This window comes from Vulpes vulpes, chromosome X, assembly GCF_048418805.1.
Source record: "Vulpes vulpes isolate BD-2025 chromosome X, VulVul3, whole genome shotgun sequence".
Classification (NCBI taxonomy): domain Eukaryota; kingdom Metazoa; phylum Chordata; class Mammalia; order Carnivora; family Canidae; genus Vulpes; species Vulpes vulpes.
In genome coordinates this window covers 71724979-71867820 of record NC_132796.1, presented here as the reverse complement: position 1 = coordinate 71867820, position 142842 = coordinate 71724979, and the positions used below count along the sequence as shown (strand labels likewise).

The window sequence follows — 142842 nt, the reverse complement described above, 5'->3', positions numbered from 1 at the left end:
TTCCCTGGGTCAGGGGATGGCCTGTGTTCCTGATTGCACGATCACACAGCTCCTGCCTGTGAAGAGCAAGCTTGGGTTTTATGAATGGACTTCAGATTTAAAAATTAAGATAAATCCCACAGGCACTGTTTTACTTCGGCTGGCAGCAAACTAAACTACACTAAGTAAAGTCTTTTTTAAATATATATTTTGTTGGGGCCCCAGTGTGGCTCATCAGTTAAGTGTTCTGACTCTTGGTCTCGGCTCAGGTCTTTCAGGTTCCTGAGCTTCAGCCCCTACTTCAAAAGGAAAAAATGGTGTATTTTGTTGCCAGTGACTACCCCACTGGTGTCTCCCTTTTCTTCCACTCCACTTCAGCCGTCCCTCTCTCCTTCAATAAAATTTTCCAGTGGAGCTTTATAAAAATTTCTGAAGGTACCCTTAGTATTTTGGGGAAAAGCTTTTGAAACAAATATGACTGATAAGAAACAGGTATAACTTATTGGGCACTTTTGTATGTGCCAGGCACTGTTCTAGATGCAGGAGTATAGGGACCCATTTGAATCCTTAACAACCGAGGCAGGTACAATCCACTATAAACTGCTAGCAGGATTTCAGCCCAGACTTTTAACCCTTACACTGCCACCTACTGAGGTGCCTGGATGTCACTGCTTACAATCTTAGCCCGAAGGGAAGATTAAAACAAATCTACTGTAATTGAAGGGCAAAAAATTCCCCAGCAGGAATGACTTCCAGAGGCTACCCAATGGCCCACATTACTGAATTTTTATGGAACCATCTTGTCAAGAAACACTCCACCACTTAAGTTTCCATATCCTAAGGTTGCTTTCAATCTAGATCCAACAAATGCAGATGGTTTACATTGGCCAGTGATAGCTGATCTCTGGCCTGAACACCCTCTCCCCTTTAAGTTGCCTCCTCTCCAGGATGTGATGATGCCATGACCTTCAGATTGGGTTATGTGGGATTGGATCACTTGGGGGGAGTGTGCAGAGGCAGACTGAGAACCCCAGGCGGGCTCCATGCCCAGGGAAAATTGACACAGGGCTCAATCTCACAACCCAGATATCATGACCTGAGCCAAAATCGAGTCACTTAAAAAGCCACCCAGGTAACCTGGGAATGGATCATTTTAAAGGAATTTCCAGGCATTACAGTTCCCTCCTTTTCCTACAATTGATTTGCCTGCGAACCAATCTGTAGTCAGTTTCAAGCCTGCTCATCACCTTTTCCCACTTGACCAAAAGCAGCAGCTCACTCATCCTGAATGTACAACAGCACATAATTAGCAGGGGACAAAGGCCCTCAAAATACAAAGTGCATGCTGTAACAATTCCTTTGCCTGTCAGGTGATTACCAATTATCTTCAATAAAATTGAAAGAGTAATCAGTTGCTAAAACTGACAAACCCAGACTAATCACCCACAGAAACAAGGTAATTTTGGAAGAAAACCGTTCCATTTCACTGACATACTTCCAGTTACCAAAATGTATCACTTATGTGCTTTGCCTCCAGTTTTGCTGCACAATATGAAAAGCTGAACATAATCAAGGATACAAAGAGGAAAAGGATGTAATAAAGTTTCCAACTAGGAGACATTTTTAAAAAACGAGATAATCCCTGTTAAATTCTGCGGGGCAGCTTAATTCACTAGAAATTATATCTTCTGCAGTTATTTCAAGATGAAAATTTAGGTCTACTTTAAAATTTGAAGGGGGGCCCTGGGTGGCTAAGTGGTTAGGCACCTGCCTTTGGCTGAGGTAGTAATCCTGGGGTCCTGGAATCGAGTCCCATGATCAGTCTCCCCATGGGGAGTCTGCTTCTCCCTCTGCCCATGTCTCTCGTGAATAAATAAATCTTTAAAAGATAAAATTTGAGGGGGCATGTCAAAATTTTTGAGCAAGTTAGAATAAGTCTGAGAACATAATGTAGTATGTAGTCTGCATAGAAAAGTGGGCCTAAATTCCTCATTAAATGATTGGAATGGCAAGAATATAAGAGAAATTCTTTCACTCTTGGTAAACCTTACATTCACTATGGATATAACTGTTACCATGGAACTCTACTCAGGTCCCATGATAACCTTTGCTTAAATAACCTAAGTGCCAAATTGGAAAATCAAAATGTTTGATGGGACTTCAACCAGTTCAAATCTAATCCAAAATGAGTCAAGTAGGGCAGCCCCGGTGGCCCAGCGGTTTAGCGCCGCCTTTGGCCTTGGGTGTGATCCTGGAGACCCGGGATTGAGTCCCATGTCAGGCTCCCTGCATGGAGCCTGCTTCCCCCTCTGCCTGTGTCTGTCATGAATAAATAAACAAAATCTTAAAAAAAAGTATCCAGAAGAATCAAGTATAAATTGCCCCACAAGGGGAATTTGATGGCACTAGTTTATTTCCCTCTTAAAAAGACCAACTGCAACCAAATGAAGTGAACGTAACATCAAGATTTTATTGTCTTCATAACAAAATATGAAGTTTAGAACTGGATCACTTGGCCCTGTAATGGAACGGAAAAAAAAAATTAAGTTTTTTTTTCTTTTATAATGTTGCAAAGAACATCTACTCTCTCAAGTACACGGTCTATCCCCCTAAAAGGATCACCATCTTTTAATTAAGTCTCATGCCAAAACCAACACCAAAAACCTCATACCTTTAGGTATGGCTCTAGTTATCTGAAGAGCATTACCCCATTTCAGATTCCACCATCAGTAAATGGAGAGAAATATTCAACACTCCCAAGAGAAATGATTGCACCTTCCACCCAAAATTATATACCTTTCTCTTCTTATCTCCTCCCAGTTCAAAATGCTTGCATCTCTTAATAGCCAGCATTCTCTTCGATCTGCAGTTGGGCTCAACACATTCAAGCCTCAGCACAATCTTCTTTGTAGTTTTAGCCTGGAAAAATAGAAGTCAACCCCTTCATAAATCACTGCAGAAAATCCTTTTTCAAAATAGACTGTTGGGTTAAGTACCACTTAAAAGGGAAGCTTTGCAAATGACAGAGTTGTGGCAATTTGTATTTAGCTACAAGGAGAAAATAGAAATGTGAAAATCAGTGCATTTAAGAGAAAACTTAATAGCAAGGGTAGGAGCTTGTCTAACTGCCATCAAATTCTCTATTATCAAACATCCCAAAGTGGAGCTCATCAAGTAGGCATTCATAAAACCGCCTTGAGCTTGTGGCCTTTCACTAGCTCTACAGTCGTACTCCCCACAACCAAAAATGGGTCAAAAAAGTGCATAAAAACGATGAAATAAACACAACTTTCTCATTAAATAGGGTCAGTAACTTACTTAAGATCTATCCATCCTCTGGAGACTACCTAAGTTTGTCTATAATTAATGTCCATTCAACTGTATTATTTAACTCAAGGTACACTAATCAACTTTTTAAGCCTACTATCATCAGAATTCTACTTCTGCCTGTTCAGTTCTCAAAAAACCAAAACCTGGGCGGAATCTCCCCACCTTTTAAACAAGTTAGACGAATGTGAAAAGGCAATCTGCCATTCCTTTTACCACTTTGAGATCCAACCATTTATTTACAGCACCTAAATGAACAATGAAGTTATTCCTTAGTACTTTCTGGAACGATGTTGAATGCTGAGCAAAGCACCAAAAGAAATGCTGTGTTCATAGGAATGCCATTCCAGGCACTATACATATGCCTTAAGGGATAGCCAATCACATTTAGGACAGAACAGAAACTGATTTGACCTGGATGAGAATGACAGAACTCAGGAGACCCATGGAAGGCCTAAATGAGGATTTCAAAGAGCTTCAAAACATCCTGAGATAAGTAGTAGACTGCAGGCTTCCGAACGGAGAAGCAAAGTGAGAGACCAATTCTTACTGCAAGCAAGGGCTGAGGATTCACTAGGGTAGAACAGAGAATAGGGCAAAGGAAAGGATTCACTGGTATGCTCAAACTTCAGTCCTTAGGAAGGCAGGGAACATTACTTGATAGCGCCTCTTCAAAAAGGGAAGAACAAAAATAAAATACTGAGACAGTGCAGTATTGTAGACTAGTCAGACCTGGGTAGTACTCCCAGCTCCACTGCCTACTGGACATGTCACTGCATTAACAGAGAACTTCACTGAAACTATGGAAACACACGTAGAAGTGTGAGATACAGAAAAATGCAAGGTCTTTGCCACAGTAAGTGGGAAGCGTGTCAAATAGTAATTACTAACCTTTTTCCGGAAGATCGGCTTAGTCTGCCCACCATAGCCACTCTGCTTCCGGTCATAACGCCGCTTTCCTGGGAGAATGAAGTGGTTTATAATGATAAACCAAAGATAATAAATCACAGCTGCCACATGGAAAACTTACAGGTTTTTCCTTAGGTTTTCCAGCAGAAATATCAATACCCAGTAGGGGGTCGGCACGGGACGGCTCAGATGTTATACTACTACCCGAATGATGCATTAAAACCAAATTACGGGGCAGCCCGGGTGGCTCAGCGGTGTAGCGCCGCCTTCGACCCAGGGCGTGATCCTGGAGACCGGGGATCGAGTCCCACGTCAGGCTCCCTGCATGGAGCCTGCTTCTTCTGCCTGTGTCTCTGCCACTCTCTCTCTTTCTGTCTCTCATAAATAAATAAATAAATAAAATCTCTAAAAAAAAAAATAAAAAAAACCAAATTACGTACAGAATGTCTTACCCTGGGCGTAAAGAGAATCTTTGCCTTTCTTGTACTGTGTCACTTTGTGGGGTTGGTGCTTACCACACTTCTTGCAGAAAGTCCGGCGGGTTTTAGGAACATTCACCTAGTAAAGAAACAGTTCAGAACGAGCAGCGTTATCAGATACCAACTGCACAACGCCCTAAACCACCCAGCTGAAACTAAGACATCCCAGGAGGGCTCGACGCTCAGACTCCTTTGTTAGCACAGAACACTCGACCAGAAGGTGGTACAGCCACATGTGCTTCCAGTACTGCGGCCTTGTTAGGCCCCAAAATGAAGACAGTGCATATTCCCTCCATTCCCCGCTAGGTCTACCGCTTTGATCCCATCACTTCATTTATTGGCCCCGAAACCCAGTGCCTTCGGGGACGATCCCGGCAAAATAGGGTTTCTTTGATACGAGTCCACGCGTGGGCCTAGAGTCATTCTCGGATGGCACTCGTCAAAATGGGTGAAAAGATTAAACTGGATGCTACCAGGCCCGCTGCCCAAGGCCCTACCATCTTCGCGAGAGCGCTATCGGCACGGAAAGAAGGAGGTAGCGCCGGAAACGGAAGTATATAGGCGGTTTCTGGTCGCTCTTGCTCATGGGAGGCGGCGAGAACGACCATAGAGTCTAAGCCTCCGTGAATACTGCCCTCTGGCGGCGGAGAGGACTCCTTTCGGAGCCGTGGGCGGGAGCTCAGGAAGGGCTCTGCTTGAAGGGGATCCTGTCTTGCAATTCCTCGGGTCCTCCAGCTTTGCAGCTTTTCCTGCCTTCATCACTTTTGGCGGACGCCGCTAGGTAGCAGCGTTAAATGAAGGAAGCAGTACTCGTTCTGGATCCTCGGGCGTCTCTGTCCCTATCTCCGAGGGAAGCGAGGAGTAGGATCAAATGGAAGGGCCCTACACACCCATGTTCTTACTGTTTTACTTCAAAGACATTGGGAATATCTGTGACAATGAACTGCTGGTTAACTGAAGGCTTGGAGGGAGCCAGTGCTCTAACTCATTTATCACATGGCTGCTTGGTCCTTTCAACAAATGTTAATTGAATTCCTATTCTGTGTTAGGCGCTGTTCTAGGGTAGGGACACAATAATCAAATAATCACTCTCATAAATATATAATTACAAAGTTCTTTGTAAAATAGGACCGATGGTCAGCATTCAAGCAGCCCCCTGTTACCGAAGGAGCAAGTTGGCTGCACTGGGTTCTGAAAGTGACAATGAAATTGTTCAGCTAGCACAAAAGCAATAAAGAGGCAGAGTGATAGAAAGTATCCAGCAGCTCTTCCCTTCTTTGCATACCTGGCAGAAGGCATGTGCTAGGTTTCAAGAGTATAGCAGAGAAAGACTGCAGGGTACTGAGTATTTAAAATGGATTGTCTCATAAAATTCTCACGGTAATTCTAGGTGGTACTATTATTCCTATTTTACAGATAGGAAAATTGAGGCCGTAAGCTATTCAACATTTTGCCCAATGTTGATAGTATTTAGTGGAGCCAGGATACAAACACAGGTGATCTGACCCCAGAGCCTGGGTTTCTTTACCGTTATACAATATGGCTATTGTGGCCTGGTAATTATAATAGCTAACAATTATTGAGCACTTAGTATATACCAGGCATGTTCATAAACACCTCATATACTACCTCTTGTAATCCTAACAACCCCATGCAATGCGTACCACTATTAATATTTAACAGGTGAGGAAAGTGAGGCACAACACAGGTGGTTATTTCGTGCAGCTGGAATTTCATCCCAGGTATTTCTAGCACCATAGCCTTGCACCTAACCATGACATCACACAGGGAAAGCAGGGGCATCTGCAGGGTAGAGGATGATGAAGAGAGAGAATTGAGCAGGAACTCAGGATGGGGTACCAGTGATTAGGGTCTAAGGAACTATGAAAGCCTGAGGTCTCCTGCTTATGTAACTCTCCAGGAATACCCATGGATACAGAGCTGACTCTCTGATCATCCCCTTTTATCTGGATGGTCTCTGGGAAGGAGATAACAAAAACATTGCCCCCACCTGCTACATTCCCTAAAAGTTTCTTTGCCAAACAGCCAGCCCATAGTCTCAGCATTTTCTTCTTCTCATTGGGCCCTTTGGCAGTCTTAATGGTCTTTGAGGAGCTTCTAGAGGTTTTTTTTTTTCCTTGAGGTTTTTGATGTCAGTAACAGGGCCCCTCTTAGTCTAATCAACCTTAGTTCTTTGTATTACACCTTGCGTGATATGGCTTTGGTTTTGATTCCTTTCGCTAATCCTGCCCTCTGTGTTGGACATGCTCCTGCTCATTAATTTTCCCTACCATGAGACACTCAGAACTGAACACAGGAGTCTAGATATGGTCTGACCTTGCAGAGTAGGTGGCCTATTCACTCTCCTCCTTCTAGATATCTTACTTTTTTAAAGATTTTATTTATTTATTCATGAAAGACACACAGAGAGAGGCAGAGACACAGGCAGAGGGAGAAGCAGGCTCTGCAGGGAGCCTGATGTGGGACTCCATCCTGGGACTCTGGGATCACGCCCTGCGCCAAAGGCAGACACTCAACCCCTGAACCACCCAGACATTCCGATATCTTACTTCTACAAGGAAGCCTAATATCACCTTGGATATTCTGGCAGCCATGTTACTGACATGACATGACGTTTCTTTTTATTACTATCATCAAAAACCTCTGAAGCATTTTCACAAATGCTACTGCTATCCCACTACTGCACCTAGAGTCTTTTGAAGTTCGATTTGGTGCCCAATTATGGGACATGACCCTTAGCTCTGGTAAAATAAACTTGAAGTTGGCTTATCACACCAAGTGATCGAGATCTTCTTGCAAATCGATTACTCTGGTTCTGTCATCCACTCCAGCTCCCAAGAGCCTTGCACCATTCACAGATTAGCTAGGCTACTTTCTGTATCTTTCTCAAAGTTCATTAGTAAAAATGTTGAACAGGATACCACCAAAAACAAAACCTTACAGTACGTTGGGAAACTTTTGCAGTGACACTCAGCCATTTATTTGCACTGTTTGGGTGCAGCCCTTCTATTATCTAGACAAGTGTGTCAAGGAAGTGCTCATGGGAAGATGGTTTATTTTATTTTATTTTTTGGGGGGGCAGATGGTTTTAAAAATGGCCTCAGTTTATTTTACCCTATCCCTTGTCCCACTCCTTCTTATCCAGATTCCCCACTGTATGCCTATCAATTTCGTCTCCATCCCAAGATGGATCTTGAGAAGGGACAGGCCATGTGACAACAGGTAGCATCTGATTGAAGGAGAGAGAAAGAGAAAGTCTGTGATGAACGCTCAGGTGACTACAGCATGTTGAGAGGTGACTAGTAAAAGGATATACGTTGTCATTAAAATAGGGAGATCATTCAACACTTACTTCCCATCTATCTTGTGCAGATGTGAGGATTAGCCACTCTACCATTCCTACAAAATACTTGTTTAAGAAAATCTTGTTGCCTTTAAAATTCTGACAGACTTCTGGTGAGATCTGTGATCTGCTCCTACATTAGGATCCAGCACCCAAGGCAAGTAAATATGGCAGTTCCTGATCTGTCAGGGTGGGCAAACAGACCAATCAGCAGGGTCTCTGCTGCCATGGGGGTCTGCCACCAGTAAAGTCTGCATTTCCTAGGAGAAGCCTCTGAGAGATGATTGTGGCTTAGAACCTGGGCTAGGAAGCAGTTGAGGACACATTCAGGCTTAACACATTTGATCTGATTTAACGATTTACAAGATTAAAGAGAAAGGTGTAAACTAAGAGTTAATCCCTGAGGCAGAATCTGAAATGGAGAAAATTGACATCCACAAAAAATGGGGAAGGGCACAAGTCTTCGTGTGAGCTTACATTCAGACATTTTTATCTGTAGGGGAAAAATGCTTTCTGAGAAAATGACTCAGCAGGGGGAAGTCTTGTCTCTACCTCACTTTGGGGTCCCTTTTGTGAGTACTCTCCATCGTTCATTTTCCCAAATCTCCTCTGCCTTCAAGGACAGGAGACTCTAAAGACACTCTTCCTTACTAGACCCTTTGTTTTGTCTTTGCAGGTCTGCATTTCTTGTCTTTCCTAGAAGTTTCCACTTTCTGCTGATTATCCCCACAGTTCTGTAGATATGTGGTCCCATTAGCTCGGGGAGGTCAGCATGATGACCTATCTGCTCACCCCAGCACCATCTAGAGTCTCAATGGCCCCAGTAATGTTGAGCAGGGTTCTTTCAGAGCACTATTCAAGATAGTAGTGTCAGAGGTCCCAAACAAATGAAGGGCGGGGACAGCTGGGGGTTGGGGGTAGTTTGGGACAGCAGCAGGGAACCAGATACCATGCTACTGAGAAGAAAAAAAAAAGACATTGGTTTAAGTCAGGAAACAAAAAAAGGGAACTGAGTGGCTGTGAAAGGGTGGGGTTTGCTCAAACTGTCCTTCCTCTCTGGACTGTAAGAATATGTCTCCAGGGCCAGTGTCTTCTGAGATCGAGTCACAGCTTCAAAGTCCTGGCATCTCAATGCATCTGGAAAGCTACCTGCATTAAGTCAGGACTGAGGTGGGTCTGGGGCATGGCAGGGGCTGGGCAGCAGCAGCAAATACTTTTCATGGGACTCCTGAAGGCCAGAGAGAAAGCATGGCTGGTGCCATATAGTCTGCTGGCGAAGGACGCTGACAGAGGGTGGGAGTGTCTTCAGCACAAGGCCCTGGAAGTCCTTTCCAATGATCAAAAGGGGATGTAAGGGTTCTTTCGGAATCAGGTCGTGGGAGTGGGGGAGGAGGACAAGGAGAGAAAAAAGTGACATGACGTGACCATCTGAACAGGTAGCAAATGTTGGAAATGGGCACCCCTGCAAAACCTTGCAGAAAAGTAATATTGTCGATGGCAGGAAGATAAAAAAATAATCCATTTCGTCAAATACTGCTTGAAGACCAAAAAGGTATACTTGTGTCAAGAGGCCTTTCGGAGAAGAAAATCCAAGAGGCAGATTTTTGAAAACAGTAAAAGCTCATATGCCGTAATAGGCACTCAACCTTGGTGAACTGGGTACAAGTACAGGCTAACCCTGGGTGTAAGCTACCTGCCTTGGGCTGCATCCAGCCAATGTTGCCAGGAGCAGAGCTGGCTTATTGGAAAGATTGTGTGTGTGCCAACCTTGTGGTAATGTGGGTAAAAGACTGGGCCAGAAGAAAGCAGCCTCAGCCTCAGCCCAGACAGTGTGGCCAACCCCTGAGGTCATGGGGAAGGTTTTTCCTACTACCATTGCCTGCCATGTGCATAGCTTTCTTTTCTCTTGTCTTCATCATTTTTCCTCTCCTTTTCTCTTCTCTCCTCCTCTCCATTCCCCCCCCTTTCCATCCCCCTCCATCTTTTCCTCCTCCTCCTCCTCTCTCTACCTATATTCCCTCTTCTTATATACCACCTCCCCTCCCTCTTTTATCTTGTTCATTACTGCATCCCCTGGAACAGTTGGAGCTTAATAAATAATTGTTGAATTGCATCGGATTATTTTTGCCTCTTCCTTCCCCTGTTCTTTTCCCTTTTTCCTTTCCCCCTACTTTTCTAGTACCTTCCCACATAGGATTGTTGTGAGTAGTAACTGTGTTAATATATATGAAACAGTTAAAACAAAGCCTGGCAATAGTTAAGTGCTATTTTTGCTATTATTTTTATTCTGCCTAAGACTTGCTAGTGTCCCCAGAGGGCCTGCCTAGAGCAAATAGTGTGGCATTCAGAATAAAAGGGATTGCTGGCCCTGATCAAGACATCCTTGGATGAGCTATTAGACCTCCAAATGGAATCCTGGCCTAATTTCCTGATCACCCAGTTCTCCAAGCTCAAAATCTCTATGCCATGTTGTGTGTTTCCAGAGGCAGGGCAGCAGGAAAGCCTAGAGGTGGCTTATAAAGTTGAGGGACTATTCTCTGTGCTGTTAGCTGTGTGCTAGTTCTGCTCCTTCCCTCATTTTGCATGCCAACTACCTGAAACAAGGGTGCAATAGCCTCTCTGAAACCTCAGTTATTTGATAAAACAATGTCATCCTTCTAATAATCCACAAAATGCAAATACTCATGGAACCTAAAGCATTCTACCAAAACAGTATCCCTTAAGGTGAGCCCTATTTGTTCTATTCTGACCCCCTTTACGGTCAGACTATTTAAACTATCCGTGTTAAAGCCCAAATTCCTGTTGCTTATAGCTAGTGATGTATTTGTCTGGAATCCTTCGTAAACTCTTTATGAGAACTAGTGCAATTTTCCATCCACTTTTACGGTCTTGGTGCAATTTTAAATTATCATCACTATGATTTACTATTTCTATTTGAGCAAATTTCCTACAGAGACTTTTCCTTTCAGCAGTCTAGACCTATACCAGGAAGTGACTTAGGTATAAGGGGAAGAGATGCCTTTTGAAAACCAGTTCAGATATTCTCCAAAGAGTTATCAGTTACTGACTGCTTTTTGCCCAAAGATGTTATACCGAGACCTGATTGCTAATTCCTGGGAATAAGGGAGAGCTAGAATTTTCAGTGAGTCCGTGCTCAACAAGAAGCTAGAGGTAAGACATTGACCTAATTCACTCCAAAGCTGCTTGGTTATGCAAATGAAGCCATCAGGGGATGGGGAGAGAGAACTTCTTTGAGGACCCTGAAATAAATGGGCCACGTGTGACTTTCAGTTTCTATAGGGGTTCATGTGCACTGACAGAGGGTGTTTGAAACACAAAAGCCCTAATCCCAGGCTTTCCTTCTCACTCTCTGAGAAGCATCACCAGATGCCCTGAGAGTTAATGTTGGTTATCTGAACCTCAAGAAGAAGCTCATCTCATTGCCTGGCTTCCCTAAAACAAAAACAAACTATAGTCAGTTAGCTTATCCCTTAGAAGAAGGAAATTCTAGAGAGTCAAGATAAGTTAAATTTTAGACAAGTCGTACATTGGGATACACTGGAGTTCAAGATCACTGGCCAATGAAGAAACAGACTAGTCAGAAATAAAAACAGAGTAAAAAATACTGGCCAAAAATGGAGCAGAAAATAAAGGAATGGGAAAGCCAAGCTCTCAAAAATTGCTATCTGGAGTGGAAATTGGTAAAATGCTTCTGGAAACTACTTTGTCAATATATTGCAAAATGCAAAATGCACATACTTTTTGACTTGGTAAATGATGCTTATATAGAGATTCTAATATCATGGGAAAATAACCAGGAATACTGTTAAACAAGACATTTAGATGTTTTGGGAAAAAGTTGTGTTGAGTGGATGGATGGATAGATAATGTTAAGAAATACAAGTAAACTACAAATACTATGTGCAATAGGATCTCAAATATAAGAAAAATGCAGAGAAGAGATGGGAGGTAATATGCCTGAATATCAATGCCTTTGGATAATGAGCTTGTAAATGATGTTTTCTTTTTAATATTCTTGTACTTGAAACATTTTTTATAATGAACATGTGCTGTTTTGATATCAAAAGAGAGAATACGTAAAATGTATGAGCCAGGGAAAACAAAAACTAAACTGAAAAAGAAGTCCATTCAAGTCCAGAGTGAAAGATGTACACCCCAGTAGTCACCCTCAGAGCAGAGGGACAGTGCTCAAAGTATTACCACCAGTCTAACGCTGAGTGCAACTTCGTATTAGCTATCTGGCTCTCACGTAAAATGTTAATATGAAAGGCTGAAGAAGAACCAGAAACCTGAGACCTCTTAGAGAGGACTGCAGCAGATTAAAATTTCCCTGATTAACACCGAGCCAGAAAACTGATTTTGGCTGGAGGGCTTCACCACAAATTTGGTCACCTATAGCACTGACTGTGAAACTTATCAAATAATTAGGTTTCACTGGTGCCTGAATAGGGCTTCTTGGGAACTCAGAAGGAGTATTTTGGTTTCTTTGTTGCTATGGTTATATTCTAAAGAAAACTTCTCCTCTGGTTCCATGGCCAGGGAAGTCTCACTGAAAATCTCAATCAGAACCTAAGAGATGCTTCTGAGGACTGAGGAGATTTTTGGTAAGCTAAATATAGCCAATCATACCCTATTCTAATTTCAGACAGTTGATAATTCTACCAGATTTCATAGTAAAACATCAGGAAGACAGGACTGAAATGGGGAACAAGGGATAACAGGGACCACATAGGCCCACAAATAAGCCAGACCTGAGTTTGTCACTTTGAGTAACTGAGCATTCATTCTGAGTGGAAAACTATGACCATGCGTACAAGGATGTGCATGGCGGCATTGTTTATAACTGAAAACAAGCAATCTAAATATCTAGCAATAGGAGAATGGATAAATCAAATGTGATGTATTCATCATATAGAATATTTTATGCTGGGATGCCTGGGTGGCTCAGCGGTTGAGCGCCTGCCTTTGGCTCAGGGCGTGATCCCCAAGACCTGGGATCAAGTCCCACATTGGGCTTCCAGCATGGAGCCTGCTTCTCCCTCTGCCTGTGTCTTTGCCTCTCTCTCTCTCTCTCTCATAAATAAATAAAATAAAATCTTTTTAAAAAATAATACTTTGTGCATATAAAATAAATTAAAATGTATGAACTAGATAGAGCTTTAACCAAGATAAAACATTATACTGAGAGGGGTACCTGGGTGGCTCAGTCGGGTGAGCATTCAAACTTGTGATTTCGGCTCAGGTCATGATCTCATGGGTGGTGAGATCAAGCCCCATGTGGGGCTCCACGCTCAGCAGGGAGTTGGCTTGGGATTCTCTCTCCCTCTCCTTCTGCCCCTCCCCCCACAGTGCTTGAGTACTCTTTCTCTCTCTCTAAAATAAATAAATAAATCTCTTTTTTATAAGTGTTTTTAAAGATTTTATTAAATAAATAAATCTTTACAAAATTTATACTGAGAAGAAAAGCAAGTTGCTGAAGAATATGTACCCTGTAAAACATGCAAACCAATACTAAATACCTTTCATGGATACTTACATATGCAGTAACAATATAAAAACATGCCTAGGAATGATTAACATGAAATTCAAGATATAGTTAACTTCTGAGGAAGGAGGGGATTGATTGCAGAGGAGTATACAAGGAGGTTTTGACTCTATGGTTAGTATTTTATTTCTGAAAAACGCCGGAAGCAATTATGGCACTATGTTAGAATTTTATAGAGCTAAGTGGTGAGTACCTGAGTGTAGTGTTAGTCTCTGTACTATTTGTCACACTTCATAATATAAAAGAAAGTACATTTGATCAAAAATTTACACTCACACTATGCAATAACAACCCTAGGGACAAAGAGTTGGCAGGTGTTCCACATAAGTCTCATATTTTTATCGAATCAACAATGAAAAAAAGTCCTGAAAAGAAAACAGCAAGTAACACCAGTTAGGATCTCTTTCTGAAAGACTGAAAGGAAAATGTAAGAAAATCTGGCATGGCAGGGTTAAGAAGAGTCCACATATGGGAAAAAGTACAGTTGACAGTTAACAGGGATAAATCATCCTTTTTAGCTTGGAGGATTATTGCAGAGGAAAATGCTCCAGGATCCTGTACTCTCTCTTATCCCCTGAATTTACCATCATTTCCTCTTTTGTCAAATGTTCCTAGAAGATGCAGAGGTTTCTGTCTCTACTGCTCTTTGATGGTAGCCATGGGGGATGACAGGTGGTGAGATGGATAGCATCAAAACTTATTGAAAGCAAAAAAAAAAAAAATCTCTCTAGGAGGCAATGAGGTAGGTATTACAGAAACAGCAAGGGCTGCGGAGTTATGGATGAGGTTGGGCAGATCACACAACTTCCATGAATCTCACTTTCCTCACCTCTTTGTTGTAAGAAATAAATGAAATACTGAGTATAAAATAATGCTTGATGGGTAGACTGCACTGAGAAAAACAAGAATTTCCTTCCATTCCCCTCAGAAGAAAAGGGAATAGACAGACTTTTTGGGTACTTAAGTAAGGCTTTAAATGAGAAATAGAGAATGATGTTTCTTGGATATTCTGGCTAAGTAGCTATTTGAACTATGACTGACTGGTTATTTCTAAATAGCATTTCCTGGACTCTTCCCAATCATAGGCAGGCTGTGTAGTCTTCTGAATTTTGCTCTGGTGTTTATCTTACCTTGAGCAATGATAGGACCAAAGGTGATTTAGTTTACCAATCCGACAGGTGCTTTTCGTATCAATTCCTTGGCATAGCGCTGTTTTTAAGATGGCTGAACTCTTATTAACAAGCATCCTCTTTATGAATTCTGCTGCTCCATAGGAAGCTGGGAGGCTGCAAAAGGTGGCCACATGAAAATCCTTGCATTTGTAGTTTAAAAAGAGAACATTATAATGCTGGAATTCTGTATTTTTAAAAAGATTTTATTCATTTATTCATGAGAGACACACACAGAGAGGCAGAGACATAGGCAGAAGGAGAAGCAGGCTTCCTATGGGGACCCTGATGTGGGACTTGATCCCAGGACCCTGGGATCACAACCTGAGCCAAAGGCAGATTCTCAACCACTGAGCCACCACGTGCCCCTGGAATTCTGTATTTTAAATGAAGAACCTGTGTCTTTCTATTATTTTTCCTCCTCTTTCTTTATGTGAACATCAGTGTGTGAATGTGTGTGTGTTAACATTCATGTCACTTCCGGTTTCCACCCCCACCCCCACCGTCTGAGTGAAGTGGGGGGTCAGCCGCACGGTGCATCTTTTGTGGTCAAATTAACTGTCAGCTGCTGAAATTGTTAGAAGAAAATTTAGAAGCTACCATAAAGAAGTTGCAACTGCCCTCTAATGCAGTGTCCATCACACACAAACCTTCAGGAAAAATGCACCTCCTTTCACATTATTGGTGGATGAATCAGTGCTGACTAAGGAAGAACGACCACATTTTCAGGCTGTGTGTGTCTGGACTGGATCACAAGGAATAAGGGGAAAGCAGTCAAAGAAGGGACAACCAGACCTTGGAAATCCTGGGAATTCTTCAACTCCATGATCTAGTGGTAGAGGCTATTTCTGGTAGAGGCCACCCTTTGCTGAGAGGGGTGATGGCTAGTGAGAGGCTTACTTACTTCCTCATACTTAGACCAGCACTAAACCCTAACCCAACAGACACTTGAAAGAGAGGAAGGCTTCCTCTTGTACAAACTGGATTTGTTCTAAAAGAGAAAAAGAGCAGAGGCAGTTTCCAGAAGGACCTATCTTATAGGAAGTAAGAGCAGAGGCCAAGACTCAAGTGGATGCTGGGTCAGAGCAGGGAATGCATCCATCAAGAGCTTGCAACAAAACTAAAGGTAAAATGATGGGTATGCTTTACTCAGCTAAAAGAAGCAAAACTGGATGTAGTTTGTTAGGATGCTTCTGATCCAATTTACTGAGCATGCTACTTATTTTCATTAAGGCTTTATTTTATCTCGTGCAAGTTGAGTCTTTCTGATTGTGAAGAGCTACTTAATTGGAATTCACAGTGAAAAAAATGTGATCTCATTACAAGGATCTTGATGAGTTGACAGTTCTTGAGAATATAATATTACTTGGTTACCACTATTTCTGAATAAATGAATAATTTTAATGTTGACAGAAATCTCTGTGGGGTTTGAGCATTAGAAAGTATTCTGGTTGTAAAGTCTTATCAGTTTGTCACTCCTGTAGAGACCATTTAAACCAGGTAGTCAGGGACCTGTGTGACCAGGTGTGGGGGGAAAAGTTTGCTCCTTGTCTAATTTTTCTCAAAAGATCATTTATAAACCATTGAATTAATCCACCACCAGAAGACAGTAGCATCGACATGGTGAATAAGTGGCAAAGTGATTATTTTGAACATCCCTGGTGTTCCTTTAACCTATTTTTAATGTCTCCCCAGTATGATAATAGAACCTTCTACACCACAGGAAAGAGCAAAATAACGGTGCGGATAGCCTCAGACTTTGATAAAAACTGCTCCCTTGTTTCTTTGGTGTGAGCAATAATCTGTGTTTGGCAGGTAGAAAAAAAATGCTGACATTATTTATTCTGCATAGACAGATAAAGCATAAGGAGTTTAGTTATAAAAAATGTCATCCCTCCTTAAGAAAAAAAACCCACGCAGCAGGGGTGGCTCAGCTGTTTAGCGCCGCCTTCAGCCCAGGGCGCGATCCTGGAGACGGGATCGAGTCCCACATCCGGCTCCCTGCATGGAGCCTGCTTCTCCCCCTGCCTGTGTCTCTGCCTCTCTCTCTCTCTCTCTCTCTCTCTCTCTCTGTCTGTCTGTCTTTCATGAATAAATGAGTAAAATCTTTAAAAAAGAAAAGAACCCCACCTATAACAAAATTTGAGGGAAGCTGGTGATCTGTTTCAGTACTTATTTTGTACTGATTAAGTGCCCCATTTTGTGATAGTATTTATATTTTCACTTAATCTTTCTAAGGAAGGTTTGGAATTATTCATAGACTTTAAATGAATATGCAATTGTGTGTAAACTGTAAGTGAATAACTAATATGAAGCATGTTTTGTGTGAATGAAAAAAACCAACGGTGATTTCTTTTGTAACTTTCTTTGCATTTTTGCACTTCAGCTACCTAAACTGAATCTTTCCTAGAGTATTCTAAGTTTGGAGAGAGTAAACAAATTACTTTTCGTAAATAACCAGAGATGGCACCCATAAGAGTAGACAGTTGCATCACTTTTGTAAGACAGTGTCTAAAAGAACCATCCTAAGAAAAGGAGGGGCGGGGGCAGCCCGGGTGGCTCAGCGGTTTAGCGCCGCCTTCAGCCCAGGGTGTGATCCTAGAGACCGGGGATGGAGTCCCCGCATGGAGCCTCCTTCTCTCTCTCCCTCTGCCTGTGTCTGTTGTTCTGTGTGTCTCTCATGAATAAATAAATAAAGTCTTTAAAAATAAAAAGGAGGGGGAAACACAAACCAAAACACGCACACACAAAAAAACTAAAACACACACTCACAAACCAAAAACAAAACAAAAGCAACTCCCTCCCCCAAAATTATTTTTCAATTTTAGAACAAAGCTTCTACCCTTTGTAGCTGAGCTAGTGGTTGATGGGCAAAATCAGTTGGGCAGCAGTTAGTATATGTCCATACCTGCAGGTGCAGCCTCCATATCCTTATTATATGCCTTGTTTACAGACCCCAGTGGGACAATGTTTGAAAAAATTGCATTCACTGTCTAGGAAACTGGGAACTGAAAGTCCAATATCTGCCTCAGTGAAGTTTTGGCACCTGCATTATCCCTTCTGGGGATATCAGTGTCAACAGCTGCACAGAGACTGTTGCTGTTCACAGATTCTGCACGTATCACAAAAAGGTGGTTAGTATAAAGTGGCCTCTAGACATTACTAAGCACACAGGTACATGTCATTTGACATCCAGAGCATTCCATTGCCTTATACAAAAACCCAGTGTATGTGAACTCATGCCGAATCTGTCCTTCCAATTCACCTTTATACCTGAAAACTGACAGAGATGGAAGCTATGGAAGGAGGATGTCAAGGTAGGAAGAAGGCTCTTTATTAGCTTTGCATGATTCTGTTCCATTTGAAACTAGGTGGTCAGGTTGAGAGGGAACCAGGAGGGATAAGGAATAATGTGCTGGGTCCTCAAGAACTTTCATTATCAACAGCACACAAGTGAGCTCCAGAAAGAAGAAGCTATGGCTGCAGTGATACTGGAGAGCATCTTTCTGAAGCGATCTCAACAGAAAAAGAAAACATCACCTTTAAACTTCAAGAAGCGCCTCTTTCTCTTGACTATGCACAAACTTTCCTACTATGAGTATGACTTTGAACGTGGGGTAAGTTTTTCTGTTGTGAAACCTGAATATCAAGGACTTAGCCTTAGATCTTCCTTGAGGACTAGATATTTTTGGTTGGAGGAGGGAGGTGGTAGGGATCGAGGTATATTTCAAACTCAGAAAAATGTTTCTTAGCCTAGAACTAACTACAGCCATGTTGGCACAAAAAATTCAAAGGTGTTAAGAAGCCATGGGGGCAATCTTACCATGGAATCTTGCAACTGATCATTCATTAAATGCTGTTGAGAATGAAATCCACGTCTTGAAAATTATTCTTCATTTTTTATGGTAAAGGCACACACAGTCATCCACTCTTCTATAGTATTTGCCCTCTGATAGTCAAAAAAGTTTAGATTAATAGATCTGGAAGTTTTGTTGTATTTTTTTTTTTCAAAATGACAGGTCCTGATGAATAGAACGCGGGTGTCACCTCACTATGTTGAATGATTAGATAACAAAATCTAATCATCTGGTTGCTTAATCATTCCTAATCTTTCTCCATTTTGTTTCTCATTCTCTTTCTCAGAGAAGAGGCAGTAAGAAGGGTTCAATAGATGTTGAGAAGATCACCTGCGTTGAAACAGTGGTTCCTGAAAAAAATCCTCCCCCTGAAAGACAGATTCCAGTAAGTAGAGACCATTGTCAGAGCAGGAATGGGGTGGTTAAGAAACTTGGAACACTTCAACTCTCTGTAAATAAACTGGTGATGCTGTGCAATGTGGTAGAGTTCCCTTACAAAATTCTTCACTCTGGAACATATGGGTTATACTGAATCTCAGCATTTTCCTTCCAGATGCAGAACTCAACCTTGAAAAATTCTAACACCAATTTTACGATGATTTTTTTAAAGGAATCTCTACAACCAATGTGGGGCTCAACCTCACAATCCTGAGATGAAGAATTGCATGCTCCACTAACTGAGCCCCCCAAAAGCCCCATATATGAAATTTTCAAACTCATCAGAGATGATTGGTTTTATTCTCTGAGATACCAGGATCAGATTTATGGGCTTGAGTTAGTCTGAAAGCCAGAATTCTAGGTCTCTGAGTCATGAGATTCTTTAACAACTCACTGTTTATTCTTTGATTTCCCAGAGCCTTTCCAAGGCATAATGGCTATAGATTTCTAAGTCGAGTTTTTAAAAAATGTCATTTATTATTTTTCCTAATTACAAGAGTAATGTGTACTTATTTTAGAAACTCTGGAAAATACAACAAAGCACAATAAAGAAAATAAAATCTTGCATGATCCCATCATCCAGCTAAAATAACTATTGTATGTTGGTGTACAGACTTACAGATGTTTTTCTCCACTAGCAACACATACATTCATACTAAGAGTATATTATATATTTATTTTTGTAAAGTTTATTTATTCAAGGGGCACCTGGGTGGCTCAGTTGGTTAAGCATCCAACTCTTGGTTTCAGCTCCGCTCATGATCTCGTGGATCCTGAGATCCAGCCCTGTGTATGGCTTCCCTTGCAGCAGGGAGTTGGCTTGAAGAGTCTCTCCCTCTACCCCTCCCCCCACTCGCATTCTCTTTCTCTCTGAAATAAATACATCTTTTAAAAAAGTTTATTAAAGTAATCTCTCTCTACACCCAATTTAGGGCTCAAACTCAGGACTCTCAGATCGAGTCACATGTTCTTTAGACTGAGTGTGCCAGACATCCCTATGGTATATATTTAAAACATAGAATCATACTACACATCTTGCTTTGTAATCTACTTTCTCAATTTAACGATATATGGAAACTTTCCCCATGACAATAGATACTCTTTAATAACGTGATTTTAATGGCTGTGTGGTATTCTCTATTATTAATATATTGCAATTTGTTTAACCAATCTCCTATTACTACACATCTGTTTCCAACTTGATATTATAAAAATGTTGAGAATATCCTTGGATACATCTTTATGTACTTTTCCTATTCTTTTTCTTATAATAACTTCCTAGAAGTAAAATATTATTCTTCTCTTTACTAGATCTGCACAATTTGGTTATGTTTATCTTTTTATTCTATTTTATTTTATAGGAGTGTAATTTAAATTTCATACACTCCTATAAGCTATGTATGAGAGTATCTCTATTTCTCTACATTCTTTCCAATATCAGATATTTTAAATGCTTGTTAATTTGACAGCCAAGAAAAGTGGTATTTCATTGCTGACTTATTTTTCAATTTTTTGTTGCCCATGAGGTTGAACGTTTATATGTCTTACAGTTCATTTCTATTTTTCTATTTGTGAACTGCCTGTTCATTTTTTTGCCCATCTTTCCATTAGAATGTTTACCCTATTGCTAGTACTTTTTAAGAGATCTTGATATATTAAAAGTACTAATCCTTTAATTGTAATATATATTGAAAATATTTTTCCCAGTTTTTATCTTTGAATTTTATTTATGATGTTTTTTACTTGTTCATTGTTACTATTCTGGGTTTTAAAATTTATGTCATCAAATTAACTCATCTTTTCTTAATGATTCTAATCTTTAGCATTATATTGGGAAGTCGTGTCTCCCATAAGATTATATACACGGTCACTTAGTTTTTTCCTCTGTCCGTTCATAGTTCCATTTTTATATTAAACTTTTGAATCCATTCAGAATTTACTTTGGCTTATGCTGTGAAATAGCCACCTAACTGCCCCACATACACACACACACCAAAATTAGTGGTTAAATATTTGTCCCAGCACCATTGATTAACCTCCCTTTCCTCAATGGTTTGAAATGGCTGAGGTTTTTTTGAACATGTATGTTCTGAATCCTATGAATGTATCCTATGATATGTATGCCTACTGGATTAAAGGAAACAATCCATAATAATTAATATTATCTGTGCAGGAAATTCTTCTGGAGTGATTGCAAAGGACTCCTAGCACCTAAGGAAATCCAAAAAAGAACAATGCATCAACCAATAACTATGCTTTCTTTAAGTTTTTATTTTAATTCTAGTTTTTTAACATGCAGTATTATATTAGTTTCAGGTGTACAATATAGTAATTCAACAGTTCCATACATCACCTGTGGTCATCAAAAGTGTGCTCCTTAATTTCCATCACCTATTTAACCCAACACCCCCCCACACACACACACACATGCACCTACCTCCCCTCTGGTAACATTCAGATTGTTCCCCATACTTAAAAATCTGTTTCTTGCTTTGACTTTCTCATTTTTTTCCTTTGCTTGTTTGTTTCTTAAATTCCACATATGAGTGAAATCACATGGCATTTGTCTTTCTCTGTCTTATTTCACTTAGCATCATACTCTAGCTCCATCCATGTCATTGTAAATGGCAAGATTTCATTCTTTTAATGAGTGAATAACATTCCATTGTATATATATATATATATATATATATATATGTGTGTGTGTGTATATATATATATACATATATATATACATATATATATATATATATATATATATATATATATATATAATCTTCTTTATCCATTCATTAATTGTTGGACACTTTGGCTGCTTCCATATCTCGGCTATTTTAAGTAATGCTGCTATAAATATCAGGGTGCACATATCCCTTCAAATTAGTGTTTTTGTATTCTTTGGGCAAATGCCCAGTAGTGAGATTCCTGGGTTGTTTTTAACTTTTTGAGGGACTTCCACACTGTTTTCCACAGTGGGATATGCTTTCATCTTTCATTGCAGAGAAGGGGTGAAGAGTCCAGTGAAATGGAGCAGATTTCAATCATTGAAAGGTTCCCTTACCCCTTCCAGGTAAGGTATTTTCTCTCACCAGCTCTCAAAGGTACCTGTAATGTAATAATTAGGGATAGGTTGCAGGACACAGTGAAGAATACTAGGTCCCAGTGAACAGAATTCGAGGAAAACAAGGAAGCTGAAGTGAAAAATGAGACTGACATGGGCTAAGAGTCTTTGCTTTTCTATTTTCCCAATTTAACATAGTAACTTTTAGTCCTTTCACCTCAAAAAGAATCCATAATGGCAATAATTCTATTATGGTGTGTTTTGTCCTTGGTAACTGCATTGAGAATGATGCTCTGTTTGTTGAGTGAGCATTTCACTTCCTTCTGGTTCTGCCTATCTGTATAATGGTGGTCATGTGGGTTGAAAAGACAGAAAAAGGGGAGGGACAGAGTAGTATTAGGAAGTTCTGTATGGGGAAGGCTTATTAGACTTATACATAAACCTAAATTATATTCTAGTCTGAAACAACTGAAGAGCCACATAGACATCTGTTTCATAGATCCATTGTAATCCATGAAGGAGAGCAAGAGCTTCAGATTCAATCTCCAATTTGGCTTGCTTGTGTCCCAAAAACTCTGTAGGTCACATGTTGTGAATATAGCAGTCTCTGCAAACAGTGAAAGCCAGAAAAGGAAGTGGAAAGTCTCAGGGGAGGGGGCTTTCTGTCATGGATTTATGAGCACAGCAAGACTAACAAGAAAAAAGAAAGATGTGTGAGGATCTTGTTTATGTCCCTGACTGTATCATAGTTTACAAAACCTGTGAAATAGGAGTGTTTTAGACATAGTTTTTATTATTGTTGTCTTTCAACTAGATGATGTTGTTTGGCTGGGCTAGTGGATGATACTAAATAGCAAGTAATTCAAATTAATTTACATTTGATTTCAGAATCCACTATGTAATGTCTATTACATCTGTGAGGTTTGGAACATGTTTCATGCACCTCCAGAACACTTAACACAACAATGCCTCGTACATTTGAAGTTGTTAAAAAATATTGTTTGATTTGATGACAATGTTTAATATGTACTTTACTCTTTTTGAAGTAAATATATACTTTACCCTTTTGTGGTTCCTAACTTGGTTTATTTTGGCAAGGGGAGGCCACTAGGCAGTAGGAGAAAAATTGGCCATGAGTTAAAATTTTGCTTCATATTATCTAAGTGAATAATCCATATGTAACAATCAAGACTTGAGTTACACAAATCATTACTTCATTTTCTCTTCTATACAAACTCAAGGTTTAATCAGATCATAAAATATACTTTGTTGAATAAACACAAATCCAAGTCTCCATCAAGGCTGGGGGAAATATTATGAACTAAGTTGACACACAAATTGAAACACAAGTTAAGAGGATGGAGGACTATTTAAAAAGCTAAGAGCTTCTAAGTCTTACAACCCTGGATATGAATTGTTCAGGAATTTTTCAGACAGTTTACATGAGGCTGGCTGAAGACTACCTTTCTTTGTTTCCCACTATGAATATACAGATTTGTAGCTTAACATTAGTTCCTTCAAAGACATTCTTTTTTTTTCTAAATCCTAACTGCTGAAGTCTGTGTGTCCATTGCTTCAGGTTGTATATGATGAAGGGCCTCTTTATGTCTTCTCCCCAACTGAAGAACTGAGGAAGCGTTGGATTCACCAGCTTAAAAACGGTGAGAATTATTTGGAAAATAAACTAGTTTCCAAAGAAATAAGAAAGGAAGAGGGGAAGGAAGAAAAAGAGAGAGAGAAGTGAGGAAAGAGAGAGAGATGGAGACAGAAAAGGAAAGAGAAAAGAAGAATAGATAGAAGGAGTGAGGTGAGAGAAAGGAAAAGAAGAGGTGAAAGGGAAGGAAGGAAAGAGAGGAGGGAGGAGGCAAAAAGGACGACAGGGTGGAAGGATGATAGATTGCATTTTTTCCAATATTACTGATACAATGGAGTTTAATATTCCATTACATGAATAAAAGATAATGTGCTAAACTAAGAGTTTCAACCCAGTTCCACCACTATCTCTCTAGTGCAATTCTGTAATTGCAGACACTATTTTCCTATCTATAAAAGAGTCCCACCCTTTACATCAATTACAAGGGTGGTGTGGTGTGGAATTCAATAGTTATTGCAATATTTCAAATCCTAAGCATAAAATATCTAATTCCAAAAATTAGATGATCATGAGAGCTCTTGAAGTCAGAGTAGAGAAGCTTCTTCCAAGCTCTCTTCTACCACTCACAAGCTGGGTGACTTCTGGCAAGTAGGCCAACAAACTTCTTCTGAGGCTCAGTTTCTTCTTCTGAAATAGAAATAATAATGATGCCTGCCATACCTACCTGCAGCGTTGTCGTAATGATCAAATGAGGTAATGTATGTGAGAGCACATAGAAAACTGTCAAACACTATACAGGAAAGAGCACTGTACATCTCTTCATTACGGGCAAATATTTTCTAAGGAACTATTTCATGTTCCTTGTTTTGTGAGGACTTAAACTTGAACATAGTTTCGGCATTTGACAAAGACCATACAATGCATTCAGATAAATTTGACTCTAGAGGTTTGCAGCACAGGATGCATGCAGACGTATTTGTGTGTATATATAGCCACATGTCAAGTGACTGAGAGATTAACTGGTTGAGTTGACATCAGGAAAGGCTGCCTAGAGAAACAGGAAGGATGGCAGACTGATAACAGCATGGTTGGGTTATTGCATGACAGCCTTTTGTCTTAACATTTAGATTCTGATATTTGGTGGCTCACTGTACCACCCTTATTCACTCCCTTGAGTACAGGTCTGATTGGCCAAAATAAAACCAAATCTCTCAAGCTGAAAGAGGAGAGGAGAAAGGAAAAAAATGGGTCATTTATTGAATTCTTGCTATGTGCCAGACACTGAGCTAGATACCTTATATTTATTATCTCACTTAATTCTTGCAGCAACCTTGTCTTAAAAACAACAATGGTAATAGCTAATACTTAGTGAGCACTTATGATGTTCTAGGCTCTGTGCCAAGTGTTTCAAATGTACTAGCTTTTAATCCTCATGAGAAGCTTATGAAGTATGTATCATTCCCCTGTTTACAAATGGGGGAACTGAAGTTCAAAGAGGTTTAGTAACCTACTCCTGGGCACACTGAGAGGTGAAGTCTGGATTTTTACCATATCCCTATGTCTCTATGACTCCAGAGCCTAAGCTTATTAATAGTTTCATGCTGCTTTGTTCTCAAGTCCAGAAATTACACCTATAGTTGGCTGCAAGATATTCTAGAGTAAGGACATGTTGAGATTGCAAACTGGTGATATCTTATACCACAAAGTCCAGTTCTTGGCATGTTTTGAGGTAAGCGGTCTGCTTTACCCTAGGGGTGCAAAATAAGCACACAGAGGGCATATATATTTGCACTTTCTTGGTTCCATCCACAATGCCTCACACAGCACCTTGCACGCAGAGAGGGACCAATAGTTGTGTTAACAGATTTTTCTGTTGAGTGTAAACAGCCACCACTATCTTGGGCTCCATGTTGATAGTCAGCTAGGATTTAGTGTGGAAACAGGGGAAGGTGGGATGTACTGAGGGAGAACCAGAAAAGACAAAACATGAGACATATGCAAGTTAGTAACTCCTTTACACTTACATTACTAATTTCAAAACCAATCATAGATTAGCCTAACAAATACTTATCAAGTGCCCACTGTATTCAAGGTATGAGCAATGACAAAGGATAAGAATATCCAGCTTATAAACTTGGTTGACTGACTCAAATCAAATATAATGCTGATTATGCACAACTGCTAAAGTTCATTAGGCAAGTAAAATTACAACAGTAAAAATAAAGCCAAAACAAATAGAAAACACCACCACTTCAATTGAGTTATTAGTATGGATAGGTAGTGTAGGTAAGGTGCAATTTTGCCTTCTCTTCGCTTGCACTTTACTGAAGGCATTTCATTTCCAGTTGTTACAAACCGGGGTATATATCTTGTTAAACCTGCTTGGGCTGACAACATGAGCCAAAAGGGAAGCACCTTGCAACAAATACCACAGTTGTCAGGAGATTTAGGTGCAAGTCCTAACAATACCAGAAGAGCCCCAAGTGCTGGCAAGGCCAACTGTGAGATAATCTAGAAGGCATAAAATCCTACTCCAGGGATAAGTTATCCCACTGTAGATAAAATGCACCAACTGAAAATCACTAACATGCAAAGTGGATTTCATTGGAATACTGGCTACCTCAGCAGGGCTATTGGTTATGAAAGTACATGAAGGAGCTTTCTCTGGTGCTGGACCTAAGTGGTAAATGGTTGTAGACAAATTGGCTAGTTGTATGTCTTAGGCTGCATACTTGATTGTATATAAATTATACCTCAATTTAAAAGTAGTGCTTCAGGTACCCATGTCCAGCTGCCATCTTTTTTCAGTGGTATTTTCCATGCAGAGGTTGTATCCCTGAGGACTTTGCCATGGGCTCTCTTCTTCCGTTTCCTTGAATATGGCAGTGGTCACTTTAATGTTATAGCACCATAGATATGTGTCTACATTTACTCTAGAACCTTTGTTTGGTCAAGCTCAATAGATCCTCTCCTAATTGCAACTTCAAAAAGACGCAAAAGGCCTGACCTCACCAAAAATGAAAGAAAGAGTGGATTGGCAAAACTCTAATGACCCATATAGGAAGGAATAATTCATGCATACCTGAAACAGAATTTTAGACATTATCCTGATAAATATGAATATGAGAAAGCAGCCCATCAAGTACTTGGAGAATGTGCACCAACCATTAGTGTTTCCCAGATAGGATTGGCCCTGTGCATTGGTGAAGTAGTCTTTCCTGGCCCTCCTCTTTGGACACTGTCTTAGTTAGCTCGGGCTATAATAAAAAAATACCATAGACCAAGTGGCTTAAACAACAAATGTTGATTTATCACAGTTCTGGAAGCTGGGGAGTCCCAGATTAATGTGCCAGTGAATTTGATTCCAGGCAAGAACTATCTGCCTGGCTTGCAGAATGGCCACTTTCTCTCTATGTTCTCCTATGGCAGAGAGGGAAAATCTCTCTCAAGTCTCTTCCTATAAGGGCACTACTCCCATAATGAGGACACTGCTCTTATGACCTGATCACCTCCCTTAGTCTTCATCTCCTAATACCATTACATTGAGGGGCTTCGTCATATGAATTTCAGGGGGACACAAACAAACATTTAGTCTCTTATGGAGTGTCTCCAGAAGAGACACTCTGCTTTCACAATTTGCTCCTAGGTAGCTGGAAATGCCAGTTCTGGATTGGCTAACAAAAGAAAGGTGTCATCTTCAAGGGACCTCTTAAGTAGCAAACAGTATTCAGGGATGCAGGGTGAGCTCTTAATGATCTACTGGAGGTACAGAGGCAGAAAGCATTATGTGTGCTCATTAGCATAGCTTTGTTTATCAGAGCAGCCAGGTGTTGGTTAAGAATTCTTGGCAGATCTACCAGTGTCTAGGCCTGTACCAAAGGATCTACAAATCCCTGGGTGAAGAGTAATGGTGGGGGGAGGGAGGGCAAGGAGTGGAGGTAGTGAGAGCAATCAGTCCTGGCTGATATCTGGAATGTTGTTCAGAATTGCCAGTGCCAGATAATAAAAAAAGACAGAGTTATGGCTGGTTTAATTATTGTTTTAAAATTCTCTATAGACAAAGGTACCTGGATGGCTCAGTTGGTTAAGCATTTGTGCTCCCTGCTCAGTGGGGAGCCTGCTTCTCCCTCTCCCTCTACCCCTTCCCCACTCATGCTCTCTTTCTCTCAAATAAATAAAATCTTTAAAATAAAAAATTCTCTACTGATGCTGCAGCCCCTTGGAGCTTGCACTTCCATCTGAATAGCTCCCACCACCCTGTACTTGGTATGATGGTGAAGGGGAGTGCTGAGAAAGTAAGGGGTGAGGGTGGGCAGGGGACAGTGGTTAGAAGTCTTCAAATTCATGTTTAGAAACACATCATAATAGCACTTAAAAAAAAAACAGTGCTTTTGTTCATTAGCCTGTAAAATGCACTTGGCCACCAGAAGCTTCTAGGCTTCCCCCAAAGTCTTAAGTGAATAGAGTATGACTAACAAGCTTTTAAGGACTTGAGCTGGTCTCTATAGAGGAACGTTTTGCCTTGTTTTTATCTTTTTTTTTTTTATCTTTTAAAAAAGTGATGTGGGCTTCCTCTTAGCAGTAACACTGACATGTGTAAGTCCTCAAATGTGCATATTATTTTTTTTATTTTAATTTTTTTGACGGGGGTGGTTAGGGAGGGGGAGTGAGAGAGAGTAAGAGCAAGACAGTGCATTGGGGGGAAGGGGCAGAGGGAGAGGGAGAAGCAGACTCCCCACTGAGCAGGGCACCAGCTGCCCAGGGTCCAATTCCAGGAACCTAAGATTGTAACTTAAGCCGAAGGCAGATGCTTAACTAACTGAGCCACCCAGGCATCCCTCAAATGTGTATATTCTTAGATCAGCCGAGGTCTTTTTGCCCCAATGCTAGCTGTTGTCAATTATTTCAGTTGTCTTTGCTTCTCTGTTATCTGACAACATGATCCCAAAATGACTTGTCTAATTGACTTCATGTTAAGATTCTTGAGATGCCACAGTATTAAAAACAGTAATACCAATTCCTCCTTTCTGCAAGCCACTCTATTCTTTGCAAAATACTTTGGCTTCTGGGAGGTCTTTTGAGCTTCATGACTCTGTGAAGGAAATGGAACTGTTTTTATCTCCCACAATGAGCTCACCCACTTCAGTGGCCCTAGGAAAACTGGATCTATATTTATTCTAGGAGAAGAGTCACCTCATTTGCTCCTGAGCTCCATTCTATTGACTGTTCTATGAATACAGGAAGCCTGATGCAGACATTTTCACTAAAGCAAATATCTCTAAAAGATCACTCAGGTAGCTGAGACATTGATATGCTGAGAACTGGAGTGAGAGTTTAGCTTGGGCACATCGCTTCCTATATCTGGAAAAGAATACCATAATCAATACTTTGCCTTACAAGAAGATTGAAATGGTTACTGGGAAAACAAATAACATATGTTTTTTTGCTCTTGGGCTCTGGAAACATCAGATATTCTTATCTTGGTGGTCAGGAGATAGTCATCATGACAGACCACTGAAGAGAACTTCACAAGAAATTTCCAGGACCAGGGATGTCAGCTAATTGGTTCTGTCATCTGCTTTCCTTCAGGGTAGGTGAGGAAGGGGCAGTTGTTTGAAGCTCATCACTAACCTTAGTCAAAGAGGAAAACATGCAAATGGTGAATTCTTCAGAATGTCAGATGTGATCTCCTTCTCTCTTTTCTCCTGTTACAGTAATCCGGTATAACAGTGATCTGGTACAGAAATACCACCCTTGCTTCTGGATCGATGGGCAGTATCTCTGCTGCTCTCAGACAGCCAAAAATGCGATGGGCTGCCAAATTTTGGAAAACAGGAATGGAAGTAAGAGATCTGATCAATATAATTTCTCCCTCTTTTGACTATCCATCACTCTTGAAAGGATTTATCAAACCCAGGTTTGTACATTTCGCCACTGCACAAAGGGGTCTGGGGAAGGGGATAAGTCAAGGCCAAAATCCCACTGGTGCTCTGCTCTCCAAGCCATGTGACCTGGAACAAGGCTGTATCCCCTCAGACTTTTAATGTTCCTAAAGGCACAAAAGCTAAGTCCCTGATCAAATCTATCCCTGGGCCCCTTCCTAAAATGCATCCTATGTCAACACTAGTTTCTTATTTTGCAGGTTTGAAACCTGGGAGTTCTCACAGAAAGACAAAAAAGCCTCTTCCTCCCACGCCTGAGGAAGACCAGGTATACAGGGAAATTGGTGCTACTACTGCTTATATAGAAACTTACACGGGTGCCTAGCTGGCTCAGTCAGTAGAGCGTTCAACTCTTAATCTTGGGGTTTTGAGTTTGAGCCCCATGTTGGGCATAAAGATTACTTTAAAAATACAATTTAAATTAAAAAAGAAAGAAACTTATAGTCACACCCTGAAAACACACCAGTCTTAGAATTCCAACAGGACTTGGCAGTGTCAATTGGTGTTCTTGTGGAGATATGGGACCTGTCCTTAAGTAGGACAAATCTTGCCACTCTTCAGTGGTAAGAGAGAGGGCTATTAGGAAGTTCTTGGCAACAATTTAATCCAATCACCTGTTTAAAATAAAACAAAGCCTGATTTTTTAAAAATGAAAAATATTTTCAAACATAAAGTTGTAAGAATTTAACAATAAACATCCATATACCCAATACTTGATTCTACCATTAATCTATTATTTTAAAAGTTGATTTTTTGGTTACTTTTCGAATTATAAAAAGTCCTTTCTCATATTTTGTAAGTAAGCAGGGCAGGAGTTATTATGCCCATTTTATAAACAAGGAAACCAAGATTCAGAGCCACTTAGTAGACTAATGCACTGGTTTAGTGTCAAGATTTCTTAATCATGACTATTCATGGTTCTTGCCCAGGAAGCTTTAAAAATACTGATGCCTGGGTCCCGCCCCCTGAGATTTTGACATAATTGGGATAGGAAACTGCCTGGGATTGTTAACCGCTCCCTAGATGATTCTGATGTGCACTCCAGGTCGAGAGCCCAGCATAGGTACTTGAAAATCCTTGTTGAATGAATGCTGAATAAACCTTTTATTATGCCTGATGTAGGTTAGACTGGTGTCTCTAGTAAAGCAGAGAGTTGAGGGAGAAGTGGAGAGTGCTTGATATCTAGCCAAACAGCCCTACTTTTCTCTCCAACTACACAGATCTTGAAAAAGCCACTGCCCCCTGAGCCAACAGCAGCGCCTGCCTCTACAAGTGAGCTGAAAAAGGTTGTAGCCCTTTATGATTACATGCCAATGAATGCAAACGATCTACAGCTACGAAAGGGAGATGAGTATTTTATCCTGGAGGAGAGCAACTTACCCTGGTGGAGAGCACGGGATAAAAATGGGTGAGTCCACTCCAGGTCTTCTACAACTCTGTGCCCATCCACTCCACACAGGTGCAAAATCTTGCAGCATAATTCCCCTACTCAGTATCCCAATCAGAAATTGTCCTTCCCACACCAAAGGGAATATACTGTTCCGGCAAGTACTTCCCAGAGTACAGCGCTACTTATGGCCACACCTCCGAGCCTGTAGAGTCTGGCCCATATGTTGTCATGCACACCTGACATATGTGTCAGTGCCACATGTGCAAAGCTACACACTTCACTGGCCTAGCCATGCATCAGTGACATGATTCTCTTTGATGGAGGGGTGTGGTTTATAGACCTCCATTTGAGATTGGTTGTGAGCCCAGAGATATGGGCATATGAATCTGTCTCCCCCCTGAAGGATAGGAAGTGCTGAATGATCTACCACATTGTCTCCTCTACAGGCAGGAAGGCTACATCCCTAGTAACTATGTCACCGAAGCAGAAGACTCCATAGAAATGTATGAGTGAGTATTCTTATGTTTCCAGCACACAGTCTTGCCAGAAGAACCAAAGATAGTGTATACATTTTTATACTTTCAACAAATTTATTTCAAGGTACTTATTAAAGTCAATGCCAACTGGGTCAAATGATGCCACCACCCTTAGTGGCTCTGTCTTACTCTCACCCCCAAACACCCTTTGCTTATGAGAGCTACAGAGGTCACCATGCCCCACCCCCACTCCAACCCAGAAGAACCACTCAAAGGATTTGACAACTTGATAGGAAACATTTGAAAGGGTAAAAATGCCCATCTTTTGTCACTGTCCTTTCTCCCTAATCATGAAAATGATTGAGTGCTCTATCCCTGATCCCATCGCCGGACACCTCTGCCACCTGCTAACACCACAGCCTAAGAGCCACTGAAGCATTCTCCCTTTACAGGTGGTATTCCAAACACATGACTCGAAGTCAAGCTGAGCAACTGCTGAAGCAAGAGGTAAGTGTGTGACCACAGGCAAATGGCATTCTCCTTGCACAACAAGTGAGGGCTTGCTGTTCTCTGTCACCTCAAAGCAAGGCAGTGTCAAGACTATCATTTTATGGAGGGGGATATCAATTGCACTTTTCACTATCAAAAACAATGAGGCTGCAGTTCAAACATGGAACTTGGCAGTAAAATTAGGGCTTCACTTTTTCTCTCAAGTTTGGGCAGGTGGAATGCAGATGTGAGTGCCACTTCCTCCTTCAAGTCAGCTTCTTTTTCATTGTTTCAGGGGAAAGAAGGAGGTTTCATTGTCAGAGACTCCAGCAAAGCTGGAAAATATACTGTGTCTGTGTTTGCTAAATCTACAGGGTGAGTGTTACTGTTTCAAGGCCCTGGGGACAAAGGACAGAGGTGCTTTAATGGTGTGCCTCTCCTAGTACCCCCAATAGCTTCTTAATGGTGTATCCCTCCTACTACCTCTGTCCCTTAAACTCAAAATTCATTTCACTTTACGTCTTGGGTCCTGCTGACCCTTGTTTCCAAGTTGCTGACTCAGCATCCACTTCTTCAGGGACCCTCAAGGGGTGATACGCCATTATGTTGTGTGTTCCACACCTCAGAGCCAGTATTACCTGGCAGAGAAGCACCTTTTCAGCACCATTCCTGAGCTCATTAACTACCATCAGCATAACTCTGCAGGTGAGTATCAGGGGTACCAGAGAAGAAGGATGTGACAAAAACCAGGAGAAGCAATTCGGGACAAGGTGGTGAGAAGAAAAAGCCTCACAGGGTAGTGCAAATTTGGTGAAAGAAAACCCCTATGATGCCAGGTAGAGATCAAGTAAAGAGGCAGTCAATGGCAGACTCTCAGCCAGTAGGGAGTGACTTCTTATTTGATGACTGATGCTCAGTGCTAAGGAAAGACAGAAGATGCTGGTAAATTAACAAATCAGTGAGTATTCATTGAGTTCCTATCATATACTCGGCAATTTTGTTGGTACTGGAGATCACAGTAAAATTATTAGTCAAGGTCCTTGCCCTTAAAGAACATACAGGTTAGAAAACACCAGAAGACAGTTTCTAAATAGGGTAGACATTTAAAAAACTGGAGATTGGTGAGGGCATGAATGCATGGGATAAGCTTCACTGAGAAGACTTGCTGCTATCTGCTATCTCCACACAAGGCAGTGGTTGAGGCCAGTGCATTTTATAGGGTCCCAATTGCACTTTTCAGTATTAAACGTAGCAGTAGGATGTGAGCTAAGCCTGGGCTGGGAGGTGGGGATATATTTAGTTGGGGAGTGTATTTCCATTAGTATTTTCTCTTTTTTTCTTCTGAAAATTCTTTGGTGAGAGGAAAAGCTTCCTGAAAAATTTGGGTTCGTGGAGATCTTCTGGGATTCAAAATGTACCGGAAGGATGGATAGAAGAAGTGTGAGGTTTTAAGTGAGGGTGTGTTCAGCATCCCACCTCCTACACTGCACCAGCAGCATGACCCTCTCTGTATGTTTCAGGGCTCATATCTAGGCTCAAATATCCAGTGTCTCAACAAAACAAGAATGCACCTTCCACTGCAGGCCTGGGCTACGGTAACTGCTTATTTCTCTAGGGTAGGGTGGATTGGTCAGTTACAAGGACTACCTTTGGCTGACCCCACTGGACCTTGCAGCACACTGTTCTGCACCAGCTGCCTCAAGGAAGATTATTTAATAAACAAGTTATTTAATAGTTTCCTCCCTCTGGTGGCTCCTACTGGGATTGCAAGAACATAGATTCATAAAGGGATTATTTTTTGTGTGATTAAAAAAACCATAATCATAAAGAGATTTTAAAAGATTGTCTAGTTTCTCCTTCCTTTATGGCTGATGTGCACCTAGAATTCCAATTCCTCCAACCAGTAACCACCCTGTCCCTGAGATTGACCTGAGCAAAGATAGATTATATTCTTGAGCATTTCCCTTTTACTGCTTGCCTTTTCTGCCCCTAGTAGGGATTCTTACCTATTGTAGGAATTATACATACATGATTCCCAAAATAATCATATTGAGGCTTTGTTGTTATAGGATCATGGGAAATTGATCCAAAGGACCTGACCTTCTTGAAGGAGCTGGGGACTGGACAGTTTGGGGTAGTGAAATATGGGAAATGGAGAGGCCAATATGATGTGGCCATCAAGATGATCAAAGAAGGCTCCATGTCTGAGGATGAGTTCATTGAAGAAGCCAAAATCATGATGTGAGTTACAGCCCAAACTCAACTCTACAATCCAGTTACTGGAGTCTAGGAATTACTGAGAAAGTTTCCACTGTGGCTTAAGGTGACTTAGATTGAGAGAGATTTGGGACTAAGACCTGAGGTCAGTCTTTGTTGGGAGTTCTAACCGCTAAAGTAATCATTTCTTTGCCTTACATATTGGTTGCTAATAGTATTGATCATGGGTGTGTATTATTGTAGCATTTGGGGATAAATGTGAAAAATGAGACTTTCAAAAGAAAGACTGCTTCTGATTAGCCTTGGTGTTCAGTCAGCCCTGAGCTTATTTTCTGTTCTGTTTGGGCTCCAAATCCCTGCCCACCCTCACATATTAGGCACTTTGGGGGTTTAGATCAAAAGGAAGGGAAGGAGGAAGCTCAACTTGTTATCACGGTCCCTTATCTGATGCTCTACTTCCAGGCCAACCCCTTTCTTCTCCAGTCCCTTTCTGATTAGTATGCAGAGCCAGAAAGGTTTGTTGCCTCTTCTGTAGGAATCTTTCCCATGAGAAGTTGGTACAATTGTATGGCGTCTGCACCAAACAGCGTCCTATCTTCATCATCACTGAGTACATGGCCAATGGCTGCCTCCTGAACTACCTGAGGGAAATGCGCAACCGTTTCCAGACTCAGCAGCTGCTGGAGATGTGCAAGGATGTCTGTGAAGCCATGGAATACCTGGAGTCAAAGCAATTCCTTCACCGAGACCTGGTAGGACCTCAGAAGGATTGGCCTGGGACCAAGGGCTGAGGGGGTGGAGGTAGCAGAGGAAGATATATCATACCTGGATAAGGAGGGTTGCTAGAATCATCATTTCAGTTTTATCTAGAAAACAGTAAGAGTTAGGTGAACGAACCTATGCCCCAGTGGTCAGCCAGTCAAGGATCTCCAGCCTCAACAGTACAACTTGTGCCAAGGTGGAAGCTGGAGCAGTCACTCGTGCCAGCCCCCTACCACAAGGAAATGGTGGGGTCCTTCAGGACAGAAGGGTACCCTACTTCCCAGTGGCACAGAACCATCATTTGGTTACATCAGAGTCATATAATGGGGGCCTGTGGGTACATTCGTCGTTGTTTTTTAAATGGTCTGTGTTAGTCAGCAAACACAAACACATTTGAAAAACCTGAATTTCCAGCTTCTCTTGAAAATCTTGACCATCTTGAAACAGCAGGCTCATTCACAGAGGCCATGCTAATAGTCAGATGGAGCTGAGGAGCAGTTTGCCTCCTCCAGACCAACTGCATGCTCTGCCATTTCCTGCAATCTACCCACACCATTTCATTCTATCACTTTGCCTGCCTGACCTCTAGAGGCATCAGAGTTTGTGCCCCTATTTATTTCAGCCAAGCCAAGGCTCAAATTGTCCTAGTCCCACTGGCAGAGAAGCAAACAAAACAAACTTGTTTTCTGTTCTCCCTGATTCTTTCAGCAATTCAGGAGAGGATGGGGTATTATGGAATCGTCAATGTGAATGAAATCATTCTGCCTGCCCTCAATGCTTTACTTATGTCTTTATAGCAGGTTGCTTTAGATGTAGTGGAAATGCATCAGAGTTTCTCAGTCGCATCACCTGACACCTGCTGGGTGGGAAAGTGTTTCTTGAGGTGAAAGAGATGAGGCTTCCCTGGCTTCATTCCCCTGGTGGGCAGAAGCTTTGTGCCTTTAACCTGTGTGCCAAAGGCAGAGTCTCATGGGTAACTATTGTACTACAGGCAGCTCGAAACTGTTTGGTAAACGATCAAGGAGTTGTTAAAGTATCTGACTTCGGCCTGTCCAGGTGAGTGTGCCATTTTCACCTTTCCTTCTAAACGTAAAAATAGCACAGTACAACATGAGGCAGCGTTATTGTTTTGAATCCTCTCCCTTTCTTTTTTCCCCCTCATTCTAGTCTTTCTCACCATCTTCTTCGTCCTTTTCTTTCTCTGAATTATTTGTCATTTCTTTCATTCTTTTATTATACTATCTCTTTCCTCTCCTTTCTCCCTCCCTCTTCTTTTAAAAAATATTTTATTCATTTATTCATGAGAGACACACAGAGAGAGGCAGAGACATAGGCAGAGGGAGAAGCAGGCTCTCTGCAGAGAGCCTGATGCAGGACTCAATTCCAGGATCCCAGGACCACGGGATCACACTCTGAACCAAAGGCAGGTGCTCAACCACTCAGCCACCCAGGTGCCCCTCTCCCTCCCTCTTTTTATTTTTTTAATTATTTAATTTATTTATTCATGACAGACACACACACACGAGATTTATTTATTTATTCAGAGAGAGAGGAGAGGCAGAGACACAGGCAGAGGGAGAAGCAGGCTCCATGCAGGAAGCCCAACGTGGGACTCGATCCCTGGTCCCCAGGATCAGGTCCTGGGCTGAAGGCGGCGCTAAACTGCTGAGCCACCAGGGCTGCCCTCCATCCCTCTTTTTAAAGCTAAGATCCCCAATACCTCATTTTGATCTGTCAACCCTGTTGTCTTTATTCCTCTGCCTCTCTCTCTCTCTCTCTCTCTCTCTCTCTCTCTCTCTCTCACACACACCTCCTTCTTTCCTAATCAGTCTAGTCCCCACTTGCAACTGCAGAATAGAAGGAAGGATAAAACAGAAAGGGAGATAAAGAAGAAGAAAGGAGTACCTAATAGATCTTATTTCACTTCATCCTTGCTGTAACCATATTGTCAATCAGGAAAGCTAAATCAGATATGAAAACAGAAATACATTAAATGTAACATTTGTAAAACACACTGGTTGGCCTGTAAGCATGTATTTGTTTAGCTCATGTGGCTGTGCCAAGAAAATTTAAGTAAATGTCAAGCTCTCCAAATGGTAACAAGTCCTGAACCCTCTGCAGGTATGTCCTGGATGATGAATATACAAGCTCAGTAGGCTCCAAATTTCCAGTCCGATGGTCACCACCAGAAGTCCTTATGTATAGCAAGTTCAGCAGCAAATCTGACATCTGGGCTTTTGGTGAGTGAATAAAATTATACAGATTATACAGCTCAAAGGAAGAGGAATGCAATTGGGGAATTTGACACTTTGCAACCTGCACAGAGAGATTATTATTTGTTGTTTTCATTCTTCTAGTCCTTAGGGAGTGCTCACCATTGTCAGGCACCACAGGGGTTCCTGAGGATAGAAAGAGTAAACTAGACTTCATCTCTGCCTTCTGAGAATTTACAATCGAGAGAAACAATTTATTTAGTATTCCACAGCTTTTGAATACTGATTATGCACCATGGGACTCTGCCAGACCCTATAATTACAAAGACAAATAAGATGATATCTCTCTCCAGAAGAACTAATAGTCCAGTACAACCCCGATTACTCTCCAGTGTGGGCAGTACTACAGCAGAAGTTGGGACAAAATGGAAAATTCACAGAGTGGGGAATCAGCTGGATATAATAATCTGAGGTTGATCTAGGAAGACTAGGATCCCAAACACCCAAAGAGACTAAATCAGCTTAATATATTTTTTCATTGTCTAGGGGTTTTGATGTGGGAAATTTACTCTCTGGGGAAGATGCCATATGAAAGATTTACTAACAGTGAAACTGCTGAACACATTGCCCAAGGCCTCCGTCTCTATAGGCCTCATCTAGCTTCAGAGAGAGTATATACCATCATGTACAGCTGCTGGCATGAGGTAAGTGTTTTATTAGGACCTCTTAAATTAATTTCTTGAGCCTACTTTCCTATTTAGCCAGCCAGGCACCCAGTCCCCACTCTCCCTGGCCATGTGGCAGCTGGGTACACACTGATAACTGTGCACATTCTTGGGCCCAGCCTGTACCTCAGTCCTTTGATGGTCAGAGACTTTCCCAGGCTCATCTAGTTCTCACTAGAGTACCACCAGCAGACCCCATTACCAACTCAGCTTCAAGGAGAGGAGATGTTGTGGGGCTGTGTCACCTATCATAAGCAGGCAGTTAAAGGCACTCAGACAGATGTATTGACATTTAAAAAGAAAAGCCATTAAAATTTATGTTCATTCCTTTGGACATCATTGGTTCTTTCTTCTACTTTATTAACAGCCAACCTTTCCTGGCTGTGGTGCTAACTAGAATTAAAAAAAAAAAAAAACCTCCTGAAAGAGAACTAAAATAGGCAGTGGTCGTTTATAAAAAAAAATATGGTGCATCATGAGGTATGTGGGTAGATGTGGTATTTTGAAAATAAGGAGTCTGTCCCAGTATTACTAAAATGTTTTGGTGCTCTCACCTTGGGTTCTTTCAGAGGTGCTTTTTCCACTTTTCAGTATATCCTTGGTAATGTTAAATTGGCAACCTCAATCACTAGTAGGAAATAGATGCTGTACCCCTAGAAACAGGGAAGCACAATGTCCAACAAGCACATATGTGAATGTGGAGCCCTCTTGGTGGGGTGAAAAGTGGGTAACTGCATTAGAGCGTGGCTCCTTTCCCTTCAACAAATGACTTAGGTCACAAAGGAAGCATGGAGAAAGGGACAAACATTTCCCTCTCTCTCCTGTGCCATGCAGGATTATGGGGGATGGACTCTGCTCCTTCCCAACTAGGACGTCCTCACTCCACTAGTTGACTGTTTTAGACAGGTACTGTCTCCACAGCCTGTTTAAAGTAGTACTCCTGAAATTGGATGCATATCAGAATCCCTGGTGTACTCTTAAAACTGCAAATGACTGGGCCCTATCTTCAGAGATTCCAATTAGGTGTGTCTGAAGCAGAACCCAGAAATGTCCTTTTAAACTTCCCAGGAAATTCTGGTACTCAGCTAGGTTTACAAACCACTGATTCAAAGGAAAAAGAAATTGATGACTTTTTGGTTCTGATGGATTGAGACCTTTCTGGCATGAATATGCCCTGAATCACTAACTACCTCAGGGGTTTATGGACCATGGCTCTCACAAAAGGCCTTAGTCTAAAGGCCAGGCAGTACTAATAAAATGTCCCAGGTGCCTGAGGGGACCCTGCTCAGTGATGCAGCCCATGGTCTTGAAATGTTAATTCCTTGCTAAAACTTTGGCTACGGGATGATAGAATGGTGTTTGAAAGCTTACAAGAAAGGGAGGTGGGCGGGGGTGGGGGTGATTGGGTGACAGGCACTGAGGGGGGCACTTGATGGGATGAGCACTGGGTGTTATTCTATATGTTGGCAAATTGAACTCCAATAAAAAATAATTAATTAATTAAAAAAGAAAGCTTATAAGAGTTCAGTTCTGGCAAACATTTAAACTTGTTTAGTAGCCATTTTTCATTTGAGGATCCAAAATAATGATGCATTGGTGTACAGTTTTGTAATGAATTTGCCCTCAGTTTTAATCAGTGTTTGTTAGTTTAATTTGCAAATTATCCTCATCACCTGAGCTACTGAAGATGAAAAGTGAACAAGGACTTCATAGAGCACTACTATTTCTTTTCCTTTTGTTTTCTTTGTGTGTATAATTTACAGGGTATGCTACAGGTTATATTGTATATACTTAATAAACATTTCTGCCTACATGTTGCATTTCCCCTGAATTCTGGATTCTAGCCCACTGTAACACACTGCTTTTTCTTTGGTTTTAGAAAGCAGAGGAACGTCCTACCTTCAAAATTCTTCTGAGCAACATCCTAGATGTCATGGATGAAGAATCCTGAGTTCACCAATAGGCTTCTTGGTTCTATTCCTCTCTTCCACAAGGCCCAATTTCACTTCTTCTGAGGAAATCCCAGGCTTACAGGCCCTGGAGCCTTTGTACTCTCAATGAATACCCAAAGGCCCGTCTCTACATCTAGGAATGACTCTCTTCTTTGATTACCTGAGATAGTACCTTCTAAGCAAAAGCCAAGGAATTATTGTGCCTGGTATTGTCCTCAGAGAGAAAATTTTCCATGAGTATGAAAACAGACTGAATTTGGAATGGAAAGTTTGGGGGAGGGAGGGATGTAAATAGCCTGACAAGGGGTCCAACAACTCTTTGGGTAGGCATTAGAGCTTGGTGGGGGAGGCAGAATTTGACAAGAATAAAAGGGTGTCATAAAAATGGGAGGGGGGTGTTTTGATAAAATAAAATTACTGGAATGCATGAAAGTTTCTTGCTGTCTCGATTAATCCCGCAACCTCTCTGAAACGCTCTCAGTGTTCCAGAAAACTTTTGTGTGGCATTGGTTTGGCATATTCCTACTTTGAGAACTGGACAAGATCCTCAGCAATTTAACCCCTCTGGCTCTTGGATAATTCTGGCTCGGAGTCAGAGACAAACTCACAAGCAAAGCACCAGTGCCTGGCAAACGACAGGCATGAATTGTTACCGGAATGAATCTGAAAGTTGGGGACAAATTCTGCCGGAGCCTCCTTTCTCCTCCGATAGGAGGGAAAACACCATCAAAGAACTGTCGCCCCAGGAGGGCAGTCTGGGCCAAGCGAGAGCCAGTACTGCAGCACGAAAAGCGCGGGCCCATTTGGAAGTGGGCAGGGGCGGGGCTGTTGGGCCAGCCGGAACCCGGCCACGTGTTAAGTAACTTAACTTAAGTAACTTCCTCTTTTCCCCTTTTCCCTTTCTCGTTCCTATAGAAGAAGAAAGCACCGCAGCACTCGGCTGCAAGCTCCGAGGCCTCAGGGCTCACGTGGGGCGCAGCCGCGGGATAGCGGGCGGGACCCGGGCGCACAGGAGGCTGGGAGGAGCGGCGGGCGGGCGGGCGCAGACTCGCGCACAGGGCCACGCGCCGGCGCAGTGCGCTCACGGAGGTGGGCCGGGAGGTGGCTGGTTGTGGTTCCGGTTCCGTCGCGGAGACACGTGAAGGTCGGTGAGTTGGTGCGGAGTTCGTCTAGGCACGCGTGGCGGTGCTGGGATGGATTCCTCCTCGTCTTCATCCGCGGCGGGTTTGGGCTCGGTGGATCCACAGCTGCAGCATTTCATCGAGGTGGAGACTCAAAAGCAACGCTTCCAGCAACTGGTGCACCAGATGACGGAACTTTGTTGGGTGAGGAGCCTGGGGCTGGGACCTGGCCACTGTACCTACTTTCCCCCCCCCGACCTTGCCAGGGGAGACTCGCCAGGACGTCCGGAATTCGGGGAGGGGGAGGACCCAGTAGTGCTCCCTTGATTTCCTCACGTTGCTCAGACATAGCGGGAAGATAGAAAAGGTGACTCCGCTTCTCGGGGCACTCTCCCCCCAGACCTTGGCTTTGTTGGTGCAGAGGGAGGACTGGGGATCACAGCCGACTTTTGCCCCTGTCCAGAGCAGCACTTTAGGCACCTGAGTTTGAAGCTGCCAAGTGCTGATCACCAAGACTGATGAGAGCCACCAATACTGAGATTTTATCTTTGCAGCCCCTGTTCCCAGAGAGTGAATCTCCTGTTCTGGATTCCTCAGGGTTTACCTGGATTACCCAGTTGCTTTAACCATCGCCCATGAGAAATGAGTGGCTTTAGCCCACTAACTGTAAAAGTGGTGTAATCTCTACACTCTCTCTCTTACTTGCTTTCTTGTTGGATTGTTGTGTAATAATACTAAGCCCTTTCAGGTCTGACTGTTGAAGAATTGATATGTCCTGTGAGGGGACTTTGGCAAAGGGTGGAAGGCATTTGCAGCTTGGGATCAAAGTGTTCTCTGGCTATCAAGGACAGCATAACTGCCCTGCCTTGTGGAAAGAAAACTCATAGAATTCAGAGGCTAAGGATAATTTTCCTTGGAAGTGGAGAGTGTGAGAGGCTTGTGTACACAGCAAAGAATAACGAACAAAGTTCATTTGAACCACTTAATCTTGAACTATATACAGTCATCAGTTCTGTAGCCCCTTTCACATAAACTTACAGTATTGCTGGACTCTGGCCCCTAACAAATGCTTACTTCTGTACTCCTTGGTGCTTTGATTCTTTAAAAAAAAATCTGTGATTCATTACATTTTGGCCAGGAGGGGCTGTGGTTAAGGACTCCTTTAAGAATCTGTAAGCTAAAAAAAAATAAAATAAAAAAAAAAAGAATCTGTAAGCTGTGGGCCATTTAGGAAAATTCATATAATTTTCCATACATCTTGACAGTATTCAAGAACTTCTGGCTTAAGTAGACAGTGTTACAGAATCAGGTAATAGATTTCTTTTTTCCTTTCGTAGGTTTTAGAGTGTCACTGCCGTGGTTTATTCTTTCACCCTTTTTTTTTTTTTTCCTGGAGTTCACCTAAAAACATTTAATGGCAGCATTGTGGACTTACAATCAAATTCAGTGAAAGTTTACCTCTCTTGTATTTTGCACCCCCCCTCCTTTTGTTTGCTCTGTAATAGCTCCGCCATTTTCTGTTCCAGTAACTTTGGGCAAAATATCTCAGCCGTGGCTTCCCTCTCTGTAAAGTAAGGACTAACAATAGTATCTATTTTGTAGAGTTGTTGTGAGAATTTAAGGTAAGACTGTAGATAACTGCTTGCCACATGCCAAATGTGAAATAGTAACATATCAGATACTGTTTTTAGGTGGTGAAGTTTTTCCTCTAACAAGAATTCCCCCCCTGCCCACCCCGCCCTCCTCTATTATATCCCCATGTTCTTTTTGTGATTTTGTATCTTGTCCTGAGCAGGAGAAGTGCATGGACAAGCCTGGGCCAAAGTTGGACAGTCGGGCTGAGGCCTGTTTTGTGAACTGCGTTGAGCGCTTCATTGATACAAGCCAATTCATCTTGAATCGACTGGAACAGACCCAGAAATCCAAGCCAGTTTTCTCAGAAAGCCTTTCTGACTGATCTCAGCATTACCTCTTTGGAAAAGGAAGGTAGTTCAAGAAATGAAGAACGGTTGATGGGATAGTTGAAGAAAAGGCTATGGGGGGATTGGCTCCCACCTTTGTCACTCTTGGGACATCCTGTCATCTGAGAATGAACAAAGACCAATTTTGTGTGTGTGTGGGTTTTGAGGGTCATATATGTATTTGATTGTATTTTTTAATGCTAATCTTGTGAAAACAATTGACAGATGAATGGGAAAACTACTAGATGCATATTACTGTATATGGGACTATGCTTTCTCAAAGTCCCATAAACTGCTCCCTATAATTTTGATAGTGGAACTGCTTTCTCTAATTTGACAGTGGGACCACATAAAGTAAAATCTGTCATTTGTGTGGATTCATTTCAGATTTCTGGGGAGATTGATACATCTTTGTGTCTCTCAGAAAGGGTAGCAGGTGGAGAAAAGTAATTTGGTACTTAACTATAGGCCTCCTTATCTAGTGTTTTGACTATCAGTGCTGGAAAGAAATCTATGGGATGTTAATACAATACACTCGGCTTTCTAGATTATCTCCTTCCCTTATGCTGTGATTTACTTTAATGTATAAGGTATGGTCTCAAGGTAGTACAGGTAGCCTGAGTGTCTAGAGGCCTTTAGATATAAAGGAATCTAGCCAGTGAGCATAATTCTCAGTACTAAACTGTCACAAGGAAGAAGCTTACTTACCCTGTATATCAGGATCCAAAAAATTCAAAGATGTGCCTAAATAGTTTATAAAGATTTAGGCCAGTCAAAAGCTAACAGCAGTTTCAGGTAGAGGTGCATGCCTAATGTTAATCAGTATAGATTCCATTTACTGCATTCTTTTGATCACTGAAATAAAAGCTTATAAAAAATTCAACTCTGATTGAGAAGGCTTTCTATTCTGGTTATCACCTGCACCCTGGAGAGATTCAATGTAGGCTGGCTCCAAGGCTGAAGTATAGTTTGTCTGGGTACTTACTCTGTGCAAGGAATAGCATGGTATTTCAGTGATTTCTGTCTTACCTTTTTGTGAGAAAGGAGAACTTTGAGAAGGGATAGAGAAGAAAGGAATTCAATGCTGACAGTTCCCTGAGTGTAGTAGAAGAGGTTATATTGACTGGATTCCCCTCCTAGCTTCAAATGCGAGTAGAGTGGAGTGTAGACCTAACATGGAAGCCTCTAGATCAGAACCATGAGGGTTTGGGGGAAATACATATTTCTAGAAGCCTCAAGTCCTTTTATATTTCCACCATATGGGGACTACAAGGAAATTTTTTAAAAGTCTGGTGGGAAAATTCACAAAAGTTTTAAGTGATTACTCTGTGCAAGACACTGATTTGGGTGCCAGGGCTTCAGGAGTGCACAAAAAACAAAGTTTCTGCTCTTGTGGAGCTTATGTTCTAGAGAGGGGAGACAGGCAACAAACCCATAAAATGTCAGTGCGTCAGTATAATGGGTGCCATGGAGAAAAAGAGTATGGGGTATAAGGGAATGTTTGTGGGGGGTGTTATTTGAGAGATGGTTAGAGAAGGCCTCCTTGGGAATGTGGCATTTCACAGAGACCTGAAAGAATTAAATGATCAAGCCATGTTGGTATCTGGGAAGAACATTTCAGGCAGAGGTGACAGCAAGTCCAAAGGCCCCAAGGTCAGAGCAACATGCCATGATGCTAAGGTGGAAGAGTCAAAAGGTCAATATGGCTGGAGTAAAATGAGTAAGGAGAATGGTAAAAAAAAAGTCAGAGACCTATGCATGAGACAGACTGGGACTGGGAGGCAGGTAAGTTCACTGATCATGTAGGGCATTATAGGCTATTGCAAGGACTTGACAAGATGGGGAGCCACTTGAGGGCTTTTAGCAGATGAATGATGGGAAATAACTTAAGTTTTAGGAGGGTCTGGATATTGTTTGGAAAACATGTACAGTAGTAAGAATAATGGCATTTTGAAGTACAGGAGAAATCAGGCTCTTAGGGCAAGTATCTAGTATATACTTTGTATCTGTATATCCCACTGATTTTTTTTTTTCCCTACAAAATTTAGTGTTCATGGAAATCCTCAAGTCCTAAAGGAAGGGTCCTTTAGTCTGCCTTATTCATTCTTCCTTATTCTTCCTTTTTGTTATACATTGCTGTTTTATTATTTATTAACTATATCATTCCTTCATTTAGTATTAAAATATTCTTATCACATTTAGACACAAACTTAAGTGTTTTCTTTTTTTTTTAGTGTTTTCTTTTATAGTGTTAACTGTTTGCTCAGCTAATGTACATAATGAGAAAGAGGTCTGTCGGATTTATACAGTATGCTTGAGCAGCAAGTATATGTTTCAATGCTACTAGGTACAAGATAATGGGAAAGAAAAGGTAAAACATTTGTCCCCCTCATCAAGGGGGTTAAGTATACCAGAGCAACAATTTGTGAGCTTTTGTTTGCTTTGTTAATCTCAGAAACTTACTTTCAGAATATTGCTAGAAAGATGGTACTGTCAGATCTAAACAACACTCAGTGTTCTCATTTCAATATTCAGAGTAGAATGCTTAAGACTCCAGATCTGAAACAAAAGGACTGAATTAGCAGACTCTTTCCCTGAAATGAAATCTTAGAAGCCTAATATATAAAATAGGAAAACAAAGCTGCTCAGGCAGTGGCAGGGATATCTGGAGGCCCACTATTGTCACCCCCACTCCTACCTCACCCACTCCTGTGGTGCCTAAGGCACTGTCTCAGGACCTCTAGGGTTTTCCTAAGCATACTGTGAAAACTGAATCGAGACTATCCCTGAGGCCTATGCCCATGAGTTTATGGATGAACATTAGGGATGACAGATACAAGGAAATCAAGAACTTTGTATTTATTTATGGTAACTAATCTCTATATGGAGTTTAGGTTTAAAATTATAACAAATTGGGGCACCTGGGTGGCTCAGTGGTTGAGCACCTGCCTTTGGCTCGCTCAGGTTGTTATCTCAGAGTCCTGGGATTGAGTCCCGCATCAGCCTCCCCACAGGGAGCCTGCTTCTCCCTCTGCCTATGTCTCTGCCTCTCTCTTTCTGTGTCTCATGAATAAATAAATAAAATCTTTGAAAATGATAAAATTATAACAAGTCAATAAACTCCATGTAAGATAACATTTACATGCAAGGCAATCAGTGGTCCTTTTTTTTTTTTTTTAAACTATTTCACTCCTATCAGTACCTTAAAAAAAAAAATCTTGGCCCAGGAAGATTTTGTTTCAAAGACCACCCAATAGTGCTTCTTTTAAGACTTCGTTTGTACTCTCTTCCAGCCTCATTTTCTGGACTCAAAAGAGGCTGGTGCAGAAAAGTCTGGTAACTTGCATTTTTATTCCATGGTAGAAAAAGGGTTTGTTTAGATTAATTGAACTCTAGTCCAAGAACAACAGATACAGACCACAAGAGACAACTCAAAAGGTGTGGAGGAAAAAGCCAAGAACTATGGTAAGGACGGGTGGTACTAACCAAAGTTGTTGAGGGTCTATGCTGCCATTCCTTTCAATGAATGGCAGAGAAGGTGATCACAGCTGTCGGGGAAAGCAAACACTTCATGGCAATGACTGACTACATAAGGTACTGAAAGTATCCAAGGCCTTGTTCAGATAGTTCATTTGAATGCTACACCAATCATAAGACAAGTCAAAAGTATCCAGTTGAGGGCTGGTTTTGTGATTGGCTTCCATAAAACTGCTGCCTCAAGGCAATGCCCAAACTTGATAACTGACACAGAAAGTGAGCCAACAGAAGAATAGATAAGAATATACACTAGGAGGTGACTTGGGCCATCATGAGGTCCCACTAAGATAAGCAAGTGGAACTGGTCACTACACACAGCAAAAACAACAAATCCTGCAGTAAAAGAAACTACATGAATTACTACTTTATTACTCAGATAAGAAATGCTAAAGCAATTTGACAAATTGTTACATTCAGTAACACCTTAACAAATGAACATTTCAACAGTTAGCCATTTAATGTGTGAACTAGTAAAATTGGTGTTGTGTATCTAAAGCTATATATATTTTTAAAGATTTTATTTATTAGCACAAGCAGGGGGAGTGGCAGGCAGAAGGACAGGGAGAAGCAGGCTCCCACTGACCAGGTAGTCTGAAACGGGGCTAGATCCCAGGACCCTGGGGTCATGACCTGAGCCAAAGGCAGATGCCCCTAAAGCTGTATCTTTATAAAAAAAAATCACTCAAAAAAAGCAAAGCCTATACAATATACACAGAAATACATAGAAGGGACAATTAGGACATAGCAAGCCAGGATTCCAACATACTGATTGGGGACTTTAGATGAACAAAAGGGCCAAGAGAATTTTGAGATGTATCTGCAATATAATGATAATAGCTATGCTTCACTGACGGTATGCATACCTTTTGCCACGTATTGTACTAAGTATTTTACATGAGTCATCTTTTTAAAAAATTACAAATATGAGAGAGGAGCTACTACTACACTAAACTACCTCTTAATGTATTTAAAGATAGGAAGTAATGTTTCGAGAGAACGGTAGTAAGAGTATTTCACTAATTCAGGCAAGAGACTGGATGACTGGATTCAAATAGTGCAAGTGGGGACATATTAGCAATATGGGGGAGCTGTGAGAGAAATCTGGAGTATCATGGAAAGGACGTAAAAGATGATAGGAAAGGAGGTAGGGTGTAGAATAATGTGCCAATGAAAGGATGCCTTGAGGTTCAAAGGGCCAGCAAAGGTGAGTAGGGAGAGAGGAAGATATCAACTGATCATGTTGAACAGGCTGCAGAGAGGAAGGTACACAAATGACTATCCCCAGTTCCACAGTTCCAGTGTCTGGGTAACCCCTGGAAATGTTTCTTGCCATTTTGCAATTTGAGGAACATAAGGAACATCACCCTTGAGGAACATCACCCCTAAAGTCAGAAATACTTGAAAGATTACTCACAAATACAATGTTCTGTAAACTTATTTTTAAAAGATTTTATTTATTTGAGAGATGAAGAGAGAGCATCAGCAGGGGGCAGGGGCAGAGGGAAAGGGAAAAGCAGACTCCTGGCTGGGCAGCGAGCCAGGAAAGTTGAGAAGCCAGGAAGAAAAAAGATAAAATACCACTTGAGTTTTAATACAATACTTTGATAAGGAAAGGAAGCAGGAGTAGAATGACAAAAAGGAAAAAGGAGCCAGGGATTCAGCAATATTTGTTAAACTGGACTTGAGACCTATAGGCATTTCCATAAGGCTTAAGCTATTTTCTATATTATGTGACTGACTTGTGTACTAAACTAGTATTGTTTAAAAACTGAATGTGGTCATCATATTGCTTGTTGTACCTTGTCACGAAAGAGGAACCATTATCAACACTGTCTAGTTCTTTTTCTTTTTCTTTTCTTTTCTTTCTTTCTTTCTTTCTTTCTTTTTGTCTAGTTCTTTTTCTAAACAGCCATCTTTCATTATCATTTTGTGGCAGGATACACCACCTGGTGGAAAGAGCTAATCCCCATTATTCAAGCACTTTCTTCTTTTTTCTTCCCTCTGGCAGGTCCCAGGGATGCTTTCTTTTCCTCTTAAAGCTGCTAACACTTTGGAATTCTTCTTCATACCAGATTAACTGTTATTCTCAATTCACCCCATTTTTCCTATTCAAGACAAGCACATAGGCCCTTAACATGTTAAGGGTTTTGCTTTGAATCACTCTAGGGAAATAGACATGAGGACAAAATATAGAATAAATGTGAGAAAAGGTTTTGGAATTTCAGAAATTTTTTTTTTAAGATTTTATGTATTTGTTCATGAGAAACACAGAGAGAGAGAGGCAGAGACATAGGCAGAGGGAGCGTCAGGCTCCCTGCAGGAAGCCCAATGTGGCACTTGAGATCCCAGAATCCCAGGATTACGCCCTAAGCCAAAGGCAGATGCTCAACCACTGAGCCACCCAGGCGTCCTGAATTTCAGAAATTTCTAACAGTCAAGTGATTCACATTCCCTTCCTTACTGATATAGTGATTATTAAGATCTCCCTCAGTCTTTATTCTTGAGTGAGATTTCATCAAGCTTCCCTACTTCACACAAAACTCAGAAGCCATAAAAGATTGTTATTTTGTCTATATAAAAATTTTGGGGGTTTTTTTGTTTTTTTTTATATAAAAATTTTTGAACAGCAAAACTTTCCATAAGCAAAGTTAAAAGAAAAACAACAAACAGAAAACAAATATTTGAAACTTTTCTACAAAGGACTAATTTCCTTATTATATAAAGGGGCCCCTACAAATCAGTAATAAAAGACCATTCAATAGAAAAATAGACAAAGGATATAAAGAGACAATTCAAAGAAATGGAAATACAAATGGCTCTTGAACATGTGAAAAGATGCTTATATTTAAGAGAAATTTAAAAACCGGTACATATCATCTCTCACCTGTTAGAATGACAAAACAAAAGTCTGATAACACACAGTTGTGGTCTGATATAAGGAAACAGCTATCCTTACATTGCTTGTGGGGGTATAAATTGGTACCATCTCCATGGACAGTAGTTTAACAATATCTACCAAATTATATATGTACAAACCTTTTATTCCAGAAATCTGACTTGTAGGAATTCATCCTATAGATATACTCACATGTTCAAAATGACAAAGTTCTTCACTGCAGCGTTGTAACAGAAAGGGACTGGAAACAATCCAAGTGACTCTCAATAAGATATTGATTAAATAATGTTGCTACAATGAGATACTTAACTCTTCAGCTATAAAAATGAAGAACCCCTTTATATACAAATATGGATTGAGCTCCAATATGTAGTTAAAACAGTAAGATTCAAGACACAATATGCTACCGTTTGAGTAAAAGGGAGGAGATTAAAATATATTTATACATTTGCTTGAAGAAGCGTAATTATCTCTTGAAGGATATTGTTAACACTGGTTGCCTCCAGGTAGTGGAGCTAGGTAGTTAGAGGGTAAGGATGGGAGGAGACTTTGCTATATATCTTTTCAGTATGCCTTTTGAATTTTGAATCATGTAAATGTATTACCTATTCAAAAATAAATATTATTTTAAAAATAAAATTTCTCCCCACTTCAGAACTCTGAACTCTGTACTAAAAAGTGGAGAGGTATGATGGAAACCACTTTCAGGAATAAAAGCTTTATATTTCAACTGCAGTACTTTCAGATTCCCACTAGTCTCAAATAGATTATTTCTATACCTAAGGATCTCAAGCAAGTGTAGGATAAGGGTGGGGTGAATAAGGCACTCACCGTGTGCATAGAACTTAAGGAGATACAAAAAGAAAACTTCCATAATTTGGTAATTCAGTATTTGTCAGTGAAAATTAATGCAAAAATCCATGATGAACAGAGTATCAGAATTTTCAAAAAGGACAAGATCAACAAAAGTGCCATACTGAGCCACATTGGAGTCTGAGGCAACAGAAAAAATGTAGGTCCCATATACATGTTTTTATGTAATCTTGAATGGTTAATTTTTTCCAGAACACTAAAACAGTTGAAAAATTGAAAAGTAGATACATTAAAATTCACAGCATTAAGATTAAATATTTCATTTACGCCCAGTCCAGAATTTATTAAAGTTTACTTTCCTGGCTTTAACGGAAGCAAACTCATCAATAATGTTTTCATTAAAACCAGTAATATAAAAAAAAAAATAAAATAAAACCAGTAATATTTTCTTTTTTTTTTAAAGATTTATTTATTTATTTATGACAGACATAGAGATAGAGAGAGAGGCAGAGACACAGGAGGAGGGAGAAGAAGGCTCCATGCTGGGAGCCCGACGCGGGACTCGATTCCGGGACTCCAGAATCGCGCCCTGGGTCAAAGGCAGGCGCTAAACCGCTGAGCCACCCAGGGATTCCCCGCCAGTAATATTTTCATTACGTATTTTCTGAGGCCTAATAAGAATATGTAGAATTTGTGGGAAGTGCTAGTAATGTGGTGCAACAGAAATGCAAGATAAATACTGGAGAATCTCAATAAGAATCACAAGGTAGACACGGGGGATGCCTGGATAGCTCAGTGGTTGTATCACTGTGGTATCAGGGCATGATACCTTGGTCCTGGGATCGAGACCCACATCAGGCTCCCTGTGGGGAGTCTGCTTCTCTCTCTCTCTGCCCATGTCTCTGCCTCTCTCTGTGTCTCTCATGAATAAATAGATAAAATAAAAAATAAAACAATCACAAGGTAGACATGGACTATTTAGTTTATGCCATGCTAAGGAGTTTGCACTTTATTTTGAAGGTGATGGGGAACATCTAAAGTATTTTAAGCACATGTTTCAAGAAGATTACAATCACAACAGTGCCAAGGACTGAAGGACAAGACTAGATAGATTTTTTAGGTAAAAAGGTAATTCTGAGGTAGATAGGCCAGGTTTTGATGACTAGAGAAAGAAAAAATGAGGATGACCAACCACTCAAGATTCACCCATTTACAACCTGTTCTGTATCCATATTATATTATACATTCACTCCTGAAATGTGTGAAAGGAGATAAATTACTCTCTCCTTTCTAAAAGACATGCCAAACAGCTTTTACTTTTATAACAGAGCTCACCAGAAAACTTGAGAATCATTCACCTGATCAATTTTCTCACATTAAAAATGACCCATCCATAATATATGCATATTTGTGACGCACATCCTCCCCACCTTCAACTTAGTCCTTTGCAAGAAACTGGCAAGAAGAGCACCTGGGTGGCTCAGTGGCTGAGTGTCTGCCTTTGGCTCAGGTCGTGATCCCGGGGTCCTGGGATCGAGTCCCTCATCAGGCTCCCCACAGGGAGCCTGCTTCTCCTCCCTCTCCTATGTCTCTGCCTCTCTCTTCCTGTGTCTCATGAATAAATAAATAAAACCTTTAAAAATAATAAGAAAAAAAAGAAACTGGCAGGAAATCTGGTATCCTGCCAAATGTACCAAGACTTAAATAAAAATAAATAAATAAATAAATAAATAAATAAATAAATAAATAAGGCAGCAGAACTTAGGTAACTAGTAGGTTGACAGTTTTGTTTTCTTTTTTAGGCAAGCAGAAATATTTTAAAATGAAGTAGGGCAGGAAAGAATCCATTTACATTCTTCTATGAAAGGGGATGGCCTTCCCAATAAAGGATTAACAGCTAAGTCCGTGCTGCCTGTCGTCCTAAGATTATTTTCCTTTAAAAATAATTCTTCATGTCCATTTCCAGTAATGTGGTGAAAACAACCTAGAAGTCTTTCCATACTGTAAAACATATAGAAATACAGAATAAAATATAGCATCCTTTCAAATGTATAGGTGAGTTTGAAAGGAAGTAAAGGAAATCACTAGGGGTCCAAACACAAAGTGGAAAACCCAAAACTAGAGAATTTAGCAGGAGTTGAAGCTTTAGCTAGTTTAATGGTGGGATGCAGGTGGCTTAGGTTTTGGTGTTTATTTTCCCCTAAAGATTTTATTTATTTATTGAGGGTGCGCACATAAGTGGGGCAAGGGGCAGAAGGAGAGGGAGAAGCAGACTCCCCACTGAACAGGATCCCTGTTGGGGCCTCCATCCCAGGACCACGGAATCATGACCTGAGCTGAAGGCAGCCACTTAACAGACTGAGCCACCCAGACACTCCGTGGCTTATGTTTTGAAGACTATGCAGAGGCATGGAACAGAGCCTTGGGCCTAAGTAACAGAGCAAGGGGTTGAAACTAAGACAACTGCAGAAAGCTGAAACTTTCAGGGACTGTCCCTACAGAAAATGTATTCACTAGAATAGGGAAGACAGCTCCGTATCTGGGAAGGCAGAAAAAAGGTCTCTCTATGAGGATTTGTAATTTCAAGCCTGCTTTTACATGGGTTTGGGGTTTAAAATGTATCCTGCAAGGTCCAAGAATGCTCCAGGTCAAAATAGTAGTAGAAAGCATTTCCTAGCTGTTGAACTACCCAGCAGAAGCAACAGAAAACAGCTCTAGAGGGACCAATCGTCCTCAAGATCCCCACAGGTAAAGCCACACCGAACACTATTTTTAATAAAAAATTTAAAAACACATGAGGTAATACCCCACCATAGTCAATGCCTAAAGATAGAACAGCAAGATTAGACTCCAAATCCTCAGATAAATCTTTAGTGTTAGAATCATCTAACACTATCACTCTATAAAATGATTACAGACCTAACTGAAAACATGAGAAAATGACATTAATTTTTTAAAAAGACCAACTATTTTTCATTGGTAGGAAGGATCTCATTTCAATCTGCCTGCTGTTAAATTAACATTTGTTGATTGCTGCTTTTTCCACTCTTCTTTTATCCCTGGCAGAAGAAGATGAACATGAAGTAGGAGAACCAGAGCAGAGTGTTTGAGCTCCTTCTCCTGGGGCTCTCCATTTGGCTAGAGCTACAAGGCGTGTACTTTGCCCTGTTTCTGGTGTGTACCTGACCATGGTGCTGGGGAACCTGCTCATCATCCTGCTCACCAAGCTGGACTCTGGCCTCCACATCCCTATGTACTTCTTCCTCAGCCACTTGGCCCTCACTAACAACAAAAAAGACCAAAATTAAAAAAAAATAATTCTAGAAATGAAAGAAAAATAGTTTTAAAATTAAAACCTCAGTGGAGGGGAATATAAATAATAGTGAAAGGGAATAGAAGGGAAGGGAGAAGAAATGTGTGGGAAATATCAGGAAGGGAGACAGAACATAAAGACTCCTAACTCTGGGAAATGAACTAGGGGTGGTGGAAGGGGAGGAGGGCGGGGGGTGGGGGTGAATGGGTGATGGGCACTGAGGGGGGCACTTGACGGGATGAGCACTGGGTGTTATTCTGTATGTTGGTAAATTGAACACCAATAAAAATTAATTTATTAAAAAAAATAAATAAAACCTCAGTGGAGGGGCACTTGAGTGGCTCAGTGATTGAGTGTCTGCTTTTGGTTCAGGTTGTGATCTCAGAGTCCTGGGATCAAGTCCTGCACCCGCTTCTCCCTCTGCCTATATCTCTGCCTCTCTCTGTATCTCTCATGAATAAATAAATAAAATCTTTTTAAAATAAATAAATAAATAAATAACCTCAGTGGACAGATTAAGCCACAGGTTGAGTGCAGCTAAAGAGAAATAGTGGTAAGCTGGAATATAGATATACAGAAAACAGCACAAAGAGATACAGAAATAAAAATATGAAAGAGAGGTGACACATAGAGGACAAATGGGATAAAAAAAAGTAATATTCAAAGAAGTAATGACTGAGGGTGTTCCAGAACTGATGAATTAAAGATGTGAATTCTCAGATTCAGGAAGTCTGAGTCCTCAGCAAGATAAATACTACTCAATTCCCAAACTACTTTGGTGAATCTTTAGAACATCAAAACAAATGATCATAATGATAATACTTACCATTTTTTATGTGCCAGGATTGTTCTAAACACTATTTTAAAGATAACCATTTTAATATATCAGCATCTTTTCTTCCAGCCTTTTATTCATGCATATTGATACATAGACATATAGATATATATCTTTTGATACATCTATATATCTTTTATATATATAAATTTCAAAGAAAAGTCAGAATAATACTATGTATAATCTTGTATTCTACTTTTTTTACTCAATATTTTTCCATAAGCATTTTCCTGTGTCAGTAGGCAGCAGGAGCTGCAACAACATACACAATAGCTAACATTATAGTGTGTTGGTTACGACCATGGATTTTGAAGTCAAAATTTCTGTGTTTGAATCCCAACTCCCACTTACTAGCTATGTGAATATGTGAACCTGGGTAAGTGACTTGTACCCTCTCTGATCCCACTTTCTCATCTGTAAAAAACTACATACATCCTAGAGTTACTGTGAGTTACTATTTACTAAGCTACCTGCAAGCACTATGCTTAACACAAAAACTCGCTGAGTCTTCACAAAACCCACATGGGCTGAAACTCTTATTGCTGCTATTTTATAGGTAATGGGGCTTAGAAAGACTAAGAAGTGATTTGCCCCAAATCAGCCAATGATGGTACTTCAACCTGAATTCAGATCTGTCTTGAATCTAGATCTGTCTTCAAAACCTATGCTCTTGTTTTTTTTTTTTTAAGTTTGTTTGTTTATTTATTTATTTATTTATTTATTTATTTATTTATTTATTCATGAGAGACAGAGAGAGAGACAGGCAGAGACATAGACAGGGGGAGAAGCAGGCTCCTCACAGGGAGCCTGATGTGGGACTCGACCTCCAGACCCGGATCATGCCCTGAGCCGAAGGCAGACACTCAACCACTGAGCCGCCCAGGCACCCCTATGCTCTTGATTGTCACGCTACACTCTTCTTTGATATATTTGAATGGCTTCAGAGTATCTATAGATCATAAAGCTCACCATCGTCTTCCCCAAATGTTGCACATTTACATCTTTTCCACTTACTTATTACAAAGAAAACTGGTGAAGAATATATTTGCCCATAAAACATTGTGTGTGAGTTAGGTACCCTTTAAGGTAGTTACTCTGAAGTGGACTTACTAAGTCAAAAAGTATGAACATCTTAAAGCTCTTAATACATGCTGGCAAACTCCTTTCCAAAAAGGTCAAATTCATTTATGTACCATTGGTAGTGTATGAGAGTAGGGTTGAACATTTGACATATTGACCACCAATTTATATGCTTTTGTTCATGTTTCTTTAGAGATGTTCATTTTTCTAATTTTGTTTGCATTTCATATATATTATATATGTTAGATGTGTATATATGTTACATATAATATATTGTCATATATTAACTTTCATATATAGTTATATGTTATGTATATTGGTCAGTGTTAGAAACACACATTTGTGTATATATATTCTTTTTTGCAGTTCTCATGTAATTTTTTTTCTCATGTACTTTTTTACTGAAGTGTGGTTGATACACAATGTTACATTAGTTTCAGGTGTTCAACATAGTGATTCCACAAGTCTATATAAATCTAAAGTTATGTTCTGCTCCCCACAAGTGTAGCTCCCATCTGTCACCATATAACACTACTACAATACTATTGACTATGTTCTCTATGGTATATATTTTATCCCCATTACTTATTTATTCCATAACTAGAAGCCTTTACTTCCCATTCCCCTTCACCTGTTTTGCTCATCCCCCCTACCCCTGCGCCTGTGGCAACCATCAGTTTGTTTTCTGTATTTATATCATATATATTTTTTAACAATTTTTTTATTTTAGAATAGCTTTAGAGTCACAGAAATTGTGAATGAGACATTTGGCTGGCTCTCTCAGTCGGTGGAACATGTGACTCTAGATTTCGGGGTTGTGAGTTTGAGCCCCATGTTGGGTGTAGAGATTAGTTAAAAATAAAATCTTTAAAAAAAGAAAGAAAAATCATGAAGATTGTACAGTGAGGTTTCATATACCCCACACTCAGTTTCCCCTGCTGTCAACAGCTATGGTACATTTGTCACAATTAATGAACCAATATTGATACCTTATTTTTTTAAAATTTTTTTTATTATTTATTTATGATAGTCATACAGAGAGAGAGAGGCAGAGACAAGGCAGAGACACAGGCAGAGGGAGAAGCAGGCTCCATGCACCAGGAGCCCGACGTGGGATTCGATCCCGGGTCTCCAGGATCACGCCCTGGGCCAAAGGCAGGCGCCAAACCGTTGCGCCACCCAGGGATCCCTGATGCCTTATTATTAACTGAAGTCCATACTTCAGTTATATTTCCTTATTTTTCACCTGTTGTCCTTTTTTTGGTTCCAAATCCCATCCAAGATACCACAATATATTTAGTCGTCATGTGTCCTCAGGTTCCTTTGGCTGTGGCTATTTTTATCTATCATATATTCTTGCAAATCTTTTACTTCCAATTTATAATTTGCTTTCTCATTTATGTGTGTTTTCTGATGTGTATAAAAATTAAAGTCTATACATAGAATATATATATTAAATTCAAATATATCAACATTTTCTCCTGTGATATCTTCTGCTGTCTTTATACTTAGAAAGTTCTTCCTTATACCCCAAATGAAGGAAATGTTTGCCTATATAATTTCTTATTGTTTCACATTTTCACTTTTCGTATTTATATCTAATTCACCAATCCATATGGAATTTATTTTGGTATGTAGTATGAAATAGAGGCCTAATTTATTTTTTTCCAAATACTGGCCATTTCTCTGAAACCCTATCTTACAAAATCCTCCCTTTTCCCGCTGATTTCTGATTCCCTATTACCTATTAAGGTTTGCTTCTAGGCTTTCCATTCTTTTCCACTGTTAGAATGACCAACCATTCCAGTTTGTTCAGAATCGTCTCAGGCTTAGCACTGAAAGTTCTGTGTCCTGTGCAACCCATCAATCCTAGGCCAACTGTGATATTCGGTCACCCTATGAAATGCCTATTCTTGTGTCATTGCCATACTATCTTATTTATTGTTACTTTTAATACATCTTAATATCTAGTAGAGCAAGTACCCCACTGTTCTCTCCAAAAATGGGCTGTATATTCTTCTAGATGAAATTCAGAATATTTTACCAAATTCCAAAATAAAAAATCCTATTGGAGGGACGCCTGCCTTTGGCTCAGGGCATGATCCTGGAGTCCCGGGATGGAGTCCCACATTGGGCTCCCTGCATGGAGCCTGCTTCTCCCTCTGCCTATGTCTTTGCCTCTCTCTGTGTGTCTCTCATGATTAAATAAATACAATTATTTTTAAAATCCTATTGGGGTTGCATTACAATTATAAATAATTTGAGAACAGATATTTTTGCAATATTGAGTCTTCTCATGCAACATGGCATACTTTTCTTTTTTAAAAATATTTTATTTATTTATTCATGAGAGACACAGAGAGGCAGAGACATAGAGAAGCAGGCTCCCCATGGGGAGCCCGATGCAGGACTCGATTCCAGGAAACTGGGATCACGACCTGAACCAAAGGCAGATGCTCACCCTCTGAGCCACCCAGGTGCCCCGGCATACTTCGTTCAAGTCTTCTTTTATGTTTCTCATTAAAAATTAAAAATTCTTTTCATATAGGCCCTTACATGCATTTTATTCCTAGGCAATCTAAAAATTTACACTGCGATAGGACATGGGATCTTTTTCCCTCGTTATATTTTCTAAATAAGTAAAAAATATTTTCACATATATCCAAACAATTTTAGCTATATGCATAATTGTGAATATATGGATCTTTTATTTATTAACCACAGCCTTTTTTTCTTCTTTCTCTTTCTTTTGTTTTTTTTTCTGTTTCTGGCTTGGCTACCCCAACTCTTCTCCATTTCTACCTGTCACACATATTAACAACTTAATATATATCTTTCTATCGCCCCTATACATAGATAAGGATAGATAGATAGATACAATTTTGATCATTGATTGTTTCTTAAAATGGGGTCATATTATATGCATCTTTAAAATTTTTGATATTTCCAGATTGCTAGTTAAGACTATGATACTAAATATTTCTACCATCAATGTGTAAGTATACCTGTATGGAAAAAACACTTTTCCTCCTGTGTTTCTACTTTACTCTCGCACTACTGCCACACAATACTTCTGACACCAGATATGTGGGTTTACCACATATCGAGCAATTCTCTGATATCGGCAGGGTGTCCTACAATTAAATTCTAACACTATCTAGAGTTGGCATCAAATCCCACAAGTTAAGGGCTCACTCCCACGAGACTTCCCCACTTCAGACACCAATTCAAAGTCCCAGGTTGTCACCTGCATTTTTACCGACCAGCTATAATTTGGGGTTCAAATGACCCCTTCCTTTTTTTTAAGGTATATAAGCTTATTTTTATTTATATATTTTATTTTATTTTTTTAAATTTTTTTTCTTGGAGTTCAATTTGCCAACATATACAATAATACCCAGTGCTCATCCCGGCAAATGCCCCCCTCAGTGCCTGTGACCCAGTCACCCCAACCCCCCGCCCACCTCCCCTTCCACTACCCCGTGTTCATTTCCCAGAGTTAGGTGTCTCTCATGTTTTGTCACCCTCTGATATTTTCACTCATTTTCTCTCCTTTCCTTTTATTCCCTTTCACTAATTTTTATATTCCCCAGATGAATGAGACCATATAATGTTTGTCCTTCTCCGATTGACTTATTTCACTCAGCATAATACCCTCCAGGTCCATCCACGTCGAAGCAAATGGTAGGTATTTGTCGTTTCTAATGGCTGAGTAATATTCCATTGTATACATAAACCACATCTTCTTTATCCATCCATCTTTCGATGGACACCGAGGCACCTTCCACAGTTTGGCTATTGTGGACATTGCTGCTAGAAACATCGGGGTGCAGGTGTCCTGGCGTTTCAATGCATCTGTATCTCTGAGATAAATCCCCAGCAGTGCAATTGCTGGGTCGTAGGGCAGATCTATTTTTAACTCTTTGAGGAACCTCCACACAGTTTTCCAGAGTGGCTGCACCAGTTCACATTCCCACCAACATTGCAAGAGGGTTCCCCTTTCTCCACATCCTCTCCAACATTATTTAGTTCCTGCCTTGTTAATTTTCACCATTCTCACTGCTGTGAGGTGGCATCTCATTGTGGTTTTGATTTGTATTTCCCTGATGGCAAGTGATGCGGAGCATTTTCTCATGTGCTTGTTGGCCATGTCTATGTCTTCCTCTGTGAGATTTCTGTTCATGTCTTTTGCCCATTTCATGACTAGATTCTTTGTTTCTTTGCTGTTCAGTTTAATAAGCTCTTTATAGATCTTGGATACTAGCCCTTTATCTGATATGTCATTTGCAAACATCTTCTCCCATTCTGTAGGTTGTCTTTTAGTTTTGTTGACTGTTTCTTTTGCTGTGCAGAAGCTTTTTCTCTTGATGAAGTCCCAATAGTTCATTTTTGCTTTTGTTTCTCTTGCCTTCATGGATGTATCTTGCGAGAAGTTGCTGCGGCCAAGTTCAAAAAGGGTGTTGCCTGTGTTCTCCTCCAGGATTTTGATGGAATCTTATCTCACATTTAGATCTTTCATCCATTTTGAGTTTATCTTTGTGTATGGTGTAAGAGAATGATCTAGTTTCATTTTTCTGCATGTGGATGTCCAATTTTCCCAGCACCATTTATTGAAGAGACTGTCTTTTTTCCAGTGCGTAGTCTTTCCTGCTTTGTCGAATATTAATTGACCATAAAGTTGAGGGTCCACTTCTGCATTCTCTATTCTGTTCCATTGATCTATGTGTCTGTTTTTGTGCCAGTACCACACTGTCTTGATGACCACAGCTTTATAGTACAACCTGAAATCTGGCATTGTGATGCCCCCAGATATGGTTTTCTCTTTTAATATTCCCCTGGCTATTCAGGGTCTTTTCTGATTCCACACAAATCTCAAGAGGATTTGTTCCAACTCTGTGAAGAAAGTCCATGGTATTTTGATAGGGATTGCATTAAACGTGTAAATTGCCCTGGGTAACATTGACATTTTCACAATATAAATTCTGCCAATCCATGAGCATGGAATATGCTTCCATCTCTTTGTGTCTTCCTCAATTTCTTTCAGAAGTGTTCTATAGTTTTAAGGGTATAGATCCTTTACCTCTTTGGTTAGGTGTATTCCCAGGTATCTTATGCTTTTGGGTACAATTGTAAATGGGATTGACTCCTTAATTTCTCTTTCTTCAGTCTCATTGTTAGTGTATAGAAATGCCACTGATTTCTGGGCATTGATTTTGTATGCCAGGCTGCCAAATTGCTGTATGAGTTCTAGCAATCTTGGGGTGGAGCCTTTTGGGTTTTTTAGGTACAGTATAATGTCATCTATGAAGAGGGAGAGTTTGACTTCTTCTTTGCCAATTTGAATGCTTTTTTTTTCTTTTTGTTGCCTGATTGCTGAGGCTAGGACTTCTAGTACTATGTTGAATAGCAGTGGTGAGAATGGGCATCCCTGTCTTGTTCCTGATCTTAGGGGAAAGGCTCCCACTGTTTCCCCATTGAGAATATTTGCTGTGGGCTTTTCGTAGATGGCTTTTAAGATGCTGAGGAATGTTCTCTCTATCCCTACACTCTGAAGAGTTTTGATTAGGAATGGATGCTGTATTGTGTCAAATGCTTTCTCTGCATCTATTGAGAGGATCATATGGTTCTTGTTTTTTCTCTTGCTGATATGATCAATCACATTTATTGCTTTACGAGTGTTGAACCAGCCTTGCATCCCAGGGATAAATCCCACTTGGTCATGGTGAATAATCTTCTTAATGTATTGTTGGATCCTATTGGCTAGTATTTTGTTGAGAATTTTTGCATCCATGTTCATCAGGGATATTGGTCTATAATTCTCCTTTTTGGTGGGGTCTTTGTCTGGTTTTGGAATTAAGGTGATTCTGGCCTCATAGAAAGAGTTTGGAAGTATTCCATCTTTTTCTATCTTTCCGAACAGCTTTAGTAGAATAGATATGGTTTCTTCTTTAAACATTTGATAGAATTCCCCTGGGAAGCCATCTGGCCCTGGACTTTTGTGTCTTAGGAGGTTTGTGATGACTGCTTCAATTTCCTCCCTGGTTATTGGCCTGTTCAGGTTTTCTCTTTCTTCCTGTGCCAGTTTTGGTAGTTTGTGGTTTTCCAAAAATGGATCCATTTCTTCTAGATTGCCTAATTTATTGGCATATAGCTGCTCATAATAAGTTTTTTATTTATTTATTTTTATTTTTTAAAATCTTTTTTTTAAAATTTTTATTTATTTATGATAGTCACACACACAGAGAGAGAGAGAGGCAGAGACACAGGCAGAGGGAGAAGCAGGCTCCATGCACCGGGAGCCCGACATGGGATTCGATCCCGGGTCTCCAGGATCGCGCCCTGTGCCAAAGGCAGGCGCCAAACCGCTGCGCCACCCAGGGATCCCTCATAATAAGTTTTTTAAATCATTTGATATTTCCTTAGTATTGGTGGTGATCTCTCCTTTCTCATTCATGATTTTATTAATTTGATTCTTTTCTCTCTTCTTTTTAATAAGGCTGGCTAATCTATCTTATTAATTCTTTCAAAGAACCAACTCCTGGTTTTGTTGATCTGTTCCACAGTTCCTCTGGTCTCTATTTCATTGAGTTCTGCTCGATCTTTATTAATTCTCTTCTTCTGCTTGGGTGTAGGATCTATTTGCTGTTTTTTCTCCAGCTCCTTTAGGTGCAAGGTTAGCTTTTGTATTTCAGTTCTTTCCAGTTTTTGGATGGATGCTTGTATTGCGATGTATTTCCCCCTCAGGACTGCTTTTGCTGTATACCAAAGATTTTGAATGGTTGTATCTTCATTCTCATTAGTTTCCATGAATCTTTTTAATTCTTCTCTAATTTCCTGGTTGACCCTTTCATCTTTTAGCAGGATGGTCCTTAACCTCCATGTGTTTGAAATCCTTCCAAACTTTTTCTTGTGATTTAGTTCTAGTTTCAAAGCATTATGGTCTGAAAATATGCAGGGACAATCCCAATCTTTTGGTATCGGTTAAGACCTGATTTGTGATCCAGTATGTGGTCTCTTCTGGAGAAAGTTCCATGTGCACTTGAGAAGAATGTGTATTCAGTTGAGTTTGGATGGAAAGTTCTGTAAATATCTGTGAAATCCATCTGGTCCAGTGTATCATTTAAAGCTCTTGTTTCAGCACATGAGAAAATGCTCCGCATCACTGGCCATCAGGGCCACAAATCAAAACCACAATGCGATCCCACCTCACACCAGTGAGAATGAGGAAAATTAACAAGGCAGGAAACCACAAATGTTGGAGAGGATGCGGAGAAAAGGGAACCCTCTTACACTGTTGGTGGGAATGTGAACTGGTGCAGCCACTCTGGAAAACTGTGTGGAGGTTCCTCAAAGAGTTAAAAATAGATCTGCCCTACGACCCAGCAATTGCACTGCTGGGGATTTACCCCAAAGATACAGATGCAGTGAAAGCCCGGGACACCTGCACCCGAAGTTTCTAGCAGCAATGTCCACAATAGCCAAACTGTGGAAGGAGCCTCGGTGTCCATCAAAAGATGAATGGATAAAGAAGATGTGGCCTATGTATACAATGGAATATTACTCAGCCATTAGAAACGACAAATACCCACCATTTGCTTCGATGTGGATGGACCTGGAGGGTATTATGCTGAGTGAAATAAGTCAATCGGAGAAGGACAAACATTATATGGTCTCATTCATTTGGGGAATATAAAAAATAGTGACAGGGAGTAAAGGGGATAGGAGAAAAAATGAGTGGGAAATATCAGAAAGGGAGACAGAACATGAGAGACTCCTAATTCTGGGAAACGAACTAGGGGTGGTGGAAGGGGAGGTTGGTTGGGGGTGGGGGTGACTGGGTGACGGGCACTGAGGGGGGCACTTGATGGGATGAGCACTTGGTATTATTCTATATGTTGGCAAATTGAACACCAATAAAAAATAAATTTACAAAAAAAGATAAATAAAAAAATAAAATCGAAAAAAATAATAAAGCTCTTGTTTCTTTGGAGATGTTGTGCTTAGAAGATCTGTCGATTGTAGAAAGCACTATATTCAAGTCACTAAGTATAAGTGTATTATTTTCTAAGTATGTCTTATCTTTGGTTATTAATTGATTGATATACTTGGGAGTTCCCACATTCGGGGTATACATATTCATGATTGTTAGGTCCTCTTGTTGGATATATCCTTTAAGTATGGTATAGTGTCCCTCTTCATCTCTTACTACAGTCTTTGGGATAAACATTTTACTGATATAAGGATGGCTACCGCTGCTTTATTTTGAGGACCATTTGAATGGTAAATGGTTCTCCAACCTTTTATTTTCAGGCTGTAGGTGTCCTTACGTCTAAAATGAGTCTCTTGTAGACAGCAAATAGATGGGTCCTGCTTTTTTTTTCCAGTCTGAAACGCTGCACCTTTTGATGGGGTCATTAAGCCCGTTCATGTTCAGAGTTACTATTGAAAGATAGGAATTTAGTGTCATCATGATACTTATTCAGGCTGACAGAAGTTCTAGATAAAGCATCTTACTTCTGCTTACCTAATATACTTAGTGCACCCAGGGGGTGCTAGGGCAAAGGCACAGACTACAAAATTGGTAGCTGTTCCAATTCCCATTGCACAGGAGACACAAAGCTCATGACTAAGTAAGGGAACATGCCTATAAACAAAACTTGGCACATATGTACAATTTTTTACATACACTGCACTCCCTAAAGTCAAGTCTAGCCCATGTAAAGAAGCAAAAGCTCTTATATATACACTTGTGCTATATAAACTCCGAACATCTACCAAATTCCAGTTTAGTGCTATGCTTTTTTCTCAATAAATCCCACAGCAGCTATAAAATAGGATAGTTCTTATCGATGTCCTAGTAGTTATTATTATTCCAGTGAGCCAAGATTGATAGTTTTTTTTAGGTTGATAATTTCTAATGTGTTATGACCCACCAATCAAAGTATCAGCAAATATGTGCAAATGACTGGTAAATGAGAAGAAAATACATCATGTTTTCCAGAGAAATGAGCAGTAGAGAAGCATTTAATTTCTATTTCACTATGATTAAGAAAGCTCTACTTCTGCCAGAAGAGATGACTAAAAAGGCAGGGTTTTATTGAAAGGTTCACAGACAATCTCAATTTCTAGAGCCTGACATCAACTTTATCCTTATCTCATTCTGTTATTTGTTTCCAGAATGCTCCCTCATTTGGAGAATTTTTCTGGGAAAGTTGTTTACCTATAGTGTAGGCCTTGAACTGTGAGACTCAACTATAACTCTAGGCCAAGTCAATGAGAGCTGAAGTTAAGTTTGCTTGTGACTTAGCACACAGAAATGTATCTGAATGTAGGGCAGAGACAGAAATATACTCTTGAGATAATTTTTTGTTATAGAAAAGTAAATAATGTTTATGTGACTATTTCTGTGTATATGAGTGTATAGGTAATTATGGGAGGAAATGATATTTTGCTGATAATATCTGAGAAAAAGAGAAATCCTGAATCTTAGCTGGCTTATTCTAAACCTGACTGTGATCTCTGAAAAAAAATTAACTTGTTTTTTTATATGAGCATTAGGTAAATATATTTCCAATAGGTTATAAACTGAAGACTGCTTACTGAATATTAGTTCAACCTACCAGAACCATTCCTCCAGATATGTATGACTACAGTGACCTAAAGAAAGGCAGAAAAATTATTAACTATAAATTCTAGAACACTGTAATATAATAAAGTAATACTGCAACTATTTATATTTTTCCTCAGGTTAAAAGACAATTGAAAAATGTAACTGAAAAAAAAGGTAACTGTTCTTCATAAGCTTTAGTAAGGAGCTTGGATTTTTTCTTGTCACATTCATGAAACTTCTTTTATCTCATTTATGAAACAAGATACTTACCTGTTTTTGAAAAATATTGATTTTTTTTCTGATTATAAAATTGACATGCATGTTAAATGCAAAGAAACAAGAAAATACAGCAAGTAAAAGGAAGAAAATGTGTTAATGGAAAGTAAAGCACAAAGGAGAGAAGAAAAGCTAAATAGTCTTTTTATTTTTATTTTTTAGTTACTTTTTTAAAAGATTTTATTTATTTATTCATGAGAGACTCACAGAGAGAGAGCCAGAGACATAGGCAGGGGGAGAAGCAGGGTCCATGCAGGAAGCCTGATGTGGGACTCGACCCTGGGGACTCTGGGATCACAACCTGAACCAAAAGCAGACACTCAACCACTAAGCCACCCAGGAGTCCCTGTTTTTTAGTTACTTTTTTAAAGTTTATTTATTTATTTAGTTAGTTTTTTTAGTTTATTTATTTTTAAGTAATCTCTACACCCAACATGGGGCTTGAACTCATGAACCCAAGATCAACAGATGCATGCTCTTCTGACTGAGCCAGCCAGGCACCCCTATATAATCTTTTTTTAAAAAATGTAGAGATTGCTCTAATAGAAGTGCTGCTGGTCATTTTAATAAATCCTATCTCCTTAAGACAGAGCTTCCTCCAATGAAAAATGCTGGAGCTGAGAGTTAACACTAAACCAAAATTGAAGCCAGAGTGGCCAGACATTGTCTCCTTCCAGCAATAGTTCTTTGGTGGGATAAAATACTGGGATGGGCAATTTGTCCAGAAATAAAGAATCCCTGTGTTTGAGTTACATCAGCAAAAAGACAGAATAGGAAACTCCAAAAGTCCTTCCATTCACAAAAGCAGGAAATAAACTGACAAACACTGTCAAAATCAACTTTATAAGAACTCTAGAAGATAACAAAAAATTTATAGCATCTTTGCTTGTTGAGTGACATCACCAAAAATTGCAGACTACGGAACTCCAGGGTTCCATCTCTCCACAAAAATACATAGATGGTAAAAGCTGCCAAATTTTGTGAAAAGTCTGGAATCTAGTGAAAAACTTACAATAGGTAGTGTAAAAAGAAATGGCTGCTTTGCAGTAAAAGAGTACAGTGGTGTTTCTGATCACCTGCCTACCACCTTCCTACTTCGCAGGTCTCCAGCAGCCAGGAATATCACATCTTGCAGTCATGGCACAGGTTGATACCACCAGAGAGAGCAATATGGGTCTTATTCTCAAAGATTAAGGGCCTGCCTTTATTTCACCTGACTTAAAGCATTCTTCGGGCTTTCTGGGTAGTTTTTGCAGAAAGCATTTAAAGGCAGTATTGTCTGGAACAGCCCAGGAAAAGAATAATAATTAAGACAACCAATAGATAGACTGAAAGGCCTGAGAAAGAAGAGGCTGCAAAAGGAAATATGTGGGAGAATAAGAGTTTTTAATAGCTTTCATGTGTACTGGGAAATCGAGAGAGCCACATGCATGCCCAGAGCTGCACACATGATCAGAAAAGGCCTGAGAAGACCTAAGCTTTCACTTCTGGCTGACCTTCAGGATTTGTGCAAGCAAGAACTGAAGGCTAAAGCAGAGTCGTTAATGGATTTGGCTAAGCATTGAAGGAGTCCCCCAACACAGAACCAGTTGGCAAAAATTGGGAGAGTACTTTTTCTTTCTCTTGTTTCCTCTTCTGTTTTGCTTTTCTTGACTCCAGGCATTTAAGGAAATTCTGTCAAAATACTAGTTGACCACTAAGCTAATTGAATGCAAATTCCACTGGACATATTCCAGAATAGAGACTTTACAAAAATAGTTTAGACTATTAAACATACAAACAACCACCTACACCAAGAAGCAAAAACAAAACCTGGGGAGTAGCGAGAATAGTATTTCAAGGGTTGCCATATTGTAATATTCAGAATATCCAGTTTTCAACAAAAATTGAAAGGCATGCAAAGAAAGTAGAGAGCATGGCCCATTCACAGGTAAAAGGAAATTAATAGAAACTTCCTTGAAGAGATGCTGGATTTACTAGGCAAAGACCTTTTTTTAAAGATTTTAAAAATTTATTTATTCATGAGAGACAGAGAGAGAGAGGGGCAGAGGGAGAAGCAGGCTCCCTTCAGGGAGGCCGATGCGGGACTCGATCCTGGGACTCCAGGATCACACCCTAGGTCTAAGGCAGGCACTAAACTGCTGAGCCATCCAGGGATCACCCTAGACAAAGACTTTAAATCAATTGTCTTAAATATGTCCAAAGAGCTAAAGGAAGCCAAGAGCAAAGAACTATAGGAAATCAGTAGAAGGATGTCATACCAAATAGAGATGATCAATAAAGAGATATAATTTATAAAAAAGAACCAAAAAGACACTTTGTTTTTTTTTTAATTAATTTTTATTGGTGTTCAATTTACCAACATACAAAAAAACACCCAGTGCTCATCCCGTCAAGTGTCCACCTCAGTGCCCGTCACCCATTCCCCTCCAACACCCGCCCTCCTCCCCCTCCACCACCCCTAGTTCGTTTCCCCGAGTTAGGAGTCTTTATGTTCTGTCTCCCTTCCTGATATTTCCCAACATTTCTTTTCCCTTCCTTTATATTCCCTTTCACTATTATTCATATTCCCCAAATGAATGAGAACATACACTGTTTGTCCTTCTCCGATTGACTTATTTCACTCAGCATAATACCCTCCAGTTCCATCCACGTTGAAGCAAATGGTGGGTATTTGTCGTTTCTAATGGCTGAGTAATATTCCATTGTATACATAAACCACATCTTCTTTATCCATTCATCTTTCGATGGACACCGAGGCTCCTTCCACAGTTTGGCTAGTGTGGCCATTGCTGATAGAAACATCGGGGTGCAGGTGTCCCGACGTTTCATTGCATCTGAATCTTTGGGGTAAATCCCCAACAGTGCTGGGTCGTAGGGCAGGTCTATTTTTAACTCTTTGAGGAACCTCCACACAGTTTTCCAGAGTGGCTGCACCAGTTCACATTCCCACCAACAGTGTAAGAGGGTTCCCTTTTCTCCGCATCCTCTCCAACATTTGTGGTTTCCTGCCTTGTTAATTTTCCCCATTCTCACTGGTGTGAGGTGGTATCTCATTGTGGTTTTGATTTGTATTTCCCTGATGGCAAGTGATGCAGAGCATTTTCTCACGTGCTTGTTGGCCATGTCCACGTCTTCCTCTGTGAGATTTCTCTTCATGTCTTTTGCCCATTTCATGATTGGATTGTTTGTTTCTTTGCTGTTGAGTTTAATAAGTTCTTTATAGATCTTGGAAACTAGCCCTTTATCTGATATGTCATTTGCAAATATCTTCTCCCATTCTGTAGGTTGTCTTTTAGTTTTATTGACTGTATCCTTTGCTGTGCAAAAGCTTCTTATCTTGATGAAGTCCCAATAGTTCATTTTTGCTTTTGTTTCTTTTGCCTTTGTGGATGTATCTTGCAAAAAATTACTTTGGCCAAGTTCAAAAAGGGTGTTGCCTGTGTTCTCCTCTAGGATTTTGATGGAATCTTATCTCACATTTAGATCTCTCATCCATTTTGAGTTTATCTTTGTGTATGGTGAAAGAGAGTGGTCCAGTTTCATTCTTCTGCATGTGGATGTCCAATTTTCCCAGCACCATTTATTGAAGAGACTGTCTTTCTTCCAATGGATAGTCTTTCCTCCTTTATCGAATATTAGATGACCGTACATTTCAGGGTCCACTTCTGGGTTCTCTATTCTGTTCCATTGATCTATGTGTCTGTTTTTGTGCCAGTACCACACTGAAAAAGACACTTTGGAGTTGAAAAGTACCATAAGTAAAATGAAAAATTCCCTAGAGGAGAGAGTTTTGAGCAAGATTTGGCCAAGCAGAAGAAAGAGTCAGTGAAATTGGAGATAGATCAATCCAGATTATCCACTCTCAGGAGTAAGAAGAAAAAAGAATGAAGAAAAATTAAGAGAGCCTAAGAAACTGGTGGCACACTATCAAACATATTAACATATTAACCCATAATCCCATATTAACATAATGGGATTTCCAGAGGGAGAGAACAGAGAAAATGGGGAATAAAGATTATTTGAAGAAATAATGGCTGATAACTCCCCAAATTTGATGAAATACATCTATCTACATGCCAAGAAGCCAACAAACTCTAAGCAGGATAAATTCAAGAGACCCATAAAGATACACTATAGTCAAATGGTCAAAAACAAAGCCAAAGAGAATTTTGAATGCACAAAGAAGTGATTCATGATGTACATAAGAGCCTCAATATTATTAACAGCCTATTTCTCTTCAGAAATCATGGAGGCCAGGGCACCTGGGTGGCTCAGTGGTTGAGGCTTTGGCTCCGGTCATGATCCCGGGGTCCTGGGACCCAGTCCTGCATCAGGCTCCCCACAGGTAGCCTGCTTCTCCCTCTGCCTATGTCTCTGCTTCTCTCTGTGTGTCTCTCATGAATAAATAAATACAATCTTAAAAAAAAGAAATCATGGAGGCCAGAAGGCAATGGGGTCACATATTCAAAGTGCTGAAAAAAACTTGTCAAACAAGAATTCTGTATCAAACTACACTTCAAAAATTAAGTAGAAATTAAGACATTCCCAGGTAAACAAAAAACTGGTTTGTTACTAGTATATCTGACCTATAAGAAATGCTACAGAGTCCTTCAGGCTGAAATGAAAAGACGTTAGACAGTAACTCAAAGCCATATGATAAACTAATGAACAGTGCAAAGGTAGCTACAGAGAAAAATGTAAAAGCCAGTATTATCATATTTTTGGTTTGTAACTCCCCTTTTCATCTTCTACAGTATTTAAAAGCAAATACATACCAATAATTATAAATCTATGCTATTGAACACACAATACATAAAGGTATAATTTGTGACATTAATAACATAAAGAGGAGGACAGAGCTATAAATAAAGGTAGAATTTTTTATATAATTGAAGTCGAGTTGTTATTAATTAAAATTACATTTTTATAGCTTTAGAATGTTATATGTATTTCCCATAGTAATCACTAAGAAATATCTATAGAGTATATATACAAAAGGAAATGAAAAGGGAACCAAAAAGTGTCACTACAAAAAAAAAAAAAAAAAAAGAACTAAACACAAAGGGAAATCAGGGACAAAAAAAAACCCTATAAGACATGTAGAAAACAAATAGCAAAATATCAGAAGTCCTTCCTTATTAGAAATTACTTTAAATGCAAATGGATTAAATTTTTCAATCAAAAAGGAAGAAAGATTGGCAGAATAAATTACTATTGGGCCAAAGAAGAAATCACAAGGAAAAGTAGAAAATAACTTGAGACCAATGAAAATGAAAATGCAGCATAACAAAACTTATGGGATATAGCAGAAGCAGTGCTAAGACAGAAAGTTGCAGCTATAAGCCCATTTAGAAACATCTTTAATCTACAACCTTACAAAAACCTACAAACTTACAAAAAAAGAACAAACTAACCTAAAGCTAACAGAAGGAATGAAATAATAATGATTAGAGCAGAGATAAATAAAATGGAGAATAGAAAAACAATAAAGAAAATCAATGAAACCAAAAGTAGATTCTTTGAAAATATCAACAAAATTGAGAAATCTTTAGCTAGACTAAAAGAGAGAAGACTTGATAACACTGGAAAAGAGATTGAGGACATTACTATTGACTTTACAGAAATAAAAGGATTATAAGAGAATACTATTAACAATTGGACATAAGCAAGTTGGACAGCCTAGATGAAATGGAAAAATTCCTAGAAACACAGTTACTGAAACTGAATTATAAAGAAATAGAAAATCTCAACAGATCTATTACCAATAAGGAGATTAAGTCAGTATCAAGAACCTCTCAACGAAGAAAAACTCAAATCAGATGGCCTCACTGATTACTTCTACCAAACATTACACATATTAACTCCTATGTTTCTCAAACTATTCCAAAATATACAAGGAGAAAATACTTCCCAACCCATTGTATAAGTGAAAGAATCCAGATACAAAAGGACAAATATTGTATGACTCCACTTATATGAGGTACCTAGAATAGGCAAATTAATAGAAACAGAAAGTGGAATAGAAGTTACCAGGGTCTGTAGGGGAGCAGAAAATGGGGGAATACCTGTACATCTAGTTGTATAGGGGAAGTCTTTGTAAACAGACACAGTCAAGGAACCTGGGATTAAATTATGTATTGGGTCCACCATTTTACTACATGTGTGACATGGGTCAAGTTAATTAACTTTTCCAGATCTCAGTTTACTTATCTGGAAAGAAAACCCAGGAACATAGTTACACCAAACTCATAGAGCAATTGTAAGGGTTGAATGAAATAATGCATACCAAGCGGTTAGCAAAGAGCTTAAGCATCTAAAAGGTGCTCAACGAATGTTAGCTATTATTAGCCTTCGAATGGTTTCTGGCCCATAACTCAATAAATTTCTGTTGAAGGAATACATGAAACTGTGTATGTGCTATAATGATGAAATTGATCGAAGCCACAGTTGGGGGAGAGGATGGGGTCCCGAAGAATTTATTGGAAAGACAGCAACATGACAAACCAGAGCCCAGAAATATATCTGTATGTATTTGACAATATTATAATATGTATATGATAGGTTTTTATCTGTACATCAGTGGCACATCTTGGATCAGCTCTCTCCCAACAAGAGAAACCACAATTTTCATGCCCTTTGCCTTCTTGCACATCCCATTCCATTCTTCCTGAAGAAGGGGTTGGAAATCTGGCAACAAAGGAAAAAAAATCACATAAATGTATGCCTGTATCTTAAGGGTAATTTGTCTCTTTCCATGAAACTTTTACCATATTTTAAGGATCCAATAAATATTTAAAATCAAATCTGGCAATGAGATTCTCAATTAACGTCTGTTAGATGATTGAATTTTAAGTGAGCAGTTACTATGTACCCTTCTACCTATAGGATGTTCCCAGGACACTTTTGTCAGGGTACTATTTTTATTTACATACTATTTATATCTGACTCTTTTAATGTTTTTTAAAAGATTTTATTTGAGAGAGAACTAGAGAGAGAATGAGCAGGGAGAGTGGCAGAGGGAAAGGGAGAAGCAGACTCCCCACTGAGCAGGGAGCCTGATGCAGGGTTTCATTATTCCAGGACCCTAGGATCATGATCCCAGCTGAAGGCAGACACTTAACTGACTGAACCACCCAGGCATCCCTCTTTTAATATTTTTAAAGTAATCGCTACACCCAAGTGGCGCTTGAACTCCGGACCTCCAAGATCAAGGGTCACACACTCTACTGACTGAGCCAGAAGGCATCCCTCTGATTCCTTTTTTAAAAAAGTTCTGAAGGGTTCCTGCCTGGCTCAGTCAGTAGACTCCTGACCTCAGGGTCCTGAGTTCTAGCCTCACAATGAGTATAGAGATTACTTTTAAAAATTAAAAAAAAAAAAAGTCTTGAAGCAGCTTTCAATGTTACTGCACAAGATAAAAATAATTAGGGGATTGGGAGAGAATATGGTTATTTAAGATAACAGAAAGATCAGCATATACCAGGGTGCCTGGGCGGCTCAGTTGGTTAAGTGTCTACCTTTGGCTCTGGTCATGATTTCCAGAATATAACCTGGAATCAGGCTCCTTGCTCAGCAAGGAGTCTGCTTGTCCCTCTCCCTCTGCCCCCCTCCTGTTCTCTGTCTCTTTCTCAAATAAATAAACAAAATCCTAGGAAAAAAGATATCAGCATATGGAAACAAAGTTCACAGGTGTTAAAAGTGGGCTGCAAAATTGGTTCTGAGCTTCCTAGCAGCCATCACAAGGAAAGTTAATTACATAATTCACACTGCCTATATGATTAAAAACACAATCAGCTATTTTAGTTACCAAAAAAATGGAATTTTTCCTTTGAGTTATTAAAGAGTTATTTTGCGATGCAAATGCCTTTAAGAATATGCTGTGCTACATGAAAAATAAGTTTCATTGGTCTATTTTGTATTATAACCCTTGATATAAAGATCAGTGGATGGATTCCAAAAAGGACCAAAATAATTCTGCCTATCTGAAACTTTGATAATTTAGCTTCACTGAATGAAAAAAAAATTGTTTTTCTTATTCAGGAGAAACGATTGTACAATAATTAGTCTTCCAAAAATATTTATCCGTTACGATTAAGTTTAGATATATATTAGGCAATAGAGATTTCACCACTATCATCTCTAACAGGCACCCATGCTGTCCCTTAATATTATCCCTACGTCTTTAAGGAGGATACCTTTGACATCATTTCATGAAAGTTCTGGAAGCTTCAAACTCACGTGACTAAATAGGAAGCCATTTTACAACCTCAAGGAGCGTAGACCATGGAGCACCCTGAGGTACCGCCTCCCCGCCCGTTAGAAAATGATTCGACATCAACAGCTTCAACATCAGAAGTAACGAGCTCAGAAGATCCGCAAATTCCTGTCGACAACGAAGCTGAAACCGCTGGCGACCAGGCCAGCCACCGGGACACCCAAACTCCAGGCGACCATGTCACCCAAGCTGATGCCGACAGCGGCAGCCAGGTTGTTACCTCAACTGCTGTGGAAAACTTACAAGAAGGGAAAGGTAAGTGGCTTTATTTATTTATTTTTCCTCATAGGTTATGGATATTCTTTGAGAGAAGCGAACCGCGATAAGCTTATCTGAACTGAGACTCCCTTTAGGTGAAATAAGTGCTTATCACTTGCGCGTCCCCGTCTGAAAGGTGTCCCGTAGTGTCTCTCGCTCAAGAAGAGAGCAGTTCATTAAGTTAAAGTATTTGGGGCACGGAGTCTAGTTATTTAGTGGCTTTGCGTGGCGGCGTATTTGTCACCAGGCGAGGTCGCCTTGCCAAGGGACAGGACAAATCGGTAAAACCTAACGGATTCGAGGAGCAAACAAAACGCGCCTCCCCTTTTACAAATACCACCGTGTACCGCCCCGTAGGTGCGCCCCCACCCCCGGCCCCGTAGGAGAGGACTTTGTTTTGAAGCTTTGCTCAGTTAGGTCCCCGCGGCGCTCAGCGCCTCTCCAGCCTTCCTTGCCCCGGCAGGGCACGCGGTGAACCGGCCGCCGCCTCGAGGCCACCCGCTGGTCCAGTGGGCCCCGGCCGCGGAGGCGTGGCTAGGCGGGGAGGGGCGGCGCGCGCGGCTCCTACCTGTCGCCAGGCGGTGGGTCCGCAGCCCGCCTCCACGCCGGCTGCCGGTGAGCCCACTCACGCCCTCGCCGGAACCCGCCCCCCTTACCCAGGGAAGAGAGGCGGGTTCCCCCCGCGCAGCCTTTCCGGTCCTGGCGCTACACAGCCGAGCAGCGGGTGAGTCGGGCAGTCAGACGGTTCCCTGGCGGGTCAGCGCCCAGCTCCCGCGCGCCGCACTTAGCTCCGCAAGCCCGCCTGGACGGCGAGGCGCGAAGGCTGGGGACCCTTGGCCCCGCGAGAAGCTTTCCTGGGAAATTGGATTAAATCCTACGAGCTGGACTCATCCTTGGAAGCTTAGTGCCCCTGGGATAAGGATGGAGCGGTCATTGCTTCCAGATTGCAGCCAGAGACTGTGAACTTGAGAAAATACCAATTTAGGCTTGTGCTGACTTGTGCTACCTGGAGCATGCTGTTAGGCACCCTCTAGCTAGCTATAATTCTAATGCCAGGTCTGACTGCGCTGCAACGAGGCGGCGCTGGGGGTAAATGGTGGAGAGCAGTCCTGTTAGTTTAATTACTTATCAAAGAGTGTCTGGGGAAAAAAATGGATGCCTTTTCTTAAAAGAAATACGATAACCCGGTTCATTGGGTGAATGAAGGTAACAAATTTTTAAATGATTTTTTTCTTTTTTTTTTAAATCTTTATTTATTTATGATAGTCACACACACACACACACACACAGAGAGAGGCAGAGACACAGGCAGAGGGAGAAGCAGGCTTCATGCACCGGGAGCCGGATGTGGGATTCAATCCCAGGTCTTCAGGATCGTGCCTTGGGCCAAAGACAGGCGCCAAACCGCTGCGCCACCCAGGGATCCCAAATTTCTAAATAATTAAAGCTCATTTCAACTAGGGTTATCCATCTCCTCTGAAATTGTTTCGACTCTTAAATTCTTTAAGAGAGGAGATGCTAGAAAGGTACTGAAACGAACAAAAATGCTCTATTCGTAGTTCTGCTGAAAAATCTGAAGGTTACTTCTGATTTGATAAAATCTTGCTTAGCAGCTAGTTCTTCAAATAATCTGTATTTCTGCCCCTAATGTTGTATTTGCTACTTTTCATTCTGTTAAGCAATGTGCCCAGCTCCAAGATTTTTAATTTCATTTATTTTAATTAATTTTTTCCCTTATGTTTACATTCAGTTTCTGTATTGTATTTATATAGATAGATAGATAGATAGATAGATAGATATAATTCTATGAAGCAGGAAGAGAAGAAATGACTATCACAAATAATCTGTCTCTCTCTCATCCTGGGTGTCTCCTTTTCCACTGCTGACCTCTCTCTTGCTTTCTATGCGTTTCTGGTAGTTTCTGAAGTCATATTAAAGGACTGGTGAATGATTTCACCATAATAGGGTCTCAGACTCACTTGTATGTGTTTTTAAAAACGATTCCAATGCTTTTAAGTGAGATTCAAATGGTTTACAGAGTATTAGGAGCTGTGACTATCTGGAGATTTTAATCTAACTTAAGGTATAAGATTTTATAACTTGGTGTATAGCATGATGTCCTAAAAGCATAGGAAGACCTTGTCAGGTTTCATATATGTATAGCACTTTCTTTCCACCCTGTGAGAAAAAATTTCCTCAGCAGTGTGAGCCCTAAAATCCAACATGCAAGCCACTTACAGATATATCCCAAATAGGTGGAAATTAGATTAAAAATAAAGATGAACGTTGATGAGATTATTCACTTTACAAAAGGTTGTTTTTTTGGTTTTTTTTTTTTTTTTTTGTTTTGTTTTGTTTTTGAAATATTCCTTTATATAACTTTTGGAGTATTTCAAGTAAGTGGTGGTTGTGAGAACTAAATGAAATAACAGACCAAATGCACTCAGTGAAGTTCCTAGCATATAGAATGTACACAATAAGTGTTAATAATGAATTCATTAATTGGGTTTTATAATATTTCATATTATCCCTTCAAGAAAGGGTTTATTCTGTGAACTTAAGTGTGCTCATATAGATGGCCTAGCCATAAGAACGGGACTCCTGACTTTTCTCCAAGGTAGCTCAGAGCCGTTGATGCTGACTTTAGAGTTGTAAAAGCTACCTGCTCTCCCACTAGCTTAATTCCTACCAATCCATTAAGGTGAATGAAATATTAAAAATTAAGCTGTTCTCTTCAAATCATCATAGAACATTTCTGCCAGTGGTTTTGGATGATTTTGGCCTTTGGTTGGCACTCTTCCCTATAGAGGCATGTAGTTTGCTTCAGTAGCCACCACTGTGTTGATGAATTGTGGTCCTTTACCTAAGGGTCTAAGAATATTAAGACGACTAAATCATGTTTCCTAACAGCTGTTACTTCATTGGTTATCATGTAATTTGGGCTATCCTTGGAAAACGTGCATATATATTGGAAGGGATATAAGATGACTTTTAGAAATAATCAAGTTATGTCAAATAAGGTACTTCAAGGTGTGCAAGCATCGTTCCAGTGAGGATTATGGGCTAGATCTTGTATAATGTAACCAGTACTACCAGAAGTGGTCAGCAGAGGGAGCAAGATGAGTTTTTGGTCACTGTCGATTTTGTTTTTGCTTTCATGAACTCACAAACAGAGATGAGTAAAACCCAGGATGAACCTCCTCACGAACTTGAGAACCAGTTTATATTGCGTCTGCCTCTGGTAAGAAACCCTTGTATCTCAGACCAAATATCTTTAGTACATATGTATTAGCTCTGCTTGGATCCTTTCTTTTTTAATTTAAATTCAACTAGCCAACATATAGTACATCATTAGTTTCAGATGTAGTGTTCAATAATTCATCAGTTGCATATAAGTTCTGCTTGGATTCTGTAGCATTTCTACTTAAGGTATGCTATAAAAACTAAGAACATTTGTTTCCCAGGAATCGTGTTCTATTAAACAGTCCTATCCTAGTGTGTACTCTTTTAGCTGAATTTCTTTCATCTTGTACATGCTGCCTATCATGTGGGCTGATTTCCTGACAAACAGCTGTGACAGTGAGGGATTCAGTCACTTACCAGAGGTGCTAACAGTCTGTTCACTGGACAGCCAAGATAAGACTCTTCTAAAATCCTTTCTGTCACCTCAAAAGGGGCAATTAAAGGGGGACCATCACTATTTCCTCAAATTCATCACCATGCAAGGCTCTTGAAGCTCATCTTAACATTGTGTTAGTGTCTCTTCTCCCTTTGATACCTGCATTCAAGTAGTATTTAGTCTAAGAACGCTATATTAAAAACAGGTTTCAAAAAGGTATTTTCCCAATTAGAGCTACTTAATATACCCAGTAAACTGCAGCTAAGCCTTTCCTTAGCAACAACTGAAGGGCAGCAGTGAGACGCAGGAATGTAGAGCTAGAAAAAGGCATTAAAAAAAAAAGAAAAAGGCATTAACTGTAGCTAAGAAACAACAATGAGGCTAGTCAGCCTCACCCCAACTTGACTTAGTGCACAGTATGTCATAGTGCATGGCATTATTCTTAACATTTGGGAGGTTTAAGATTTAGTTTAAGAGAGGACTTGTCTGTGACACATCTATTAGTTGCCAAGTAGACAATTCATCCTTCTGATTTTTCAATCTACCTCCTTTTTAGGAACATGCATCTACTGTCAGGAAGATAGTACATTCCAGAAGTGTTGCCATGAAGGATAAACTAAAAATTGACTTATCTTGTAAGTAGTTAATATCCATTTACCATACATTGAACAGTAACTTATTATGGGATTGCCATGTGCCAGACACTATACTAGATACTAAGGGTGTAGCAAAGAACAGGATATGGTCTCTGCCTTGAAAGACTCTAAGAGAGGCTTAACTCATTCTCATGTCTTCTTTTTTGAGGAAAGGAACTAGAAATTATGTAATTTGGGGTAATTATTATAGTATGTATAAGGAAAAACATGGGAGTTGACTATGCAATTTGTATCCTGATTTTTGTCTCCTACGTACAAGCTTTGTGACTTCTGACTGTCCAGGGGAATGACAAATGAATATACTGTTCTTTGTTTATGAAAGTGGCATATCTTTCTCTTTTGAATGATATTTATTAGGTGTTTTAAATACAGAGAAGTACATAAAGAAGAAAATTTAAAATGACCTATAATACCATCATTCAGATAGCCCTTATTGACATTTTTAAAAAGGTAATACAAGTTCATAGTTAGAAAATTTAAATAAAACAAAAGTTCAAAAAGAAGAGTGAAACTCTCCTTTGCAATGCCCCAGCATTAATGCCAAAGGTAACTAATAATAACTTTCTCCTCGTTTCCTTACATATAAAATTTTTATGCACAACCAACATTTAAATCGTCTATATCTTTAAAGGTTCCTTAAAGAATTAAAGACACAAAATGAGTCATGTCCAACCTCATTCTGCATTTTTCTTTTTCACTTAATATTAGAAGATTACACTTGAATCCTCTTGTGTTAAAAAGGACATTCAAAAAAAATAAAATAAAAAGGACATTCATATTTGAGACATCTGGGCAGGAGTCAGAGTTGTCAGTATCTGAATATATATATATTCCTACGGTGCATGGATATTGTGTAGAATCTTATCTTTGTGGAGATTATAACTTCAGTTTTACTAGCACTATTCTGAGATCAACCCTTCCTTCGCTTGACCCTTTGAAAATATCCAGGTACAATGACATAAGTGAGTGCTTCTAATGGTGTCAAAATGAATGGGCTTGCATGGAGTTTGCCTTTCAGGAGGAGAATGAAACACCACTTCATCCTCATTTAGTTCACAGTGATTACAAAGAAACTTAGCTGCTTTTGATCAAGCAGCATAAACATATACCCTGCCTTCTTTTCTCTGGGAAGTTACTAATTACATACACAATTCTAGCATTATGAGAAATAGTAGGTTTCGCTGAAAGACTAGGCTGTCCCACTTAAGTCTTCATTACTCAAATCCTAGGAAGCTTAGGAATGTACTGGGAAGATGTTAACTTTAATTTTTCCTACCTCTCTTCAGCTGACGGACGTCATGCAATTGTTGAGGTAGAAGAAATCTCACTAGCCGCAAAGCTGGTTGATTTGCCATGTGTTATTGGAAGTCTGAAAACTGTTGATAAAAAAACTTTTTATAAAACAGCAGATATTTCTCAGGTATGAATGAGTTTTCTTAATCTACTAGCCCTTATACTCTTTGAGGAGTCCCTTTCTCCCTACTCTCTTTCAGTGCTCCTTCCCACTTGGTGAATGGCTGCTTATCATTTCTAATTCCAGCTCAATTGCACAGGAATACAAAGGCATGTTCTGGTTTGGTGTTTGATCCATAACTTTTGACTGTTTAATTTTATCCAAATAGCTTTTAGATAAAAAAGGTTTATGTTTGCCATTTGTAATGATTTTCACCTGAAAAAATGAGGATCTGGGATCTTCTTCTGAACTTTCTGCTAAAGCAAGATGCTGTTAACTCTGGAAATTTATATTTGTTCTTTTCATCATCTTAATTGTTGATTTCCTGTTTGTCTTTAAATCAAAATGCTAAGATATGTTTGTTTTTAACATGTTTCCTCTGCAGTGGTAAGAATTTGAACTAAAACAAACAAACAAAAACAAAACACAGAATCCATATACAATGCTGCTGAGACAGAGAGAATGAATAGGCATGTATATTAATACTTGGTTTTCTGGAAACGTCAAGTTAACAGTCTCTTTATTTCTATGCTCCAGGATTTCTGGTAGTAAAGATGATCGTGATTCATAACTAATCCAAAATTTGTGGCCCAAAGTCAACTTCTTTATCTTTGTTAAATTTAGATGCTTGTGTGCACTCCTGGTGCTGAGCTCCAGTCTTCTCCGGAAGAACCAGTTACTTCTACTGATCTCAAAGCAATCAGGAAAAGTGAAAAAGAGAGACAGAAAAAATATATCTGGAAGCATGGCAGTAAGTCACTGGCCCCTTGCTCATTCTGGCTGACTACATTTATCTGCTAAATCCTAATTACTTGTGATCCAGGGACCTGTTACCACACTTAGGTGTTTGGTTCATTAGGCATCCAGACACTTTTAAAGGAACAGGTCATGTCATGAGCCAGTGGCTTATAGCATGACCTTTCTCTTTATCAAATTCAGATAGAATGTGACTACTAACAGTCATATATGCATTTCACCATGTTGAATTTATTTTAGTTACTCCACCACTTAAGAATGTCAGAAAGAAAAGGTTCCGCAAAACAACAAAAAAGGTTAGTTGCATGCTATTTCAGTGTCTAGTGGGTAGATTGGAAGAGGATTATGGGCGGGGAGGAAAGGGAGACAATCAGTTGGGGATTAATTTGTTCATTCATTTATATGTTTGATAAACATTCATTGTGTATCCCTAAATGCCAGGCACTGTGTGGTAGCAATTGGGACTATATACTAACAAAAACAGACCTGATCATTTAGGGATCTGGATGTGTCATGAATTTGAAACTTCTGCTAATGTTTTCAGTTTTCAATTGCAAGATCTAGTTTTAAAGTGAACCCATCTAGAACCTGGGAATTGAGAACTGTGGTTATATTCCTAACCTTATCTCAGACTTGTAGAACCTAGAGCAAGCTATAGGAGTATTGTGGCTTGGCTTATTTTTTAATTAACTTAATTTTGAAATAATTGTAGGTTCACAAGCAGTTGTAAGAAATAAAAGAGATACCATGTCCCCTTTAACCTGTTTTCCTCATTGTAACTTTTTGCAAGACTACAGTTCATTATCACAAACAGGAAATTGATATTATATAATTCACCAATCTTATTCACATTTCTCCAGTTTTACTTGTGTGTGTATTTAGTTCTGTGCAGTTTTATCCCATGTGTATGTTTGTGGGCACCTACACAGTCAAAATACTATGTAGTTCTGTCACCACAAGGATCCCTCATCTCGCTCTTTTTTTAAAAGATTTTTTAAAAGATGTGTTTATTTTAGACAGAGAGTAAATGGGGGGAGGGGCAGAAGGAAAAAAATCTTCAAGCAGACTCCCCACTGAGCGTGGAGCCCAGCACAGGGCTTGATCTCAAGACCCTGAGATTATGACCTGAGCCGAAACAAAGAGTCGGACGCTCAACCAACTGAGCCACCCAGGTGCCCCATTACCCGTTTATAGTCACACTCATCTTCCTTATACCCCACTCCCCCAGTCTCTAACCTCTGGCAATCACTGTTATGTTCTCCATCTCTGTAATGCTGTCATTTTCAGAATGTCATATAAATGGAATCATGCAATATGTAACCCTTAATACTGGCTTTTTTCCCACTCAACATAGTTCCCTTAAGATTTGTGCAAGTTGGGGATCCCTGGGTGGCGCAGTGGTTTAGCGCCTGCCTTTGGCCCAGGGCGCGATCCTGGAGACCCAGGATCGAATCCCACGTCGGGCTCCCGGTGCATGGGCCTGCTTCTCCCTCTGCCTGTGTCTCTGCCTCTCTCTCTCTCTCTCTGTGTGACTATCATAAATAAAAAAAAAAAAAAAGATTTGTGCAAGTTGTTGCACGCGTCAATAGCTGATTCCTGTCATTGCTGAGTAGTAGTCTGTCATATGGATGTCCCACAGCTTGTTTAATTGTTCACCCATTGAAGGACATCTGGGTTGTTTTCAGTTTTCTACTGTTGTAAGTAAAATTTCAAGCAGGTTTTTGTGTGAACATAAGTTTTCATATCTTTGGGATATATGCCCAGGAGTGAGATTGCTGGGTCGTATGGTACTTGAAAGTTTAGTTTAGTTTAGTTTTCAGAGAGGAGGAGGGACAGAAGGAGAGAGAATCTCTTTTTTTAAAAAAGCTTTATTTATGTATTTAGAGGGAGAGAGCAGGTGGAGTGCAGGTGGAAGAGGGAGTAGCAGAGGGAGAGGGAGAGAGAGACTCAAGCAGAAACTAAGCACAGAGCCAGATGCTGGGCTCAGTCCCACGATGCAGGAGATCATGACCTGAGCCAAAACCAGGGGTTGGATGCTCAAATGACTGCACCACCCAGGTGCCCCAAAAAAGAGAATCTTAAGCAGGTTCCATGCCCAGTGCAGAGCCCAACGTAGGGCTTGATCTCACAACCCTGAGATCATGACCTGAATCGAAGTCGAGTCAGATGCTTAACCTACTGTGCCATGCAGGTGCCCTTTGAACGATTAATTTTATAAGAAACTACTATACTATTTCCAAAGTCGCTGTAACATTATATATTCGCACCAGCAGTGTGCATGTGATCCAGTTACTCTGCATCCTCACCAGAATTAGGTATTTGTCACTAGTTTTTTTTTTAGCCATTCTGATATGTAGTGATCTCATTGTGGTATTAATTTGCATTTCCCTGATGGCTAATGATGTCAAACATCTTCTCATATGTTTTTTTGCCATCCATATATTGCACTTCAGTGAAATATCTGTTCATGCCTTTTGCCCATTTTCTAGATGGATTTCTTATTATTGAGTTTTAAGAGCTCTTTTAATATTCCAAATACTAGTCCTTTGTCAGATATGTAGAAATTTGCAAATATTTTCTCCTAGTCTATAGCTTATCTTTTCATTTTCTCCACAGGTTCTTTCAAAGAGTGAAAGTTTTTTGTTTAAGTCCATTGTATTGACTTTTCTTTTTAAGGATCTTCCCTTTGTGTCAAGTTTAGGAACTCTTTGCCTAGCCCAGATCCTGAGGATTTTCTATTTCTTTTTTTCTACAAATTTTACATTTTATATTTAAGCCAGCAATCCATTTTTGAGCTAAATTTTGTAAAAGGTGTAGGTTTTAGTCCAAGGTTCATTTTTTAAAATACTTTATTAATTTTTTTGAGACAGAGAGAGAGAGCACGCACCTATGTAAGGGGGGGAGAGGGGGAAACAGGCTTCCCTTGGAGCAGGACCCCAGGATCATGACCTGAGCTGAAAGCAGATGCTTAACCAGTTGAGCCACCCAGGTGCCCCTAATTCAAGGTTCATTTTTTTCTTGCATTTTTCACATCCAATTGCTCTAGCAATATTTGTTTAAAAGACTATCTTTCCTCCATTGTATTGCCTTTGCACCTTGTCAAAAAGCACTTGGGCATATTTGTGCATGTCTGTTTCTGGTTTCCCTATTCTGTTCTGTTGATCCGTATGTTGATCCTTCTACTGATATCACAGTGTTGCTATATAAGAAGTCTTGAAACCAGGAAGGCTGTTCCTACTTTATTTTTCTTTGTCAAGATTGCTTTAGCCATTCTAGAGCCTTTACCTTTCCACATAAATTTTAGAATAAGTTTGAAGTTTAGAAAAAGTTTTTTAAGATTTTAAAAATTTATTCATGGGAAATGCACAGAGAGAGACAGAGACATAGGCAGAGGGAGAAGCAGGCTCCCTGCGGGAAGCCCAATTTAGAACTCGAACCCAGGACCCCGGGATCACGACCTGAGCCGAAGGCAAATGCTCAACCACTGAGCCACCCAGATGCCCCAAGAAAAAGTTTTCTATGTCTATGGAAAACCGTGTTAGAATTTTGGTAGGAATTGCATTAAACCTATATATAGATCAATTTGGGGGGAGAATTGACAGCTTTACCATGTTGAATCAGTCTATGAACACAGTTGCCTTGGCTTTTATAATGTTGGTCAACAGCGTTTATTGAGTGCCTGCTAAATGTAAAACTAAGTTAAGAATACTTTTAGAATTCTTTAAGCTTTAATCAAGTAGAAAATCATAATATAACTTCACTGTTTATTGTGTTTTATTTCATAGCTCATTGATTTCAAACAAATTGAAGAAATCAGCTTTCCTGAGGTAGAGCAATCATCATGTAACTTTACTGTTTACCCTTAGTATGTTTTCCTCAATAGCTTATTACTTTGAAGCAAATCAAAGAAATCATAAAGGTTATTTTTAAGCCTTCCTTCTCATCTGCCACTGCCATACATGTAAGCTGAATTGGATTAATTGAAAAATGGATTCATTGTTCAATGTGTGATAACTCCTAGAGGAAAAGATACAATTTGGCTAGTGACTGTGTATTCCAATCTGCTTTTTTCTCTGATACTTATTTTAAAAGCCATTTCTTGGAAGCCAGTGTTTGCTTTTACCAGCAGTTGTTTGCAATTGCTTGTTCCCCCCTGCAAAGTTCTAATTTCTATTTGTGGCATGACGAATTGGTTGCTGTGGAGATAATTGTCTAAAATTGTATTTAAAGGAGAACATGTAGCTAAGACCCAGTTTTTATAGGAAAATCTGTAACAATAAAGATGTGAAGAAGTAAACCCTGGGAATTTGGATCGTTAGGCGAAATTACTTCTAAAGAACAAATAAGGAATTGTAGTTCTTTGCCAATATGGATAAGGGCAAGTAATTAATAACTGAGACCTAAGGTTGTGCCTCTGAGAGAGGTCTTTAACACAGAATTGCAGATTGAAAAGATTAAATGTATCAAGTAATTTGTTTGAATGGTGAAAAAAAGTTTACTACAAAAACCCTAGACCCTGGTGGGTATAAAGATTCTTTCGTAAATAGCATTGCTTAAAGTAGAAATTTGGTTGGATGTATATTGAAGAGCCTAATTATTTGAATTCATTTGTTTGTAGGACAAGGACATTCCTGGAAAACACAGGATGTTAAATGACCTTACTGGTATCCCGCCTTCCCCCACTTTGGTTCAGTACATTGAATCTCCTGATGTGGAAAAGGAAGTAAAAAGACTCTTGTGTTCAGATGCTGAAGCTGTCAGTGCTCGTATCCTTTCATACTAATTATTTTCTGTGTTGTCTGTTCCAGCCCGTATGCACTTGCTGACAAGTCCTCACGTATTTGTGTGCAATTGTTGATGTGTAAAACTTAGGATTTTGGGAAATGTTACTTCCTAGCTAGGAACAGTAAACTCACAGGATAGAAATGTATTTACATGCGTGACTCAATATAAGGTACTTCTTCATACTAGGAATCCAGATAGAATTTGGACTAAATTAAATAGCATTTTCAGCCAGAGTGCCTCTTCCTTTCCAACTGTACCTTCTTCTTTCTTTGTACTTGTTCCTTGATTGCCCTACCTTTCAGGATGGGAAGTCATTGCTGAAGATGAAACCAAGGAAATTGAAAGTCAAGGCTCCATCCCGGGTTTTGCAATGTCCCCAGGGCTAAGTGACTATATGCAGGGTCATATCTTGTCAGGTAGGTTTATAGCAGCAAAATAAGAGCTTCAGAGAGGACAGGTGTTGACTATGTGAAAAGCCATTCTCCATAGACTCACTGGCCAATCACAGAAAAAGGAGGCCTTTGTCATTTCATCCATCGCTGGTATTCTAAATGCCTCTGGGCTCTTAGATACTCTAAATGTCTTGATCATTGAATACATGAATGAATGTTAGTGTTTTGCATTTAGTTCCCTCATTGTTCTGGGAAGAGAATAATCTTTTTTTTAAGATTTTATTTATTTATTCATGACAGATGCAGAGAGAGAGAGAGAGAGAGAGAGAGAGAGAGAGAGAGGCAGAGACACAGGCAGAGGGAGAAGCAGACTCCAGGCAGGGAGCCTGATGTGGGACTTGATCCCGGGTCTCCAGGATCACGCCCTGGGCCGAATGCAGGCGCTAAACCGCAGAGCCACCCGGGGATCCTGAGAATAATCTTCCTTCGAGAAAATTATTTATAAAATGCATTGGTTTCTGGTGAATTTGAGGGGAAGGAGGATAATTGCAGCTAGAGTGGGAGTCATTTGAAAAGATTGAGATAGGGATGCCGGGGTGGCTCAGCGGTTAAGCGTCTGCCTTTGACTCAGGGCCTGACTCTGGGGTCCAGGATGGAGTCCCACATTGGGCTCCTGCAAAAGAGCCTGCTTCTCCCTCTGCCTGTGTATCTGACTCTCTCTGTCTCTCATGAATAAATAAATAAAATCTTTAAAAAATAGAAAAGATTCAGATAGTTTCGCCTTCCTCTCTTCCTTAAAACCAATAGAATATGGTATGCTTCGGGAGATGTCCAGTGATTCTAGCAGTAACAGTGATGATGATGATGATGACGACGACGACGACGATGACGATGAAGACGAGGATGATGGTGACGACGAGGATGAGGATGAGGAGGATGAAGAAAAGGACAACTATGGTGATGAGTATGAAGTTGAGGAAGAGGAGGAAGATTATGAAAAGGATCTGGAAAGGGAGCTACAGGCCAGGTTCTTTGCATCTGGCCAATATGAGGCAAAGGAAGAAGCCAGTTCAGTAGGTAAGTTATAAAGGAAAAACCAAAAGGGCGAGACAGACTGGGTGGCAGTGCTGAAAATTGACTCTAAACACATGTTAGATGCAGGACTAAGTTTGAGAAGTTGCAGGACTAAGTTTGAGAAGTTATTGCTGAGATGTATACTGGAGTTTTAGTTTATTTTTATCTCGGCCCACTAGTTTAGGCTCTGTTTAGATAAAATTTCTGTTTATCTCTGTTAGTCATGGATATTCAGAAGCAGATTCATTACATGGAGAGAAAGCTCCAAGAGATTCAATGCAAAGCACAAAGACAGAAGGATCTCATAATGAAAGTGGAAAACCTGACGCTCAAGGTAAATTCTTGCTGGCTGGGATAAAGATATCCTGATATCTTACTTTCAAAATTCTTTCTTTGTGTCTCTACTCATGTTGTCTCTGTGCAGCATTCTTATTCATTTGCACACCTAAAGAGCCTCTTAGAAACCCCTAATAAAACATAGCCCTATTCCTTTTACCTGAGTAATTTTGATCATCTCACATAAGCATTTTTGGGAAGAGACCAGGAGGCCTGAGATAATAATCACCAATATTGAACATTTATCATAAGAAAGGCACATAAAGAGCTAACCATTTTACATGTATCATTTCATTTCATCCTCATATTCCTGAAATACAGGTACTGTCACTAGTCCTATTTTATAGATAAGGAATTGGAAATTCAAAGAAGTTAAGTAACTTGCCAAGGACCACAGCAAGTGGTAAGACATAGATTGAATCCTGTTGTTTGTACCAAAATGTATTCATTGCAGTAAAAGAAAATTAACTAAATTCATTTCTAAATGTTATGATGCATGCCTGAAGAAAAATAAATATTTTGCTTTATTTTTGTTAATACATATTTCAACCAAAGGAAAATGTATGTTTAGGCCATGTTTGCATGCTTATTTTAAAGATTTTATTTATTATTTGTTCATGAGAGACACACAGAGAGGGGGAGAGACATAGGCAGAGGGAGAAGCAGGCTACCTGCAGGGAGCCTGATGCGGGACTCGATCCCAAGACCCCAGGATCATGACCTGAGCTGAAGGCAGATGCTCAACCACTGAGCCACTCAGCTGCCCCTGAATGCTTTTTTATTGTAAGGGAAATTCTGAAGCATCTGGAAAATTCATTGCCAGATTTCATTTTCTGGAGAGCTGTAGTCATCAAAATGGAGCAACGTGACACAGAATGATACCTGTTTAGAGTTTTGTCCTTTAGAATAACCAAGTGATCTAATAGATGCGGGCACACTGTGAAAGATACACCCGTATGGTATTATTATGCTGTTGCATGAAGTACTAGTTAGTAATAGTAATATTCTAACCTAGTGCAGGGAAATGAGTGAGTCAGCATCCAATTCCAAGCCAGCTTTTTAAATAGTTCACCATAGTCAAAGGATTTGTGCTAAAACTAGAAAAAGGTAACATGAAGGCATTCTAACCATTTATTTTAGGGCAAGAAAAAAATTCTGTGTGTAGGGTTATACAATCAAATGACATGGCTCTGTAGTTAGGGGGTACAGTTTTTAGACTCCAAATCCTTTAAAAATAGCGCTCTTTTGTTACAACTGACCATTTTCTTATCAAACCATTTGTCAAACTCTTTGTCTCACTTGATTCTCTTTTCCCTTGAGACTCAGCATTCATCATTTATACAATTTGTTTTCCAGAATCATTTACAGTCTATGCTGGAGCAGCTTCAGCTACAGGAAATACAAAAAAATGAGCAGGTGAGAAGTGAGTTTTTGAATCAACCAGAAAACATTTGATACAAAGAATCCCCACCCCATCTCCAATGTCATTTCTGCTGTTCCTTTCACATAAGTAGTAACGGCCAAATATTTTAAATGAGGGTAGCAGGCTGGAAAGATTTTTGTGAAAACTCGATCATTCAACAGATATTGAATGCCTATTAAGTGAAAAGCACAAGATGTCCATACAGTGTTGAATAAGACAGATAATTGTGCTTGTCCTCATGGAGCTAACTATCTACCACAGAAGATTGGCAGTGAGCAAATTATCATACAAATATAAAAGTGCAAGTCACGAAGTGCTGTGAAGCAGAAAAAAATCAGTGGTGCTATTTGTATAAAAAGAGTTGTGAATTAAATGGAATTAAAATGAGTGGCCTCTCTGAGGAAGTGATATGTAAGCTTTGACCTACAGGAGAAGTCCAGGCGAAGAGGGAATGGAGAGCCTCTTGGGTGAAGCATATGCCAGGTCCCACATTGGAGAAGAACTTGGCCTCTTGGAGGACCTCTGGAGTATTTAAAGCAAGGAAGGGAGTGACTTAACTTAAGGTTGCAGAAGTAGGCAGAGGCCATAGCATATGGTCCCTTGCAGGCCATGATAAGGAGGATGGGTTTTAGTCTTAAGTGTAGTGGGAAACCCATGAAGAGTTTTAAGCAAGAGAGTCACATTTAATTTACACTTTTTAAAGATCACTCTGATTGTTATCTGGGGAATGGATTATAGGGAGGCAGGACTAGAAGCAGGGAGGCCAGTTAGGAGGCTGTGTGGTAGTCTTAATAAGAGGTGATGACCACCTGAACTAAGGTGGCGGCAGTGGATATGGGAAGAATAGAATTTTTTAACTGTAATAAAAATGTTTTTATAACAGCTTTGTTGAGGTATGACTCACATGCCACACACTTAAATTGGACAGTTCAGTGGCTTTTAGTATATTCACAGAATTGTGCAACCATCACCATAATCAATTTTAGAACATTTTTATCACCCCAGAAAGAAACCTGTACTCATTACTAGTCACTCCCTGTTTCTTCTGAATTCCTCCCACCTGCCAGACCTAGGCAATCACAAATGTACTTTTTACTAATCTATTTTTCCTATTCTGCTTATTTTATTTAAAGGAAACACATAATATGTGGTCTTTTCTATCTGGTTCTTTCAGTTAGTATAATATTTTAAAAGTTAATCTATATCATGGCATGTATCAGTAGTTTATTCCATTTTGTGGGTGAATAATATTCTAATATTCAGTGGTATGTGTGTCTGTCTGTGTCTGTGTCTATGTGCACATGCATGCACATACCATATGTACATACCATACCATACATACGATGTTTTGTTTATCCATTCATCTATTGATGGACATTTGGGTGTTTCCCCTTTTTAGCTATCATGAATAATGCTGCCATAAACATTCATATATGGGAGAATGTAATTTAAAGATAGAATTGATGGGACTTGGATCAATTAGTGGGTGTTGAAGAAAGTGTTAAGGATGCATGCCAGATTTCTAACTGGAACAACTGTATTATTTAAAGCCATGAGAGAATGAACAGAGTGAAAAGAGAAGAGGGTAATGTGGGATAAGTGAGGGTCAACTGGCTGTACAGAAAATGGATGCTGACTTCAGCCCTAAAAAACTGAGGGTCACAATTTCAAAGAAACTGGAGGCCATATGATGATGGGCTTAGCATGGGGCTTTTAAGGTGGAGACACCATCCCTCATCCCCACTCCTCAGACCAGCAAGGCGAGGGGAATTCTGTGTATTCCCTTCCCCTCAGCAAATCACTTAACCAGGTACTACTTAAAACAACCACATGAACAGTTAATGCCAAATTACTTTAGGACCCACCAAACATCTTTGTTTCCGTCCATCTAAATAGTATTGGGGAGTGCTACTTCCAACACAGAAACGTAGCCATAAACTTTATTCACTCACAGTCCTTTATGTTAGCTCACTTAGTGTAGATGGGTGCCCGCCTTAAGCTAGGTTCTGCAGGGAGCTACAAAATACTTACAGCCCAGTCTCTGCCTCCATCTGGAGAGAGATCCATGAGAGAGACAGGAATTTAAAGGAATGAGGGGTCACTTTTGTCCATAGAGATGAGGGAAGACTTTGTGGAGAAATGATGTTTGGCTGGAGCCTTGAAAGGTAGGGTTTTAATAAAGATATAAGGAAAGGAGGGCATTCTATATAGAAAGTACTATAGCTCAGGGGTGCTGTTGACAGGCTAGAGTTGAGATTTTTGGTGGAGGGCATCATGAGTCATCAAAGCTTTTCTCGCTGGGGAATAACTCAGGAAGACTTCTCTGCCAGCAGTAGGTAGGAGGAATTGGAGTGGAGAGAGACTAGAGGAAGATATGAGTGCTAGAAGGAATCAGAGCTTAACAATTGATTGGATTTACAGGACAAAAAGGAGAACAAGGAGGAGTCCGAAGCCCGAGTGACTGGTAAATGGTATGCCACTAGCAGACCACAACAGGAAGGGAATTATTAGGGGTGGCGAGGGTTTGAGGGTGGAGAGGCTCATGAGTCAAATTGGAAGCATGGTGCCTTGGAAGTACTTTTGCAAATGGAAGAGTAAAGGTTGGCTCATGCAGAGAACCGATCATTGAAGCTGTGAGGCTTAGATGAGTTAGGTCGACTGTTTAGCCAGAAGTCTGAACCTGGAGGTGGTGAGAGGAAGAGCCTGTAAGGGGGAAAGAACTGGAGCAGGCAGCAGTTGATATCACGTCAGCATATGAGTGTAAAGAGCCTCTAAATTACTGTAGGAAGCAATTCTGGTAATTTGGTAGGTTATGTGCAGCATAGAATCATTTTATAATGCTCTGTCCTTTCATTTTCACAGAATGAAAATCTACACTGGTACAGAGTGACCTAAATTGAGTAACACTCAGAAACAATCTTTGTCCCAAAGATAGTAATATCTCTCTTAATGTTATTGGTCACTTTGCCATTTCAAGTAAAAAAGAAATTAAATCCTACATCACAAAAGGTTCAGGACTTCTGACTTAGAAAGAATCAGAATAAGTAGAACATCATCAGGACTCCTGACTGGTCAGGTCTCCGGCTCGGTTTCTTAAGTATCTAGCATAACATGGCAAGAAGCAGCAGCTAAGACTTGGTTTAAGATCTGGTGTGTTCCGTGGGAGTGAAGGCTATCCCAGCTGCTTTATATTCTTCAAATGTGGCTACAGTGATCCCTCTGTACGCTTTTCCCAGAAGCACAGTCTTAACAGCAAGCATGTTGAATTTTTAAGCATATTCAATTTTAAAGCTTCCTTTTATGAGTTTGGCACCATAAAAGAAAGCAGCATGCAGCACTCGACTGACCGTGGCACTGTTCTTTGGAACACTGCAAGACTAAGATAACCCTATAAATACCAAGTTACAGTAGTTCTCTTTGGCTCATTCAAGTAAATTCTAGGTCAAGTAATGGAACTTAAGATTTTGGATGAATTTTTCATGTTTTTCCACCTCTCCCTACAGCTCATTTCCCTACGGGAACAATTGAAATATTTTTTGGAGAAGTGAGAGAGCCTTCGCTCTGGCACAGGAACGTTGGATTCACTATCCAGCCTGAAGACTAGATGAAATTGTATGTGTTTCTGACCCTTTCATTGAGTCATTTGTATTTGTTTATCTGAACTTTTGTTTTCTAGTCATATCTGAAGTTTAGGGTTGTGTAGAAAGGGACAGAATATAAAAACATAGTAGACCTAAAAACCCAACTTCAATATGGAACTTTGCTTCTCTTTATCAATTTGAGAATTGCTTATATTGCTTCTGTTGTGTTGATGCCATCAAATGATCCAGCCATGCTTGCCAAAGACACTCTAGCCTGAAGGCTATATAGCTGATTTGCATATGTTTCCAGTTCCCTTTTCCTATAAATTTTAAATATTTCCTAAGACACAAAACGAATCTTTTCTACCAAAGGCTAGGACCTGCCACAGTGAATTAAGTGCCTACCTCGCAGCAGTTAGCACTAGGTTGTGTCCTGTCTCTGTTTAGGTGATAGGGGCTGCTTTCCTGCTCAGGGATGATTTCTTGCTGCTGTTAGCTTTGTTCTGTTGTGTTTATAAGTTGTGTCTGGTTATTATTTGCCAGCTAAGAGAATAGTTAGAGCAGAGATGAAATTTTGAGCTGTTATCTATATTCTGAGCCTCTTCATTGAAATCCCCACCAGAAAAGATTAGGAAAAATCAGATACCTGTGATGCCTATGAAGACTCCCTTAAAAACCCTGGATGGGTTTGTTTTTTTCTGCTGTACTGTTAAGGTTTGCTGGTCTGTGTTCTTTAAGCAATAAATAAATTCCTCATTTTAAATGGATTGCTGTCACTTTATTAAATTGCTTCCATGATGGTTGTACTCCTATCCAAAAGAAAACTGGAGATACAGGCAATAAACTACCATTAGGAAATGACAAGATGGTGCCAGTACTGGGCCATCCTTCTAAAGAGCCCTTGGGATAACTTCTAATGAACTAAGCAGATCGTCTCCTATTAACCATATAGCACTGGGATTTCGAGAAAGTGTCTAGAGAAGTGATAAAAATGGCAGCTCCAATATTCGAATCTCATTACATTGTAGTGGGAAGAACACAAGGTTGGAATCCTGGTTCTGCTGTTCACCTTGGGAAAGTCCCTACACCTCTTAGAGCTCTAGTATTTTCTCATCTGGAAATCAAGGGTGATAATACTTATGACCAAGAGGCATCTGAGGGGTTTCTGGAAGTAGTCCAGCTAGACCCAGATCTAGTCCCAATCGACAAAGTTGGTGCTGCTCTAGGAAATGAACTACCAAGTTTTCTGGGCCACTTCTAGTGCTCCCATTCCCAGTTGAAGTTAATCAGCTAGAGGCAGAGAAGAGCAGATCAATATGTATGGGCAAGGCCCATAGATGAGGGTAGAAGGCAAGGAATGCTAGGGGCAAATGCAGAGAAGAAGTGGGGTGAAGGGAGCTAGACATGTTAAGGGCAAACAAAATGAAGACTAGGAGAGTAGTTAGAAGATAGCTTGAAGACCAAGGTGATGGGACACCTGGGTGGCTCAGTGGTTGAGCATGTGCCTTTGACTCTGGTTGTGATCCTGGGGTCCTGGGATTGAGTCCTGCATTAGGCTCCCCATAGGGAGTCTTCTTCTCCCTCTACCTATGTCTGTGTGTCTCTCTGTGTCTCTCATGAATAAAGAAATAATCTTAGAAAATCATGATATAAAAAAAATTTTTTTTCAGGAGCACCTGGTTGGCTCCAATTGGTTGAGCATCTGACTCTTGGGTTGGGCTCAGGTCGTGGTATCAGGAGCAGACAGAACCGCGCTGAGAGGCAGGATGGTAGGGAAGACAACAGCAAGAGGCAAGGGCGAAGCCACATGTTGGCAGTCACCTTCCAAGCCCTCTGCTACCACATCTCACTGTAACCCAGGGCAACTGCTTCACCATGCCCTCCAGTCACCCAAGGCTTCCTGCCACCCTGACCCTTCACCTTACCCCCACCACGCTCGCATGCTCGCGCGCGTGCGTGCACACACACACACACACACACAAGCACGCATGTACACACATATCATGTCTCAGGAAGTTTTCGTTTTTTACGGTCCCGTAATCCTGAATCTTGCATGTCGCAGACCTGTGCTGTCCGACATGGTAGCCACTAGCCACATGGGGGTTTCGAGCCCTCAGCATTCGGCTAGCTTGAACGGAGATGTGCAGTAAGTGTAAAACACACACTGGTTTTCTGGAAGGGGAACTGCTCCATGCTGGTGTCCTGCCGACCTTGCACATATTGACATAGGCCGCCACGTTGTCAAGGGTTGTGTGCAGGCTGCCGCAGGCCTTGGCAGAATGCCCCATGAGCCTCCCGGAACATGGGAAGATAGGCAGTCTCATGAGAAGTCGCTACAAGACCATTTCTCACTCACCTCCCTATCTCTAGAGAAGCTTCTGGGAGGCGGTTTCTCATCTGCCTCCCTCATTGGAGTGAGGCACCAGACTTTAGGCCTGCCCCACCACCCCCAGAGGGTAGAGCAGTGTGGAATTGGCTACTCAGCAACAGGAGGTCCCACCATTCATGGCATGTCCTCGGGCCCCTTTAGTTTCAGTGGCAACCTGTGGCACAAGGGATGCAGGGAGGTGAGACCCTTGCTGATCTTGCTTTTGCTGCCTCTATGAGTAATAGAGTGTCTGGATTGATGTGGGTGTCTTGGGTTTTTTCCCAACTGAATCTGTCAGCCCACTTGACAATTTCTAAGATTTAGTGAAAAAACAAAAAAGGGATGCAGCGTCTCTCAGTAATTTTTTTATACTGATAACATGTTGAAATAATCTTTTGGATATACTGGGTTAAATATTAAAATTAATTTCACCTGTTTATTTTTAAAATCTGGCTGCTAGAAAATTTGTGTATGTAACTCACATTAAATTTCTATTGGACAGTGCTGTTAAGGATTGGTGAGAAAAAAATTGGTGGTGGGGAAGAGGGACTCACAGGGTTTTATTCTGCCAGAAAATGGCATTTGAAAAAAACTATTGTCATAGTTATACAGCCATAGCTACAAGAACACCTTAAACATATATATCCATAATAAAAGACAGGCCTTTGAATTGAATAAATGTAACTTTATGGAAACTCACTTCATTGTCCTGACTTTTCTCATATTGCTTTGGGCTGATGAAAAATCCCTCAGATTGATGAGGATGGTATTTAAGAACTATTGCTATAGAGAGCTCCTCCCATGAGGGGATAACTAACTGGCTAATTTGTGTGGGACCTTGAAAGGCAACCAATCTAGGTAACAGTAATGGATGGGGCCTAGTGCAGGGGGGTTTCCTTTTTTTTTTTTTTTTTGGTCCAGCAGGTGTTGAACTCATCTGGTGGCCTGTGTTGTGTAGTATTCCTGTGCTGCCTTGGCCCACCTCTCTTTCCACACCCAAATGAGGGAAGGATGTGGAATATCAGAGTATAACCAGAAGAACCAAAGTAAACAAATACAAATTTATTCTTTTCAAAGCAGAATTCAAGGGAAAGGGGAAAAGCACCACGGTGAGTGGCAAAGTTAACCAATTTTTCCCCAGCCACACCCCTTTGTCCCAAACTTTTCTAGACTTGTGTGCCACCCTTGCCACTTCCCCCTCCCCTGGATCCCTTCCCCAACTTCTATTCCTGAGACCAGTTCTTGCAGCCAGCAAGCAGCACAGGAGCCTCCACTCTGGCCTCAGTACTGCCCTGGGGCAGCAAGGACATTCAGCAGGTCACCCCAAATGCAGCAGCTGTGGAAGGAGATGGAGGCTGGGAGCTGAGCCCTGACCTTGAGTCTTGCCCTCTCCCACAGCCAGTGGTGCTAAGAAAGTAAGGAGCTGAAGTATTCCTTTGTTCCTAGGGCCAGATTTTGGCAGGAAAGCCTAGAGATAGAGCTGCCCAGCTGAGCAGCTAAGTCTCCACAGTCCCAGAGCAGGGCCCTCAGTTTCTCCCCCAGGACTGTTTATTTTAAGGCAGCTTACTTTCTTGGCTAGCTGTCACCTATGTCAGGGGAACTATAATGAGATTCTTGGCCTGAAACAGTGTCAGAGGCCATGAGTCGTCCACTAAGAACGTGTGCTCAAGGAATGTTCTAAGCACGAAGCTGGACATGGAGCCCAGGTCCCAAATACACACCTCAGGCAGCACGGATATTCCTTAAAATTAACCTGAAGGGAAAGCATCTCCTGGCTTTGGCCTCTGCCAGACCTCAGGGTTTCTCCTTACTGTGGCCTACTGGCCCTGTTCCTGGAGCACAAGGGCCTCAAGCGGGTTTCTCCACAGGGAAATATTTCCAAAGCTGGGGACTTGAAGGAAATGGGCACTTGAGAGCCTTGATTTCAGCCTTGCCATCCTAGAGGGAAGGGCACATGTCCTCCTGGGTAGGGCCCTCCTTAGGGAAACATACAACACAGAGCTTGATGTTTTATAGCCAGTTAGCCTTTCCTGACAAGTTCCCAGTCAACATAACTCGACTCTGCTCTCACTTGGAGCAGAGGCACCCTCATAACAGCTTTTGGGCCTGTGTCAGATTCTGTCCAGAATAAATCGCCTATCAATCCCAACTGTCCCCTGATACCATTTGACAACCACCTCAGCAAACACATTCCTTTCCACTGATGCTAATCTCACAAGTCGGAGGTTTTCTTTAGGCTGCCTGCCCAGAAACTCTCTTTGCCACTCCTCTGGCACAGGGCCATAAATTAAGCAGCATCACAAAAAAAAAAAACCTATAGGAAACACAATACATGACAGATGCCTAACAACATGCAACACATCTCAGTAAATCTCATCCTAATTTAGATTCCCAGTGCCCAAGGACCCATTTACCTCACCGCGGGCAAACTGCCCACACATGCTGCTGTGACGGTCACTGGACCCTCGAGTGATATACTCATCTCGGGCATTAAAGTACACACAGGACCACACACAAAATGGCAATGGCCCCATTAGTGACAATTCAACTCTTAACCTGCTGCTTCGGTCCACCTACAGCACAAAATCCTACATAGCAAGATCTACATCTTTTCTACCATACCTAGCCCACACAGTTGCCACAGGCCCTCAGCAGCCCAAGATCTCTTGGCGGGGACGGGGGGGGGGGGGGGTGGAGGGGGAAGGGGAGGGATGGTTATGGAAAGCATTTTCAAGGACTTCCCCAATAAAAGACTGTTTCATAACATCTGCCCTTCTATGGCTTAGGCAGGATATGCCTCAAAGACCCTGAGCTCCCTACCTATATAGCAAATTCCTTCTATCCCATTCCTGCCCACAACAAGGCCCCTACAAATATTCCCCCCACCCCCACCATAGACAGAGGCCCAGGCTCTGGTTTGGTGCCTGCCTACTACCTGTTCACCATACACCCGGATACCCAGTCCTCCCATCCAGAGACCTCATGAGCACTAAGGCAGATGTTATGGTTAGGTCTGATAGCCTGGACCTAGGACTTAGTGCTCCCTGGCCATTCTAGAAGGGACTAGTCCTAGGCTTCTGAACCCAAGCTGCTGCCCTCCTTCCCCTGCAGCAGATACATCTTAGCTTCTCACCAGTTCTGCCCATGGCTGGCTACTTGATTATAACAGAGCACCCCCACTATCTCACACCCTCCTGATCTTGGTGGCAACCACTGCTTTCCTTAAGTCCCTGAGCCAGACCTAGGAACTGGAAGAGGCTGGGGGTATTCTCTGTGTCTTAGCCTGGCAAAGGCCAATAAAAGCCTATCTGTTCCTTCTTGTCTGCATGGGATGAGTAAAGCTTGCCTTTGCTCTATTTTGACACCTGATCCTTTATTTAGGGGAGACCAGGAAAATTCATCCAAGGCCCAGGTCTCCAGGGAAGAAGATGTGGAATGAGTCAAGAGACCAGAGTGACCCTTTCTGTTCGATTCCACTGTGGCCACAGGCTTCTCTTGCTTTGGTCTTGAGGACAGCTCACCCCAAACATGAGTGGAGAGACATCCTAGGGGAGCAGCCAGGATGCCTCTATCTGTCCAACCAGAGGATGGGGCTAACAAAGAGCAAAGCAGAACATTAATACTTTAAGAGGTATTAGAATTTAATGTGTGAGTGAGGCCAGGGGAGTACTGATGTACAGTAATATGCGGGATAGATATATATGTATATAAACAGGCAAATTAAATCAATTGCAGGGTTCTAGGTTATAAAGCTCCTCTTGTAAAATGCTGCCTCAGTGGGCTCTGACTCTGTTCCCAATTTCCCAAGCCAACTCCCTCCCCACCCCAATCACCTGCTATCCGCTCTGAACGGTTTCTGGATAAAGGGATTATGGTATATGTAGCCTAGGAAGAGTTAGTTTACTTTGAGGATTGGGTTCACCTTCCAGAGTTAGAACCGTTTTATGCAAAGGAAGGCCTTGCTGTTGTCTGGGTGGAAAGTGGCCAGCTTCCTGATTTGTGGCCAGTGGCTCCTAGGAAGGTGCCACTATTTAGGGTTGCCACTCGCATCTGCTTTATGATTAGCAGGGGAAAATCAGCCGCCCCATCTGATTCCACCCAAAAGAAACAAGGTCACAGCCTGCAAGAGTATTGGGCAGTCACACTCCTCTAGGTTGGTGAGTGGCGTCCCCTTCCTCACCCCAAGTAGAGCAAGAGTCCCTTGCTGAGGAAGCTGCTGCCCCTACCCCAGGGCTGTGAGGGCAGACCCGGATGAACTAAGGGTGGCTTCAGCTGGATCCCCAGAGCAACTCAGCTGGTGTCTCGGAATGCTGAGGCCTTCAGGAAGGAGGATGATCAGGGGGAAAAAAACTAAGCCCATAAGTGTTTCTTTAATGTTTCCAAATGTAAGGTGTAAATAGGAATCAGAATGATTCCTATCCCCCCACCCCCTTGAGGAAGGTCTGCCAGGGCCTGAGGCAGAAGGAACGGAAGATATTCAAAGGGGAAACAACATTAGGATGGCTAGAGAGGTACCATGAAACTAAAATCATAGGACACATGCTGCCCAAACATTTTCAGGGGCACGTCTTTTTTGGGGGGTGTCTTTGGGATACCTTTCTGCCTCCCTGAGTTGGGCCAGAGAATAGGGCTAACTCCTGTGGATTCATAATGCTGTAACCCTGGGGTCAGTAGGTTTCCTTATTTCCATAATTCCATGGAGAAGGGAAAGGGGTAATGGGCACTGCTTAGCTCTGCAAGGTAGATTCTCTGCTCCCCGACAGAATGGCCTCCAAGTGCCATTTGCCTGGACTACAACAGAAACATATGTCAGCGACTTGTCTCAAACTTGAGGGTTAAAGGGCACATTTCTATATTTGGAGGAATCGTGCCTCTCCCTCCTCCAGCCCTGAAGCATCCACTTCACATACCAGCAGATCCCTGCTGCTGCCCAGAGCCCAAAGAACTCTGGCTGAGGAATGTGGGCCCCATAGGGACTGGAAAGGTTGGGTGAAGGCTGAAGGAAGAATTTGACCAGAACCGGGAGAGGACTATGGATTATAGGATGGGGATCTGGCTCCATCAAGAGGCCAGCAGGGTGTTGGCAGTCACATCAGAACTTCGCACACTGGGGAAGGCATGGCGGAGCTTCTCCATGATGTCCTCCAGGCACAGACTGACATCTTGGCTCTTTGACCCCACATCATCTAATTTGGGAAAGAGAGATTTGGGAAGAGAACTAGGGATCCCCTGAAGAGGCTAAGGGGCTGAGGTGGGACGCTGCCAGCTGAAAGACAAACACACAGTATCTGTGTTTTCCCAGCACACCTCGTACATAGGAGGTGCTCAATATACACGTGTAGAATAAGCAAATAAATGAATCAGTCAATAAGTCAATCATCCCTGATGCTAAGCTCAAAGCCATGAGGAAAAACCAGTCCCAGCCCTAGCAGGACCTTGGATAGATCTGGGGGAGATGAAGCCATGGAGGAAGGGGCTAGGAAGGGCCGGAGGAACTTACCTGCAGCCTCAGTATCTGGAGTAGTCTGTCCCTTCTCTTGGGGGTGACTGCCCTCTGACTGCTGTGGAGAGGAAGCTAGGGACGAGCTTGCAGAGCCATTGCCATCTGATTCGGTGGGTGGCTAACAGGAAGTAAGGCATGACTTTAGGGGCTTTGCTTTTCTGACCTTACTTTAACAGACTCCGGAGCTTAGAAGGGGTTTTAGAGACCTCATGCCCATCCCTTTGTCCTTGGACTTTAAGAAGTTTTCGGTGGTGCCTCAAATAGTGGCTTTCCCTTTTAAGAAACTTTGTAGAATATTCAGTTACCAGTTACCTTCTTCCCTCAACAACATGTTCAAAGGCTCCCAGGTTTTTTAAGATTTTATTTACTTATGAGAGAGAGCACCAGCAGGGGGAGCAGCAGACAGAGGGACAGGGAGAAGCAGGCTCCCTGCTGAGCAGAGAGCCCAAGGAGTTCAATCCCAGGACCCTGAGATCATGACCTGATCCGAAGGCAAACGGTAACCAACTGAGCCACCCAGGTGCCCCAAGGCTCCCAGCACTTATAAGGCTGGCATTGCACCTAAAGTTCTCTTGCTGTCACCTCAGCTATAATTAAGCTACTTAGTACCCAGCGCTCCCTGAAAACATAGAGCTGCACACCTGATCCTCAGTTGATGATATATATTAAGACATCCAGGAATTCATCTAGAGGCTATCCCTTGGAGGATCTGGGGAAGAGGTATGGAGTGGTATTACTTAGTACATAAAATGATAAGACAGTTGACCCTTGAACAATGCGGAGGTTAGTAACCCCCCACTCTGTGCAGTCAAAAGTCCACATATAATTTTGACTCCTCTAAAACTTAACTACTTTAAAAAAAACTTAATTACTAATAGGCTACTATTGACCAGAAACTTTACTGATAACATAAACAGTAAACAAACTTATAGTTTGTATGTTATATGCACTACGTACTATACTCTTTTTTTTATTTTAAAGATTTTATTTATTTATTCATAAGAGATACAGAGAGAGAGGCAGAGACACAGGCAGAGGGAGAAGCAGACTTCTCACAGGGAGCCTGACGTGGAACTCAATCCCCAGATCCCGGAATCACGCCCTTAGTCAAAGGCAGATGCTCAACCGCTGAGCCACCCAGGCATCCTTATGTACTATATTCTTGCAATAAAGTCAGCTAGAGAACAGAAAATGTTATTAAGAAAAGAATAAGGGGTCAGTTGGTTGACCATCTGGCTCTTGGTTTCTGCTGTGGTCATGATCTCAGGGTTGTGAGATTGAGCCTTGTGTTGGGCTCTGCACTTAAGATTCTCTCTCTGTGTCTCTCTCCTTCTGCCTATCCCCCTCATTCTCCCTCTATAAAAAAAAGAAAAAGAAAATCATAAGAAAGGGAAAATACATTTACAATAATGTATAGCCACCTGGGTGGCTCAGTCGGTTAAGCATCTGTCTTCGGCTCAGGTCATGATCCCAGGGTCCTGGGATGGAGCTGTACATCTCCCTCTCCCTCTGCCCCTCCACCCCCACTCATGCACATTTGTGTGCACTCTCTCTCTCTCAAATAAATAAAATATTTTTAAAAATACACATATAAGTTGACCCACATAGTTCAAACCTGTGTTGTTCAAGGGTCAACTGTAATAGGTAACATTTACAAAGTATTTACTACATTCCTGGCTATCATGCTAAATACATTATCTCATTTTATGTTCACAATTCCATGAAGTTGGTATATTACTATCTCTGTTTTACAGATGAGGGAACTGGGGATAAGTGAGGCTAAATAACTTTCCTAACACCTGACAGTCACTAGTGGGCAGAGCCACATTCAAACCCAGGGCTGTCTGAATCCAGAGCTACATTATGTCATATATTCTATCTCTCAAAGGGGAAAGGAACAAATGTAGTCAAGAGCCCCCTTCCCAGCAAAAATCTTTCTCTTGCCCAGCATGTCCAAACCTGCTTCTTTCCAGCAAGCATCACAGTAGCAAAATCAATGTTTTGGACGATTCTTTGAACTGTGTTCCTTCAATACCAGATTCAAATGGGTTGTAGAGAAGTGAGCACTCAGAGTTGGCCAAGCAATGGGACACACCGGCCCCTTCCTTCCCCCACCTTCCCTAATTGTCAGCCCCATTCTCTTTAGAAAGTCATCCAACAGCCACTGCCAAGGAGCTTTTCCTTTCCTTCTCTTTGCTGCATTCCCCAGCTCCCCACTTCTCCGGGGGTGCAGGGAGGGTTGTGGGGCAGGGGTGGGGGGGGGTTGCTTTGGTCCTTCCCCTGGCTCCAGCCTCACCTGCAGGAGCAGCTCCCTTAAGCGCTGCAGCTGAGACTCTAGTTGCTTGTTGTGGTCCTCCAGAATCTGCATGCGGGTCTCGAGGCGGCTCTTGTGCTGCCGAAGGATCCGGGCCTCAGCCAGAAGTTCCTCATTGCGGTGGTCCTGTGCTAGCTCTGCAGAGCCCTCAGCCAGGGTGGGTGCCTCGACAGCCTCCTCATGCTGCCACTTCAGGCGTCTCAGCTCACTCTGGAGAATCCTATCAAGGACAGAGGAGCTGAGACCTAGGCCCTAACAAAGTATTGACCATCCAGCTCACAGATGTCCCCTTGGACCTAGGTGTGAGCATTCCCTTTGCCCACCCCCGCCCCAGCTGTGTTCTTGCTCTTACGGCCATATGCATTCTTCTCCAGCACACGTGTCATTTACTCTGCCATCCTTGGGCCTCAGAGCAAGAATTGCTGACATTTCGTATAAAAAATGTCTCAGGGCTTTGATGTACTGCTTCAGGGATTAATTCTGAACTTAAAATCAGGCAGGAACATAGTCAGCAAATAAATGAGGCATTAAGGGCCACTGACTCACCTACTCCATTTTTAGATTTTTAGATTCCAATGGAAGACCTAAACAAAAGATCACCTACCTTGCCTCTTCTCTCCACTTATCATCCTCTGTGGCCCACTTTGAACACCCATGCTGAATCATCAAGAAACAGATTCCAAAAAGATGGTCTACTTTGCAGGACATCACTTTTGCTTTGCAACAGAATCACCCTCTCTCCAGTGCTTCCCAGGGCCTGCCCACTGCTGACCTAATGCGGTGCTTCTCAAACTATCCATAGCCAAAAACTGGGGGTGGGGGTGGGGAGTTCAATCACTGTGGACCCATAATGTCTATGGCTGTACACTGCTCCCATCACATATGACTTGCCACACAAGTTCAACACTCAGACCTTATTCAATGAAAAGTCCACCAATGATGTGCCTAGAAGACATGCCAATGTTGAACTGCTATAAAAGCTTCTAAAAGCTGACTTTGTATTTATGTATTTATCTTGTCCTGAACCAGTAACGAATGCTTGACAGACCAGCCCTGTTCTAAGGACTTGCCACTCCAAGTAGCCTGTGGGCCAGCAGCAGGGGGTTCCCCTGAGCGCTGGTTAAAAATGCAGAACTTAGACCCTGCCCCAGACCTGTGAATCAAAATCTGCCTCTTACCCAGCATCCCAATTGACTCGTATACACACTGATGTTTGAGAAACACTGGTCTGAGGAATACTTTGGGTTCTATTGAATGCCCCGAAAGTGGCTTGGACCATTTGACCCAGGCCCCCACTGACACCCATACTTTATGGAGATTAAAGTCATCTTTGTCATTTTCACCTTCCCTCTTCAAGTCCTCAAACACTCCATGCAATGTCACCCTTCTCTTGTTTTATTACTTTCAGCAAGTGCCAAGTGCCTCTTTCTATTTCCAACCATGAAAGTTCCTTGAGGCCAGAGACATGCATACTGCCTTCTGTAGTCTCTGTGTTCTCATTCTGTCTGCTTGCATCTACTGAGTACTTGAAGATATTTGAGTTGAGTTAAAAGGATTCAAATAATTATTAGAATAGCTAGCATTGGGCAGCCCTGGTGGCCCAGCGGTTTAGTGCCGCCTTCAGCCCAGGGTGTGATCGTGGAGTCCCACGTCAGGCTCCCTGCACGGAGCCTGCTTTTCCCTCTGCCTGTGTCTCTGTGTGTGTGTGTGTGTGTGTGTGTGTGTGTGTGTGTGTGTGTGTGTCTCATGAATAAATAAATAAATAAAATCTTAAAAAAGATTAAAAAAGAAATCTGCCTGATTTCCTTTGAAATTCACAAGTGACCCTACAGAGGTAGATACTATTACCACCCTTCTTATTTTTTAGATGAGGAAATGGAGGATCACCAAATATAAGAAACTCAGTCAAGGCCACATAGCTCGATGTGGAAGTCAAGACTCAGAATTAAACTGTTTGATGCTCAAACCCACACAGATCTGTGCCATCACCACACCCACCGGTTCTCATCTTCTAAGTGTGCCAGGATCTTCTCTAGATCCCCCTTGTTTTCTGTAGCCATGCTACATGGAGCCTGTTGTCCAAAGGTTGGCTCCCGGTCTGTAATGGGGCTACAGTGCCGCAGCAGGTACTGGTCCTCATCTCTGCATGGATGTGGGGAGAGAAAAGGAGGGTGGCCAAGGCATTAAATCAGGAAACCTCTCAGGGCACAAGTTCTCAGCTCACAGCTCAGATCCCAGGAGACATATGCTGGAAGATTCACTTCTAAGACACAGAGAGAGGGCGAGGCTATATATTGTGGGTGAAGAGGGACAGAAATGTTTAAAGGTGGCAGAGGTCATGGTTGAGGGTACAAGAGAGAGTGTTTTCAGGACGCTGGGGCTTCTAGATTCTACCTGAAGCCCCCTGGGAAACGAGCAAATCACTTCCCGTTCCGTGCAGTTCCTGACGGCCTCCTACTTTGCTTCCTCACCACCCCCAGGGGGCTCACTGACTGTTTAAGTCCCAATCAGGGCCCACTTGATCCATGGCCAGTGGCTCCTAAGCCCCCTGAGCTTGCCAGGGGACCTCCCTAGGGATAAGGGGCCCCATCTCTGAGCTATAACACGAGAGAATCTCTCTAGTCACACTCCAGTCAAGTCCCTGGCATCTCCTCAGGGTGTGGCACTGGATGGGGCTTTGACATCCTGAGCAGGAGATAATGACTCACATCTGCAATGTTAGATAAGGGCAGATTCTTCTTCCTTCAGGGTTAGGCATGGAAGGATGGGCTATTGCAAGAGGAAGGGGCCTGAGAAGATGGCAGCTCAGTCAATAGAGGGCTTCTATTACTAAACACTGTGCCCAGAAACCAGCCTCCCTTCCTCGGGGCTTCTAGGACCCTAACCACCACACTTACCTCCCCCTTGAAGATATAGCCTTCCCAGATAGTGACAGAGGGATCCCAAGGAGAACTATTCTTAGAAAACAAGCAGCTGTGAAAACTTACATGCTGTCATCTGGGGACAGGCTGTCATTAAAGAAGGAACAATTCTGACTTTCCATCTCGGCAAGCCTGAGAAGAAAGAGCAGGAACAGAAGGGAAAGCAGGATGTGGGGCCTGATTTCATCTTAAAGACACTAATCCCACAATAGGATCATTAGCTTTGGGGGCTGACCCAACCACCCCTAAGTGCTGGGCCTTACTGGCTGCCACATACCCCACTTTGTTCATCCCCCTAGTCTCTTTCCCTTCACTGGAAACCCCATCCCCCTTAGACTCTTTAAATCTCCCTCCCCCAAGCCTGGTGGTACCTGCTGGCAAAATGCTCAATGCGGGAGTGTGTGTCAGCGTGTGGCAACATCGGGGAAGAGGCCAGCCTAGAAGAAAGCAGCGGACTCAGAGGACCAAAGAACAGGCAGCTGAGCAGTCTGTTTCCTTATCACCACCCCCACCATCCCCCACCACCAAACTAGGGAGATGGGCAAGAGTTGATGGGAAAAAGGCTACAGAGACTGGACTCTAAACTATTTCTTAGGCCAGATTCCCAGTCAGGCCCAAGCTGAACTTCCCAGTCGCTAGTCGGGTTTGCCTCGGGATATGCCTGTAGCCCCTATGGGACTCAGCCCCTACACAGAGCACCCCCAGCTTGGCAGGGCCCACAGCCCCAGTTCAGCCCCTGGTACTCACGTCTCACTGTAGTCAGCCTCCAGCACCGATTGCACAGGCAGATAACCTCGCTGAGGGTGTTTGCTGAAATAATGCTTGGAGCGGAATTTGTTCTTTAAGGTTGTGGCAAAGTCCCTCATGTTCTCACTGGATGTGGTCTAGTGGGGGAGACAGGGCAGAGGGATTCATCCTAATGGCTTTGGGTTGCTGGGGAAGTGTGGATGCTCCCCTAGAGCAGGGAACATGACTGGTCATCTACACTTGTTCGTGTCTACCACACCCCACTCCTAGAAAAAGGTCTAGAAGGATATAATGCCGAAATGTGAACACTGGTTGCCTTGGGGAAGTAGGACTGGCGAGGTGGGGGCAAGGCTGAGGAGAGAGGGGGACTTTGGTTTTATACTTTGTACACCTCTATAGAATTTGAATCTTTTACAGTAAGCATATATGTGTTAATTTTTAAAGTATCTTTATATAGGGACGCCTGGGTGGCTCAGTGGTTGAGCATCTGCCTTCGGCTCAGGGAGTGATCGGGCTCCCTGTGAGGAGCCTGATTCTCCCTCTGCCTATGTCTCTGCCTCTCCCTCTGTGTTTCTCATGAAGAAATAAAATCTTTTTTAAAAGTATCTTTATATAAATTCTAGGGGTGTAAAAGGTGAGCAGGAGGTATGGGATCATCAATCAACCATCTCAAGCCAGTTTTCTATGTATGTTTATTTTGAAATGATAATAAAAGAAAAATAAAGGGCAAGCCCCTGCTCCCCCTGGGTCACACATGTTTCTGTGCTAACAGAATTCGGAGGAGAGATGATGATTTGGAGAGATGGATTACAGGGAAACACACTGGAAGATGGAGGGGGTAGGGTGGGAGAAAACAGTGGGGGGAGCTGGCAATATGCTTGGGACTTAGGGAGTATCTGTGAATCAGAAAGGGACAAAAGAGTCTGGGGAGCAGAGTCAACTCAGGGAGCTAAGCATGGGGCTCTGGGTCCTGACCACAGCAGAGGAGAAATTCTATGAGTGGAGTTCAGGAATGCTGACCAACCTGGGCTCAGATAGCTATGAATTGCAGTTTCCAATGAAAATGAAGTAGAATTTGGGGACCTGGGTAAAGAACATACTCTTTTTTACCTCCAAGAGACTGAATAATTGATTTGAACAGAAACTTTGGTATTGACTGGAAGGGATGGAAGAAATGACAAAGTATCAGGTGGAGACCAGGTGACAGGAGCAATGCAGGAAGCTAGGTAGGAAAAATTAAAGTGAGCCGTGGAAGGAACTGCCTTGCTCTATCTTTTCCCTGAGACTTTTCTCTGCAGGAAAATAGTAAATGCCTTCTAAATGGCCATGAGTGTCCTGGGCTACTAAAGCCAGCTATGGCCCCAGTGAGGGAAAAGCTCTGCTGGAAGAACAGAAAGGCCAGAATCCCCCAAACTGGTGAATCACCAGGACTGCTGGGAGAATGCTCCCCAAAGGAGAGCAGAATACAGTTAGTCCATGCTTGGCCAAGTAGATCAAGGGCCCAGAACCCAATTGCTGCCTCCCCTTCCTGCCCCACACAGAGGCTCCATACCGGGGTGTAATACTCCATGATGGGGTAGTGCAGCTTGTTGCCTTTGCTGGCCCTGCCTGTCAAGAAGCAGGTCTGACAGATGTCTACGTTAAATTGTTTCAGACTCCGGTACCTTGGGGAGACAAGAGGCGGTAGGACAGAGAATACAGTATACCATAGTGACCTCTCCATTTCCCTACATCCAAATATACACACACACATTAGAAGGGGGTGAGGCATGGAGTCATAATGTGCGCAACCTTCTGTACATAACAGTGGCTGTGTCCTCACCAGATGACTCACCTTATTCTAAAGACCATAAGCCTCCATGAAATGTACATGGTCAGAGTCCCAGGACTCTGTGTGGGAAATAGTATTGCCTCACCATCTTTTTTACAAAGGTGGCGGTGGGCAGGGGTAAAGAGCTCTTGATATCAAATAGCTTTCTTTTTTTAATTTAAATTCAATTTGTCAACATATAGTATAACACCCAGTGCTTATCTCATCAAGTGCCCAAGATTCACTTCCTGTCACCCAATTACCCCATCCTCCCCACCCCACCTCCCCTTCCGCAATCAAATAGCTTTCTAAACGATGTCTCCAAAGGGTCCAGTCTCACAGGTACCACTTCCTACGTTGGAGAAGTTACACTTCCAATACCAAGGCACTTGTTCTACTAGCCCTGGGCATGTTGACTAAGCCATTTCCAAGACTTCTTTATATAATAATAACTCAGGGAATCTGGGGGCTCAGTTGATTGAGGATCGGACTCCTGATTTTGGCTCAGGCCATGATCTCGGGGTCGTGGGATTGAGCCCCAAGTTGGGCTCCACGCTGGGCATAGAGATTGCTTAAGGATTCTCTTTCTCCAGGACCTGGGTAGCTCAATTGGTTAAATGTCTGCCTTTGACTCAGGTCTTGATCAAGTCCCGAATCAGGCTCCCTGCTCAGCGAGGAGCCTGCTTCTCCCTCTCCCACTGCCTGCCACTCCCCCTGCTTGTGCTTTTTCTCTTTCTCTTCTCTGTCAAATAAATAAATAAAATCTTAAAAAGGGGGGATTCTCTTTCTCCCTGCCTTTGGCCCCGCTCCCACTGCTCACACACACTCTCTCTCTCAAAAAAATATAATAATAATAACTCTATTATTACTGAATATTGACTAGCCCTTCAGATCCAGGTCCAAAGCCTGGCTGAACTGCCCAGACCTAGTAGTATAGAAAAGTGAAATGCCTAGACTTAGAAAAGTCAGATGATCCAACATCTAATCCTGGATCTACACTACCCAATTGTGTGAACTTGGGCAAGTCAAATGCCACCTCCATGCCTCATTTGCTTATAAAAAGCAGGGCAGTTGTAAAGAGAGTGCCTTAATGCTTTAAAAAGCTTAAAAATGGAGCATTTTATGATGAAAGCCAAATTCAGGATAGTGGGAGGAGGAGGAGAATATAACCAGGGAAATTTCAAATGTGTTGCAATAATGCTTTCTTTCTTAAGCTTGGTGGTGGGTGCACACCAGCTCACAAGAGCCAGCTGTTAAAATTTCAGGGATCTTCCAAGCCAGTTGTTAAATACAGCCATTGTAAAAAATATATATAAACTCACAATTAAGTAAATGATCTTAAAAACAAAGGTAACAAATGCTCAGAACTCATCTCCTCCTAAATATTTTTCTATTACCTATGCCCTTGAGGTTAAGTCTGTCATAGCTGCAATGTGGAAATGTTGTAACTAGTGTACAACCATGCATCTTTTCTCAACATCAGCCACAGTGGGAGTATTTACATCATGGAAATTAGCACATACTACAAACCAGGTTTTGGTTTCTGTTTGTTTGCTTTGCTTTCTGGGGAGTCAGTTGTGAACCACTTGCCAGCATACCATTTGGTTCAGAGGTGTTCTTCTATGTCCGGATGCTGGGGTTTCCGGGTTCTATTTAATATTCCCTGGGACACAATCAACAAACTATTTCTGTGCTGTTGCCTCCCACACCCCCTTTCACTTTTCTATACATTTTTGTAGGTCTGGAATACTTCATAATATAAACTAAAACAAAAGGAAGTATTTAATCATTTCCAATTTTTTTTTAAATCGTTAAACATTCTGCAGTAGAAAGGATTACCATATGTAGCACTGTACCATAGATTAGCTGTAATTATATGATTATAGAATACATTGTTTCATGATGTATGTTTTTATATGTCACATGGTCTATTTATTCAAAATGATCAGTCCCGCAGGTGTTGCCTTCCCTACCTGAAGCCCTTGATGGGGCACTGTCTACAGATAGAGCACTTGGTCTGATGCTTCACTTGCTCAGCAATGGTGACCCGATGCAGAACAGCCAGCCATACCATGGATTGGGGCTCCAAGTTGACCCACTCTAGGAACTGTGAAGCTTCAATGACTGGTTTCCCAGTGCTCTAGGGAAACAAGAAGGCCAATGACAATGACTGAGGCCCCTGTCCCCAGAATGGTAGGAGAGCCAGCAGGGCCTGGGTTGGCCCGTGGCCTATCCTACAGAGGTGTCCACCTTTTGCCTTGCCCTAGTTGAGTGTCAAACCGCCACCACCAACCCCTACCACCCTAAGAGAACTCTGATCTTAAAAGCCCAGAGAACCCTCTGGTTTGTTGTCCCATCTGAGCAGACCTCCCTTTACATCTAAGTAGTTCAGGTGAGAAGCCTCACTCTTAGTTCTCCCTCCCTTCTTCCCACCCACCCTGCCTCTCGTCATCCCTCCCCAGTTCCATACTCACAAAACGGAAGCAACTGCGGACACTGGGCTCCACGTTGCTGCCCCCAAAGGCCGCCACTTCCCCCAGCTGCCGGGGCACCTGAATGGCCTCATGAAGCAGGACACCGAGGTGGCGCTGGTCACACTGGCTGCCTGAGTTGGCTACTTGGCTGAAGAGGTCTGCTGGCCACACCATAAGTCACAGCCACCCACCCCCCCGAAGATGGAATGGCCAGAGAATGGTGTAAGGAGAAAGAGCAGGGAAGGAAGACAGAGAAAGAGCACACAGACTGAGCTAATGACTTTTGAAACCCGGAATACTTAAAGGCCCATCCCTGACCTTCTAGAAGCCCATGGGGCCTAAAAAAAGCATCCTCTGAGTTCAGAGAGAGAAAGAGAGACAGGCTCAAAGAGACAGAGCATCAGAAGCAGGGGGAGTGAGAGATGAAGACAGAGAGCAGGCTGCATGTGAGACCAGTGCCAGACACAGATACAACACTGCCGGGAAAACAGATTCTCAAGAAACAAGATGAAGGGGCATGGGGTGTAGGGGTGTCTGAACATGAGTCCCCTTCTACTCATGTAGCTCATGGAGTCTGGCACTGTAGTAAGCTCTCAATTCTCCACACAAATGGAAAGAAACCCTGTCATGGATAATCCACAAAGAGGAGCTCATCATCTAAGAATTACCTCTAAGTGATTATGGAATAGACTATGGTACTCGTATTTGAACATGGGCTATATCTGATCAGTGAGAACCACCTCCATCCTATCCCGACCCTAGAGAAGCTCCTTCCAAGATTTTTATCTTGTCTCGTGCCATCACCTATGGCTTAGAAAATACTCAGAAAGCAGACAGCCTGCGTTTTAGTTCTGGATCTGTTACTGACTAGCATGTAGGAGCTTGGGGAAATCATGAACCTCTCTATGCTGCAGTTTCCTTACTTGTAAACTGAGGAAAAATAATCACTGTCTGGTCTTTCTCAAAGGAATGTGGGGAGAAATCAATAATAGTGTTGCAATGAACATGCTTTGCTCTGTCTCCTTCCCTGTAAAGCTTTCCCAGACCACTGTCATCCCTCTTCTGTGATCTGCTATAGCACATATCCTTTGCCCTTCAGATTATCCTAATTAGCACTTTCAAAAATGCTTCCTATGTATTTCTGTCTCCTCCTCTGGACTCTCAACAGCTTGAGGCAGGGACCATATCTGATCGAACCTTGTACTTGCCACACTTAGCACAGAATAGTACAAAATGCTGTACAGAAGATGGAGGATGGAGGGAAAAGCAAAGGCACTATAAACCAGAGAGGTTAAATACGACAGAAGGACATCCTATTCACCTCCCAATAATAACCCCAATAGGGATTAATAATTGTGCCCTGCCTGTGTAATCACATGGGAAGTCTCTAGTAGAATGTGTGACATGGCTTGAGCTTCCAACGGGGAGAGGGCTAATAAGCCTGATAGGCCACAGGATACCAGCTCAGACCTTGGTCAATTAATCACATTGGATCAGAAGAAGCCAACCCCCTTGGAGTGACACTAGAAAGAGTAACAGGCCTTAGATCCATCTTATCTTTGGGCTGTTGTAGGTTCGTTGCAATAGCCTGGACCACTATTATAATGTAGCCTGAGTAGTGCTCTGCTGAGTCATTAAGACGTGCCTTCTGCTTATTTCCACCCTTTCTCCTCCCACAACACCTCTCCCTATGCCCAACTCCACTCCAGACTTTGGAGCTGTACTCACACTGCAATTTTTCTTTTACTTCTGTGCCACACAGGCATGCAATGCCGGTCTTAAAAGACAGTGCCCGCATCTTTCCACTGCGACCACTAGGTTTAAGAGAAGAGACTGAGAACATGAATACATGTAAAGAGTTAACATCTTGGCATTAATTTCCCTCACAGAGTTGATCCCAGCAGGGCTCTGTGCCAACCAGGCCCCGAGCTGAGCTAAGTCCAAGTCCACCGTGGAAGCAACCTCTTCCCACCATGCCCACTTCAAATGTCCCACTGGATTTCATCATGGAGGCTTCCAGGGATACAAGCCCTTACCTATCAAAAACATTGAGGAGCCAGTTGAGGCTCATGTCCACACAGAGTGGCACATTGACCAAGATGCCTCTTTCCTCCTCCAGCCGTTCATATAAGGCAGTCAGGCAGTGAATGATCTCCACCACGTCCATCACATGTTCACTGGCCTGCAGATCATGCTCATTGAAGATCTCTAGGGCTGTGGTTAAAGTTACCAGGTCCACTGGGAAGGGAAAGAGACAGGGGAAAGTACAGCCAAAAACAGAACTCCTAAGGCTAGACAAGGAGATAGCACACCAGCATCACCAAGTTTGACTCAGTCTCCAGACCAATCATTTGTAAGTATGATACAAGATTGCATTTCATCAAAACTCTCATCCCAAAGAAGGGGATGGTAGTGAAAGGCCTCCTAAATTAACCCAAAATGTGTATATACTCATTTGTTCTTTGACATCAGCTTCAAGAAGATGGTAGGATGTGAGTAAATTCACCTCCTTTATTGTATTAGCTCCTAAAGGGTCAAATCCTATTTTAAGTCTCTCTGGCTTTACACACATTTCAATAGCAAATAGGTTTGTCCATGAACCTTGTTCTGAGAATCTAGATACCAGTTATGAAGACTCAGGTATGCCTGGGTAAATGTGATATACATCAGGAGGACTTTCTCATTTACTGTCAATGCTGGGATCTGCCTGGCCAGACATGCCTGGGCTGGGAAGGTTGAATGGATAGTGTCCCTAAGAAAGGTCAGAGAGCACATTTTATTTACATCCATATTGTCCCCTAACCACTGGCACTTGATTCAATAGTTCTGCTGTGTTCAATAACCCTAAGATGGCAAAAGAACACAAGCCCCTGATGGCTCCAAACCTTGGGTTGAGATACTTCTGCCACAAAACAGTTGCTTGGTTATCTATGCTGGGCAGGGAAGGGACAAGTAGGAGGATAATTATGGGTTACTTTGGAAACAAGTCTGGGGTTTGGGGACAATAGAAGGCGCCTAGAAAGAACAGGTATCCAGAGTCAGCATATCCCAGCCTTCGGAAAGTTCCCACTAAGCCAATCAACAACAAGTGGGGTTTTTTTGTTTTTTGTTTTTTCTAGAGAATATCATTTAATACACTTGAGACACCATCCATATAAAGTTAGCGTTACTTTAAAAAATAAGAACCATAATATAAACCAGTAAAAAATGGGCCTGACTGGGCTTTGGGCAACCCCTGGGAGAGGGTCCTTGAGGTTGCCTGTCCCCTCCCCCACTACGCAGCCCCCCCCCCCACCGCGTGGGGTAGGGTGGCCTCCTCAAAGCCAGCCCCAGAAGGCAGAACACTGACTCCAAGGGAGGGCCAGGACAGACAGAGGGGACAGCTGAGGTGGGATAAAAGTGGAAAACAGCCAACAGATGAGGAAGAGTGGGAGTGGGGTGGAGGCCACAGGGAAGTGAGATGGGAAGCTTACAACGCAGTGCCTTCTGGACCCGGCGTAGCTTCATGGCAGTGCGGTAAGCTGAGAACTTAATGTTGTTCAGATCAGCTGCAAAGATTAGAAAGAGATATACTCCGATCAGGGAAATGCAAATTAACACCACAACAAAATACCATATTATACCCACCAGATTGGCAAAAAACAAAAGTCTGACAATAGCAGGTGTCAGAAAAGATCTGGATAAATGAGGAAGGCTGGTGGAAGAGTAAACTGATACAATCAGTTGAATGTAACAAGTTGGCAGAAAACAATTTGGCATCACCTGGTAAAACCGAACATTCACATATCCTACAACCCAGCTAGATATGGATCCTAAAGCCATGCTTTTCAAGCATTTATTGGCCAAGACGCATAGTAAGAAATTCATTTGACATCTGGGTCCAATATGTACACGCAGTTGTGCATGTATAAATAACTGAATCAAGCACTTCAGGAAACACCTTGCTAGATTTGATAAAGTAAAAACATGACAAATTAACGTCAAATATGACTCTTGCTCAGGATCTGTTGCACTTTCAAATTTCCTAGTCTATTCACAAGGCACTGAAACAATGTTAGACCCAGAGACTTAAAAACATGCACATGTGTACCAGAACACATGTACCAGAGCTCCTTAGCAGCACTGTCTTTATTAGTTCCAAGTTATAAACAACCCAAATGTCTATCAACAGTAGACTGGGTGAAGAAACTATGGTATATATAAAGGAATGCTCTGTAACAGGGAAAATGAATGAACTATATTCACATGCAGCAGCATGGATAATATTTGCAACCTAATGGTGAATCTCTCTTAGTAGTCAAAAGTAAAGCACCTGAAAGTCACAATAATCATAGCCTGGACAGCGTCTTTCAAAGCAGAAAAGCATCTCTAAGCATCACATCTCTAAGCATCATTACGTAATGTGATAGTAAAATGGTTCAAGAGGAATGCAGTGCCTCCAGTTGAGGGAGGTGCAGAGGGGAAAGGAAGGAAGGCTGCTGGAGAAATGAGAAGGCACTCACTTCTACCCCGCCAGCTTGTTGAATGGAATTCCCTTCTGTTCTTATAGGGAAAAGGCAGCCAGATAGATCTCCAGCCTATACAGGAACCCCGAATTCTTACCCAGTGTTTGGTATAACTCAGTCATCTTGGGATGGTCCCAGCAAGTGGTCTGAGCCTGGTGGCTACAAACAAAAGCATCAATAATACCAGGGTCCATGCTGTCCCCACACACACTTCCCCCCACACATCTGTGCATCCCTCAGTGAGAGGTTGAACACAAGGAACTGCAGGATCTGAGGGTGAAGCATGAAGATCCCAAAGCACAAGCGTTCACCTTTACCCAGGTAGCATCTTGAGCTCTTGAGATGAGTAGGACAAACTGGACTGGATGGGGGAATCCCAATAGATGAGTGATAGGGACAGGGAGAAAGAAGCAAGGGAGGGTGGTGGGCAGGTGAATGACCCACTTCTAATTCAGATGGTCACTCACTTGATGTAGTAGGGAACTTTATTGGGTGAAATTGCTCTTTCCCAGGGAACTTGCACAGAGGCTGGTAAAGGAGAAGAGAAAGAGAAAAGAATTGGCCACTTAAGCTCTTTAGGCCCCTGGCAACTCCCCCGCTCTATCTTCTCTATCTTCCTAAATAGGAGGTCAAGCCCAAAAGGGAATGCCTGCTTTACTGAAGGTGAGGCAAAAACTAATGAACGCACTTCTCTCTCTGAACTTATTTAGGGCAAGGGAAGAAATTGTCACTGATACCCTCATGTTTCAGAGATGTGGCAAGGGCATGAGCAGGAATACCTGGCCTCAGCCACACTGACCATCTTTTCTCTGAGCAGGCTGCCATCTCTGCCCATTCAGCTGCAGGTAGCTCCAGTGCTGCGGTGGATATGAAGTGGACCCTACTTTCCTCATGGAGCTCAAAGCCTTTCCCCTGGGAAGGTTAAGCCTCTCAGTCCTATGGGACAATTGGGAATGGTATCGCTTAATTCTCTCTGGTGAGGAATTATGGAAGAGGATGCCCTTCTCTGCTCCATGTCTTTATCTTTCAGATGTTCCAGGAGAGGCTTAGTTACCTGGTCAACCACCACACTGCAATTTCCCTGAGTATAAGAGCCCACTGTAGGTATAGCTGCACATCAGTTATTATAATAGCATTAGTTCTAACTGCCAGTAATATTTATTGAGTTCCTGGGGCGCCTGAGTGGCTCGGCAGTTAGCATCTGCCTTCGGCTCAGGTTGTGATCCCAGGGTCCTGGGATTGTGTCCCACATCAGGCTCCCCAAAGGGAGCCTGCTTCTCCCTCTGCTTGTGTCTCTGTCTCTCTCTCTGTCTCTCTCTCTCTGTGTCTCTCATAAACAAATAAAATCTTTTTAAAAAATTTTATTGAATTCCTGCTATGAACCAGATACCTCGCTAAGTGCTCTGTGTACATAACTAATTTTCATATCCGTATATTCTCACCATTGCCACTGCTACCACCCAGACCTGGGTCACCATAATGCCTCATTATGGTGGAAAAATGCCTGGATTATTACACTATGCTTCCTAACAGATCTTCCTGCTCCCAATCTTGCCCCTCAACACCTGACTGTGTCAGATCATGTCAGCTTCCTGCTCAAACCCTTCCAAAGGCTCTCCATTCCATTCAGAGGAAAGTCCCAAGTTCTAACCATACCCTACAAGATCCTCAGGGCTCTGGTCTCCTGCTACCCTTCTGCTCTCCCACTATCTCCTCTCTTTATTACCTCTACACCAGCCTCCTTCCTGTTCCTCAGACATGCCCCTGCCTTGAGGTCCTAGAAGTTGCTGTTCCCTCCACCTGGTGTGCTCTTCCCTCAGACATCCACATGGCTCATTCCCTCATTTCCTTGAGGTCTCTACTCAGTTGCCACACTCCTGGTGAGGTCTTTCCTGACTGTGCCATTCAAAATTGCAAGACCTCCCTCATCAAGTCCACACCACATTTTCAATGTCTTCCCTGCTTTACTTTTTTCCCACAACACTTGTTGCCAGTTTGCTTTAGACATATATATTTTTTAAGATTTTATTTATTTATTTATGAGAGACACACAGAGAGAAGTAGAGACATAGGCAGAGGGAGAAGCAGGCTCCCTGAGGGGAGCCCGATGCAGGACTCAATCCAAGGATCCTGGGATCACGACCTGAGCCAAAGGCAGACGCTCAACCGCTGAGCCACTCAGGCGCCCCACCTTAGACATATTTTACTTGTTTATGTTCTGGCCTCTCTGACTAGTGTATAAGCTCTGTAAGTCTAAAGACTTGTCTGTTTTGTTCACTGATGTAACTCCGGTGCCTGAAACACTACCTGGCCCACATTAGGTCCTCAATAAATGTTGTTGAAAAAATGAAGTTCTTTAACTCCTATAACCCTATGAGTTAGGTCATATTTTCCCCTCTTTTTACATATGGGATAACTGATGTGCAGAAAGGTTGAGCTATTTTTTTTCAAGCTTGCATGGCTATCAAGTCAAGGAGCAGTAGTTCAGACCCTGGCCTCTCTGACTGGAGAGTCTGTCGTTTCAACCACTGTACTACGCTGCTTTATCCTGTGTGCTTCGCAGATGCCAAGATACACTGGGATCCTCCCAGGCCCCCAAGGCACAAGAGTAGACTCTCTTGGAAGGTATCTGAGGTTCTGCTAAGTGAAGTCTAGTCTGTCTCACGTACAGGAGAGGAAGTGCTGTGACCCAGGCCCGAAGTCTCGGTGGGCATCCTGGAGCTGCTTAAGCCTCTCGCCAATTGACACCTACAGCAAGAGGCAGAAAGTCGGTGAATTCATTCTAGATATTTAGTGCAGGATTTCCAGGCACCTCTGGAAATCTTCGTGAAGGCCCTCCCAGGCTAGCTCCTCTCTGGTTTTAGCTCTTCCCCCCATCCCTGTCGCCCACCTCAGCCCATCCACGTCACTCCCAAGGGTCAGAGAAAAGCATTCTTACTGCCAGGCCACAGTCACTGCCCCCATCCATCCTAAATGCCTACACCCTAGGCCCCTCTCAGATCCTCATTTCAAGTACTCCCTGCAGCCTGGAGGTTGAGAAGCCTGTTCCCTGGCCCTAAATGCTCTACTACTCTTTTCCTGTGGAGGTCCCACTTTAATGCCTCTCTGCTTTCTGCTGGCCTGAAGAAGATTCTCCCAAACATGGTTCTATCAGAGCTCTTATTTTTTTTCCTTTTCTTTTTTTTTAATCAGAGCTCTTCTTGATGGCTCACTCCAGGCTTCTCTTCTACCTGTAGCTGTTTCCACCGGATATTGATCTGCTCCAGGGCCCGGGAATTCTCCATTGACAAGTGTACATCAGAAATGGCAAGTTGGTGAGCCAGGTCATTCACCAATTTCACTCCATCTTTCATGGGGGAGAATTCTTCTTTGAATAGCTACAGAACCAGAACCCAAGTCCCACAGCAAACAGAGAATGGGAAAGAGGAACTGTTAGTTATTCACCTCAACCCCTCCCTCTTCACTCAAAGGTTTTTGTTTAAACAGCATGACCCAGGTACTTGCTATGACGCCATCTGGACTCAGGTGTGGGTGGCCACTGTCCTTACTCTCTTCCTTTTCTGCTCTCAGAAAACACCAGGGAGGGATGCCTGGGTGGCTCAGTAGTTGAGCATCTGCCTTTGGCTCAGGTCGTGATCCCAAGATCCCGGGATAGAGTCCCACACTGGGATTCCTGTGTGGAGCCTGCTTCCCCACCCTGCCCCCCGCCTATGTTTCTGCCTCTCTCTCTGTGTGTATCTCATGAATAAATAAATTTAAAATAATAATAATAAAAGAAAACACTAGGGAAAGAGAAGACAGTAGAAGGGCAGAGGAGACTCCAGCTAAACCAGCCCCCCAAACCATCACATAAACTGGGAAAGGCTCATTTGTAGTCTGGGCCAACAATGAAGTTTCAGTAGCGGGGACTGGGAGGAGGGTCAGGTCTCAGGGTGGACATAGCCAGGTTAGGTAGGGGCCTGTATACCTTAAGAGCCTGGATGTGTTCAGGGAGTGAATCAATGAAGAGATCCCCAATGGGCTCCCATGTGGCTCGGACTCCCTCGGCCTGTGTCAGAGTATTGCTTAATTCCTCCATTGCCCCTTGAATCTCCAACAGCTGCTCTAGAGTGTGCTCAATGTGGCGGTGCTGGTCCACACAGCGGGCTGTCAGCTTCTCCCATAGTTCACTGGCCACTGTTGCCTGCTTCCACACAAAGCGGCTAAGGTTCTGGATCCGCTGTCTGGGAGAGGTATCTGTAAGAGCAAGCAGGAAGCCCGGTCAGGCCAACCCGGCAGGGACAGGCCAGGGAAGGAGGGACCAAGACAGACCTTTGTAAAATGTGTGCATGTGTGTTCAGCTCTATGTGCTTTATCACACATGTGGATTTGTGCGTCCCCCCACCACAGTCAGGAGACCATGTTGTTACTTTCCCCTACTATGAGGATTTCCTCATATTCTTTTTTTTTTTTTTTTGATTTCCTCATATTCTTAAAAAATGGACAAGGTAAAGAGTGAGTAAAATATTTGAAGAGGTGCAGTGAGGCAAGTCATTAAGAGTCCTATTTACATGACTCAAGAATGCTATTTTTGCATTAGTGTCTGCTGCCACTTCTATCCAAAGAAGGGAGGCATTTTTTGCCCAGGAGAGTTTAGCATAACTTACCCAAGCTTTTCCACCTAGGCTTCTAAATTGTAGGTTTCTTCTTCCTCCCTTAGCTCTCCCCTCAGAAGTAGATTCAGATCCCCCACAACTCCAGGCTAATTGGAATTGCCCTGCTTTCTTTTGAGTTTGTCCTATGTGCGGCCCACTTGGCAGTAAATTGACTACTAGCTTCCTACCGAGGAGCTGGAAGTAAACTGAGAGATTCAACAGCTTTACAAAGGGCTCAATTAACAAAGAGTCCTTAGGGGCAGACCGGGTGGCTCAGTGGTTTAGCACTGCCTTTAGCCCAGGGTGTGATCCTAGGGACCCAGAATCCAGTCCCATGTTGGGCTTCCTGCATGGAGCCTGCTTCTCCCTCTGCCTGTGTCTCTGCCTCTCTCTCTCTCTCTCTCTCTCTCTCTCTCTCTCATAAATAAATAAATAAATAAATAAATAAATAAATAAATAAATAAATAAAATCTTTAAAAAAATAAAACAAAGAGTCTTCCCAGAGGATTCATAGCCAGTCTTGAAAGGTTGAGGACTCTTACTGAAGAAGAGAGCTCACTGGGCTACTACTCAGACCTCATCACCATGAATCCCACCCTGCTACCTTACTAGTGGCCAACTCTACTGAGGGAAGGGACTAGAAGTCACCAGGGTCAGTAGCAAAGATACACAGTAAATTTTCTCCTGAAATGTCATCACCTAGCTTTTTAGATTGTAAAAAGATTTTTTTTAATTTTCTGGTTGATTAGTGCATCACTGCATGTCTCTCTATGTTGGAATAAAGCAGTATGTTTTTTGTTTTTGTTTTTTAATATTTTATTTAAATTCAATTGCCAACATATAGTATAATACCCAGTGCTCATCCCATCAAGTGCCCTCCTCAGTGCCCGTCACCCAGTTACCCCATCCCCCCACCCTCCTCCCCTTCTGCAACCCTTTGTTTCCCTGAGTTAGGAGTCTCTCATGGTTTGTCTCCCTCTCTAATTCTTCCCCCACGCAGTTTCTCTCCTTTCCCTTATAGTCCCTTTCACTATATCGTATATTCCACATATGAGTGAAACCATATGGATTGTTTTTCTCCAATTGAAAGGACATACTACTACTTTTATTTACTGAGTCAGCTCAATGCATTTGAGTCTTTTGTTTTTTTCCTTTTTTATGTCTCATTAGAAGGCCACACGTGATGCTCCACAGAGCCACATAGAGCTTTGGGCCACATGTTTGTCTCCCCTGCTCCAGGTTCTGGTTCTCTTTGCTTTTTCTTGCATTGTGAATCTTGCTCCCTCCCAGCTTTGGACTCCTAAGAGAAAATTATCCTCCCAGATAACAGCTAAGAAAATGAGTTGGGGAAAGGCAGGAAGGTGTTTAGCAGTTCATTGTTAAGAAGAAGACAAAAAAGAGGAAGACCACCTACCTTTGCTCTCAGAACGAGGTTCCTCTAATTCCTCAAATGGGTGCTGGGACAGGAAGGCCTGAGCTGACTCCAGCACAGAGTAGATATAGGGGCCCCGAGACTTGACATCTTCCATAAAGGCCTATGAAGTGTAGCAACACAGTCAACAGGGAAGTAAAATCTTTCAATTGCCTTAAATTCCATTCTGCAATTGACAACCTTTCTTTTCTTCCATGCAATTTGATCCTTTAGCATTATCATGTATCTTTGGGCTACCCAGACATAAAAAGGTGCAGTCCTCCCTATGGGCAGAAGAATGACTGACACTGGGAAGTCTATTTAGTATGAAATGGGTCTGTATATGCCACAAGGTAGAGAGAAATGTGGAGATTTACGGTTGGGAATCTTGGTTCTCTGGAAGACCCAGAAAGTCCCCTGTAAGAGGCTTAGAGAAATCAAAACCAGATAGGATTAATAGCATAATTTTACTCCAATTTTTTATTGATATGCAGAGAAGAGTACACAAATCAAATATATACAGCTCAATGAATTTCCATTAGTGATTCTATATCTGTAATTAGCACTAAGATCAAGAAACAGAATTCCACCAGCATCCCAGAAGGCACACTCAGTGGTCCCTTCTGGTCATTATCTCATCCTTCCCCCTTAGGTAACCACTATCCTGACTTGTAATACCACTGATTAGTTTTGCCCATCTTGAACCTTATATAAATGGTATCATACAGTATGTACTCTTTTTTTTTTGTATCTGGCTTTTTTTTCACTAAACATACTGTTTTTAAGAGTCATCTGGGCTGTGACATGTAGCTGTAGTTTATTTTCTTGTGTACTGTATTCCATTCTGTATCCACCTTTTAAATTGAAATATAATTGACATATAAGATTGTATAAATTTAAGGTATATAACATGTTGATTTGATACATTTATATTGCAATATGATTGCCATTGTCACCTTAGGTACACCTCTGCTATGTCACACAATTATTTCTTCTAGTACATACTGTATGCATTTTTAAGAAATATCTGGGGGTGGAAGCCTGGGTGGCTCAGTCAGTTAAGCTTCTGCCTTTGGCTCTGGTTGTGATGGATTGAATCCTGCATTGGGCTCCCTGCTCAGCATGGAGGGAGTCTGCTTTTCCTTCTCCCCTCTGCCTCTCCCCCCTGCTTGTTCTCTCTCTTTCTCCCTCAATTGGATGGATAAAATCTTTTAAAAAAAGGAATATATGGGGGCTTCTGGGTGGCTTAGTTGGTTAACCATCTACCTTCCACTCAGGTCATTATTTTGGCCCTGCATCAGGCTCCTTGCTCAGTAGGGAGTCTGCTTCTCCCTATCCCTGCCTCCTACTTGTGCTTTCTCTCTCTTTCTCTCTCTCTCTCAAATAAATAAAATCTTTAAAAAAAGAAATATCTGTTGTTAGTTTCTGATTATAAAAGGTAATATATGTCACAGAAATCTTAGAAATCTCAGAAAAGCATGAAGAAGACAACTAAAAAGAACTCTAATTTCATTACCTAGAGTTAACCATTGTGAACTTTTTGATATAGTTCCTTCTCATGTTTTTGTATGTGTGTATACATGCACACACATCTACATAGATTTTGGTACAACTGAGGTCCACCTGCGTAAGCTTTGTAGCCTATGTTTTTTCCACTTAACAGTATATTATGTTCATTTTCCCATGTCCCCACTGAAAATCAGGGCAGGATTTTAAGGGAAGCCAATTTCTGATGAAAGGGCAAAAGAGAAAAGGTTTGACTGACTCTGGTGGAGTGTTATACAAAAACCAGTGAAACTGTATTCAGCCTCCTGTTACTTCAGGTGTCTAAGCAGAGGCTAAGTGCCCATCTGTCAGAATACTGCAAAAAAGATCCCTTCCCAGCTAAGAGGTTACACACCACAGCCCCCATAATTCAAACCTACTGCATGTGTCTCCTTCTCCTGTTGTACCAGGGCCACATCCCCTTGCAAGGGCAGCTGAGCTGACAGTTCCTCATCCTTTTGGCTGAGCCAGTCAATAATCTCTTGCAGAGGGAGCTGAAGCTTTCCACTATGGTCTGAGAAGGCTTCTAGGCGAGCGCTGCACACAATGCAAAAGACCAGTGATTTTCAATCTTTTTTTTTTTAAGTGGCAAAATGTTTTTCCCCAAATATTTATGTGGAACTTTAATACATGAAACAGATTCAAGGGATGCTGCTCTGGTTGAAGTAGGAGGAGGCCCAGAGCCCTCCCTCTAACCCACCCACCGAGGCTTCCAAGGTACCTTCACATGGAGTGCAGTACTAAAACCAATGAGTGAGTACACGGGTGGGGAGTGTCAGTGTGCACACTGTTTATTCAGTTGCATGCCCAGCATCAGGCCAGGAAAGGGGAGGATCTGAGCAAGGGCATTAGGGGTGACAGCCGTCAGGTTGCCCTCTTGCCCTGGAGGAACTCCAATCATGCCGAACTACTCATCAACGAAGCTTCTCAGAGCTGCCCTCTGAGCAGGAAAGGATACAGTAAGTAGAAAGGGTAAGCCAGGTGAATGAAAGTGGGCACTCACATGTGTGAGGACACATAGAAGTATATGCAACCCAAGGGTCTCAAAGGATGACAGCACTGCAGGCTAAAGATTTGACATATGGATGGAGAAAAATGCGCATACTATAATCACCTCTGTATGCCTCCCTCCTCAAATGAAACATGAGCTGAGGACCAAGTAAGTGGTAGCAAGCTGGAGGCCAGCCGAGCTATAGACATCAAGCCCATTTCCCTTCGCTGACAATAATAACTCTTCGTTGCCTCCCTACCACTGGGGCTAAGCCCTGACCTAAATTATTGCTTCCATTAATTCTCAGAGCAGCAATCTTATGAGGTAGGTACTACTATTGCCTAGGGAGGTTAAGTAATCTGCCCAAGGTCACAAAGTGAAATCACTGGTCGAGTTAGGATTTGAACTCAGGGTGATTTACTCCAGAGCCTGCATTCTTTTCAACTTCTCTATGCCACCTCATTCCAGGCAAAGCATACCAAAAGGCAGGCGTTTGGGCTTTGATAATAGGGATTAGAGAGGAAAAGTATGGGGGTAGGTTACATAGAGGGGTAGGGAGAAGAGGGACAATTGATACCAGAATTGCCTTCATGCTCTTACTGATTTGCCCTTAGCCTGAGGAGGAATAGGTGTGCTGATAACCAATGGATGAGAGTAGAAGACATAAAAGGACAGGAAAGAGAGCAGATAAGATCTACTGAGATGGAGACAGAGGACAATTATGAGAGGAAGAGGAGGAGGGAGCAATCGTATCCTTCATTTATACATCAGTGCTTTTAGGTTCAGAAAGCATTTTCATATCTTATAACAATCCTCACAACAACATTGTGAGGGAGTTAGGACAGTTTCTTCACTCTTTTTTTTTTATGGTTTAAAAAAACAAGTGAAATCCAGATAACTCAAGCCACATATCCAAGGTGACACAACTACTTAAAACTGAGGCTCAATGGTCTCATTCTTTTGGGGAATATAAAATAGTGAAAGGGAATAAAGGGGAAAGGAGAAAAAATGAGTGGGAAATATCAGAAAGGGAGACAGAACATGAGAGACTCCTAACTCTGGGAAATGAACTAGGGGTGGTGGAAGGGGAGGTGGGCAGGGGGTGGGGGTGACTGGGTGATGGGCACTGAGGGGGGCACTTGATGGGATGAGCACTGGGTGTTATTCTATATGTTGGCAAATTGAACACCAATAAAAAATAAATTTATTTTAAAAAAACTGAGGCTCAAATCCAAGTCTCCCAAATTCTGACTCAGGGTCCTTTCCAAAGTCCAGAGAAAGAAAAGGAGAAGTGGATGATGAGGCTGATGAGAGGGTGACACACAGGCTGAGAGAATGACAAGTCGCAGCAGCAAAAGGAGCCCCACACTGTCCCAGCCAGTTGCCTAAGACCCCTGTTTCTAGGGGCCAGGCCTTACCGGAGGTTGTGAGACTTCTTTTTGATTTCATTCCAACACAGATTCATGGCTGGTGGTTCTAGGGGTCCAGCGGCACCAACTGACCCGTTGAAGAGCTTTGGGCTTAGGCAGGAAACCCCAGCACCATCCTGAGGAGGCTCAGGGGCAGTAGCAGCAGCTCTAACCTGGACAGAAACACAGATATCCTGTGATCCCCAGAATGTGCCACACTCTGCTCTGCACCAAGCCAAGAATGGGACAAATGTGAACAAGGGGAGAGAAGGGCTTGTCCCAGGGTGTGTTGGGGGTTGGTGCAGGGGACGAGTGAGATAAAGGAAGACTTCATGGCTCTGTTCACTGCAAGGTCCTCTCTTGGTACAGGTCAGTCACTTTTAACCGCTAACTACTATCATTATTACTCTTACTACTGTAAATTCTGCCAAGACTACTTACTGCCCAGATGGGATTCTGGGAGTAGAGTATTTGCTTTAGATAAAGATCTGCTCAGAATTACCCAAACACTGGCAACCACAGCCTTCAAGGTAAGCTGTAGGCTCACATTTCAGTGTCCCACAGTTTACCCAACCTTCTAGAAAAGAAAGCTGAGGGACTTCCTCAAAGATTCAGGGAGAGAGAGTAGACCAGCCGGAGAGACCTATCAGTAATAGATGCCCTACTTCCCAAATGAATCTAGGCTTTGGTGTTCTCACTCCCTCTTCCCCCACCTGCATTTTCTACCAATCAGGAAGCCTAGAAATAGTTCTAAAGGCCACTGTTCATCTTCCAGGGGTTGAGAAAGAGCTAAAGCCACATTTTTGATCCTGATCTCCAAACGACTCTGACCAGAGTCAGCTGCCGAGAGGACCAGCCTTAGAGCCTGCCAGAGGCTCATCTTGAGCACTCAAGTTCAGAGCCCATCACTTGTTCACCCTAAAGGGTATTACAAGGCTTGGGGAGAATGAGGGTTGTGCCAAATAGCCCTTAAGAAGTTCCCTACCTCTAGCACAATGCCGGGACTGCCCAGCCAGGGGCAGAAGGGGTCAGAGGGAAGGAGAGTTTGGAGGAGGAAATCTCAGCCCATGCTGCTCAATCCCAGCCTGGGGAAACCCACCTGCCTGTCTGTCTACTTGTTTGCCTTTTGTAGAAAGAACATGGTTTTGGTGGTGGCTGAGACTCCTCTAGTTTCCCTTTCTCCCAAAACCACGTTTCCTTCCCACTTAAGACTCTCCAGGCAATTTAGGAAACCAATCATCCCATTAAAACCACAGCTCACATCCACATACTGAAAGGGAAGTAAGGGAGCAACCAAGCTCAGGGGCAAAGTTCTGAATTCAATTACCCTGTGTCCCCAAGAGCTGATCATACCTGTGCTACCTGGGGACTCCACTGTAGGATTAGGCAGCTCCATGATTATCCCTCAGCTCGCATCCAGAATCAGTGCCTGGTGAGCCTCAGGCAGAGTCCTGACAGGCTCTAAGCAGGCTCCCTCAGGGAGGGCCAGCAGAGCTGAGCCAGGTCAGGAGGCGGGAGCTGTCACCCTGTTTGTTTACTGACCCCCTAGGAATCTGGAGGGGGCGGCTATGTCAGGGCTCAGCTGGTGAATCAGAGCTTTGTCCCTGGGGAATTCCAGCTCGCTTCCAGCCTGCCACACCGTGGCCAGGAAGGCCCTCCCAGGCTGCCAAGGATGGCGGGAGTGGGATTGGGCATTCCACGGTGTTGAGAAGGGGCATGCAGAGGGTAGTTTCCCTTGATCTGTTTTCCCTTTCCATGGAAGACCTAAAGGACTCTGCCTCCAGCCCCCCTCAGCCTCCCCTGAGTTGGGAGAAAGGATCAGACCACTTTGGTGACAAACTTCTGGTAAGCTATTTCCCCAAAGCCTGGCAGGAGGCTGGGCTTAGAAATAAGCCTTAGCCTTTATCTAATTAAGTGTGCTCAGAGGCAGTGAGCAATGTGTGTGGCACACCTGGGGATGGAGCCATGGGAAGGCAGGATCAGGAAGCTGGACAGCAGAAAATTCATCTAAGCCCACTGTGAAAACAAGGGGGTGCTCTGCCCTGCCTTGGGGAGACAGAGAGAAATGGAGGGAGAGTCATTATCCATCCCCCCAGACCTCTCACTGCACTCTAAGTCTAGGGGGAAAGAAATTGGTCTGTGGACATCCTCCTGGACCTCCTTAGGGGAGGGAGAGGGCAAAATGGAACCCAGCCGTTCTGTGCAGGGATCCAGTGCCAGCAAGGCTCCTGTCTTCTGCTTGTGCTGCCCTGGGCCACTGGTTTGAGGGGCAGGGCCCCTTCTGGAAGTGGCCACTCTTCCTCCAGCCAACTTGCCTGGGGTAAAGGTTAACATTCCCAAGCTAGGCCCCCACCCCTCAGCACTGAGGGAAAACACTTCATTTTTACCAAAAAGGGTTCTGTTCCCATCCTCGTTTATCTCCCACAGAGTCTTCTGGGCTTTCCACAGTTCCACATTGTTTCCATGCTGAGGCCCACCTACAGGAATAGCTGGAGCAGCTGCCTGACCCTTTCTGGGGGTCTGAGGTGGAGCTATTCTTGGTGGATTGGGGATGGCAGGGGATGGCAGGCCAAGAGGAGGGAGTGGTTCTAGCTCTGGGTCAAAGCTTTGCTTATGGTGGGATGACTGGGCTCAAGCAAGTCTCCCAGAGTCCCCCAGACTGGGAATGCCCCAGAATTAGAAATGGCTCCTTGTGACCCAGCTACAACCAAGTGGTCCTGGTTCTGAGAGGAGTGTTTACGAAGAACTGGGCTCCACCCATATGAGGCTTTCATTCCCTTCAGACTTCTTAGTTTCCCGAATCCCCACTTGGTTTCCTTATTATACACCATCACTCGGACTCCCCTCTTGGTTCCCCCTTATATTCACAAGTGCCCCTAGCAGAGCCAGGTACACACTAGGCAGATGATGAATAACATTTTTTGTTCCCTACCAATGGCCTTCTACTTCTGGCTTTTGTGGCCAAGATGTTTGCTTCTCACCACAATCCCCAGGGGGCTCTCTCCTTATCTCTTGAAACTTTAAGACAAAGTGCCATAGGGAAGAAAGAGAAGAAACTGGACAGTGGTAGAGAAAAGGGGTTAGTCTTCCTATTCTCAATCACCAAATGAAGCCCTCAGGTCTCTGCCTAGGTGGTGAAGCTTGGAGGGGGTGGACAGTGTACAGGGCAAGCGTTTTGGAAGGGCCCAAGCTTCTCAATCCCTTGACCCTATGTAAGTCCCACTCTGGGGAAAGGGTAGGTACACTAAGCTGACCTGGCTTGAGAATATGTTAGAGGCTGCAATTTCTCTCTGGTTAGATGTGGGAAGACCGCTCAGGAAGAGTTGGATGTTATGCCTCCCCAGACTTTTCCCTCATTATTCTCTGCAAAATGGACTCCCCAGCATCCACATTCTTAATCCCTGCTGCTGCTCTCCCTCCCTTCCTGTTCCCTGTATATTCTGCTGCTGTCTGTACCCTCAGCAGTGACTCAGCACCACAGCCCATCTGTGAGATACTAAGAGACACAGTACTTTTTCACATCCTCATGGCCCCTGGACCTCAAAGCATTGTAGGACAAGTCAAAATATGTTTATGTTAAGTCCCCCTTGTCCAGTTAACCTTCTCATGGACCTCGCTCATTGTCAGTAAAGGGGACTACTTTCTCGGGATTACTGTCTCTTGTACATAGTCTGCCCACCTACCAACATACATAAGCAGGGACAGACAACACCACCATTCTATTCTTAGGGAGGAGAGAGGAAAGGAGAGACAGGTGTGAAGCTGGAGGGATTCTTAGTGGGGCTGAGCCAGGAGCTATAAGTCTAAAGACCTGAGAGGAAGAGCCAATGGAAGGAGAACGAATATTCCACAGGTTCAGACTATAAAGTATGCCATAAAGAAGCTAAGGCAAAGGAAGGTCCCACCTTGTCCTAGGTCATACTCCAAAAGGTCACTCTTCTGGGATCTCTCTTAAGAAGTTAACATGGAACTTGTCCCCCTCAGCCACATGGGCCCTACCCAGGCCAACACAGTTCCTTGCCCCATGCCCCCTATAAAAGGCTTCATGAGTGACAAGGGATGAGCCATAAGGAGGTCCCGTGGCCTCCAAAGGGTTTCGTGTATATAGAGTCCCCCAGAATTTTAGGAAGCATGGACACCCACAAGAACACACACAGATCCTGTGTCCACACTTTTTCCACAGGACGTTGTCTTGCTATCAGCCTCTTACCTGAGGCTGGGGGCAAGTGCTTCGGAGGCTGCTGCTGTGATGGAACTGGTCAGCTGCCCGCCATTCATGACATCGTGGGAGGGTGTAAGGGCATCCCTGCATGACCATAGGTTGCATCAGAACCAAGGCTCATGGAGGGTGAGAATGGGCAATGCACCGACTGTTGACCATAAGCACCTGGAAAAGTAACAAGGAGAGGTTAAGAGTCAAGACCTAGAAAAGGCCTATGAACCCAACACTTACTCAAAGGTGCCTTCGCCAATTATGTAAATAAGTAGTCAATGCTTACTGGTCTACCCAGTAGTTTTTCCCAGGCTGCCATCTACCATAAGAGACATTATTAAATCATAGACCAAAATAGTATTTATTGTTTATCTATTGTGCTTTGTGCTACAGACACAAAGATGATTTGCTGTCTAAGATCTCATAACCTAGACAAGAGGGTGGGGGAGATCAGGGTGGGGGGAGGCAGTCATATAAGCTCAAAACTATAGTAAAATGCTTATGTGGCAAGCATAATCTATATGCTTGCCATATAGATTATAATCTCAATCTATAATTGAGATTTGACCAGAAGGCTACGGGAGCACAGACTGGGCAACAACTAAGTTGAGAATGTGCAAAGATTTCAGAGAGACTGCATTTGAGATGGATCTCAAAGGACAAGTAGATGTTTGCCTAGCAGAGAAGGGTGTTCCCAGCAGAGGAACCCACCTATGCAAAAGTGGATGCCACCAAAAAAGGCATAGCATGTTCAGAGCACAGTAAGCTCCATTCAGCTAGAATTTAGGAGGCACAGAGATGAAAAAGACATGGTGCCTGCCCCCGAGGAGTTCCCATATAGAAAGAACAGGCATGGGAAAAATCAAGCCACAACGTGCTATTTGTATTAATAATAGAAGTATTTATGGGATGGAGTGAAGGGATAGATGAGTTGAGTTCTACCTGGTCATGTCAGGAAAAGCCTCCCTAGAGGAAATACACTTGAGGTGAGCCATGAAAGAGAAATCAAGATTGTCATTAGGTGTGGGAGATAAAACCAAATAATAATTTCAAACAGCACAAAATGAAATGTATGGTGTGACCAGAGTACAAGGCAGGTGTCCTGTAGGAAGCAGTAGACTAGGCTGAAAAATGAGGCTGTGGCCAGATTGGGTCATGCCTTGAATGACAAGCAGAGAATTCTGAGCTTTATCTTGTAGACAATTGGGAGGCACTGAGGATTTTAAGCAGGGGAGTGACTCGACCAGAATTGTATTTTAGAAAGAGCCCTCTGGCTGCTTTTGTGGAGTGATTCTCCCTGGGGAAGAACCTATTGAGAAGCTGTTATAATTGGTAAGCAGTTGCAGTGAGGAGGGAGTAGAGTGCACAGAATGAGATACTTACTGAAGAGGTAAAATACATTGAGCTCAGTGATCAATTGGATGTGAAGGGTGAAGGAGGTGAAGGAGTGAAAAGTTTCTAATTTGGGAGCTGGGTGGAATATGTTGCCAACAGCAAAAGAGGGAAGACAGGAGAAGGAGCAAATTTGGTGTGGTAGGGAGTGAGGGCAGTGTTCCATAATAACCTATGCTTGAGACATATTCAGCTTTAGATGAGCTGCGAAAAGGAAGATATGAATGAAAAAGTTAGGTGCACAAATCAGTGGACAGTTTAGTGAATGTACACAAGTGTAATGAGAATGGGTAACAAAGACAATGCTTGCAAATGCTAAAAGTGCTCTCTTTCAGTGTTGGGCAAAGACATGCAAACTGTGATCCAAAGGGCAGGGAGTGAGTACCTGTAACTCCTTATGTTGATGATTAAAGAGCCATCATTTTTGTTCTCTATTTCAGTGGTTCCTAACATTTTAGGTATAAGGGCCCCTTCTTAAGATTAAAAAAAAGAATCTCACTTCACCCACTCATACCTACAATAGTAGCTGTACTTTTAGTACTTACAGAGTGAGAAAAAAAAAACACTCATACATTTAAAGATCTGTGGAGTTCTTGCATCGAGTATTCTTCCTTCCTCCTCAGGGGTCCCTGGTCCAAAATTGGGGACTGTTACAGATCATAGAGATGCAAGAGTTTATGGTCTGAAGAACACTTTATTGTACTCAAAGTCTCTAAAGATTACACAGCTACATAGCTCCTCATGCTTGAAGAGATTCTCCAAAGAATGGTTGAAAAGATGGCTCTCTTATCTGACACCAACATAATTAGTAACTCAGATTTAAAAAGTATTACTATAGATGTGTTATAAGCATGAAGGCTACAAAAGACTTGCCATCAGAACTTTTTATATTAACATTTTTATTTTTGAAGATTACACAAGTATTGTATGTTCTTTATAGAAAAACTGGCAAACACAAAAAATCACAAGGATGAAAATTAAAATAACCTATAATACTACCACCCAGAATATTACTAATAGGTGAGAAGCCTTACAGTAGTTTTCTATGAAAAAAATCCATACATATCCACTTGTCATCATATGATATATATCATTTTATATTATGCTTTTTTCATTTGCCATTTATATCATGATCATTTTAGAATGTCACTAACTTTTCCTCTAAAACATGATTTCTAATGGCTGCAAAGGTGATAGAGCACTATGGGTGAGGCACAGGCTTTGGTATCATATAGATCTAGAGTCAGATCCACATTATTCATCTTAATAGCAGTGCAGCCTGGGATGAGTTAACCTCTCTGAGCTCAGTATTCTCATCTGCAAAATGGAAATGACAATGATACTGCTTTCGAGAATTATTCTAATTACTAAAATTAATAATGTATTTAAAGAACAGCGCAGTGTCTGGCAATAGTATACTGCTCAATAAATGCTAGCTGTAATCATTGTTGTATACTATTCAATTGAATGGATATACCATAATTTTAACAAGCAGACATAAGTCACACTGCAATGAACAGCCCTGTGCATATTTGTGATTCTTTTGATAATTTCCTAGAAGGGAGAATTCCTGGACCAAAGTTTCAGGCTTGTGATGCACATTTCTAAATCACCATAGAAAAAAGAGTTAGATCACTTTATACTAACACCAGCAATGTATGAGAGTGCCAGTTTCCTGGCACACTTGCCAACAGTGAGTATTCTTATTTCTAAAGTATCTTTGCCAATTTTATAAGAGAAGATGGCATCTTGAGTAGTACTCTGTACTTCCTTAATTACTAAAGATGCTTAATCTTTTCCCTACATTGTTAGTGACCAGTTGTATTTCTTCTTTTGTGAGCTACCTCTTTGTCTCTTTTGAGGTTAACCTCTACAGGTTAACTTCCTTCCTTCTTATTCCTTACTGCCCTGATATCAGGTTATTACAAAACAAAAATAAAACAAACACAAGAGTCAGAGAATTCAGATCTAATCCCCTTGCAGGCAGAGAAGGAATAGACTCCTTCTGGTCCTACCTTGACTATCCTCTGTTGTTTTCAGACTTTGCCACTGACTCTGACATCAAGTCATTTTACCTCTCTAGACCTTGATTTGCTAACCTGTAAGGCATTAATGTTTAAGAGTTGTCAAACATCAAAACACTAGCATTCCTTGTATTTGTAGAGAATGTTTTGTAGCCTGTTGTATTGTCTTTCTTGATCCTCAACGCAACTTGGTAAGGTTGGCTAAGCCAGAATTATGATCCTATTTAAGAGACAAAGATGCATGGGCAGCCCTGGTGGCTCAGCAGTTTAGCACTGCCTTCAGCCCAGGGTGTGATCTTGGAGACCTGGGATCGAGTCCCACATCGGGCTCCCTGCATGGAGCCTGCTTCTCCCTCTGCCTGTGTCTGTGCCTCTCAATCTCCCTCTGTGTCTCTCATGAATAAATAAATAAATAAAAACTTTAAAAAAAAAGAGATGAAGATGCTGAGACATGAGTGAGCCTGGACCTCTCTATCTCCATGATGTCCCACATTACCACCTATACATACTGATTCTCTTCCTATTCCTTTTAGTTTGCAGAGGCTGTAAGGAATTGGAGATGAATCTTAGTCCCCAGATGGCCAAGTGTAGGAAATAAGATATATTTTTAAAAAGTATAAGTTAAGGGAAAAAATGATTCGTACCTTATGTGGGACACAGAAACCATGCTATGAGAGGTCACAGAGGAAGAAGTGTTAGCCTTAAATTGGAGGGATTTAGGACATATTTATGGAAGAGATGTTTATGAGCTAAGGTGAGAAGATTTGTACACATGGAGTAGTGTGAAAAATGCTTTGGTGGTGGAGCTAACTCTTCTGTGCTTTTCCCTAGGGCTCCTGCTAGATACCAAGCTGTGGCTGTTTGCTACTAGGAATACTCTTTCTGGTTTCCAAAGCACATAGAGGCCCTCCCAGGGAGATTCAGTTGGGAGACATTGTTTCTCTTTGGCAGAGATAAAAGCCTTAAAACCATGTCGGAAATACCAGGATTCCAACATGAAAGCAAAATTATTGGCTAATGGAAGACAAGATCCATGTCTGATATTTATTTCTATCCCACATATTTTTTTAAGACAGTGCCAGGTACACAGTAGGCATTAGTGAATATATCCTGACTTGATTTATGGAATTGAACTCCAATATGGTAAATGTATAAGTTCTCAAATTTGTCAGTACAAATACCAGAAGGCCTGAAGAAAAACACTGCAAATAAACACATATTTATTTGCATTTGGATACAGTGATGTATACAGAATATTAGCATTTGAAGCAAGCCTTGAAATGGCAAAACAAAAATTGCAAACAACCCAAATTTCTATTACTAGGGGACTAGTTAAATAAATAATGGTATATCCATACAATGGAATTCTATATACCTGTTAAAAACATAATTAAGAACACTTTATGTGCCACTATGGAATAATCTCTTAGGACATAATTTTAAGTAAAAAGAAAAGAAGAAAACGTAAGGTAGTTAGTTTACATTTGTGTAAAACCAAAAGGAAAACATATGTCTATGCAAAAAAATCACATGCAATAAAATAAAAATAAAAATATACAAAAGAATCAGTTCATATTGACTGCCCTTGGAGAAGGGAACCAAGTGGCTACCAGACAGAGGTGGGAGAATGCTTTCCATTCCTTTGGGATTTTCTCTCTTTTTCAAACTGAGAAATACACTACATTTACAAAAAGTGTATAAAGCATATGTGTAAAATATGCTGAATTATTATAAAGCAAATTCCCACATAGTCACTACTTGAGTTGAAAAACAGAATAATTACCTACATTCACAAAAGTCCTGTGCCACTAACAAGAGATGTGGTTTCGGGGTGCCTGGGTGGCTCAGTTGGTTGAGCATCTACCTTCAGCTCAGGTCATGCATGATCCCGGGGTTCTGGGATCAAGTCCTGCTAAGTCTGCTGAGCAGGGAGCCTACTTCTTCCCCTCCCTTTACCCCTCTCCTCCTACCAAACCCTTGCTCTGCTCCCTATCTTGTTCTCACTCCCTCTCTCAAATAAATAAATAAAATCTTAAAAAAAAAAAAAAGGGGACACCGAAGAAAGGAAGCAGTAAGTAATTGGTTCAAAGTGATATTGTGAATATGGAGTGAGAAGCTGGGATTTGTATCCAGACAGATGTGTCACAGAATACAAATTCTTCACTGTTACACTATTCGGCCTCTGTAAATTCTAGAACCCAGGCCCTGAGGCATTGTATTCACTGGCTCCTAGCAAGCAGAGATATTTTTTTTTTTTTTGGCTATGGGTCACCAGGTGGGAGCCCAAGCACTGACTCAGTTCTGTCATCCCCAGGCAGACACATGCAATTAAGAGGATGCAGTGAGTCTGGGGTCTGGGGTATCACCCAGCTGGCAAACCCTACAGAACAGGTAGACGACCTACCTTTCTAGGACATCTGAAAAGTAAAATTCTGGTGAACTCTCCTAGTCTGACCTCTGAGCTTCTCCTGTGCCTTAGAACTCAGTAAATATATATTCTTTTAAATGAATGAGTAGTCTTTCTATCTATAGAGAAGTCTAGGAACCTATCCTACAGAAATACTTGCAGAGGGGCACCTGGGTGGCCCAGTCAGTTAAGCATCGGCCTTCAGCTCAGGTCATGATCCCAGGGGTCCTGGGATCCAGCCCCGAGTTGGGCTGCCTGCTCAGCAGGGAGCCTGCTTCTCCCTCTCCCTCTGCCTGCCTGCCACTCCCCCTGCTCGTGTTCTCTCTGTCAAATAAATAAATAAAATCTTTTAAAAAATACTTGCAGAAATGGATGAGGATATCTGCTGCAGTATGTTTCTAATAGCAAAACTCTGCAATTGACTCAAGTGGTCATTAATGGGGGACCGGCTAAGTGGACCATATGTCAAAGAAGTGGCACAGCATGACAGTTAAAGGTGTGCACTCTGAGCCAGGGCACCCAAGTTTGCATCCTGGCTCTCCTACGTATCAGCACAGGTCTGGACAGGCCCCCTATTCTTACTATGCTTCCATCCCTGCCTCTGTAAAACAGGGATAATGAAAAGACCTACCCCTTAGCCTTGTTGCAAGGAATTCATTCATAGTTTCTGACATCTAGGAAGTATTCAAACCTTGCCTACTATTATAGCCACACATGAAATGAAATATCCTGTAGCTGTTAAAAAGGAAGAGGTAGATCTATGCCACTGATTTGAACAGATATTGAAGGTATATATTTTAGATAAAAGAAAACATATTCAAAATAATATGTCTGATAGAACATCAATTATGTAAAAAGCTTTTGAAAAAAATCTACATGTGTATATGCATAGAAAGAAAGCCTGCAAGGATACACAAAACCATTCAGCAATATTATTTCTAGAGGGTTGCATTGAGGGGGATTCTCCCTTTGATTTATACACTTGGTGTATGTATATATGTACACATACATATACACATATACACACACATGTTTGTATGTAGGTATCTTATAACAAGCATTTACTATTCTTGGGAAAAAATAGATAAATAGGAAAGACTTTAAATCATGAGAGGCTTAGAAAAGAACAAGGCAGTGGGAAGAAGACCCCCCCCCCTCTCATGGGCTGTAGATTCCTCCCTCCAATCAAACGTAACACTGAATGATGGCCCCCTCTCTCACAGCGCTGCCTTTCTACCTGACAGCATGGCACAAAGAGACAAGACACACATTTCATTGGTACCTAACCTTGTTGTGTGGTCCTAAAATAATTCTTGCAATGTAGCCAAAAACTGAGGTTCTGCTTCAGATGCTCTCACTTAATGAATAAATCATGGAGACTCGGGTTGTCAAACTGGGAGGGACCTTAGAGATTATCTAGACCAATCCTTCATTTACAAACAGAAACAATGAAATATGTTCCTGAGAAGTTAGCTATCAAGCAATTTTGAGAAAGGAAGTTTATTTTCCAGTGAAAAGAATCAGAGATGCATCCTCATGGGAAGCATTTTGTTCTAAGGCCAATTAATACAATATATCTGAAATGATTATACATCACTGGTGGGCGTATAAGTTAGTAAACCATTTTGGAGAGCAATTTAACAATATCTCCCAAAAGTGAAGATTTTCCTACCCTGTGATACGATTGACTCCTTTCTAGATATATACCCAATAGCAACAGTCACATAAGAATATCTACAAAAGAATGATCCTAATAGCCCTGTGAGCCAAAAACTGGAAACACCCAAATGTCCATAAATAGTAGAATGAATAAATAATTCATGGCATATTCATTAAATGGAAAGCTATACAATAGTGAAAAAATAAGTGACCTAGAGGCACATGTCACAATATGGGTGATTCACAAATATAACACTAAATTTTAAAAAATTGGAGAAGAAAGGATGCCTGGGTGGCTCAGCGGTTAAGCGTCTGCCTTCGGCTCAGGGCATGATCCTGGAGTCCCGGGATGGAGTCCCACATCGGGCTCCCTGCATGGAGCCTGCTTCTCCCTCTGCCTATGTCTCTGCCTCTCTCTCTCTTTCTGTGTCTTTCATGAGTAAATAAAATAAAATTTTAAAAAGTCTTAAAAAATAAAATAAAAAATTGGACAAAAATACATCCCATTGATATACATTTTTAAAACATGCAAAGTGGTATATGCTGTTTAAAGACATATACATAAAAAGATAAAGACACAAACGTATGCAGTGAAAGTATAAATAAACGCATGAGAATCATAAACACCAAATCCAGGAGAGTGGTTACTTCTGAGGGAGGTGGTGAGGTGAGGAGAAAGCTTTAATCATAGAAGGATAGACAGAGGGTTTCAATTCTATCGGTGATTTTTTTTCTTAAGCTGAGTGGTAGGTATTCTGATTCTTATTATATTATTCTTTATTATCTTTTTGAACATATAAAATTTTTCACAGAGCATCAGTTGAAAGAATGCAACAAATCTCAGGCTGAAAAGAATCCACACTTTTCCAGATGTAACAAAATACTAAAAGAAATGTATAAGATGCAAATATTGCACTCCAAATGACAGGAATATTCCTTAAACCTGTTTCATTTTCCTAGGACTAGTTTCACAGAAGAAAACCTGCTAGAGAAGCAGCAGTGGACTGATAATCAGGAGATGAGGGTTCCACTCTCTCAGATATTCATCAGCTTCGGAGAGGAGAACAATTTGACTAATCTCTTTTCACATTTAAAAATGTAATGTTGGACTAGATTATCTTACAAACTTTTCTATATGATAATTTCTTCCAGCTTTTTTTTTAAGCAGCAATTCTCAAAACCGTGTTTGCAAGATACTAAAGTGTTTTTCATGTAGGGGCACCTGGGTGGCTCAGTCATTTAAGTGTCTGCCTTCGGCTCAGGTCGTGATCCCAGGGTCCTGGGATTGAGCCCTGCTATGGGCTCCCTGCTCATCAGGGAGTCTGCTTCTCTCTCTACCTTTGCCTCTGTGTGCTCACTGCTCTCTCTCTCTCTCAAATAAACACATAAGTAAATTTTTTTTTTTAAATAAAGTGTTTCCATGTAGGAAAGTGTTCCCTGGTCAAATCAGTTTGGGAAATACTGGGTTAAACGAAACTAAACAGATTTATTTATGGCAGTATGTCTCAGAGCCTTTAACATGCTTAAATACATTGTGACTCTCTAAGAGGAGAATTCAGCTTTGAAGCATTTTCAAAGTTATTGGCCCACAGAATGCACCCCCACACTGCCACCACCATCACTCCTTATTTTAAAACAGAATCTATTAACATTCTCTCAGATCAGTGTTCTGTGAGACATCAGTTTGTTAAATGCCATCCTGGAAGGATTTGTCTCACTTGCTATTTCAGTTTCAGATGTGTGATTAGAATCCCTTATAAGGGAGGAATGTAGTTTCATGGTATAGCTTCCATAGAGTGGGTTTCCTTTGAGTGAGTGTTGCTGGCAAGTTTAGAAGGATATCTTCTTGGGCTTCCTTGGTGAGAGCCCATCCTATCTGGCACTATGGCAGATTTAACATCAGAAACTTCTGGGTGTCTATACTTAGAAGTGCTACATCCCAGATACACTCTCTAATTCTGGCTCTTGGGCCTTTGATAAGTTTACTGCTTCGAGCCATATTTCCTCCTTTGGGTGATTTTGGAACTGAAGGGTGGGTGCCCTGGCCCAGAGCTCAGAGATACTTGGCAAGAGCAGAATGCCTGGGGCCAGGGGCAGGGTGGGGGTGGGGGCTCAAATCTCATAGGAAGAAGAACCCTCTCCATGTGTCTTCTTCCCCCAATAGTTTGCAGGAAGTAGGACTGCAGGGAAGAGGCTGACTTGCCCAAGAAAAGAGGGGCTCAGTCTTTTTTCAGGGACGGGACACTTATCACTTCCACTGGCAGCACTGCCTTTTCAGGGAGGGTTTCCCTAAGCCGACTCCACAAAATTCTCTGTGACCCTCTCCCCACCCAAATCCCAGAGAGGAAAATCTCCCGAGATTTTGTGGTTCCCACAGGGCCTTTTAAAAGGTGATTTACCTGAGGGTCTTTAATCTGAAAACAAGGATTTCTTTAGAAAAGTCAGGAGCTGAGGTGAACCCGACACAGCTTTCTAAAGGCTTTTGTTCTTTTGAATGATCAAAAAGAAAAGGTGAGAGAAAAGTATGCTCTCTTCCATTCAGCATGCTGCTACTGCTGTTGTCCCTCCTTGTCTATTCCACTTCACCCCAGCCCAGCCCAGCCACCTGCTTGAACCCCACACTCAGGAGGCCTAGCCCTGCCTGCCTGCCTGCCAGCCAAAGGCAGGAGAAACCTTAACCACTTTGCAGTCTCAAGCCCACTTACCAGGCTTGGGGCCCTGGGCCCGGAGCCAGGAAAGATAAGGAGACTGGAAGGAACAGGGTGTTTGACTCCAGGAGAGGTCAGCCCCATTGCAAAGCACACCCAAGCGAATGCTTTTGAGTAGTGAAAAAGTATCTCCTGATGACAAGGGGGTTGAGAGGAAACCAAAAGGAAGGTAAATGGAGCCAGGAAGTGAGGGCGGAGAGAAGGATGTGCCTCCAGCACCAGGCTCCTAAAGCAGAGCCCAGTTGACTCCAAGAAAGCACTCCTGTGTCCTGTTTGCTGACTAGACAGTCATTTGCTCTGGGGGGGAAACCTGCTCTGAGGTCCCACGTTTCCTCTCTCCTCCCTTTTCAGCCAATGCTTTCCACACCCCTCCCTTTTCCTTCCCGCCAGGAAATCCACCCTTGGACAAGAAAGGTATGTCATTGAGAACAAACACAAATGAACACACAAACACACACACAAACAAATACATAAATAAATAATACCCCTCTCCTCCCTGAGAAGCAAACTGTGGACCTTCCTCTTAGTCATTAGTTGCTCAAATTTGGCTTGACTTTGCATTTCAGGGCACCTTTCTCCTCCCCACTCCGAATCCGAGCAGCAGCTACTTCATCGTGGGCATTTTTTTAATGCAAGTTTTCCCCCAAAGGCACACGCAGGCAGCAGGCAGGGACACACACACACACACACACACACACACACACACAGTACCTCTGGAGCTTCCCTTCCCTCAGTCATTTCCCCTCAGCCGGCTGAGAAAGGGCTGAGAAAGGGCGAGGCTGGGGAATCCTTTCTCTGTGGCCTACCTTCTGATTTCCGTCAGGTCTGAGGAGCAGGCTGCAATGGGGCGCCGGCTGCCTCTGTGAATCAGCAAAGAAGTCCCTGAGACAGGGCTGCCGACAGCCGCCGTGTGCACACTCTCCCTCTGTCTCTCCCACCTTCCTGCCCTCTTCTCTCTCCTCCTCCTCCCCTCTCAGAGCCGCTCTGTGTTGCTATGCGATCGCATCGGGACTTTCGGCGCGGCCAAGATACCCTTGGCTGGGCAAATGCAGGAAGGGCAAGGACAGTTTTTGTAAGAACCACCGGAGCCTTAGCGGCTGTCTCTCGGAGATCTCAATTCATTAGGAGCAGAGGAGGAAAGCGGAAGAGGCTGAGAGGCAGAAGGGGAGAGGGGGAGAGGGGGAGAGGGGGAGAGGGGGAGAGGCTTCCACTGGGGAGGAGGAGACAAAAGAGGCCCGGGGATCAATACGGGAGCTGCTGAGCAAGGAGCCTGAGCCCCAACTTCTACGGATCTTGCCCAGAGCCCAAGCCACCTTCAGAGCCAGCAGCTGGCAGGGTCCCTCGGTCAGCCAGTCCAGAATTCAGCTTCCGTGTTGGAGACTGAAACACTCTGCTCTAGAACTGTCATTGGTACCCAAGGTGCAGTCGTGGGCCAGGGCTGACTTCCTGTTACCCCAAAGTTCTCTGCTCACCTCTGTTAGCTGTACATGTCGAAAGAGCCTCCACGATGAGGGAAACAAAACGGACCTTGAATGATCTGAGAAAATAGATCTCCTCCATGCCTCTCCTCAGCAACTACCCCAGTCACCCTCCCTCCTGCTGTCCCTACCGCTTACTCCTTTACCACCCCTGTTGAAGAGAAGAGGGTAAAGCTCCAAACACCCTGGAGAGACCTTGGAAAATCCACTAAGGGGACAGAGGGGATTATAGGCCTTTACAGAGTGCCCAGCACACAGTTGGTTATTTAATATTTGTTAAATGAGTAAATTGAATGGATAGATAGATGGACAGAAAGATGGATGGAATAACAGAAACTCACCATCACCATCCTCCTACACAAACATACTCATACCTAAAGGTTTAGCAGCTGCACACCAGGGCAAAGGAAAAGAGAGACATTCTTTCATCTTTCCACTTCTGAGAACATGATGCATGACAGAGAGAAACAGATTGATTTGGGGGGCTTGGGGTGTTACTTAACTTCAATAATTTGCATCTACAAATTCTATAAGCTCTGATGGCACTGGAATTTAGAACAGAACATATTTCATGGCCCCAAGGACCTGGGTCTAGTGTTTACAAAGTGTTTACAGAGACTCAGAATAATAGTAGTAATAATAATAACAATAATAATAATAATAATAAATCCTCAGTTAGGAAATAATTAGTGTGTAAGTGTATGTGTGTTTTCTTTTGAGATAAAATTTTTAAAAACTTAACTTTCTGGTTTCAGTAAAAGTTTAACGATAAGGCCTAATCTCTTTGAACCAAGCAAACAGGGTTGCCTCGGTAGTTCAGTGGCTGAATGTCTGCCTTTGGCTCAGGGCATTATCCCAGGGTCCTGGGATCAAGTCCCACATCGGGCTCCCCACAGGGAGTCTGCTTCTCCCTCTGCCTATGTTCTGCCTCTCTTTCTGTGTCTCTCATAAATAAATAAATAAATAAATAAATAAATAAATAAATAATAAAATCTTAAAAAAAGAAAAAGCAAACAGAATGGGAATAAAATACTACCCCCCCTTTCCAGATAGGCTTTCAAGAGCTGCATGACTGGCTCTTCCTGCTTGGCCAAAGCAGCAGCAGCCAGGCCTCCATGCAGGTGCAGAAAGGGTCTTTGATTCCCAAAAGACCTTTTGGAAGCACATGCGTCTTCTCAAACTACACACCCTCAGCAGAGCATTTCTTAGCTACCCAGCCTAGCCTAGTTCTGACTCTGAGTCCCAGCCCCAATCTTAGCCCTGGCAGCTTTCAGGGTTTCTCAACACCATCCAAACATAGGGTACCAGGAGTCCTTTAGAGCTAACTTGGAATGACCTGGAAGGGAGGGTTGGCTAGAAGAAACACCAGAGAGAACACTCTGAGAAATTATTTGGGCTAGTACAGATGCAGAATGACTGCAACAGACATACACCAAACACATGGGAACCTGACTCACTACTCACCCTAGCACCAGCTCACCAGTAAGCCAAACAGAACCAGGGCCTAGGTCTAGAAAGAGGAAGGTGAACTGAAGGGCGTACTTGCTCTTACGTTGACTGCACTTGGGCTTATCCAGATCATAAGGAGCACTTGGAATAATCCTTTTCTTTTTCTTCCTCAAGAGAAAGCATTTAGGCTGCAGATACAAAAGTACAGTACTTGCCTCAACGGAAATAAACCCACAGAGTTTGTTTTGAGGGGTATAAGAAAAGACTTCCCAAAATCTCTTTCCCACTGACCCCATCATGATGGAAAAGACCTCCCCTCCTTATTTCTCTGTTTAAGGCACCAACAGCTCCTGTGAAAATGGGAATGTTACCTATGAGACAAAAAAACATTAGACTGTTATCAGCTAGTTATAGATCATGCTAATAATAATAATGGCTAACATTATTGAGCATATACTACAAGCTATCTTCACAACACACTTAAAATAGCTTCTCCTATTGCCTCCATTTTACAGATAAAGCACTGTAACATAGTGAGGTTAAATGACTTGTCCAAGGTACACGGCTAATGTGTTATGGAGTAAGACTTATCCTGGATCTCTCCGGGCAAAGTCCACATGATGAAACACTGTTATACTGCTTTCCTTTCCTTCATCTAGTAGTGGCCTGAACCGATGACAGGCCTAGGTAGGTCACTGAGACAAATGTGACTAGGGCAGAAGAATTCCCAATGGTTTTTCCATCCTCTCTGCCTTTCTCAAGCTATTTCCTCTATGCACACTGCCTCCTTTCCTTTAGAGGTTAGAGACACAGGGACCTCAGAAGCCAGACTTCTCTCTCTCAAGTGTCTCAAGTGAGCAGACCCCAAAAAAGAAGTTGGTTCAGGGGCATCTGAGTGGTTCAGTCAGTTGAGCATCT

General features: G+C 42.0%; 6 protein-coding genes across 14 annotated transcripts in view; 4 read left to right on the top strand and 2 right to left on the bottom strand.

Moving 5' to 3' along the window:
• Positions 1–405, top strand: part of GLA (galactosidase alpha) — an 8421-nt gene extending 8016 nt beyond the window's left edge. Inside the window, exon 7 of the mRNA XM_026006601.2 lies at positions 1–405. This exon is cut by the window's left edge and continues 110 nt beyond it. Coding sequence (XP_025862386.1) covers positions 1–154 — 154 coding nt within the window. The 3' untranslated portion in view covers positions 155–405.
• Positions 406–2424: 2019 nt separating this feature from the next.
• RPL36A (ribosomal protein L36a) lies at positions 2425–5236 on the bottom strand. 2 transcript variants are annotated; one of them, XM_072744332.1, is made up of 5 exons: positions 5192–5236; positions 4668–4773; positions 4198–4265; positions 2776–2898; positions 2425–2497 (listed from the first exon to the last, which is right to left on the bottom strand). In XM_072744332.1, exons 1-5 carry the CDS (start codon positions 5192–5194, stop codon positions 2477–2479), a joined length of 321 nt encoding a protein of 106 aa, XP_072600433.1. In that variant the 5' UTR covers positions 5195–5236; the 3' UTR covers positions 2425–2476. The 2 variants fall into 2 exon arrangements, with proteins under 2 accessions (XP_072600433.1, XP_072600432.1); XM_072744331.1 differs by having other exon boundaries at positions 5168–5217.
• A 3846-nt stretch (positions 5237–9082) lies between these two features.
• Positions 9083–40336, top strand: BTK (Bruton tyrosine kinase). Its single transcript, XM_026006597.2, has 19 exons — positions 9083–9228; positions 18240–18410; positions 18937–19035; positions 22090–22158; positions 23729–23810; positions 29458–29586; positions 29886–29953; positions 30906–31093; positions 31522–31584; positions 32004–32058; positions 32336–32415; positions 32618–32745; positions 33561–33635; positions 34110–34281; positions 34793–35009; positions 36011–36075; positions 37141–37259; positions 37779–37936; positions 39837–40336. The coding sequence occupies exons 2-19, from the start codon at positions 18270–18272 to the stop codon at positions 39906–39908; spliced, it is 1980 nt and encodes a 659-aa protein (XP_025862382.1). The 5' UTR covers positions 9083–9228; positions 18240–18269; the 3' UTR covers positions 39909–40336.
• Positions 40337–40944: 608 nt separating this feature from the next.
• TIMM8A (translocase of inner mitochondrial membrane 8A) lies at positions 40945–43874 on the top strand. Its single transcript, XM_026006596.2, has 2 exons — positions 40945–41234; positions 42826–43874. The coding sequence occupies exons 1-2, from the start codon at positions 41103–41105 to the stop codon at positions 42985–42987; spliced, it is 294 nt and encodes a 97-aa protein (XP_025862381.2). The 5' UTR covers positions 40945–41102; the 3' UTR covers positions 42988–43874.
• Positions 43875–71814: 27940 nt separating this feature from the next.
• DRP2 (dystrophin related protein 2) lies at positions 71815–140424 on the bottom strand. 6 transcript variants are annotated; one of them, XM_072743435.1, is made up of 23 exons: positions 139804–140364; positions 128805–128981; positions 124604–124767; positions 122575–122731; positions 120653–120773; positions 118572–118840; positions 117835–117981; positions 117274–117352; positions 115072–115132; positions 114702–114763; positions 113573–113647; positions 112136–112337; positions 111828–111913; positions 110100–110257; positions 109599–109765; positions 107368–107479; positions 105816–105952; positions 105440–105505; positions 105135–105200; positions 104146–104289; positions 102130–102367; positions 99831–99951; positions 71815–72041 (listed from the first exon to the last, which is right to left on the bottom strand). In XM_072743435.1, exons 2-23 carry the CDS (start codon positions 128919–128921, stop codon positions 71920–71922), a joined length of 2871 nt encoding a protein of 956 aa, XP_072599536.1. In that variant the 5' UTR covers positions 128922–128981; positions 139804–140364; the 3' UTR covers positions 71815–71919. The 6 variants fall into 6 exon arrangements, with proteins under 6 accessions (XP_072599536.1, XP_025862377.1, XP_025862375.1 ...); XM_026006592.2 differs by lacking the exon at positions 71815–72041 and adding an exon at positions 88076–88347; XM_026006590.2 differs by lacking the exon at positions 71815–72041 and adding an exon at positions 97951–99516 and having other exon boundaries at positions 139804–140424.
• On the top strand, positions 73616–92725 carry TAF7L (TATA-box binding protein associated factor 7 like). Of its 3 annotated transcripts, none has more exons than XM_072743438.1 (13): positions 73616–73884; positions 77061–77128; positions 78063–78141; positions 79449–79582; positions 80240–80366; positions 80612–80667; positions 84157–84198; positions 84990–85137; positions 85459–85572; positions 86356–86625; positions 86844–86956; positions 88315–88374; positions 91885–92725. In XM_072743438.1, the coding sequence occupies exons 1-13, from the start codon at positions 73638–73640 to the stop codon at positions 91927–91929; spliced, it is 1503 nt and encodes a 500-aa protein (XP_072599539.1). In that variant the 5' UTR covers positions 73616–73637; the 3' UTR covers positions 91930–92725. The 3 variants fall into 3 exon arrangements, with proteins under 3 accessions (XP_072599539.1, XP_025862380.1, XP_025862379.1); XM_026006595.2 differs by lacking the exon at positions 73616–73884 and adding an exon at positions 74439–74611; XM_026006594.2 differs by lacking the exon at positions 73616–73884 and adding an exon at positions 74570–75093.
• Positions 140425–142842: the final 2418 nt, after the last annotated feature.

Coding starts and splice junctions, on each gene's coding strand:
- RPL36A (XM_072744331.1), bottom strand. CDS start 5,194: ATGGTAGGGCCTTGGGCAGCGGGCCTG. Junction 4,266..4,667: donor AGATTCTCTTTACGCCCAGG/GTAAGACATTCT, acceptor TCATTCTCCCAG/GAAAGCGGCGTTATGACCGG. Junction 2,498..2,775: donor GAGGAGATAAGAAGAGAAAG/GTATATAATTTT, acceptor GTTCCATTACAG/GGCCAAGTGATCCAGTTCTA.
- BTK (XM_026006597.2), top strand. CDS start 18,270: ATGGCTGCAGTGATACTGGAGAGCATCTTTCTGAAGCGATCTCAACAG. Junction 31,094..31,521: donor AGAGCACGGGATAAAAATGG/GTGAGTCCACTC, acceptor TCTCCTCTACAG/GCAGGAAGGCTACATCCCTA. Junction 35,010..36,010: donor AATTCCTTCACCGAGACCTG/GTAGGACCTCAG, acceptor ATTGTACTACAG/GCAGCTCGAAACTGTTTGGT.
- TIMM8A (XM_026006596.2), top strand. CDS start 41,103: ATGGATTCCTCCTCGTCTTCATCCGCGGCGGGTTTGGGCTCGGTGGAT. Junction 41,235..42,825: donor AGATGACGGAACTTTGTTGG/GTGAGGAGCCTG, acceptor TGTCCTGAGCAG/GAGAAGTGCATGGACAAGCC.
- TAF7L (XM_072743438.1), top strand. CDS start 73,638: ATGGAGCACCCTGAGGTACCGCCTCCCCGCCCGTTAGAAAATGATTCG. Junction 79,583..80,239: donor AAACAGCAGATATTTCTCAG/GTATGAATGAGT, acceptor TGTTAAATTTAG/ATGCTTGTGTGCACTCCTGG. Junction 86,626..86,843: donor GGAAGAAGCCAGTTCAGTAG/GTAAGTTATAAA, acceptor TATCTCTGTTAG/TCATGGATATTCAGAAGCAG.
- DRP2 (XM_026006590.2), bottom strand. CDS start 128,921: ATGCAACCTATGGTCATGCAGGGATGCCCTTACACCCTCCCACGATGT. Junction 111,914..112,135: donor CTCCTCAATGTTTTTGATAG/GTAAGGGCTTGT, acceptor TCTTAAACCTAG/TGGTCGCAGTGGAAAGATGC. Junction 105,506..105,815: donor GAGGCTGACTACAGTGAGAC/GTGAGTACCAGG, acceptor GCTTTCTTCTAG/GCTGGCCTCTTCCCCGATGT.